The sequence below is a fragment of the Bubalus kerabau genome, chromosome X (genome assembly GCF_029407905.1).
Source record: "Bubalus kerabau isolate K-KA32 ecotype Philippines breed swamp buffalo chromosome X, PCC_UOA_SB_1v2, whole genome shotgun sequence".
NCBI lineage: Eukaryota > Metazoa > Chordata > Mammalia > Artiodactyla > Bovidae > Bubalus > Bubalus kerabau.
Window position 1 is genome coordinate 62,043,045 of NC_073647.1, and position 144,179 is coordinate 62,187,223.

At 41.7% G+C, this 144,179-nt stretch overlaps 3 protein-coding genes and 1 long non-coding RNA gene across 14 annotated transcripts; 2 read left to right on the forward strand and 2 right to left on the reverse strand.

Annotated features, from left to right (window-relative positions):
- Positions 1–17,760: 17,760 nt before the first annotated feature.
- Positions 17,761–29,528, forward strand: LOC129640387 (T-complex protein 11 X-linked protein 2-like). Its single transcript, XM_055565678.1, has 8 exons — positions 17,761–17,888; positions 23,545–23,665; positions 25,048–25,268; positions 26,159–26,295; positions 26,581–26,798; positions 26,894–27,075; positions 28,070–28,233; positions 29,105–29,528. The coding sequence occupies exons 1-8, from the start codon at positions 17,860–17,862 to the stop codon at positions 29,335–29,337; spliced, it is 1,305 nt and encodes a 434-aa protein (XP_055421653.1). The 5' UTR covers positions 17,761–17,859; the 3' UTR covers positions 29,338–29,528.
- An 8,613-nt stretch (positions 29,529–38,141) lies between these two features.
- On the forward strand, positions 38,142–71,929 carry LOC129640389 (uncharacterized). Of its 4 annotated transcripts, none has more exons than XR_008708775.1 (5): positions 48,189–48,376; positions 63,943–64,084; positions 64,467–64,563; positions 69,483–70,336; positions 71,587–71,929. It is a non-coding gene; the product is annotated as an uncharacterized LOC129640389 (long non-coding RNA). The 4 variants fall into 4 exon arrangements; XR_008708776.1 differs by lacking the exon at positions 71,587–71,929 and adding an exon at positions 58,645–58,792 and having other exon boundaries at positions 69,483–70,936; XR_008708778.1 differs by lacking the exons at positions 48,189–48,376; positions 71,587–71,929 and adding an exon at positions 38,142–38,384 and having other exon boundaries at positions 69,483–70,936.
- On the reverse strand, positions 49,100–49,807 carry LOC129640388 (endoribonuclease YbeY-like). The gene has a single exon (XM_055565680.1). It carries the CDS (start codon positions 49,774–49,776, stop codon positions 49,282–49,284), a length of 495 nt encoding a protein of 164 aa, XP_055421655.1. The 5' UTR covers positions 49,777–49,807; the 3' UTR covers positions 49,100–49,281.
- On the reverse strand, positions 66,081–116,966 carry LOC129640386 (melanoma antigen preferentially expressed in tumors-like). Of its 8 annotated transcripts, XM_055565674.1 has the most exons (6): positions 116,887–116,966; positions 106,024–106,140; positions 95,129–95,245; positions 85,439–85,738; positions 84,423–85,025; positions 81,502–83,605 (listed from the first exon to the last, which is right to left on the reverse strand). In XM_055565674.1, exons 4-6 carry the CDS (start codon positions 85,726–85,728, stop codon positions 83,092–83,094), a joined length of 1,407 nt encoding a protein of 468 aa, XP_055421649.1. In that variant the 5' UTR covers positions 85,729–85,738; positions 95,129–95,245; positions 106,024–106,140; positions 116,887–116,966; the 3' UTR covers positions 81,502–83,091. The 8 variants fall into 8 exon arrangements, 5 of the variants coding, with proteins under 5 accessions (XP_055421649.1, XP_055421652.1, XP_055421651.1 ...); XR_008708772.1 differs by lacking the exons at positions 106,024–106,140; positions 116,887–116,966 and adding an exon at positions 96,582–97,841 and having other exon boundaries at positions 81,502–83,211; positions 84,982–85,025; XM_055565677.1 differs by lacking the exons at positions 106,024–106,140; positions 116,887–116,966 and adding an exon at positions 96,582–97,841 and having other exon boundaries at positions 84,423–84,490; positions 85,564–85,738.
- Positions 116,967–144,179: the final 27,213 nt, after the last annotated feature.

A 144,179-nucleotide genomic window follows, 5' to 3' on the forward strand; every position in this document is an offset into this window, starting at 1 on the left:
AACTAAAACAAAGAGAATTCAGCAAGGTAGTAGGATATAAAGTTACATACAAATATTATTAGTCTTTGTTTTGCATACACACACGCGCACGCACACACACACACACACACACACACACACACACAGCTGGAGGACATGTTAGGAGAGAAAATCCCATATACAATGGCAATAACAAAGACTAAGTGTATAGAAATAAACTTAATGAGAGCATCTATACAAAGACAATTTGTAAACACTCTCGAGCAACATAGAAGGAAACTTGAATAAGTAGGAAGATTTTCAAAGACCTTAGACAGAATAACTCAGCACTAAAAAGATATTGATTCCCTCTAAAGTTACGTATACGTTGAATATAATCTCAAAAATATCGGCGAACGTTTTTATGGAGTTAGACCAATGGATGATTTAGTTCATATTTTTTTAAAAAACATGCAAGAATAGCCAGGATACAAGTAAAAAAGGAAAACCTATGAGTGAATAGGGAGAAGGCAATGGCACCGCACTCCAGTACTGTTGCCCGGAAAATCCCGTGGATGGAGGAGCCTGGTAGGCTGCAGTCCATGGGGTCGCTAAGAGTCAGACACGACTGAGCAACTTCACTTTCACTTTCCACTTTCATGCATTGGAGAAGGAAATGGCAACCCTCTCCAGTGTTCTTGCCTGGAGAATCCCATGGACGGAGAAGCCTGGTAGGCTGCAGTCCATGGGGTCGCACGGAGTCGGACACGACTGAAGCGACGCAGCAGCAGCAGCAGCATGAGTGAACAGTAATCATATCAGACATAAAAGCACACTATAAAGCTCTTAATGTATACCACTTGGGTACCAGTACAGGAATAGACTAATAGGCCAGTGGCATAGAATAAAAAACTCAGAATAACACCAATTATAGCTGGGGATTTTAGTGTATGAGCCAAAGGCATGTAAAATCACTGAGGCAAAGATGAACATTCAACAAATGAGGCTGGAACAATTGAGACATTAAAAAAAAATCAGTGCAGATCCATGACATACCATCCACAAAAATAAACTGTAAATGGGTTTAGGAATCTAAACAAAAAAATGAAGCCATAACAAAATCTTGAAGAAAATATGGCAGAATTTCTCTTCACTATCAGCGTTGGGAAAGGCTTTCTAACTGTGACTGAAATTTCCAGAGGTGATTAAAGAAAAGAACATTCTATGTGACTAAAAAGATTTTTTTAATGTACGGCAAGTTGCGAAGAGCTGACTCATTGGAAAAGACTCTGATGCTGCGAGGGATTGGGGGCAGGAGGAGAAGGGGACGACAGAGGATGAGACGGCTGGATGGCATCTCTGACTCGATGGACGTGAGTCTCAGTGAACTCCGGGAGTCGGTGATGGACAGGGAGGCCTGGCGTGGTGCGATTCATGGGGTCGCAAAGAGTTGGACACGACTGAGCGACTGAACTGAACTGAAGTGAAAGTGAAAGTGGCTCAGCCATAACACAACATAACTACAGATGCATTTAACATTTGGGCCAACAATCCTATTGCTGGAAATGAAACTTGAAGAGACATTACCACCAACACAAAAATACGTGTACACTGGGTTATTCACTGCAGCATTGTTTGTATTAATCATTACGAAATGTTGAAAACAACTGAAACGCCCCTATGCTGCTGCTGCTGCTGCTGCTGCTGCTAAGTCGCTTCAGTCGTGTCCAACTCTGTGCGACCCCAAAGACGGCAGCCCACCAGGGTCCCCCGTCCCTGGGATTCTCCAGGCAACAACACTGGAGTGGGTTGCCATTTCCTTCTACAAGGCATGAAAGGGAAAAGTGAAAGTGAAGTCGCTCAGTCATGTCCGACTCCTAGCGACCCCATGGACCGCAGCCCACCAGGCTCCTCGGTCCATGGGATTTGCCAGACAAGAGTACTGGAGTGGGTTGCCATTGCCTTCTCCGGAAATGCCCCTATCGAAGCCAGTGTAATCTAATGTAGCTAGCTATAAAGAAGAATGAAGGAGTACAGAATAAGGAGTTTTTTTTTTTTTTTTTTTGATGAAATGCTGTTTACTGAAAAAGGAAAAGTGCAAAGGAGCTTTAGAAAATGCCATCTTTCATTTAATAGACAATGGAACATAAGAAAACCCGTATGTATCTATTCATTTGTGTAGAGTAAATCCAGGAAAGGTTCAACCAGATAACCAGATTGGTTATCTACAGGGGGATTGTGGAAAAGAAATGGGGAATGCGAAGCGGGTGGAAGACATGGGGAAAGAATCATACGCCTACAGTATGTGTGTTTGTGCAGCCCTGAGTCTGAATCACAGTAGTGTTTCACATACCCCAGGATTAAGTGAAAAATTAAAATGAACTAGGATATGGGGGGAGAGGGCAAACTCAAATTCGAAACACCAACAAATTAACCTAAATATATTACAAATAAATGTCTTAACCACAAGAGAAGGAGTGAGGAAGAAAACAGCTAAGCTAAGCAACTTGGGGAAACAGTATTTGATTGCATCCTTGGAGGCTTAAGATATAAAGAAGTGGACACACACACAAGTCATCAGATCTGCTTCTAACAGGTGCGTGTTTTGTGCTCAGTCATTAAGTTGTACCCAACTTTTTGGGATCCCGGTCTCTGTAGCACACCAGGTCTCCCCATCCTTCACTATCTCCTAGAGTTTGCTCAAATTCATGTCCATTAGGTCGGTCATACTATCTAACCATTTGGTAGCATTTCTGTAACCACATCATGTATAATCAATCAGGTGTGAACAAATAAGTAAATACTGAAGATAAGGAGAGCCAGGTGAGACAAAGACGTTACAAATCAGACTAGAGTGGATTGTTGCTGTATCGCATAAACCATCACAATATTGTAAACTCCTTATCCTCCAATTAAAATTAATTAATTAATTAAAAAAAGAAGGACCAGTGTGAGCTCCTGGCTTTCACTATCTACAGAAATATCTAGAGAAATTCCAATGTATCTGGGAGCATAAGTATATACAGACGACATATTTCCTTCATTTACTGATGGAAAAGGAAGACCTAGCTGCAAGGAAACCCCAGTAGCAATGAACGTGCAGGGAGATATCAGTTATTAAATGTCATTTTCCAAGGAAAGGAAACATGGGTTTTGGCAGAAGTGTTCTGATTTCAGGGTCATGGTGGGGAAAGAAAAGCACAAGATGAACAGGAATACCTTATAATGCCGGCAAGGAAGTACACGGAAAAGAACCACATCATGCTCAAAGAACACAAACCCCACAAGGAGTTCCTAATCACCAAAGCTGGAAAAATGCAAGAAACTAAATAATGATATAATTTGATTATAAGTCACAATATAACGAAGTTATTCACATCTCAATACTGACATAAAGAATTTGATTACTTATTTGATTTGATGATTAGAAATGCATTCTATAAAATTTTATATTTGGCAAAACTAATACAGTTATGTAAAGTTTAAAAATAAAATAAAATTAAAAAAAAAAAGAAAGAAAATTTATAAAAATATGAGGGAGAAAAGACAGCTCTACAGATTTCCAATGAACAAATATGGTAGGAATAAGGAAATAGAAAGTCACCTTTTAGTCATATTTGTTGTAGGCCAAACCAACAGATGAATTTTAAAAGCAGTGAATAAAAGCCTGAGAAGAATCCTATCCCTCTTTTTGGCTCCGAGCAAGCATTCCCCTAGCCCAAAAGCAGCCTTATCATAGGAACCAGCCACAGTGTCTGCTTGCCCCTGTCAGGTTTTGGTTCCCCACCAGTCCACAGAAGTATTCAAACAAGCTAATCACATCCTTCCTTGAGAACCAAGGGTCACCACCATCTCTTGTTACCACAGATAACCTCCCACGGCCCTGCTTGTGCATTCTCTTCCAGAGCATGACTCCCCTGAGGCTCGACCTAGCCAGTAGTATCCTCTTCCCTCAGGCAGTGAGTGAACATTACTGAGAAGCTGCTGTGGGTAGCACCTGTCCAGTGTCAGGTGTGTATGTTCAGCAGCCACCCCCAGACCCCTGTGGTAGAAATCACTCCGTCACCATTAGAATGAAGGAGAGGCAATAAAACAGGTATTATTGCCAAAAATGTGTAACTTTCATCTAATCCTAAGAAAACACCAGACAAACCCAAACTGACAGACATTGTATAAAATACCTGAGCAGTATCTCCAAAACCGTCACCGTTGGGAAAGACCCAGAAAGCTTGAGGAATTCTCAGCGTGGAGGAGACTAACGAGAAATGATGGCCAAATGTGGTATCCGGAATGGGATGCTGGGACAGAAAAAGGAGATTACCGGGATAAATGACAGAATTCAAATAAAGTATGTAAATTAGTTAATAGTACTGCATCGATATTAATTTTCAATTTTCATAATTTTTATATGCCTATGTAAGATGTTAACATTAGGGAAATCTGGATGAAGTTTTTCTATACTGTTTTTGGCAAACTTTTTTTAGGTCTAAAGGTACTTCAAAAAAACCTTTTTTTTAAAGATTCACTCACTGCTAAAAGGAAACATAATGATATCTGTGTGATGAATTGCTTCAGTATTGTCCGACTCTTTGCCACCCTACGGACTGTAAGCTACCAGGTTCTTCTGTCCATTGGATTATCCAGGCAAAAATACTGGAGTGGGTTTCCATGTCCTCCTCCACGGGATCTTCCTGACCCAGGGGTCAAACCCAAGTCTCTTAGGTTTCCTGCGTTGGCAGGTGGGGTCTTTACCAGCTGAGCCACAGGGGAAGCCCCACGGTTACACTATAAATCTTACCTTTTAATAATAGTTTAACCAATTGAAATACGGTTAGGAGGATGGATATAAAGATGGATAAATGTTCGTGCCTCGTGATCCATTAAAAAACTATTTCAAAGTGGTTTGAAAGGGAGAGTGTTAGTTTCTCAGTCATGTCTGACTCTTTGTGCTTCCATGGACTGTAGCCTGCCAGGCTCCTCTGTCCATGGGATGCTCCAGGCAAGAATACTGGAGTGGATTGTCATTTCCTGTCTAGAGGGCCCATTAATAGAAATGAAAGTGCAACCATTTCCAAGGTGTAGATGAATATTTATCTGCTCCTTGTGGCTCAGACGGTAAAGAATCTGCCTACAATGAAGGAGACCTGGGTTCGGTTTCTGGGCATTATCAATATGAACCACAAAAATAATTAGATGCAAACAAATACGATTTTTTAAAGGAGCGCAACACGATCGAGGGATTTTATTTTATTTTATTGGATCGAGGGATTTTTTTTTAATTGTATTTATTTATTTATTTATTTTTTATTTTATTTTATTTTTAAACTTTACATAATTGTATTCGTTTTGCCAAATATCAAAATGAATCCGCCACAGGTATACCTGTGTTCCCCATCCTGAACCCTCTTCCCTCCTCCTGGATCGAGGGATTTTAAAGAGAGCAAGAAATGATTCACCACAAAATTGAAGCTAATCCCAGGTAAGGAAAGAGGGTTACACAGAGGGCGGACAGGAGAGTTGGCCGGCGAGCAATTCAATCGATTGCCTTTCTTATTAATCCCCAAACTTTGGTCCTAGGTAATTTCATTTATATCAGTAGAGACAGAGTTTATAGAAAGAACACTGTTGAGATACCTGACTGGAAGAAGAGTCGGAAAATAGTTGAGACGTCCAAGACCCCGGCAGTGGCAGGGCGTTCCTCCCTCTCCACAGGCCGCTGCCAACAAGCCCCAGCGCCGGAGGCTACTGGCGTCTTAACGGTTCCTCGCCAGAAGAGCACTTGGATTGGTGTAGCGCAGGTCACATGCCACCCCCTCACTCAATCAGCTAGGTACCGGGAGGCGGGGCCAAGTTCTAGACCCGCCCACATAGCAGAGGGGCTTATGGGTGAGAAGGTTCCCCTCAGGCACCAGCGCCTCGGCTCTAGAACCCCTTGGGTGGAAAGCTGGGCACAGTGTCTGTCTCTCTGTGTGGCCTAGATACCGCCTGGCCAGGGTTTCTGCCAGGCCAGGACTCAAACTCAGAGAACTGATGTCCACATCGATGGGCTTTGCAACAGAGACTGAACTGAAAAACAATTGGCCCCTTAATGAAAAAGAGGCTTCTCGGGTGGCAGGGCGCTAGTGCTCAAGAACCCGCCTGCCGATGCAGGAGATGTCCGAGTCCAGGTTCGATCCCTGGGTCAGGACGACCCCCTGGAGGAGGTCACGGCAACCCACTCCAGTATTCTTTTTTTTTATTTTTCAGTCCAGTATTCTTGCCTGGAGAATCCCATGGACGAGGGGCCTGGTGGGCGACTTGGCACTTGATGAAAAAAGCCATCAAACTTTAGTGTCCACAGGGCTCTCCTATGGTAAATAAGGTGTTGAGTCCACACCAGATAGGGACAAATGTATTCTGGCCTCTGTGCAGTAAAGCCAGCATAGCAATGACAGTGACATTTGACAAAAGCAGCATCAAGGAGAAAACTGCACGCATTCTAAGTTGCTTCAGTCTTGTCCGACTCTTTGTGACCCCATGAACTGTAGCCCATCAGGTCCCTCTGTCCTGGGGATTCTCCAGGCAACAATACTGGACTGAGAGGCCATGCCCTTCTCTGGGGAAGGAGAAAACTGCGGCCCCTTTAATAGCAAGGGGCATTCAGGGTATGTGTGTCCAACCTTCTCAGCCTGCAATGTGGGAGACCTTGGTTCGATTCCTGGGTTGGCAAGATCCACTGGAGAAGGGATAGGCTACCCACTCCAGTATTCTTGGGCTTCCCTTGTGGCTCAGCTGGTAAAGAATCTGCCCAACAATGTGGGAGACCTGGGTTCGATCCCTGGGTTAAGAAGATCCCCTGGAGACGGGAAAGGCTGCCCACTCCAGCATTCTGGCCTGGAGCATTCCATGGACTATATAGTCCACGGGGTCACGAAGGGTCGCACACAACTGAGCAACTTTCGCTTTCACTTTCTCCCTGAAATCCTGATTCCACTGTTGGTTTCTTATTCTCTTCCCAACTGTTTAAAACTTTTCAGAATACAATACATTTTATTTATATGCTATTTTTCTAAATTGGCCATCTCCTTCTGGTGGAAAAATATAAATTCCTGGAGGGCGGGAATCTTTGTTTATTTGTCCATTAACATATCCTTATAGTAATGCTTGGTATAATGTATGCTTCAACATTTGTTCAATGAATTGTTCTCCAGCCATGCTAGCCTATTTTTTGTGCCTCTGACCCTACCTCTAACTCACCAAGCATGTTTTCACACCATTATGTATTTTCCTGTAACAACTTGCCCACAGATGTTCCTATAACCACCATCCTTGCTAGGTTCACTTCTCTGCTCGCCTCATTAGCCAAGGCTTACTTTTCTTCATGACACCTAGCATTTGATCATAGCTTTTCTGAGTATGTTTTGTTTCTCTGGGTTTGTTGTTGTTTTTACTTTGCTTTAGTTTAGGTTTGCTTTTTTCTGTTTTCTTTTTTCAACATTTCTTTCTTATACTCTTTTAACTGCTGCTAAAGAAGTAAACCATCCATGACTGTTTTAATTTTTGCCATATAATGTCATCTTTCAGTAGATGGGGTAATGGCATTAAATATCTTACACTGGATCCCTGGTTTCATGACTTTACCACTTCAGATCAGATCAGATCAGTTGCTGAGTCGTGTCCGATTCTTTGCGCACGCCAGGCCTCCCTGTCCGTCACCAACTCCCGGAGTTCACCGAGACTCACGTCCATCGAGTCAGTGATGCCATCCAGCCGTCTCATCCTCTGTCGCCCCCTTCTCCTCCTGCCCCCAATCCCTCCCAGCATCAGGGTCTTTTCCAGCGAGTCAACTCTTCGCATGAGGTGGCCAAAGTACTGGCGTTTCGGCTTCAGCATCAGTCGTTCCAGTGAACACCCAGGACTGATCTCCTTTAGGATGGGCTGGTTGGATCTCCTTGAAGTCCAAGGGACTCTCAAGAGTTTTCTCCAACACCACAGTTCAAAAGCATCAATTCTTCAGTGCTTAGCTTTCTGTATAGTCCAAATCTCACATCCATACATGACCACTGGAAAAACCATAGCCTTGACTACACGGACCGTTGTTGACGAACTAATGTCTCTGCTTTTCAATATGCTGTCTAGGTTGGTCATAACTTTCCTTCCAAGGAGTAAGCGTCTTTTAATTTCATGGCTGCAGTCACCGTCTGCAGTGGTTTTGGAGCCCAGAAAAATAACGTCAGCCGCTATTTCCACTGTTTCTCCATCTATTTGCCATGGATGAGACCAGATGCCATGATCTTCGTTTTCTGAATGTTGAGCTTTAAGCCAACATTTTCACTCTCCTCTTTCACTTTCATCAAGAGGCTCTTTAGTTCTTTTTCACTTTCTGCCATAAGGGTGGTGTCATCTGCATATCTGAGGTTATTGATATTTCTCCCGGTAATCTTGATTCCAGCTTGTGCTTCCTCCAGCCCAGCGTTTCTCAAGATGTACTCTGCATATAAGCTGAACAAGCACGGTGACAATAGGCAGCCTTGACGTACTCCTTTTCCTATTTGGAACCAGTCTGTTGTTCCATGTCCAGTTCTAACTGTTGCTCTCTGACCTGCATACAGGTTTCTCAAGAGGCAGGTCAGGTGGTCTGGTATTCCCATGTCTTGAAGAATTTTCCACAGTTTATTGTGATCCACACAGTCAAAGGCTTTGGCATAGTCAATAAAGCAGAAATAGATGCTTTTCTGGAACTCTCTTGCTTTTTCCACGATCCAGCAGATGTTGGCAATTTGGTCTCTGGGGTTCCTCTGCCTTTGCTAAAACCAGCTTGAACACCTGGAAGTTCACGGTTCACGTAGTGCTGAAGCCTGGCTTGGAGAATTTTGACCATTACTTCACTAGCGTGTGAGATGAGTGCAATCATGCAGTAGTTTGAACATTCTTTGGAGTTGCCTTTCTTTGGGACTGGAATGAAAACTGACCTTTTCCAGTCCTGTGGCCACTGCTGCGTTTTCCAAATTTGCTGGCATATTGAGTGCAGCGCTTTCACAGCATCATCTTTCAGGATTTGAAATAGCTCAACTGCAATTCCATCACGTCCACTAGCTTTCTTCCTAGTGATGCTTTCTAAGGCCCACTTGATTTCACATGCCAGGATATCTGGCTCTAGGTGAGTGATCACACCATCGTGATTATCTTGGTCGTGAAGATCTTTTTTGTACAGTTCTTCTGTGTATTCTTGCCATCTCTTCTTAGTACCTTCTGCTTCTGTTAGGTCCATACCATTTCTGTCCTTTATCGAGCCCGTCTTTGCATGAGATGTTCCCTTAGTATCTCTAATTTTCTTGAAGAGATCTCCAGTCTTTCCCATTCTGCTGTTTTCCTCTATTTCTTTGCACTGATCACTGAGGAAGGCTTTCTTATCTCTTCTTGCTATTCTTTGGAACTCTGCATTCAGATGCTTATATCTTTTCTTTTCTCCTTTGCTTCGAAAGTTTAAATCTAGTGTTAGAAAGTTTAAATGAGTCAATCTTCACAGAAGAAATGAATAAAGTTATTACAAGAAATACACCCAAGAAGCACCTTGCTCAGATGTATTTATTGGTGAATTCTAGTAAACCATCAACGATCAAATAGTACCAAAGCTTTGTGACTTGTGTAAGAACATTTGAAAGCAAGGAAATGTCCCTAATTTCTTTTCGGAAGCCAGTAGGATACTAACACATAAACATAGATACCAAAACTCTGAACAGAATATTAGCAAACATCCAACAATACATTTAGAAAGTAGTACAGAGACATTACTTTGCCAACAAAGGTTCGTCTAGTCAAGGCTATGGCTTTTCCTGTGGTCATGTATGGATGTGAGAGTTGGACTGTGAAGAAGGCTGAGCGCCGAAGACTTGATGCTTTTGGACTGTGGTGTTGGAGAAGACTCTTGAGAGTCCCTTGGACTGCAAGGACATCCCACCCGTCCATTCTGAAGGAGATCAGCCCTGGGATTTCTTTGGAAGGAATGATGCTAAAGCTGAAACTCCAGTACTTTGGCCACCTCATGTGAAGAGTTGACTCGTTGGAAAAGACTCTGATGCTGGGAGGGATTGGGGGCAGGAGGAGAAGGGGACGACAGAGGCTGAGACGGCTGGATGGCATCACTGACTCGATGGACGTGAGTCTCGGTGAACTCCGGGAGTTGGTGACGGACAGGGAGGCCTGGCGTGCTGCGATTCATGGGGTCGCAAAGAGTCGGACACGACTCAGCGACTGATCTGATCTGATCTGATCTGATACTGTGATAAAGTGGGACTTATTCCATTAATACAAGGCTGGCTCTATATTAGGAATTTCATTCATATCCTTCACCACGGTAACATATTTAAAGACAAAGACCCCGATGTTGGGGAAGATTGAAGTCAAAAGGAGTAGGGAGCAGCAGAGAATGAGATGGTTAGACAGCATCACTGACTCAATACACATGAATCTGAGCAAACTCTGGGAGATAGGGGAGGACAGAGGAGCCTGGGTTGCAAAGAGTCAGACACGACATAGCAACTGAACGATAATCTTAGGACTATCATCATAGATGCCAAACCAATCTTTGGGAAACTTCAATAGGCATTCATGTTAAAAAAGAGAAAACTGAAGAAACAGGAATCAGGGATGCATTATTAACATGATAAAAGCTATATAAGTAGCTCCTCGTGCAAATACTTTATTTAGTGGGGGAGTACCAGAGGTTTTCCAATAAGGTCAAGAATAACAAAAGTATGCCCACTATATCACTCTTGTTCAGTGTTCAACAGCAAGCACTAGTCAGTTGACTAGAGAAACCAATACGAGTTTTAAGAATGGATAAGAAGATGTAAAGCCACCTCTATGTCCAGGTGATATCATCGCACACCTGAAGACTCTTATAGAAACCATGACAAATTAACTAAAACAAAGAGAATTCAGCAAGGTAGTAGGATATAAAGTTACATACAAATATTATTAGTCTTTGTTTTGCATACACACACGCGCACGCACACACACACACACACACACAGCTGGAGGACATGTTAGGAGAGAAAATCCCATATACAATGGCAATAACAAAGACTAAGTGTATAGAAATAAACTTAATGAGAGCATCTATACAAAGACAATTTGTAAACACTCTCGAACAACATAGAAGGAAACTTGAATAAGTAGGAAGATTTTCAAAGACCTTAGACAGAATAACTCAGCACTAAAAAGATATTGATTCCCTCTAAAGTTACGTATACGTTGAATACAATCTCAAAAATATCGGCGAACGTTTTTATGGACTTAGACCAATGGATGATTTAGTTCATATTTTTTTAAAAAACATGCAAGAATAGCCAGGATACAAGTAAAAAAGGAAAACCTATGAGTGAATAGGGAGAAGGCAATGGCACCGCACTCCAGTACTGTTGCCCGGAAAATCCCGTGGATGGAGGAGCCTGGTAGGCTGCAGTCCATGGGGTCGCTAAGAGTCAGACACGACTGAGCAACTTCACTTTCACTTTCCACTTTCATGCATTGGAGAAGGAAATGGCAACCCTCTCCAGTGTTCTTGCCTGGAGAATCCCATGGACGGAGAAGCCTGGTAGGCTGCAGTCCATGGGGTCGCACGGAGTCGGACACGACTGAAGCGACGCAGCAGCAGCAGCAGCATGAGTGAACAGTAATCATATCAGACATAAAAGCACACTATAAAGCTCTTAATGTATACCACTTGGGTACCAGTACAGGAATAGACTAATAGGCCAGTGGCATAGAATAAAAAACTCAGAATAACACCAATTATAGCTGGGGATTTTAGTGTATGAGCCAAAGGCATGTAAAATCACTGAGGCAAAGATGAACATTCAACAAATGAGGCTGGAACAATTGAGACATTAAAAAAAAAATCAGTGCAGATCCATGACATACCATCCACAAAAATAAACTGTAAATGGGTTTAGGAATCTAAACAAAAAAATGAAGCCATAACAAAATCTTGAAGAAAATATGGCAGAATTTCTCTTCACTATCAGCGTTGGGAAAGGCTTTCTAACTGTGACTGAAATTTCCAGAGGTGATTAAAGAAAAGAACATTCTATGTGACTAAAAAGATTTTTTTAATGTACGGCAAGTTGCGAAGAGCTGACTCATTGGAAAAGATTCTGATGCTGGGAGGGATTGGGGGCAGGAGGAGAAGCGGACGACAAGAGGATGAGACGGCTGGATGGCATCTCTGACTCGATGGACGTGAGTCTCAGTGAACTCCGGGAGTCGGTGATGGACAGGGAGGCCTGGCGTGGTGCGATTCATGGGGTCGCAAAGAGTTGGACACGACTGAGCGACTGAACTGAACTGAAGTGAAAGTGAAAGTGGCTCAGCCATAACACAACATAACTACAGATGCATTTAACATTTGGGCCAACAATCCTATTGCTGGAAATGAAACTTGAAGAGACATTACCACCAACACAAAAATACGTGTACACTGGGTTATTCACTGCAGCATTGTTTGTATTAATCATTACGAAATGTTGAAAACAACTGAAACGCCCCTATGCTGCTGCTGCTGCTGCTGCTGCTGCTAAGTCGCTTCAGTCGTGTCCAACTCTGTGCGACCCCAAAGACGGCAGCCCACCAGGGTCCCCCGTCCCTGGGATTCTCCAGGCAACAACACTGGAGTGGGTTGCCATTTCCTTCTACAAGGCATGAAAGGGAAAAGTGAAAGTGAAGTCGCTCAGTCGTGTCCGACTCCTAGCGACCCCATGGACCGCAGCCCACCAGGCTCCTCGGTCCATGGGATTTGCCAGACAAGAGTACTGGAGTGGGTTGCCATTGCCTTCTCCGGAAATGCCCCTATCGAAGCCAGTGTAATCTAATGTAGCTAGCTATAAAGAAGAATGAAGGAGTACAGAATAAGGAGTTTTTTTTTTTTTTTTGATGAAATGCTGTTTACTGAAAAAGGAAAAGTGCAAAGGAGCTTTAGAAAATGCCATCTTTCATTTAATAGACAATGGAACATAAGAAAACCTGTATGTATCTATTCATTTGTGTAGAGTAAATCCAGGAAAGGTTCAACCAGATAACCAGATTGGTTATCTACAGGGGGATTGTGGAAAAGAAATGGGGAATGCGAAGCGGGTGGAAGACATGGGGAAAGAATCATACGCCTACAGTATGTGTGTTTGTGCAGCCCTGAGTCTGAATCACAGTAGTGTTTCACATACCCCAGGATTAAGTGAAAAATTAAAATGAACTAGGATATGGGGGGAGAGGGCAAACTCAAATTCGAAACACCAACAAATTAACCTAAATATATTACAAATAAATGTCTTAACCACAAGAGAAGGAGTGAGGAAGAAAACAGCTAAGCTAAGCAACTTGGGGAAACAGTATTTGATTGCATCCTTGGAGGCTTAAGATATAAAGAAGTGGACACACACACAAGTCATCAGATCTGCTTCTAACAGGTGCGTGTTTTGTGCTCAGTCATTAAGTTGTACCCAACTTTTTGGGATCCCGGTCTCTGTAGCACACCAGGTCTCCCCATCCTTCACTATCTCCTAGAGTTTGCTCAAATTCATGTCCATTAGGTCGGTCATACTATCTAACCATTTGGTAGCATTTCTGTAACCACATCATGTATAATCAATCAGGTGTGAACAAATAAGTAAATACTGAAGATAAGGAGAGCCAGGTGAGACAAAGACGTTACAAATCAGACTAGAGTGGATTGTTGCTGTATCGCATAAACCATCACAATATTGTAAACTCATTATCCTCCAATTAAAATTAATTAATTAATTAAAAAAAGAAGGACCAGTGTGAGCTCCTGGCTTTCACTATCTACAGAAATATCTAGAGAAATTCCAATGTATCTGGGAGCATAAGTATATACAGACGACATATTTCCTTCATTTACCGATGGAAAAGGAAGACCTAGCTGCAAGGAAACCCCAGTAGCAATGAACATGCAGGGAGATATCAGTTATTAAATGTCATTTTCCAAGGAAAGGAAACATGGGTTTTGGCAGAAGTGTTCTGATTTCAGGGTCATGGTGGGGAAAGAAAAGCACAAGATGAACAGGAATACCTTATAATGCCGGCAAGGAAGTACACAGGAAAGAACCACGTCATGCTCAAAGAACACAAACCCCACAAGGAGTTCCTAATCACCAAAGCTGGAAAAATGCAAGAAACTAAATAATGATATAATTTGATTATAAGTCACAATATAACGAAGTTATTCACATCTCAATACTGACATAAAGAATTTGATTACTTATTTGATTTGATGATTAGAAATGCATTCTATAAAATTTTATATTTGGCAAAACTAATACAGTTATGTAAAGTTTAAAAATAAAATAAAATTAAAAAAAAAAGAAAGAAAATTTATAAAAATATGAGGGAGAAAAGACAGCTCTACAGATTTCCAATGAACAAATATGGTAGGAATAAGGAAATGGAAAGTCACCTTTTAGTCATATTTGTTGTAGGCCAAACCAACAGATGAATTTTAAAAGCAGTGAATAAAAGCCTGAGAAGAATCCTATCCCTCTTTTTGGCTCCGAGCAAGCATTCCCCTAGCCCAAAAGCAGCCTTATCATAGGAACCAGCCACAGTGTCTGCTTGCCCCTGTCAGGTTTTGGTTCCCCACCAGTCCACAGAAGTATTCAAACAAGCTAATCACATCCTTCCTTGAGAACCAAGGGTCACCACCATCTCTTGTTACCACAGATAACCTCCCACGGCCCTGCTTGTGCATTCTCTTCCAGAGCATGACTCCCCTGAGGCTCGACCTAGCCAGTAGTATCCTCTTCCCTCAGGCAGTGAGTGAACATTACTGAGAAGCTGCTGTGGGTAGCACCTGTCCAGTGTCAGGTGTGTATGTTCAGCAGCCACCCCCAGACCCCTGTGGTAGAAATCACTCCGTCACCATTAGAATGAAGGAGAGGCAATAAAACAGGTATTATTGCCAAAAATGTGTAACTTTCATCTAATCCTAAGAAAACACCAGACAAACCCAAACTGACAGACATTGTATAAAATACCTGAGCAGTATCTCCAAAACCGTCACCGTTGGGAAAGACCCAGAAAGCTTGAGGAATTCTCAGCGTGGAGGAGACTAACGAGAAATGATGGCCAAATGTGGTATCCGGAATGGGATGCTGGGACAGAAAAAGGAGATTACCGGGATAAATGACAGAATTCAAATAAAGTATGTAAATTAGTTAATAGTACTGCATCAATATTAATTTTCAATTTTCATAATTTTTATATGCCTATGTAAGATGTTAACATTAGGGAAATCTGGATGAAGTTTTTCTATACTGTTTTTGGCAAACTTTTTTTAGGTCTAAAGGTACTTCAAAAAAACCTTTTTTTTAAAGATTCACTCACTGCTAAAAGGAAACATAATGATATCTGTGTGATAAATTGCTTCAGTATTGTCCGACTCTTTGCCACCCTACGGACTGTAAGCTACCAGGTTTTCGATAGCAGCTAGGTTTAAGGAATAGTTGGAATGTGGTTTAAGTGCCTTTAAGGAGCATAGAAGGCTCTCACAACCTTATGTTTTTCACTCCTCATCCTTCTGCTAACTCCTCTTTCATATTATTCTTTTTCTTGTCTTTTTCCCCCTCTAATCTTTACCTATTGGACCTAGGTCCCTGATTGTCAAGTGAAATTAAAATATATTTTAACTCTAGAGAAAGAGGCCAACAAAACATAATGACTTGTGTTTGACAAGACTTGAGTGTGTCTGAGTTAGTTCAAAACATGGGAAATTGGTGGCATTCTTATCTTTTGATTTTTTAGATTGTAAATGATAAACCTAGAATGGATTTGAGAGAATCCTAATTACCTAGTGCTGAAAGTGTGTTCTGTCCACTCCCAAAACACTTTGTTGACATAAGAATTATCACTGCTCAAGGTAATGTTTTAGATCTATAATAACAGATGCATAGAAGCATGAGGTCTCTTCTGCACCTTGTGGTAGGCATTTATTTGAGACTTTTGTTTGACTAGTCCAATCTCATAGGAACTCAAATTGCAATTCTCTTATGAAAATCGCCAGTAAATTCAACCAAACATAAATCTGAAGATCTGTCCAAATGTAGTGACTTGATCTAAACTCTTGAAGACAAAAATGAGAAAAATAGTTGGAAGCCACAATATTGTTAAGTTGAGTCATGTATGTTTTTCTAGTGGCCATTTAGGGTCACTGCTAGTAAACGGAGTGGAACAATTATTAATTCATAGTGTCTCTCAAATAAATGACTTAACGTATTGAATAAATTATATATTTCAACATATGTAGCTTTTTAGTTAGAGTGGAAAGGAGATATGGATTGATGATACTAACTTCTGTTGAAAAATTTTTAAATGAGAAGTAAATTTGCAGTAGACCATCTCCTTGGTGAAGTTTTAGGGTTCTTAGATGAGTCTTATATTTTTGGTTATAAGTAGTTCTTTTTGAACAAATTATGGAACAGTGTTGAAAGTGAGAGAGAAAATAGTTTTATTTTATATACCAAGTAATAATCGTAACTACTGTGTGTGCTTACTATTATCTCTCTGTAACTAAGTAGTCTGTACAACAATCACTCTGTATCCACAAGAGATTGGTTCCAGGACTCTTCCTCACCTCGTCCCTCAGGATACCAAAATCCATAGTGCACAAGTCCCTTATGTAAAATGGTGTAGTATTTGCATATAACCTACTTATATCTTCCTGTATAATATAAATCATCTCTAGATTACTTATAATACCAAATTCAATATAAATTATATGTAAATAGTTACCAGCATGGAGCAAATTCAAGTTTTGCCATTTGGAATTTTCTGAAATTTAAAAATATATATATATTTTTTATCTGCCATGGGTTGAAACTTCAGGTGCAGAGAACCAACTGTATAATGAACTCAGAAAGTTGTTCCTAAATTCCTATGAGAGTGTGTGATAAAGTTCTTACCAATCTTGACGTAAGTAAAGCAAAAATATCATAGGTTTTAAAAGTAAAGTTAAATTGATGCAACTTAAAGATTGCTGAGTTCTATTTTCTTTTTTGCCTTTTGAGATGTTAAAATATAATTTTTTTTCACAGAATAATTATTTGGATTATGGTAAGGTGGGGTTTTTGTCACAACACCCATATGTGGAAAAATTAAAATTGGCATATTACTGTCACTCATTTTTTGTGTGTGAAATTTTATTGGTCTGTGGAGTCCCAAGATTTTGAAACAATGTTTTAAGAATGGTTCAGCTTTAGAACCATATACTAGTACTTATGGTGTTATCTGTAAGGAGACTGTCATTTTATGTCTCTTCCTCTCTCATCAGAGGTAGAAAAAGGATTTAGGAACCACTTTCTAAAGTTCATCATATAGTTGGCTCTCTGCACCTGAAGTTTCAACCAATGGCAGATAAAAAATATTTTTTTTTATCTGTAGATAAAACAGTAAGTATAAAAAGTAAATTCTAGCTAAAAGTTTATTTTATAAACCACAACTTATTCACTTTTTCTTTGCTATATTTCATGTATTGTTTTGACAGTTTAGGCAAAAGTTTTTGAAATAAGTTTTACTTTTTGTGTTTCATAAGGTAACTTCTCCTCATATCTGACTTCTCTGCAAGTCGCTAGAGCTGTTGAACAGCAAAGAGTTCAGAAAACCTCAAATACTGTAATGATCGAGTGAATCTGTTCAAGATCTGTTTGATAAATCTAAATTTGAGGAAGTTATTTGGCTGAGTGGATCTCTGATGAAAAGCAATTCTATTTGTGTGGGTTCCCTGCTTACTGATCTCTATGCCTTTTTCCAGCAAGCCGACCTGAAGTACTTTCTGTCACGGATCTGATAGAGAGAGTTAACCAAATTTCTAAGCTTAGCATTGCTCATGAAATCGTGGTAAATCCAGATTTTTACATGGAAGACGGTGTATTACCTCCCAACAGGTATCAACTCTATTTTTTCCATTTCATTCCTCCTGGCATATGTACACAGCACAAATGACTTTGGATCAGGTTTGAAGCACTTTTATTAATACAGTTAATGTTTTAGTATGTCTTAAATGGTACCAACAAACAAAACAGAGGAGTAATCTGTGTAATTATTAGTTTTACAGACTGAAAGCAGAAAAATTTTATCTAAGCAGGGAATAAATTAATGAAATTATTGTCAGAACTTTCATTTTGGTACCTCATTTAACAGTGAAACACAGTGAATTCCACATCTTCTTAGACAGCTTTGGAGAAAGTAGCTACTAGCAGTTATTCTCTTAACTATCTATAGATTGATCAAGTACAAATGAAATTATTTCTTTTCTAATAGTGATATTGCCAACTCTTCATGGGATAAGAGCTTTCAGGGAATATTTCTGCTTCATAATCGGCTTAACAAAAATTCTGTGAACCAAGATCAAAACCCATTAATAAACACTGCCCCTCTAAAATCACACTTTATCCTGGTTCTTATTAATTGTATTGATATTGCAATACATACATGAATCATTCAGGGAGTATGATTTGAATACTTCTGCTGCTGCTAAGTCGCTTCAGTCGTGTCCGACTCTGTGCGACCCGATAGATGGCACCCCTCCAGGCTCCTCCGTCCCTGGGATTCTCCAGGCAAGAACACTGGAGTGGGTTGCCATTTCCTTCTCCATAAATACTTGTAGCAGTTTGTTAATAGTTAAATGAGTAAATTTCTTTGTTTGACTCAATATTTCATATAACATTCTAATTTCCCAGCTTTAAAAGGGGCTTCTATTTTGCCACTTCAGGTATTCCATCACTTAAGCACCTTGCTCTGTCAGTGTCTCTTGCTCTTTACACTTCTTACTTTTTTCCCTTAGTTTGCCAACACTGCCTTCACTGTCCCTGGAGCCTCAGTTAGATTTATTTTTTTGCTGGCAGGGGTGCGGAGAAAGGGAAACAAGGAGAGTGAAGATCTGTTAAAGTGGCTGAGGGATTGTGGTGGTGATGAGGGGTGGGGAAATGAAGCAGAGGGAATAATACTCTTGAACTGGCCAGTTTGTTCAGTTTTTCCTGTAAGGTGGCTCTAGTAGCATTTAGTTGACTTTAATTTCACTTCAATTTTATTAGGTTGTATTTTGACAGCTGTCATATCAGCATGCATTTAAAAAAAACTTATCAACATTGCTGAATTTTTGTGTAGCAATTTTAATATTGAAGATGGGAGGAAAAAAGCAACATTTTGGCATATTATGGTTTATTTTTTCAAGAAAGGTAGAAAAGTTCCATTTTTAAAACAAATTGTGACAGATGATGAAAAGTGGATACTGTACAATAATGTGGATTAGAAGAAATCATGGGGCAATTGAAATGAACTACCACCAACCACACCAAAGGCTGGTCTGCATCCAAAGAAGGTGATGTTGTATATATGGTGGGATTGGAAAGGAGTCCTCTATTATGAGCTCCTTCCAGAAAACCAAACAATTAATCACAAGTACTGCTCCCAATTAGACCAATTGAAAGCAACACTTAACAAAAAGCATCCAAAATTAGTCAACAGAAAACACATCGTCTTCCATCTGAATAGTGCAAGACTGCATGTTTCTTTGATGACCAGGCAAGAACTGTTACAATTTGACTAGAAAGTTCTGATGCATCTGTGTATTCGCCAGACATTGCACCTTCAGATGTCCACGTATTTCAGTCTTTACAAAATTCTTTGAATGGAAAAAGTTTCAATGCCCTGAAAGACTTAAAAGGAACCTGGATTAGTTCTTTGCTCAAAAAGATAAAAAATTTGGGGAAGATTAAATTATAAAATTGTCTGGAAAATGGAAGAGGTAGTGGAACAAAATGGAGAATACGTTGTTCAATAAAGTTGTTGATGAAAATGAGAAATGTGTATTTTTATTTAAAAACCAAAGGAACTTTTTGGCCAACTCACTGTTTAGAAATAAATCTTCATTGTTTTGTTATTAACAGCCTTATTCTAGTGTAGTAATGCAAGTATACCAGAGAAGTTACTGAAATACAATTGAGGGTTATCTATTATCTATAGGTAATCAATGACTGCTTTTATCTTTGGACTTATAAAGTGATACTGATTAGAGTTATGGATTCCTAAGAGAAATCTCATTGTCAGATATTTATTCTACAAACATTTATTGAGCATGTCCTAGGTGGAAGGCTGAATGTTAAATGTTGGAGACATATAGATGAGTATGATGCTGGCTTTGCCATTACGAAGCTTCTGTAGGTGAGATAGTCAAATAGTATATAGTTCCTGTGCAGTGATAAGTTCTCTCACATCGAGTATATGGAGTTCCTTATTCCTGCTTAGCTGCCGAAGAGGGTTTGGGAAACCTTCCTGATGAGGTAATGTTGAGTTGAGTTTTTAGATATGAATAGGTGCTTTTCAGGTGGTCTAGGGTTCATAAAATTGTATAGGAGACAGGGACCAAAACCACCCCAAAGAAAAAAATGCAAGATGGCAAAATGGTTGTCTGGGGAGACTTTACAAATGCTGAAGAAAGAAGAGAAAGCCAAGGGAGAAAGGGAAAGATATACCCAACTGAATGCAGAGTTCCAGAGAATAGCAAGAAGAGACAAGAAGGTCTTCTTAAGTGAATAATGCAAAGAAATAGAGGAAAACAATAGAATGGGAAAGACTAGCGATCTCTTAAAGAAAATTGAAGGTATCAAGGGAACATTTCATGTAAGGATGGCCACAATAAAGGACAGGAACAGTAGAGATCTAACAGAAGCAAAAGACATTAAGAAGAGGTGGCAAGAATGCACAGAAAAACTATGCAAAAAAAAGTCTTATTATCTGGAAAACCACAATGATGTGGTCACTCAATTAGAGCCAGATATCCTGGAGTGTGAATTCAAGTGGGCCTTAGGAAGCATTAGTATGAACAAAGCTAGTGGAGGTGATGGAATTCCAGCTGAGCTATTTCAGATCCTAAAAGATGATGCTATTAAAGTGCTGCAGTCAATATGCCAGCAAATTTGGAAAACTCAGCAGTGGCTACAGGTCTGGAAAAGGTCAGTTTTCATTCCGATCTCAAAGAAGGGCAATGGCAAAGAATGTTCCAACTACCAAACAGCTGCACTCATTTCACATGATCAGAAGGTTAGAACTGGACCTTTGTGAGTCAAAGTTAGAACTGGACATGAAACAACTGACTAGTTCCAAATTGGGAGAGCAGTATGTCAAGGCTGTATATTTTCACCTTGTTTATTTAACTTTTATGTAGAACACATCATGAGATATGCTGTGCTGGATGAGTCACAACCTGGAATCAAGATTGCTGGGAGAAATATCCACAACCTCCAATATACAGATGACACCACTCTAAAGACAGAAAGGGAAGAGGAACTAAAGAACCTCTTGATGAAGGTGAAAGAGGAGAGTGAAAAAGCTGGCTTGAAACTGAACATTTGAAAAACTAAGATCATGGCATCCAGTCCCATCACTTCATGGTAAATAGAAGGGAAAAAAGCGGAAGCAGTGACACATTTAATTTTCTAGGGTTCCAAAATCACTGCAGACTGTGACTGAAGCCATGAAAGTAAAAGATGCTTGCCCTTGGAAGGAAAGCTATGACAAACCTAGACAGCATATTAAAAAGCAGAGACATCACTCTGCCAACCAAGGTCCATACAGTCAAAATCATGGTTTTTCCAGTAGTCATGTACGGATGTGAGAAGTGGAACACAGAGAAGGCTGAGTGCCAAGGAACTGATGCTTTCGAATTGTGGTTCTGGAGAACGCTCTTGAGAGTCCCTTGGACTGGCAGGAGATCAAATCTGTCAATCCTAATGGAAATCAACCCTGAATATTCATTGGAAGGGCTGATGCTCCAGTAACTTGGCCACCTGATATGAAGAGCCTACTCATTGGAGAAGACACTGATGCTGGAAAAGATTGAAGGCAAAAAAAAGAAGGGGGCAGCAGAGGATGAGATGTTTAGATAATACCACTGACTCAATGAACAAACTCCAGGAGATAGAGAATGTCAGAGAAGCCTTGCATGCTGTAGTCCATGGGGTCACAAAAAAAGATGAGGACACTACTTAGCAACTAAACAACTTTGGTGTTCCTCTGGTGGCTCAGCAGTAAAGAATCCACCTGCCAATCCAGGAGACCCAGGTTCAATCCCTGGGTCAAGAGGACCCCCTGAAGGAGGAAATGGCAACCCACTCCAGTAGTCTTGCCTGGGAAATCCCAGGGATAGAAGGGTCTGGAGGGCTATAGTCCATGGGGTCACAAAGAACTCGGACACAACTTAACTACTAAACAACAATGACAACAAGAAAATCTTCCTGGTGATAGGGAGGTTCTGCTGCTAAGTCTCTTCAGTCGTGTCCAACTCTGTGTGACCCCATAGAGGGCAGCCCACCAGGCTCCCCCGTCCCTGGGATTCTCCAGGCAAGAACACAGGAGTGGGTTGCCATCGCCTTCTCCCAGGTGGCTGAGGGAAATGATCATGTCATTATGATCAGATTTTTTTTCTTAGAAATATCATTGGTCTAAGCAAGAATATGTGGCATTGTTGCAGTAAGACTTTGATTGGGGGCCAGAATACCTTTACTGCTGCTGCTGCTAAGTTGCTTCAGTTGTGTCCAAATCTGTGCGACTCCATAGATGGCAGCCCACCAGGCTCTCCCGTCCCTGGGATTCTCCAGGCAAGAACACTGGAGTGGGTTGCCATTTCCTTCTCCAGTGCATGAAAACGAAAAGTGAAAGTGAAGCCACTCAGTCGTGTCTGACTCTTAGCGACCCCATGGACTGCAGCCTTCCAGGCTCCTGCATCCATGGGATTTTCCAGGCAAGAGTACTGGAGTGGGTTGCCATTGCCTTCTCCTTACTAGACTATTGCAATAGTCCAGGTAGGAAATGATGGCAGGAGGAGATGGATTCCAGACATATTTAGGAATCAAAATCTCTGTAATTTGGGGACCAAGTGCATTAAAAGGATGAAAAGAAGTAATTGTTATGCATTAGATAAATAACAGTTGGTGACATCTCACAAATGGGATTGGTGTGTTGGGGAAGGAACTTTGACTTTTTTCATTTACCTCTGTATTGCTTGTAAAATTTTCAACAAAAGCATGCATTACTATTCTAGTTTTAATGGGAAAAATGTAAACTTTATGATTTGTTTGAAAAGACACAGGTTTGAGAAGGGAAGATAATGAGTGGGAGGTGCACATAAGATTTTCAAGTGTTATCAAGAAGGAAAATCCTTTTTTGGATTTTAAGGCTGAAGGGAAAAGATCATCTAGTTCAAAGGTATAAGTCTACAGGTATTAAAACCAAGGCATACATTTAAGTCAGATGAAGAACCAAGGCTAGAACTCAGGGCCTCAAATGCAACTTCTTGGTTCTTCTTACTAGAAGGAGAGCTTTTCTGGAACCATGAGGAATCCTTCTGAGAGAAATTGATCAGTGCCTTTGCATCTGAGACTAAACTCAGTGTATTCAACTTTGCTAAAGTCTAAACATAGCTCCTTCCCTATCAACATAATGGTCTTTCATGATCTTAAATGATGTTTGGGATTTAGGAGATTAGGATCCTTTATCAACTCTCTGGGTAAAGAGCAAGTTGCTCATTTAACCGTCTTATAGTCTGGAACGCAGGATGATGGAGACAATGTACAAGGCTTTTGGGGACCATCTGAAAGTCCAGCTATCAAGTACTCCAGCTGACTTCACTTCTGCACTTGAACTCCTAAAAGAAATTAAGGAGGTGAGGAACCAACTTCCCATTTGTGGATATTAAATCTTAGTTGTGGCATGGGGTATCTTTCATTGTGGTGCATGGGCTTCTCTCTAGTTGTGATGCACAGACTCAGCACTTGCATCTTGTGGGCTTAGTTGCCCTGCAGCATGTGGGATCTTTGTTTCTCTGAGCAGGGATCAAACCCATGTCCCCTGTATTGCAAGGCGAATTCTTAAATACTGGACCACAGGAAAGTCCTCTTTTTTTTTTTTTTTTTAAATCCCAGACCTTTTAATTGTTGATAAATAGGAATTATTTTGGGGCTTCCCAAGTGATGCTAGTGGTAAAGAGCCCACCTGCCAATGCAGGAGACGTAAGAGTCTCGAGTTTGATCCCTGGGTGGGGAATATGCCCTGGAGGAGGGCATGGCAACCCACTCCAGTATTCTTGCCTGGAGAATCCCATGGACAGAGGAGGCTGGTGGGCTACAGTTCATAGGGTAGCAAAGAGTCGGACATGACTTAGCATGCATGCATGCACAAGTTTCATTTCTACATATGTTCCACTACTTGAACAGATAATATGGAGAAACTTCCATTTTATTTGTATGAGATGAAGCTTGAAAGTTGAGATCTTGCTGTAACAACACAGCATGTCATTCAATTAAACAGATTTTTGCTTAACTCCCATTATGTTTTCTGTGTTTCAGAAGCACGTAGATACATAAGAGAGCCTTTGCCAACAAGAAACTTATACTTTAGAGTGAAAAGATTATTTCGAGTGACACTTAAAGGTTTCTCTGCCTATTTCATCTTTTCCCTTTGTGGTCAAACAATCTAATGATGTCCTTATCCTTTATTAAGACTATCTCACCCCCACAAGGCTATATTTAAAATGGATAACCAAGGACCTGCTGTAGCACATGGAATTCTGCTCAATATTATGTGGCTACCTGAATGTGAGGGGAGTTAGGGGAAGAATGGATGCATGTATATGTATGGCTGAGTCCCTTCACTGTTCTCCTGAAACTATCACATTGGTAATTGGCTACCCGAATACAAACTAAAAAGTTTTATAAAAAGAATATCCCATTACCTTGTGATGGTATGTGTTTTATATTTTTTATATCCTGCAATTGTTTTTGTCACAGGTATTTTTCTTCCTATCTTTATCTCATTCTGCCAAGAAAATAGTACAGCACTACTATTACTACTAATCCCAATGAAGCCTTAAATTATAACTGGCTCCTAAACAGAGAGAAATAATATTCTGTATATGCAGTTGGGAAACCTAGTTTCTGGAGGCCCAATAGACATAGGCTGGCATGCCTTTGCCTTAAGGAGATTGTTCATCAAAGAGTGTTTGGAGTTCTAAATAATTTGGCTCCATTGATTTTCTTTTCTGGGCAGATATTGCTATCACTGCTATTACCACGCCAGAACAGCCTAAGAGATGAGATTGAAGAAGCTCTGGACATAGATCTCCTCAAGCAGGAAGCAGAGCATGGGGCCCTGGATGTCCCTCATCTCCCCAACTACATTCTTAATTTGATGACCCTGCTGTGTGCACCAGTCCGAGATGAAGCAGTGCGAAAACTAGAGAGCATAACAGATCCTGTACAGTTACTGAGGTGAGAAACTAGATGTACTGTTCCTGAACACTAGATGTAGTATCCTGTCTTAGACACTGTACCAGAAAACTGTGGGCCAGATACTGGGTTATAGCCCCTGGCTTGCCTAGCTCTTCTATACTGAAGAACGAACTAATATCTCTGCTGTTCCTCTGTGGTTTATTGGCTTTTATTTTCAAAGGATGGATTCTCAGAACCCTTTTGATGATCTCCAGATCATTCGGACACTTTCTGAGAAATGATGCTGTTAAGACACTGGCTTCCCAGGTGACACTAGTGGTAAAGAATCCCGCTGCCAGTGTAGGAGATGCAAGAGAAGAGGGTTCGATGCCTGGGTCGGGATGATCCTGTGGAGAAGGAAATGGCAACCCACTCCAATATTCTTGTCTAGACACTAGAGTACAGTAACTGTTTCTTTGGGATATTTCAAACAGCACTTTCGCAGATAATTTCTTATGTACCCTAACTCAAACCCTGTGGGGGAACAAGAATGAGAATGATCCCTGTTTCACAGATAGAAGAACCAAGAACCAGAGGTAAAGTAATAAGCCAAATGAGTTAGAAATTCAACCACCATCATCCCGACTACCCACAGGGAGTTAGAATTTTAATCGTTTTTCTGAGGTGGAGTACCTACAGTGGAAAGAACTCTAGGCTGGTAACTAAAAGATCAGAAGATGTATCTGTTCCTAGCTCTGATAACAACTCACTCTGTGGCCTTGGGTCCCTGGCTGCAATGTCTGTATTTGCAAATTGAAGTAGGACTGTGGTTTTTAAGGCCATTTTTTACTCTATGATACTGTGATTTTAGGACTCTTGGCTTCAGTTCCACCTCACTCCACTAGATTACCTTTCAGAGTGTAAGCATTTGATTTTTCCTCCATTGACAGGGGCATCTTCCATGTTCTGGGCCTGATGAAAATGGACATGGTGAACTATACTATACAGAGCCTCCGACCCTACCTGAAGGAACACTCTATCCAGTATGAACGAACTAAATTCCAGGAACTCCTCAACAAGCAACCCAGTATGTTCAAAATTTAAGGACAGGAGAGGGGGAGATTTGACTTTGGGTCTTATTTCTTATAGTGATAGGGTACTTTCTGTTTTTTTGTTGTTGTTGTTGTTTTTTTTTTTAATAGATAGCTTCTCCCTATTGGACGGGCGAAGGCATGGGGTAGGAAGAAGGAACATTGCTCTACGAGAAAAGATGTACAAAATCACTTATTTATTGAGGAAGAATATATCCTCAAACCTTACTTTTCAAGCCTTGGTGTTAGAAGATATTTACATATTCCCTTCTATGTCATAGATCTCCTTGATTGCACCACAAAATGGCTAACCAAAACAGCTCTAGACCTCACTACACCACCTTCAAGTTCTCCTGACTCTCCCAGCTCCTCCAGCATGGCCCATTCATCTTCAAATTGGGCAGTGGACAATCCACAACTTCCCAGTTCCACAATGGTGCTATACCAGGGTTACCTGAACCTTCTTCTCTGGGATCTTGACAGTAAAGAGTTTCCCGAGGTAGGAACATATATAAGAACATTGCCTTTTTGTTTTGTATTTGATACCTTTACTAAAACACTTTTCGGACAGCTTGCTTTTCCCTGTCTCACCAGACTCTGCTAATGGATAAAATCCGGCTGCAAGACATGGAGTCCCAGTTGAAGCAGTTGGGCATTCTGGCCTCAGTCTTGCTAGTGGCCAGAAGTTTCTCTGGTAGTGCTTTATTCAGTTCGACTGAATTTGTGAATAAACTGAAACACATAACCAAGGCCCTGACAGACGAATTTAACTCCAGGTAAACTTCATAGAGGCTTTCCTGGTGACTCAGTGGTAAAGAATCTGCCTGCCAATGCAGGAGACCCAGATTTGAACCTTGGGTCAGGAAGATCCCCTGGAGTAAGAAATGGCAACCCAGTCTAGTGTTTTTGCCTGGAGAATTCCATGGATAGATGAGCCTGGCAGGCTACAGTCCATGGGGTTGCAAAAGAGTCAGACATGACTTAGCGACTATGCAACATGAGCAACAACAAATTTCCTAGATCTTTCTGAGAGTTGAAAATAGTTTATTGGTTTTGGAACTTAGGCAGTTAATGTATTACTGCCTTATTCTTTATCATAAACCACACAAAAGACCTTGGGCATCATCTTCAAAGGTCATTGGTGTCTTTTGATAAATTGTATTAAAGTTTGTGATGGAAACAAAACATATTTCCAAGGAGGTGAGTGTGGAAACTAGTTTGCTATGAATGATTCAGTACTGTGTTTGCTAAAAATGAGTCATTATATACTTAAATAAGTGACACTGGATTTATGTGTGTATATCCAGAAGTTGATCCCTTGGTCAATATGTATCCATAATTTGCTTCATGCAGGGCACCCCAGCTGAAGTAAAAAGAAGAACTGGAAGTTCAGATCTCAATATATTTACAAGTTAACTGGCGAAGTAGGGAAGACAACTATGGAAAATGCTTAAGAAATCTTAAAACAGAATTTGAATAAAGTTTATGGGACTAAAGAATACTGAGTAGATCCAAGAATGGAACTGAACCCTTGTCCAATTTGTTTCATTTAAAGTGGAGAATAGTATGAATTAGTTAATATGTACGAATTAATGTGTGTGAAATAGTTGACATCTTGAGGGTAACAATGAAATGATTTGAAATGCTGGGTCCTCTGTTAGTGGTGGAGAGCTGGAATTCTTTTGTAAGTGGGCCTGGCTTCTGGTGTTGGACTCTCTGAGCTTTGCCCCTATGCCAAGGCCACTCTGCTTTCTGTCCTTCATCATCTAGGCCTGAAGAAGCTATGGTGAGTGTGAGTGAACAAGTGTCTCAGAAAATCCATGAACGCCTCAAAGACATGGGCCTAACTGCCCTGAGTAGTGAAAAGAAAGCCTCTCTTAGAGGCCAACTTCAGAACATCGCCAAGAAAGAGAACCGTGTTCGTAACATCATTGGTAAGAGTCCTCCTGTGGTGGTGGGGCTGGGAAGGGGTGGCAAGGGAAGGGGTAGCAAGAATGTGGAAGGTAACAAGGTGGACTGAAGCTTGGAAGTCAGTTGTGAAGACGTTCAGAAATGGAATGATTGTTGGGAAAGTCCTTTGGCTTTAGTTTCCTTATATATAATGTGCAGAATTGAAATCAATTGAAATAAATTTGTCCAAACAAATTGGACAAACTCTTTCAGTTTGAAGAGTGAACATATGGTTTTAAGGTCAGCTAGGATGTGTAACTTGCAGGTGCTAGTGCTGAGTGATTCCTGGTCATTCTCTAACTATAACCCAAGACCTGTGATGGGAAACCCTTTCTCTAGCCCATGCTTTAAGTTACCATGATGGTCCCTACTTCCCTCTAAGGAACTGATGCTAATTTAGGCTGAAGGATATATTCCCTGCAAGAATGGAAGCAGTGAGCTCGACCACCTTGCTTCTAATTTTTACATCTTGACAAAGTCTGATATGGTTGTATGGACCCAGAGTTGGTACACTGGCTGCAATGTGTGCCCTTAGAATTTCACATACAATGTCTAGGATCCTCTTGTTAGGTCACACACGTCGGGAGCTCACTTAGCACCCCATAACATTATAAACAGCCAGAAACTTACTGGCTCGACATCTTTCAATAATGCATTGCTTTTAGAAGCTTTATAGCATTCCTTCTTCCAAAAGAAAAGAAAAGAAAATCTCATTAACATGTTTTACCTGAATGAGTGAGTAGGTCAGTGAAAATGTGTTAATTTAAACGTTGGCGAACAGGGAGTGCAAGGGCATTGTGAATTTCTTCTGAAATCTCTTTGATCTTTCCCTTTTAACTTTTTTCTTGCACACAGATCAGCGGATCCACTTGTTTCTCAAAGGCTGTTTGGTTCGTGGGATGCAGGAGTCTCTGCTAGACTTCCCTGTTGGCCTTATTCTCATCAAGGGAGAGTTGACAAAACTGGGCTGGAAGTTTTTCAATCTGATGCGTCACAATCAGCAGGTATTTAGCCCCTATTACGATGAAATCCTTAAAGATATCATCCCTCCAGCTCAGGCCCAAGAAACAGAAGTGGAGTCTATCTGATAGTTCCAGACCACAGTCTGGCAACAGGGACCCAGGAGAGAGGGCTAAGTATGTTCCTGGGATGACATCACCTGTGCCCAGCAGAGTAGCCTCTTCCTCACTTCAACCTGGACTCAAGGCTGCAGGATTCCAGCATGTAAATACAAACTGGCCCAGCCCCCTTCATAATAAACTTCTGTGCTGCAAGAAAACCTCAGTTCCTTCTGTGTTGCAACTGAACGCAGGTTTTGTGCCCTTATCCCCTATTATCTGAGAACCAGTGATCCCTCAGTTCTCCTTCACTGGCTGATCATTCTTCAGGATGCTGGCTTGAGCAGGCATCAGGGCGTCGGCTGCTAGCATTGTTTCCTCCAATGGAAAATCATTTCCTTGAGGGCTGTGAAAACTTTCTGTGGAATTTTTTCAAACTATGAGTTCTGGAAGTATAAGGGCTTCTAGAGGTTGGGAAGACGCTGAGTTACAAATCAGGGGAAGACAGAATCCTATTTCCAGTATCACATTCTCCCTATACTTTTAAGGCTGCAGTAATAGTAAGAGCCCTCACATCCTGTTCTGGTGTGGGGCATGAAGCAGTATGAAAACTGGGGAGTGAATCAATATTGTCTGCCAGTGAACATTCAGTTGAGGACCGTTCTCAGCCTCAATGGGCGCTCTCTCTCTCTCTCTTTCTCTCTCTAGTGATCCTGGGAGTCAGTTTTAAACTCTCTCAAACCAACACCAAATGCAAGCACTTAGGCCACAGACACTTGTTTCACGTTCATCTCTGGTTCCAGTCTATAGCTAAATCTATCTTTTATTGTGATATTTCTAGGCTTAGAACACTTCTTTCTTCTTGAGAGAAATAATGAAGGTATTCAAGAGTGGGATAGCCACGGTGTTTCTTCCCACTTGCAGTCTGAGCCTCTAACTGCTAGATTGTGATTGTCAACTCATTTGGCATCACAAATGACAGATGTCCTAGATCCACATAGATCTGGGCTTGTTTTCTTCAATTGCAGAGATTCACCCTATCATTCTCAGGCCACCTACAACAGACCACCAGCAATCTAGGAAATTAGGAGCAACATCAGTTTCGTTTTGGACTTATTTAAAACGGACAGGAGAAAACAAAAATTCACCTGTGGGATATTATAACTGGATGAGGGGTGTCCTCACCACATCAGGGAATGGCAAGAGCTGAGTATAATTTACTTAATCCAAGAATAATAACAGATGGGATCTGAGTTCCATTAGTCCAAGGGTAATTTTTCTAGAAGATGGATCCCAGGTGGTTGCTACAGCTAGGTGAATAGGGTGATACATTTATTGTCTGAATATAAGGCACACAGAGGAAGGAGCTTAGCAAGCTACAGTCCTTGGGGTTGCAAAGAGTTGGGCATGACTGAGCGACTGAGCAAGGCACAGAGGGAAGCTGGGGAATAGATCATTCAAAGATTCTAGTCTTGTAACTTATCCTCAGGAAAGAAACCAAAGCTGGTTAATTTGCAATTAATAAACAGGCTGTGAATTCTAACTGAATTTTCTGATCTGATTTGCCAATATTAACGCATTGTTTTTAAAAAATCTTAATTTTAGAGTCCTGATTGTCTTATATAAAAATGTACTCTGAAGGGATCCCTGTGGAGATGACTAGGTAGTTGTTGGATATAGACATTAGACTGAAATGGAATTTTGACTTATCCTTTACAATCGAAATTTGGTATAATTGATTTCTTTGAGATTCTGAGTTAGTTTTATATCTCCACATGGAGGAGATAGAAATCCTAATCTTAAACAGGGAAAGATGGCTCTATTCAATCCTGCTCACCATTTAAGGGGAAATATATATGTATACACAAACACACATATTGTATGTGTATCAGCTCTGCTTCAACTCAAGCTAAAGAAAAAGCCCAGAAATGTGCAAAGATATTCCCTTTAACTCACTCAACCAGAGAAGATAAAAAACAGAAACATGGTGGCTGTCCCACCCGTGAATACTCACATCATCTCTCTCAAGAAAAATGAAGTGTTCTCAACTTCGATATGTGACAAAAAGAAGTTTGGTTCAGCTGTAGGATGGGACATGTATTCACAAGCGGATACATTACCATTGAGCCGCCTGGATTGATAGTATGTGCACATGATGAAATATGGTAAAAAGTCAATTTCTCTCCCATGCTCGTGTCTCATTCTACCCAGAAGACATTGCTGTTTTTACATTTCTGTGTATCCTTCCAGAGATACTCTCTGCAAATGAAGTACACATTATAATGTTATGATCACGTACAAGCCAGTCACTCTTTTAAACTTTCTATAAATATGACTTTATTTATCCCTCCATTGTTTATTTCCCGTCTATGTTTCCAGCTCTAGTGCAGGATGCTTGCCTAGAAAATTCCATGGATAGAGGAGCCTGGTGGGCTACCGTCCATGGGGTCACAAAGAGGTGGACACAGCTGAGCACACATGCACAGTGCAGTGTGGAACAAGAAGCGCTGATGGGAGTTGGAACCTGTTTGGTGTTTTGTTTATATTCTCAGGTCGAGTGAGTTAAGGGAACATCTTTACACACTTCTGGGCTTTTTCTTTAGCTTGAGGTGAAGCAGAGCTGAAAGAAGTTCTTCTGAGGATTGTTTGAAGCCACTGTACTAGATTATCTTGAAAGGTCCCTGGGTTATTTTCTTACAGCAGCTATAACAAATTAACATGAACCTAGTGGCTTAAAATAATACACATTCATTCTGTTTTAGCCCCAGAGGTCAAGTACAAAATCAACATTACTGGGTCCAAACCAAGGTTTTAGCAAGGCCACTGTCCATTTGGCAGGCTTTCACTAGGGGAGATTACTTAAGTTGCCTTTTCTACATCTAGAGTTGCATTCTTATAGTCCTTGCCTTGTGATACATTCGTCCATCATCCAAACCAGCAACATAGCAACTTGCTTCAGTCATAATACCGCCCTCCTTCGTCTGTGTCAAATGTCCTTCTCCTTTCCTCTTCATAAGGATATATTATTACAATTTGGGCTCACCAAGCTAGTCTCCTGGTGGCTCAGATGGTAAAGATTCTACCTACAATGCAGGAGACCTGGGTTTGATCCCCGGGTCGGGAAGATCCCCTGGAGAAGGGAATGGCTACCCAGTTCCGTATTCTTTCCTGGAGAGTTCCATGGTCAGAGGAGCCTGGCGGGATATACTCTATGGGATCACAAAGAGTCGGACAGGACTGAGTGAATAGCACTTTCACTTTTTGCTTTCAAGATAGTCACAAGATCCTTAACTTAATCACATCTGCAAAGTCCCTTTTGCCAAATCAAATAACATTCACAGATTTCAGGCACTAGGGCATGGATATCCTTAGAGGGCATTGTTCAGCAGACAACAGTCTGTCTTCTGACCCCGTCAAAGGTTCATATCCATCCTTCATGCAAAACACATTCATTTCATCCCAATATTCCCCAAAGTGTCAACGTATTACATATCAAGTCCAGAATCTCACCTGTAAATCATTTAATCAAATATGTGAGAAATGGTATGATTCTCCCTGTGGAAAAATTTTCTCCATCAGTGGGTCTGTAAACTAGTGAAAAAGTTAACCTCTTCCCAAATTACAGTAGCGGGATAGTTATAGGATAATAGTTACAGACATTCCCACTCCAAATGGGAGAAAATAAAGAAAAGAGTTATTGGCTCCAAGCAATCTTGAAATCCAACCAGGTAAACTCCACCAGGGTACAAGGCCTGGAAATCATCTTCTGTTTCTGGAGATTCTGGCCTTTGCCCCTGAAGGTCTATACTTCACATCAAAGATTCTATACTCAGAATCATCCTTCCATTTTTTTCTACACGATACTACATGTTTGCAGCTGAGTACTTTTTTATCAATTTGTTTCCTGCATGTAGGTTTTTGGGAATCTAACACCCTTTTTAATTTGTATGCTGAAAATTTGCTTATAAAGCATGTCCTCAATATTTTTTTTAAATAACTCACCATTCTTTGTAGGAGATTTTTTTGGATGGATAGACAAGATCTTCTTAACTTCACTTTAATTTTTTAAAATAAATTTTAGCATAGTTGAAAGCTTTTTCAGAGTCATGTAGCTAGTTTTTAATTCCTTTGATGATACCCGTACCATGCCTCCAATGTACACAACCCACCTACTTGGTGCTGAAGAAAATGAGGAAGATGAGATCCTGCTGCAGGCCTGGATACAGAGCTGTCGGAAATGGTAGTGTGTAAGGTCCAGGCAGAATCACTGGAAAGGAGTGACCTCTGAGGAGAGAAGGGACTTAACAAGAACAGAATTAAGAAACTAGTGTCTTTTTGTTTTTTTATTTTTATTTTTTTGGACCCATCCTGCAGCATGTGGGATCTTAGTTCCCCAACCAGGAATCCAACCCAGGACCTGCTGCATTGGAAGTACAGAGTCTTAACCACTGAACAGCCAGGGAAATCCCACAAAGAGAATTAAGTCCGAGGCATTTTCTATGGTGTCTTCTTTAAACCAAATAAGCACTCGGTTATTCTTAAGTTGTATCATTTTTATGCTTAAAAATCAATGAGAACTCCCCTGGTTGTCCAATGGTTAGGACTCAGCGTTTTCCCTTCCCTGGGCTAGGTTCAGTCTCTGGTTGGTGAACTAAGACCCTGCAAGGCAAGCAGCACAGTCCTCAACACCCCTTGCCAAATAATCAATGAATAAGTTTAAACAATTTCTGTACTACCAAAAGAAGGAAAAGTATTAGAAGTAAATATTATAGACTTTATGCTAATATGCTTGACCAAAGAATACTTTTACTAATCAGTAGAGAAGCGGTTGCTATTACCCACTCGCTACTACTGATTGGATGGTTTAGTGAGGCCCTGGGATGGGCCCGCCAGGGTCTGCCCAAAGCCCTGGCTGAGCATTAAGACAGAGGATATGACTATTTACATAGGTGAACCTGCAGAACCACATTCTGACAGCATGTGGTCCACTGGAGAAGGGAATGGCAAAACACTTCAGTATTCTTGTCTTGAGAACCCCATGAACAGTATGAAAAGGCAAAAAGAACACTGAAAAATGAACTCCCCAGGTTGGTAGGTCCCCAATATGACACTGGGGATCAGTGGAGAAATAAGCCCAGAAAGAATGAAGGGATGGAGCCAAAGCAACACCAACAACCAAAAACAACACGCAGGTGTGGATGTGACTGGTGATGGAAGCAAGGTCTGATGCTGTAAAGAGCAATATTGCATCAGTTCAGTTCAGTTCAGTCAGTCAGTCGTGTCTGACTCTTTGCGACCCCATGAATCGCAGCACGACAGGCCTCCCTGTCCATCACCAACTCCCGGAATTCACTCAGACTCACGTCCATTGAGTCAGTGATGCCATCCAGCCATCTCATCCTCTGTCGTCCCCCTCTCCTCCTTCCCCCAATCCCTCCCAGCATCAGAGTTTTTTCCAATGAGTCAACTCTTCGCATGAGGTGGCCAAAGTACTGGAGTTTCAGCTTTAGCATCAGTCCTTCCAAAGAAATCCCAGGGCTGATCTCCTTCAGAATGGAGTGGTTGGATCTCCTTGCAGTCCAAGGGACTCTCAAGAGTCTTCTCCAGCATCACAGTTCAAAAGCATCAATTCTTCGGCGCTCAGCCTTCTTCACAGTCCAACTCTCACATCCATACATGACCACAGGAAAAACCACAGCCTTGAATAGATGGACCTTTGTTGGCAAAGGAATGTCTCTGTTTTGAATATGCTCTCTAGGTTGGTCATAACTTTCCTTCCAAGGAGTAAGCATCTTTTAATTTCATGGCTTCAGTCACCATCTGCAGTGATTTTGGAGCCCAGAAAAATAAAGTCTGACAGTGTTTCCACTGTTTCCACATCTATTTCCCATGAAGTGATGGAACTGGATGCCATGATCTTCGTTTTCTGAATGTTGAGCTTTAAGCCAACTTTTTCACTCTCCTCTTTCACTTTCATCAAGAGGCTTTTTAGTTCCTCTTCACTTTCTGCCATAAGGGTGGTGTCATCTGCATATCTGAGGTTATTGATATTTCTCCCTGCAATCTTGATTCCAGCTTGTGCTTCTTCCAGCCCAGCGTTTCTCATGATGTACTCTGCATATAAGTTAAATAAGCAGGCTGACAATATACAGCCTTGACGTACTCCTTGTCCTATTTGGAACCAGTCTGTTGTTCCATGTCCAGTTCTAACTGGTGCTTCCTGACCTGCATACAGGTTTCTCAAGAGGCAGATCAGGTGGTCTGGTATTCCCATGTCTTGAAGAATTTTCCACAGTTTATTGTGATCCACACAGTCAAAGGCTTTGGCATAGTCAATAAAGCAGAAATAGATGTTTTTCTGGAACTCTCTTGCTTTTTCAATGATCCAGCAGATGTTGACAATTTGGTCTCTGGTTCCTCTGCCTTTTCTAAAACCAGCTTGAACAGGAAGTTCACAGTTCACATATTGCTGAAGCCTGGCTTGGAGAATTTGGAGCATTACTTTACTAGCATGTGAGATGAGTGCAATTCTGTGGTAGTTTGAGCATTCTTTGGCATTGCCGTTCTTTGGGATTGGAATGAACACTGACCTTTTCCAGTCCTGTGGCCACTGCTGAGTTTTCCAAATTTGCTGGCATATTGAGTGCAGCACTTTCACAGCATCACCTTTCAGGATTTGAAAGAGCTCAACTGAAATTCCATCACCTCCACTTGCTTTGTTCGTAGTGATGCTTTCTAAGGCCCACTTGACTTCACATTCCAGAATGTCTGGCTCTAGGTCAGTGATCACACCATCGTGATTATCTGGGTCGTGAAGATCTTTTTTGTACAGTTCTTCTATGTATTCTTGCCATCTCTTCTTAATATCTTCTGCTTCTGTTAGGTCCATACCATTTCTGTCCTTTATCGAACCCGTCTTTGCATGAAATGTTCCCTTGGTATCTCTAATTTTCCTGAAGAGATCTCTAGTCTTTCCCATTCTGTTGTTTTCCTCTATTTCTTTGCATTGATCGCTGAGGATGGCTTTCTTATCTCTCCTTGCTATTCTTTGGAACTTTGCATTCAGATGCTTATATCTTTCCTTTGCTCCTTTGCTTTTCACTTCTCTTCTTTTCACAGCTATTTGCAAGACCTCCCCAGACAGCCATTTTGCTTTTTTGCGTTTCTTTTCCATGGAGATGGTCTTGATCCCTGTCTCCTGTCCCATGTCGTGAACCTCTGTCCATAGTTCATCAGGCACTCTATCAGATCTAGGCCCTTAAATCTATTTCTCATTTCCACTGTATAATCATAAGGGATTTGATTTAGGTCATACTTGAATGGTCTACTGATTTTCCCTACTTTCTTCAATTTCAGTCTGAATTTGGCAATAAGGAGTTCATGATCTGAGCCACAGTCAGCTCCCGGTCTTGTTTTTGCTGACTGTATAGAGCTTCTCTATCTTTGGCTGCAAAGAATATAATCAATCTGATTTCAGTGTTGACCATCTGGTGATGTCCATGTGTAGAGTCTTCTCTTGTGTTGTTGGAAGAGGGTGTTTGCTATGACCAGTGCGTTCTCTTGGCAAAACTCTATTAGTCTTTGCCCTACTTCATTCTGTATTCCAAGGCCAAATTTGCCTGTTACTCCAGGTGTTTCTTGACTTCCTACTTTTGCATTCCAGTCCCCTATAACGAAAAGGACATCTTTTTTGGGTGTTAGTTCTAAAAGGTCTTGTAGGTCTTCATAGAACTGTTCGACTTCAGCTTCTTCAGTGTTACCGGTTGGGGCATAGACTTGGATTACTGTGATATTGAATGGTTTGCCTTGGAAACGAACAGAGATCATTCTGTCGTTTTTGAGATTGCATCCAAGTACTGCATTTCGGACTCTTTTGTTGACCATGATGGTTACTCCATTTCTTCTGAGGGATTTCTGCCCCCAGTAGTAGATATAATGGTCATCTGAGTTAAATTCACCCATTCCAGTCCATTTTAGTTCGCTGATTCCTAGAATGTCGACGTTCCCTCTTGCCATCTCCTGTTTGACTACTTCCAATTTGCCTTGATTCATGGACCTAACGTTCCAGGTCCCTGTGCAATTGGGACTTGCTCTTTACAGCATCGGACCTTGCTTCTATCACCAGTCACATCCACAATGGGATATTGTTTTTGCTTTGGCTCCATCCCTTCATTCTTTCTGGAGTTATTTCTCCACTGATCTCCAGTAGCATATTGGGCACGTACTGACCCAGGGAGTACCCCTTTCAGTATCCTATCATTTTGCCTTTTCATACTGTTTATGAGGTTCTCAAGGCAACAATACTGAAGTGGTTTGCCATTCCCTTCTCCAGTGGACCACATTCTGTCAGACCTCTCCACCATGACCTGCCTGTCTTGGGTGGCCCCACATGGCATGGCTTAGTTTCATTGCGTTAGACAAGGCTGTGGTCCATGTGATTAGATTGACTAGCTTTCTGTGTTATGGTTTCAGTGTGTCTGCCCTCTGATGCCCTCTTGCAACACCTACCATCTTACTTGAGTTTCTCTTACCTTGGACGTGGGGTATCTCCTCACCACCGCCCCTCCTGACCTTGAACGTGAAGTATCTCCTCTTGGCCCTCCTGCAACTGTGCAGCCACCGCTCCTTGGACCTGGGGTTGCTCCTCCCAGCCGCCGCCCCTAACTTTGGGCGTGGGTTAGCTCCTCTTGGCAGCTCCTGCACTGTAGCAGCCTGGCACTCTTTGCCGCCGCCCCTGACCTCCGACGTGGGGTAGCTCCTCGCAGCCACGTTTCTGGGAATAGAATTTGCTTTTTATTCCATCTAAAACTTGATAATAGACAGATTGTCCCTAGTACTCACTCTTAGAGAAGTTAGATAGCTTGCAGTTATAATCCTTTCTCTTCGATTTGAGATAAAAAACATTGCCTCAAGGACCTGAGAGTCATGTATGTGAAGTGCAAAAATTCAGGGAGATAACCTTCCCTCTTGTTCCCAGTCCCTGTGGGAGGATAAGGGCCTAACTTCAGTGAGCACCGTGTTTCAATTTACACCACTGCTTCCTGTCAGAATACAAGAGAAGATTGTCTTTCTTCCAGGTAAGTGAAAGTCTTAACTGGCACAGTTGTGTCTGACTCTTGCGACCCCATGGACTGACAGGTTCCTCCAGCCATGGAATTCTCCGGGCAAGAATACTGGAGTGGTAGTCATTCCCTTCTCCAGGGGATCGTCCCAACCCGAGCATCGAACTCAGGTCTCCCACATTGCAGGCAGATTCTTTACCATCTGAGCCACCAGGGAAGCCCCACATAAGTGCTAATTAACAAACCAAGTAGTTGCATCATAGGAACTAACCACCCACCCCACCCCCATCCAAACATCCCCCAGCGCCTTTCCCTTAGCATACTCCCATCTGTAAAAATGTCTCCATCCTTCTTTTCAGGGATTCAAGTTCATTTCACACTGGACAATTTACAAGTTCAGTTCACGCTGGACTCTCTTCCTATGTGTTGTTGTTCAGTTGCTCAGTCTGTGTCCAAAGCCTTGTTTGCCTTTGATACCTCTCAGGATAAATATTTGGAGAGAGGGGAGGTCACTGGGGTGGAGAGTGTTGGAAATCTTGGGATTCATAATTGGATAAGGGAGGGGCAGAGAAACCACTTTTACCTTTGAATCCTCACATGAACCATTCAGGGTAGATTGTATTATTCTCGTTGAAGTTTCTTGAGGCTTGATTTATAGCCAAGAGTATTCTGGAATGTTCCAGCCACAGTTGTTATGTGCAGTGTTCTACTCTGAATTAATTTTGTCACTCATGTTGTTCAAAACTTCCCCATCTAACTGATTTTTTTTGTCTGTTTTACTTGTAATTCAGTGAGCTGTTAAATACCTCACTGTAACTGTTTATTTCTCCATTTACTTCTGTCAATTTTTGCTGCATGTATTTTGACTCCTACGATAAGTGGTGCATAAATTTAGAATTCCTTTATTAGTTATTCTTATAAAATAAAACCTTTTATAACTATGGAATGTTTACCTTCTCTACAGTATATTTTCCTTAAAGTTTTTCTCTCTTATTAATGTGTTTATGACAATTTGATGTCTTTTATTACTTTTGGATGTTTCCCAATTGTGATCCCTTCAAATACTTCTCTATTCTTCTCTTTCTTGAACTCTAATTAAATGACTATTAGATTTAGACACCACCTCCCTTTTAACTCTCATCTACTCTCTTTTGGTACTTTCCATCATTCTGTCTCTCCAGGTTACATTCTGTACATTTTTTTCAGACCTATGTTTCATTTTTCTAATTCTTCTTTCAAGTAGGAAAATAATCTTTGAGCTCTGAACTACAACACCAAATATTCAAGGTATATTTTATTACGCCTCTAGAGTATTAATGGGAGATAAGGGTTCAAGATGTTAAGTGAATGTCCTCAGATGACCCAGCATGACAAAGGCATAGCTCAAACTAACATCATAGATCAGATCCTCAACCCAAGTCCTTTCCAATATACTTGCTTTCTCCTGGGCTGTGGATCCTCCCAATCTCTCATATCCCAGAAAGTAAACTATAGTGAGGTCTTCCAACATTTTTAGAGCTGTGCGATACTTCATTCTAGATTATAAAAGTTGGTGAGTCTGCTTCATTAGTCATGATATTTTCCTAGGACTTTGTTCTGGCATTTGGAGAAATTATGTATTATTCCCAAATCAGATTACAATGATCAAGGTATTTCATTTCCAAGAAGAGAAAACCCCAGGATGTTTACTCAGAGAAGTATGGGAATTGCTGAGAACAGTTTTGATATACATCTTTCATCCCACCAGGAGCAAGGTGGACACACAGCAATGAGTGATGTCCACATGGGCCCCTCAGTACGACTGCAACATGTCAGCAAGCAGACAAAAATACTGGTGTGGATTGTCATTCCCTTCTCCAGGGGATCTTCCCAACCCAGGGATCAAACCCGGGTCTCCTGAATCACAAGCAGATTCTTTCTGAGATTTCACATATCATACAATTCACATATCATACAATTCACCCAAACTGTACAATTCATTTGTCTTTAGTATATTCACAGATTTGTGCAACCACCATCATAGACAATTTTAGAAGTCTTTCATCATTTCAAGAAGAAACACCTAACCCTTGAGCCCTCTGTCACCCCATTACTCCTACCCCTTAAGCCTTAAGCAACTAGGAAACTACTTTATAGATTTCCCTATTTTGGATTTTTTTAATTAATTATTTTAATTGGAGGCAAATTACTTTACAATATTGTGGTGGTTTTTGCCATACACTGACATGAATCAGCCACAGGTGTACATGTGTCTCCCCCAGCCTGAACCCGCCTCGCACCTCCCTGCCCATCTCATCCCTCTGGGTAGTCCCAGTGCACCGACTTTGAGTGCCCTGTTTCATGATCCAAACTTAGACTGCTCATCTATCTTACATATGGTAATATACATGTTTCAGTGCTATTCTCTCAAATTATCCCACCCTCGCCTTCTCCCACAGAGTCCAAAAGTCTTTTCTTTATATCTCTGTCTCTTTTGCTGTATCGCATATAGTGTTGTTGTTACCACCTTTCTAAATTCCATATATATGTATTAATATACTGTATTGGTGTTTTTATTTCTGTCTTACTTCACTCTGTATAATAGGCTCTGGTTTCATCCACCTCATTAAAACTGACTCAAATGCATTCTTTTTAATAGCTGAGTAATATTCCATTGTGTATATGTACCACAACTTTCTTATCCATTCATCTGCCGAAGGACCTCTAGGTGGCTTCCATGTCCAAGCTATTGTAAACAGTGCTTTGATGAACATTGGGGTACACATGTCTCTTTCAATTCTGGTTTCTTCAGTGTGTATGCCCAGCAGCGGGATTGCTGGGTCGTGAAACTTCATAACATGTGACCTTTTTTGACTGGCTTCTTTCACTAAGCATAATGTTTTAATGTTGATTCATGTTGTAGGATATATCAGTAAAACATTTGTTTTTGTTTCTGAATAATAGTCTGTAGTGTGGTTATACCTCAGTTTGTTTATCTGTCAGTCAGTGGATGGACAATTGGACTATTTCCACTTTGGGCTATTATGAATAATGCTGCCACAAAATTTAATCTATAATTTTTGTGTGAATATGTTTTCATTTCTTAAACCTAGAGTGGAATTGCTGGATTGTATGGTAACTCTATTTATTCATTTCAGTAACTTGCAGGCTGTTTTTACAAAGTGACTGCACCATTTTATATTCCCACCAGAAGTGAATGAGAGTTCCAGTTTCTCCATATCCTCACTAATGTTTTGTGTTACCTGACTTTTTCATACCAGCTACGTTTGAAGTGCATTTCAAGTGGTATCACATTATGGTTTTGATTTAAATTTCCCCAATGACTAAGGATGTTGAGCATCCCATTGCCCATTTTTATATGTTCCTTAGAAAAATGTCTATTTAGCTCATTTGCCCAGTTTTAAAAATTGAGCTGTTTGTCTTTTTATTACTGAGTTTCAAGTGTTCCTTACATATTAAGGACACAAGTCTCTTATCAGATATATGATTTGCAAATAGTTCCCTCTATTCTGTGGGTGCAGTTTTCACTTTCTGGGTGACACCTTTTGAAGCAGAAAAGCCTCATTTTTATAAAATCCTTCATGTCTATTATATATGTTCTTGCTCCTGCTTTTGTTGACATATTGACAAATTCTTTGCAAAACCCAAGATCATCAAGATTTACTCCTAGGGGCTCCCCAGTGGCTCACTGGTAAAGAATCCACCTGCCAATGCAGGAGACACAGGTTCAATCCCTGATCCGAGAAGATCACACATGCTGTGGAGCAACTAAGCCCATGCGCAACAACTATGGATGGAGCCTGTGCTCAAGAGCCCATGTGCCCTAGAGCCTGTGCTCCTCAAGAAGAAAAGGCACTGCAATGAGAAGCCAGCACACCACAACTAGAGGAAAGCCTGTGCAGCAAAGAACACCCAGCACAGATAAAAATAAATAAACAAATTTTTTTTAAAAAAGATTTACTCCTATGTTTTCTTCTAGGAATTTTGTGGTTTTAGATTTCACACTTACTTTTTCTGATTCATTTGCTGTCAGTTTTTGTACATGGTGTGAGACAAAATTCTAACTCTGTTCTTTTACATGTGATTCTTTAGTTATCCCAGCAGCATTTGCAGAAAAGGCTATTCTTTTTTTCCCATTGAATGTCCTTGAAACCCTTGTCAAAAATTCGTTGACTAAAGATGCTTGGTTTTGTTTCTGGACTCTCCATTCTACTCTGTTCAGCTGTATGTACATCCCCATGGCAGTCTCACAGTATCTTCATTATCATTGCTTTGTGGTAAGCTTTGGAATAGTAAGCTTTGGAATAGAGAACTGGGAAATAATCTTTGAAATAAAAATCTCTCCCTTTATCTTTTTGTAAGTTTAACTAATCTGAGTTCCTTGTAATTCCATATGTATGCATTTTTAAATCAGTTTGTACATTTCTACAAAGCAATCTGTTGTGTTTCTGATAGATACTGCATTATATCTGTAGATCAATTTGGAGAGTATTGCCATTGTAATAATATTTAGTGTTCTGTACCATGATCAGGGGATATTTTCCCATTTATTTAGATCTTATTTAATTAATTCCAAAAATATTTTGTGTTTTTCAGATATGGATTTTGTGATTTTTTTGTTAAATTAACTCATAAGTATTTTATTTTTGATACCATTGTAAATAGAAATGTGCTTTGAATTTCATTTCATATTGTTCATTGCAAGTGGTAGAAAGACAAGTGGCTTCTATATCCTGATCTTATATTGAAAAATCAGCAAATTTAAAGTAGTGGAAGATCAGTTTCTTCTCTGGGACTTATTGTATTTCTTTTCAGTAAAAGTATTTAAACATTTTCAGATGCAGTAAGCCAAATAAGCTAGGATGTGATTAATTTTAAGACAATAATCAGATGTATTAAATCTTTCTAGTATAAAAGTATCACATCTTCACAAAACTAGGAGAAAAGGATTTTCATTTACACACTCACAGACACTCAGAGGGCTCACAGGTTTGGCTCTGCAATCCGACCAAGAAGTCTAATGCAAAATCAGACACAAATACATATACAAACAAACTCTGCAGGAAAAAAGTAATAATTATTGAAAGGTGATGACAGAGAATGGATACTTGGTCTTTCTACTTTTTCATATAGAAACTTTCTGTGCTGTTCTGTGCAACCCCATAGACAGCAGCCCACCAGATTCCCCCGTCCCTGGGATTCTCCAGGCAAAAATACTGGAGTAGGCTGCCATTTCCTTCTCCAATGCATGAAAGTGAAAAGTGAAAGTGAAGTTGCTCAGTCGTGTCCAACACCTAGCGACCCCATGGACTGCAGCCTATCAGGCTCCTCCATCCATGGGATTTTCCAGGCAAGAGTACTGGAGTGGGGTGCCATTGCCTTCTCTAAGGCACTGAAGAAGCCTCCAACTGAGAATCACCAACAATGACAGACACAAAGCTGTAAGAAAAGTTGACTCCTGTAACCAAAGGTCTATGAAAAGGGTAGTCTGAACACAGAAAACGTGTTTGGTAATACTGCAACTCCTCTCCAGACAAACACCAGTGGAAACCCTCACCCTAAACTCTGAAGTTTCAGAGGCCAGGAAGGGTGTTAATCTTCTGTCCTGCTTCTCTAAAATCAGTGATGACCCTTCAATTCACCTGTCAGGGTAACGTCAGAGGGGTCCAGCGGCAAGTCAGATCTCCACCTCCTCTCAACAACAGTAAACTGAATGAGACAGTGCGGATGTGACTAGTAAGCACTCCGTTCATTCTCATTTCTGGTGCCTCTGTTGCCAGTGGTTAGCTGAACCTCCATATCCACCTGGCATTCGTGAAGTGGTGTGAGATAGGGCTACTCAATACTCTGGTTTCTCCCTCACCCCTCTTTGTGTTCTGAGCTCTCTTGAGAGCTGAACTTCACCCCCACCCATCATCCAAACCAAATCCAGTATTGGGAGGCAGAGTTGCTTAGCACTCAGCTTTCTCCTTTTCCCCTTGATGTCTCAGAGACCAGAGACAAGCTAGCCAAGCTTCATCTGCCAACCCTACAGCCACTCACAAATTGTTCGGTCTCCCATTCCCATCCCCCTTCCCCAGGGTCAGCAGTGCATAGAGAGGAACTGAGCTTATACTCCCATTCTGAGGCTACAAAAGGGTTGTGAATTGGTGCCTCTCATTGACTGGGACGTTATCCATGGCTGGAGTGGGTGGTCTGCTACCACTGCGGCAGCATGAGTCAGCAATCCACTTTTGCTAAGGTGGAATCAGAGCAGGAATCTGAAGATACAGCCCACACCATTGTGTGTTATACCCAAGTATCATACAAAAATACAGATGAATAGGGTCCAGAATCTTAGAATGTGGTATTCAAAATGCCCAGGGTATGATAGAGATCACAAAACACAGATTCAAGAAAATCACAGCTTGAATACTAAAAGACATTCTACAGATGTAAACATTGATGTGAATAATGTTGAAATAATGACAAGAAGTTTGAAGTGATCATCCTAAAAGTAATTATCAAGTAGTTACAAATTCTTTTAAAACAAATGAAAAATTTGAAAATCTCAACAAAGAAGTGGAAGATAAAGAAACAAGTGGAAATTATAGAAAATAAAAATAGTGCATTTCTTACTGAAACGGCACAGATCCTGGGAGATGTATTTCAGACAGAAAAGTGGGCTTCTTCTACCTTGCTTTCTATCTTATTATCCACTGAACAATATTACATTTGCAGTACAGAGGAAGATACCATAGAATGTCATTCATACATTTACTGAAATTGAAAAATGAAGTCACACTTTTACTTATAAACTATAATTCTATTAACAATTGAGAATTTTCAGTGAGAACTACCTTTCCAATTGTTCAGTCATATGCTGAACATTTTTCATAAAACGAGTGAACTATACTTGTAGTACCAAGATTTAGAAAAAGGATATCTAAAACACATCTATTTGGTATATCTGCAATATTCTAGAAATTACATCCATTGCAAATTAAAAATATGAGAAGCCAGTTTTCAAAATTCTTATAGGGGATATGAGAGGGAAATAATTACCCTGAGGTAATTAATGAGGGAAATAAATCCCCTTTTGAGAAAATTCTGTTGTTCTTACTTTCACCCAGGAGTGGTCCACCTAGAGGAGGATGTTAAGTGCATTTTCATTGCAATCTGCCCAGTTTGGGGCATCTCAATTGGACCCTCAGTTGTTTTCTGCTCAGGATTCTGTGGGCAGAACCTGACATCAGGCTGGGCTAATGTCTGTTCCTCTTAGCAAGGGAGAACAAGCTTTTTCATTATCCTGGCATGGGGTTCTTTAGAAATTTGTCTGGACACTGGAAGCACATCAACAAATCATTGCCCATTAAAAAATGATACTGGGTTTGAGATGACTTAAATACTTAGACTTTTCTTAAACTCCTCATGGGAAACAGTATTGACAGGCATTATTCCTCTTTTCAACTGAAGCAAAATCTAAAGCACAGTGTACTTTAAGGTGACTTTGTGGAAATTGCAAAATATATTTAAGCAATAGAGCCTAGGTAAAAGTCTAGACCTCTTGACCTTCAATTCTCATAGCATACAGTCAATGGTCAGGATCATAAACATCCTTTTATCAACACTCTGAAGTGTTCTGCTAAGCCCTATGTGTTATCTGAATGGAAGCCTGTCAACAGTCAAGAAGTGACATCAATTGCCATTCTCCTTTTGAAGATGGATAATTAAATCTTGGAAGAGTTAATGTGCCAGGCCAAGGACATGGAGCTTATGGTACTACTAAGAGGTAAAGCCATGAAACCAGGGATCCAGTCTTAGGATATTTAATGCCATTACACCCATCTACTGAAAGATGATATTATAGGGCAAAAATTCAAACATTCATGGCTGGTTTACTTCTTTATCACAATTAAAGGGTATAAGAAAGAAATGTTGAAGAAAGTAAACAGAAAAAAGCAAAAACTAAACTAAAGCAGAGAAAAAACAACAACAACAAATCAAAGAAACAAAACCTACTCAGAAAAGCTATGATCAAATGCTAAGTGTCAGGAAGAAAAGTAAGCCTTGGCTGATAAGGTGAGCAGAGACGTGAACTCAGTAAGGATGGTGGTTATAGGAACATCTGTGGGCAGGTTGTTACAGGAAAATACATAATGGTATGAGAACAGGTTTGGTGAGCTAGGGTTAGAGGCACAAAAAAAGAGGCTAGAGTAGCTGGAGAACAATTCATTGAAAAAATATTGAAGTATGCATCCTACCGGAGAAGGCAATGGCACCCCACTCCAGTACTCTCGCCTGGAAAACCCCATGGACGGAGGGGCCTGGTGGGCTGCAGTCCATGGGGTCGCTAGGAGTCGGACACGACTGAGCGACTTCGCTTTATTTTTTCACTTTCATGCATTGGAGAAGGAAATGACAACCCACTCCAGTGTTCTTGCCTGGAGAATCCCAGGGACGGGGGAGCCTGGTGGGCTACCGTCTATGGGGTCGCACAGAGTCAGACACGACTGAAGCGACTTAGCAGCAGCAGCAGCAGCATGCATCCTACCAGGCTTTACTACAAGGATATGTTAATGAACAAATAAAGATCCCTGCCCTCCAGGAATTTAAATTTTTCCACCAGAGGGAGATGGCGAATTTACAAAATAGCAGATAAATAAAATGTGTTGTATTCCGAAAGGTGATAAACAATTGGGAAGAGAATAGGAAACATACGAAAACAGTGGAATCCGGGTTTCAGGGAGAAGGTTGGAAACAAATACCCTGAGCGATCCTTGCAGTTGATAGGCGTGTTATTAAAGGGGCGGCATTTTTCTCCTTCCCCGGAGGAGGGCGTGCCCATGCACTGCAGTATTCTTGCCTGGAGAACTCTCTGGACAGAAGGGCCTGGCGGGCTACAGTTCATGGGATCACTGTAGCCACCTTTGTAAGGCACAGTCAGACGTGACTGAAGTGACTTAACTTGCACACAGTTTTCTCCTTTATGCTGCTTTTGTCAATTGTCAATGTCAGTGGTGTGCTGGTTTTACTGCACAGAGGCCAGAATACATTTTCCCTATCTTTGGTGTGGACTCGACCCCTCATGTAACATAGGAGTGCCCCCGTGGACACTTAAGTCTGACAGCTTTTTTTAATCAAATGCTAAGTCTGGTAGCTCAGAGGTTAAAGCTTCTGCCTGCAGTGCGGGAGACCTGGGTTCGATCCCTGGGTTGGGAAGATCCCCTGGAGAAGGAAATGGCAACCCACTCCAGTATTCTTGCCTGGAGAATTCCATGGACGGAGGAGCCTGGCGGGCTACAGTCCATGGGGTCGCAAAGAGTCGGACACAACTGAGCGACTGAACCGAACTGGACTGAACCGAAGTCGCCCGCCAGGCGGTAGCCTGAAGCCTGCCAGGCTTCTCTGTCCATGGGATTCTCCAGGCATGAATACTGGTTACTGTGCCCTCCTCCAGGGGATTTTCCTGACCCAGTGATGGAACCTGCAACTCTGCAGTCTCCTGCATTGGCAGGCAGGTTCTTTACACTAGAGCCACCTGGGAAACCCCCTTTTCATCAAGGGGCCAATCGTTTTGAAGTTCAGTCTCTGTTGCGAAAGCCCATCGATGTGGACATCAGTTCTCTGGGTTTGAGTCCTGGCCTGGCAGAAACCCTGGCCAGGCGGTGCCTAGGCCACAGGGAAAGACGTTGTGCTGGGCTTCCCAGCCAACTGGTTCTAGAGGTGCGGAGCCTATGCCTGATTGGAACCCTCTCACCGATAAGCCTCTTTGCCTTCAGCCCCTGTGGGTGGGTCTGGAATCTGGCCCCACCTCCCAGTACAGAGCTGATTGAGTGAGCTGGTGGCACCTGACCTGAGCTGCGCCAATCCAAGTCCTCTTCTGTGGCGGTTTAACTTGGAGCGGCAACCGTTAAGACGCCAGTCACCTCCAGCACTGCTTCTTGTTGGCAGCAAGAGGGAGGAACGTGCTTCCACTGCTGGGGTCTTGGACGTCTCAACTGTTTTGCAACTCTTATTTTAGTCAGGTAAGGCACAACAGTATTCTTTCTATAAATTACATCTCTACTGATATAAATGAAAGTACCTAGGACCAAAGTTCGGGGATTAATAAGAAAAGAGATCTAATGGATTGTGCGCCGGCCCACAATCCTGTCCATCCACTGGGCACCTCTCTTTCCTAACCTGTGATTCGCTTCAATTGTGTGGCTAACCATGTCATGCTCTCTTTAAAATCCATCAATCAAAAAGAAAGAAAGAAATCCCTCGGTCAGCCTTGTGCTTCTTTAAAGAATCGTTATTTCTTTGCATCTGATTATTTTTGTGGTTCGTATTGATAGGCCAAACTTTAAATTCTAAGTGTTGAAGTGCATATTTGTATATGTGTGTGGAGGTGTATACCTATGTATCTATATCTATCTATCTATATGCTGTGCTAGGTTGCACATTCTTGGCCAACTCTGTGACCCTATGGACGGTGGCCTGCCAGCCTCCTCTGTCCATGGGATCCTCCAGGCAAGACTACTAGAGTTGATTGCCATTTCCTTCTCCAGGGATATTCCCTACCCAGGAATCGAACCCAGATCTCCTGCATTGTAGGCAGATTCTTTACCGCCTGAGTCACCAGAAGCAGAGAAATACTAATCTATGCCCTGGAAATGGTTGCACTCTCATTTATTTTTAATGGGCTCTCTAAACAGGAAATGGCAATCCACTCCAGTACTCTTTTTTTTTTTTTTTTTTTTTTTTTTTGAGGGCTGAGAACTATTTTATTTACAGCACTGGAAATAGCACACTGGCTGTGTCCTAAACAAAGGAAGGACTGGAAGTTGCCCCACAGGGCAGCAATGGCCACCGAGACCCTCGGTTTGGGGGCGCCCTGATCTCTGGGGCTTCCAGCCACAGATCTTCCAGCCACAGTGCGTCACCTCCGTCAGAAGAGGCCTCTGCTCAGGGGCTGCAGCCTGGTCCCCATGTGCTTGTTCAGCTCCTGGAGAACCTGCTTCTCCTTCTGGTACATCTTCTGCCATTCGGCCTCCGTGCTGTGTGTGAAGCCCAGCAGGTGACAGAGCCCATGGGTGGCAGTCTCAGTCAGGATGTCATAGTAATCTTCATCTTCCTTGCACTGCTGGAGGATAAACTCCACACCCAGGAAAATGTCTCCTAAATTATAGTCATCTGGAAAGTCGGGCTGGGGGATTTCACCTGCTTTCAGATTCTCGTGAAACGGGAAGGAGAGCACGTCGGTCGGGGTGTCTTGGTCTCGGTAGATCCTGTTCATCTGCTGAATCTTCCGGTTGTCGACGCAGACAACACCCAGGTCGAAGGCCCGCACGCCCAGGGCCCCGCGCACCGCCTGCAGCCTCTGGCGCAGTAGCGCGCGCCGCAGGGGCACCGCCCGCTGCAGATTGCGCAGCGCCAGGCTCATCTCGACTTCGGGCCGGTGAATCGTAAAGCCCGCGGAAGTCCACTCCAGTACTCTTGCCTGGAGAATCCCATGGACAGAGGAGCCTGGTGGCCTACAGTCCATGGGATCACAAAGAGTTGGACACGGAATGAGCAACTAACACTCTCACTTTCAAACCAGTTTGAAATAGTTTTTTAATGGATGATACAGCACGAGAATTTATTCATCTTTATATCCATCCTCCTAACTGTATTTCATTTGATTAAACTATTATTAAACAGTGGGATTTATAGCATAACCGTGGGGCTTCCCCTGTGGCTCAGCTGATAAAGAACCCGCCTGCCAATGCAGGAGAGGTAAGAGACTCGGGTTCTATCCCTGGGTTGAGATGATCCCCTGGAGGAGAGCATGGCAACCCACTCCAGCATTCTTGCATAGAAAATCCAATGGACAGAAGAGCCTGGCAGATTTCGGTTCATAGAATGGAAAAGAGTCAGAGAAGATGGAAGCAATTTAGGCCGCAGATAGAATTATGGTTCTTTTCAGGAGTGAATCTTTAAAAACAAGGGGTTTTTTTGAAATAATTTTATGCCCACAGAAAGGTTTCAAAAAAACAGTATAGAAAGCCCTCACACAAATTTCCCTAATGTTAACATCTTACATATGCATAGAAAAATTAAGAAAATTAAAAATTAATATTGATGCAGTAATGTTAACTAATTTACCTACTTTATTTGAATTTCACCATTTATCATAGTAATCTCCTTTTTCTGTCCCAGCATCCCATTCTGGATACCACATTTGGCCATCACTTCTCTTTAGTCTCCTCCAGGCTGAGAATTCCTCAAGCTTTCTGGGCCTTTCCCAGCAGTGACTCTTTTGAAAATACTGGTCAGGTATTTTATAGAATGTCTATCAATTGGGTTTGTCTGCTATTTTCTTAGGATTAGGTGGAAGTTACACATTTTTGGCAATAATACCTGTTTTATTCTCCTCTCCTTCATCCTAATGGTGATGGAGTGATTTCCACCGTAGGGATCTGGGGGTGGCTGCTGAACACACACCCCTGACACTGGATAGGCACTACCCACAGCAGCTTCTCAGTAACACTGATTCACTGCCTGGGGGTGGAGGACACTACTGGTCAGGTCAAGCCTCAGGGGAGTCATGCTCTGGAAGAGAGTGAACAAGCAGGGCTGTGGGACGCCATCTGTAGTAATAAGAGGAGGAGATAACTCTTGGTTCCCATGGAGGATGTGATTAGCTTGTTTGAATACTTCTGTGGGCTGGTGGAGAATTGAAACCTGATAGTCAGGGGCACACCGACACTGCGGCTGGTTCCTATCATAAGGCTGCTTTGGGGCTAGGGGAGTTCTTGCTGGGAGCCACACAGAGGGATAGCATTCTTCCTAGACTTTTAGTCACTACTTTTAAAATTCATCTGTTGATTTTGCCTACACAAATTATGACTGAAAGGTGACATTCTATTTCCTTATTCCTACCATATTTGTTCATTGGAATTCTGTAGAGCTGTGTTTTCTCCCTCGTTTATTTATAAATTTTCTAATTATAAAATTATTTTATGAAATATATTTCTAATTATCAAATCAAGTGATCAAATTATTTATGTCAATAACTTTGTTATATTGTGACATAATCAAATTATATCCTTATTTAGTTTCTTGCATTTTTCTGGCTTTGGTGATTAGGAACTCCTTTTGAGGGGTTTGTACTCTTTCAGCATGACCTGGTCCTTTTCTGTGTACTTCCTTGCTGGTGTTATACGGTATTCCGATTCGTCTTGTGTTTCTCTTTCCCCACCATGGCCCTGAAATCAAAACACTTCTGCAAAAACCCATGTTTCCTTTCCTTGGAAAATAACATTTAGTAACTGATATCTCCCTGTGTGTTCATTGCTACTGGGATTTCATTGCAGCTAGGTCCTCCTTCTTCATTCACAAATGAAGGAAATATATTGTATGTATATACTTACACTTCCAGATACATCTGAATTTCTCTACCTATTTCTTTTTTTTATTTTATTTTTTAACTTTACAATATTGTATTGGTTTTGCCATATATCAAAATGAATCCGCCACAGGTATACATGCGTTCCCCATCCTGAACCCTCCTCCCTCCTCCCTCCCCATACCATCCCTCTGGGTCGTCCCAGTGCACCAGCCCCAAGCATCCTACCTATTTCTATAGATAGTGAAAGCCAGGAGCTCCTACTAATACTTCTTTTTTAAAAAAAATTATTTAATTAATTTTTGGGGGGGATATTGAGTTTAAAATATTGTGATGGTTTTTGCCATATATCAACAATCCATTCTAGGCGTATTTGTAACTTCTTTGTCTCTCCTGGCTCTCCTTATTTTCAGTATTTACTTACTTGTTCACTCCTGATTATACGTGAAGTAGTTGCAGAAATGCTACTCAATGGTTAGATAGTATGACCGACTCAATGAACATGAATTTGAGCAAACTCCAGGAGACACTGATGGACAGGGAAACCTCAAGTGCTACAGAGCCTGGGGTCGCAAAAAGTTGGGCACGACTTAGCAACTGAACACACAACACACACCAGATAGAAGCAGATCTGATGCCTTGTGTTTGTGTACAGTTCTTTATGTTTTAAGCCTCAGAGGATGCAATCAAAATATTGTTTCCCCAAGTTGCTTAGCTTAGCGATTTTCTTCCTCACTCCATCTCTTGTGGTTAAGACATTCATTTGTAATATATTTAGGTTAATTTGTTGGTGTTTCTAATTTGAGTTTGCCCCCCCCCCCGCCCCCGCCACATCCCAGTTGATTTTAATTTTTCATTTAATCCTGGGGTATGTGAAATACTACTGTGATTCAAAGAGTCAAGGCTACAAAAAACATCTACTATAGGAGTGTCACTCTTTCCACATGCCGTCTATCCCCTTCCATTCCCCATTTCTTTTGCACAGTCCCCCTATAGATCACTAATCTCTTTAGTTGCTAGTTGAATCTTTCCTGTATTTACTCTACACAAATGAACAGATACATATGTGCTTTCTTATGTTCCAGTGTTTATTAAATGGACAGCATTTTCTCATGCTTCTTTGCCCTTTTCCTTTTGCACTAAACAGCATTCCACTAAAAAAACTCTTTATTCCCTGGAGGGCTTCATTCTTTTTTACAGCTTCATTGGATTACACTGGCCTCTATATGGGCATTTCAATTGTTTTCAACATTTTGTAATTATTAATACAAAGAATGCTGCAGGAAATAACCTGGGTATTATTTTTATGTTGGTGGAAATGTATCTTCAAGTTTTCCTCACAGAAGTTGGGCCAAAAGTTAAATGCATCTATAGTTCTATAAGGTATTTTCAAATTTCTCACCAGAAGAGTTGTACTGGTTTTCATTACCACTGGCCACTGGGGTTGTTTCCTCAAAACCTCACTATCAGAACATGTTGCCCTACCATTGTGACCTTTGTTGATATGGTAGGTGAGAAATGATATCTCAGTGTTGTTTTAGCATGCTGGTGGTTTAGTTCCTCAGGCATGTCTGACTCTTGCAATCCCGTGGACTGGAGCATGCCAGGCTCCTCTGTCCATGGAATTCTCCAGACAGGAATACTGGAGTTGGTTGCCAATTCCTTCTACAGGGGATCTTCCCCAGCCAGGGATTGAACCCGAGTATCTTGCATCTCCTGCATTGCAGGTGAATTGTTTACCACTGAGCCACCAAGGAAGTCCTTGTTTTAGTTTGTATTTGTCTAATTATGAGAAAGTTTGACACATTATACTTTGAGGACTGTTTTATATATTTTTTTGTGAATTATCTGTTTATACCTTTTCCCATTCTTCTTAAGAAATATTAGCCCTTTGTCCTGCAGTACTTGACTTCTGTATGTATACTTGGACTATTACTCATTTGTCCATTGGGCATGCAGCAAATACTTTATCCCAGTCTGTCCATTGCCTTTTGACTAGCTTAGCTGGTAAAGAATCTGCCTGCAAGGCAGGAAACCCCAGTTCGATTCTTGGGTTGGGAAGATCCACTGGAGAAGGGATAGGCTGTCCACTCCAGTACTCTTGGATTTCCCTGGTGGCTCAGCTGATAAAGAATCTGCCTGCAATGTGTGGGACCTGGGCTTGATCCCTCGGTTGGGAAGATCCTCTGGAGAAGGGAATGGTTACTCATTCCAGTATTCTGGGCTGGAGAATTTGATAGACTTTATACTTCATGGAGTCCCAAAGAGTCGGACACAATTGAGCCACTTTCACTTTCACTTGCTATACATTAAAAAAATTCTTTTTTAGTTGCATAGATTATTCTTTTCTTTAATCACCTGTGGAAATTTCAGTCACAGTTAGAAAGTTTTTCCCATTGCTGAAATTAAAGAATGCTGCCATATTTTCTTCAAGATTTTGTTATGGTTTCATTTTTTTTGTTTAGATTCCTAAACCCATTTACAGTTTATTTTTGTGGATGGTATGTCATGGATCTGCACTGATTTTTTTTTCCCAAATGTCTCAGTTGTTTCAGCCATCATTTACTGAATGTCCATCTTTGCCCCCCATGATTGTTCATGCCCTTCGATCATATACTAAAATTCCCAACTATAATTCATGTTTTTCTGGGTTTTCTATTCTATACCACTGGACTATTTGTCTATTCATGTACCCCAGTGTTATAATTAGTAAGTCTTTATAGTGTGTCTACTAATTATCCTTGTATAGATGCTCTCATTAAGTTTATTTCTATGTATTTAATCTTTGTTATTGCTATTGTATAGGGGGTTTTCTCTACTAGTGTGTCCTCCAGCTGTATGCTTAGTCACTCAGTCATATCCAGCTCTTTGTGATCCCATGGACTGTAGCCTGTCAGGCTCCTATGTCTGTGGGGATTCTCCAGACAAGAATACTGGAGTGGGTTGCCATGTCCTCCTCCACGGGATCTTCCCAACCCATGATCGAACCCAGGTCTCCAGCATTATGGGCAGATTCTTTACCGTCTGAGCCACCAGGGGAGCCTTTATATCCTACTACCTTGCTGAATTCCCTTTGTTTTACTTAATTTGTCCTGGTTTGTATAAGACTCTTCAGGTGTACTATAATATCACCTGCACATAGAGGTGGCTTTACATCTTCTTATCCATTACTAGAAATCTTATTGATTTATCTAGTCAACTGGCTAGTGCTTATTGTTGAAGATTGAACAGGAGTGATATAGTGGGCATACTTTTGTTGTTCTGAAAACCTCTGGTGAAAGTGAAAGTGTTAGTTGCTTAGTCATATCTGTCTCTTTGCAACCCCATGGACTGTAGCTCACTGGGCTCCTCTGTCTATGAGATTCTCCAGGCAAAGTGCTAGAGTGGGTTGCTGTTTCCTTCTCCAGAGGGTTGTCCGGACCCAGGGATCCAACTCGGGTCTCCCGCATTCGCAGGCAGATTCTTTACCATCTGAGCCACCAGGGAAGCCCAAAAATGTCTGGTACTCCCCCACTATATAAAGTATTTTTTGCATGAGGAATTACTTATATTCTTTCATCATGTTAATAATGCATCCCCGATTCCTATTTCTTGAGTTTTCTCTTTTTTCAGATGAATGGGTATTTGACATTTCCTTCACTTTCACTTTTCTCTTTCATGCATTGGAGAAGGAAATGGCAACCCACTCCAGTATTCTTGCCTGGAGAATCCCAAGGATGGCAGAGCCTGGTGGGCTGCCGTCTATGGGGTCGCACAGAGTCGGACACGACTGAAGCGACTTAGCATCATCATAGCATCAAAGATTGGCTTGGCATCTATGGTGATAGCCATATGATTGTTGTTCTTCAGTTGGTAAGTCACATCAAACTCTTTACAGCCCCATGGACTACAGCATGTGAAGGTCACCTGTCCCTCACTGTCTCTCAGAGATGCTCATATTTATGTCTGTTGAATCCATGATGCTATCTAACCATCTCATTGTCTGCTGCCCCCTTCTCCTTTTGCCTTCAATCTTTCCTAACGTCAGGTCTTTATCGTTAAATATATTACCATGGTGAATGATCTCAATGGAATTCCTAATATAGAGCCAACTTTGTATTAATGGAATCAATACCACTTTATCACAGTATATTGGTCTAAACGTATTGTTGGATGTTTGCCAATATTCTATTTAGTGTTGTGGTATTTAGTTTTATGTGTTAATATCCTACTTGCTTCCTCAAAAAAGTTAAGCAAGTTTACTTCCTTTCAAACATTCTTACCCAACTCATAAAGCTTTGGTAGTACTAGATATTTGATGGTTTACTAGAATTTACCTATAAATACATCTGAGAAAGGTCTTTCTTGGGGATAATTCCTGAAATAACTTTCTTCATTTCTTCTGTGAAAATTGGCTGATTTAAACTTTCTAACGCTAGAGTCAAAATTTTGGAAATCTGTGTTTATCTAGAAAATTACCTATTTTATGTAGATTTTCAAGTTACTTTGAATAGATGTTGACAAATAATCCCTTATTTTTAAAGATACAAACAAAAACAGGTTCTAAATGCAATTTCCATAGAAATAACACAGTTTCATCTGATGCTAGTAATATCTCTGTACTGTTTCTAGGTAAGTCAGCTTTGCTTTCTGAAAGTAAATTCAGATAGGGTATCTAGTTTAGTTGTACATATTTGTGTTAGAACCAGAATTTCAGTATTTACCTTTAGGTTAACAGCATCACAACTGTTCTGTTGGTCTCATTTCCCACTTCTCCATCTTTAACTGCTGACAGTTCCCCACTAATATAACTCAATGTTTTAATTTTTTTTTGTAAAGCAATTATCCTTTAATTAGAAAGATACAGTTACCAAAAAAACACAACAAGATATCACCTCTAGTTTACTCTGGACCGTCTGACTCTGACAAACCTATTGCCATAGATCAGTGTGTTCTTTACTTGCTCCATCAAAAGAGGAAGCTGTAGGTCCCCACCGAATCACTGTATTGCTGCTGTGGTTTTCATTCTGTTTGTCCATGCTGGTTTCTTCACCACTGTAGTAGGTATGCATTGTTTGTTTTCCTTCCTCTTGCTAACTCTTTTCTGAATGTGGTCCAGTCATGATTCCCATACTAGATGCAGCTTTACTCCCTGTTAGGCTATGTTTTTAATTTTTCTGTCAGTTGCTGTTAATCAGTGGCTTTTTTTTTTTTTTTTTTTTTTTTTTTTTACTTTACAATATTATATTGGTTTTGCCATACATCAACATGAATCCACCACGGGTGTACATGTGTTCCCCATCCTGAACCCCCCTCCCACCTTCCTCCCCAGCCCATCCCTCTGGGTCATCCCAGTGCACCAGCCCCAAGCATCCTGTATCATGCATCGAACCTGGACTGGAAATTCGTTTCATATATGATAATATACATATTTCAACACCATTCTCCCAAATCATCCCACCCTCTCCCTCTCCCACAGGGTCCAAAAGACTGTTCTATACATCTATGTCTCTTTTGCTGTCTCGCATACAGGGTTATCATTACCATCTTTCTAAATTCCATATATATGTGTTAGTATACTGTATTGGTGTTTTTCTTCTGGTTTACTTCATTCTGTATAATAGGCTCCAGTTTCATCCATCTCATTAGAACTGATTCAAATGTATTCTTTTTAATGGCTGAGTAATACTCCATTGTGTATATGTACCAAAGCTTTCTTATCCATTCATCTGCTGATGGACATCTAGGTTGCTTCCATGTCCCGGCTATTACAAACAGTGCTGCGATGAACACTGAGGTACACGTGTCTCTTTCGATTCTGGTTTCCTCGGTGTGTATGCCCAGCAGTGGGATTGCTGGGTCATGAGGCAGTTCTATTTCCAGTTTTTTAAGGAATCTCCACACTGTTCTCCATAGTGGTTGTACTAGTTTGCATTCCTACCAACAGTGTAAGAGGGTTCCCTTTTCTCCACATCCTCTCCAGCATTTATTGCTTGTAGACTTTTGGATCGCAGCCATTCTGACTGGCGTGAAATGGTACCTCATTGTGGTTTTGATTTGCATTTCTCTGATTATGAGTGATGTTGAGCATCTTTTCATGTTTTTGTTAGCCATCTGTATGTCTTCTTTGGAGAAATGTCTATTTAGTTATTTGGCCCATTTTTTGATTGGGTCCTTTATTTTTCTGGAATTGAGCTGCAGGAGATGCTTGTATATTTTTGAGATTAGTTGTTTGTCAGTTGCTTCATTTGCTATTATTTTCTCCCATTCTGAAGGCTGTCTTTTCACCTTGCTTATAGTTTCTTTTGTTGTCCAGAAGCTTTTAATTTTAATTAGGTCCCATTTGTTTAGTTTTGCTTTTATTTCCAATATTCTGGGAGGTGGGTCATAGAGGATCCTGCTGTGATTTAAGTCAGAGAGTGTTTCGCCTATGTTCTCCTCTAGGAGTTTTATAGTTTCTGGCCTTACGTTTAGATCTTTAATCCATTTTGAGTTTATTTTTGTGTATGGTGTTAGAAAGTGTTCTAGTTTCATTCTTTTACAAGTGCTTGACCAGTTTTCCCAGCACCACCTGTTAAAGAGATTGTCTTTTCTCCATTGTATATTCTTGCCTCCTTTGTCAAAGATAAGGTGTCCATAGGTGCGTGGATTTATCCCTGGGCTTTCTATTTTGTTCCATTGATCTATATTTCTGTCTTTGTGCCAGTACCATACTGTCTTGATGACTGTGGCTTTGTAGTAGAGCCGGAAGTCAGGCAGGTTGATTCCTCCAGTTCCATTCTTCTTTCTCAAGATTGCTTTGGCTATTCGAGGTTTTGTATTTCCATACAAATTGTGAAATTATTTGTTCTAGCCCTGTGAAAAATACCGTTGGTAGCTTGATAGGGATTGCATTGAATCTATAGACTGCTTTGGGTAGTATTAACTCAATGTTTTTAAAAGGTCCTAGAAACCCCTGGTAATCATCTCAGAGAAAGAATGTCTGATTGGAGTATCAGGTCTGACAGCAGCAAAATCTGACTTGAAGAGGGATAAGGAGAAGGACAGAATTTGTCTTTTGGGGAAAAAAGTTGAGCCCAGTCACCCTCAGGTGAGCATAGTTGGGGTAGATAATATTGTTGTGCATATTACTATGCTGATGTATTTGTCTGTATCTGATTATAAGAAACATATTTGGTCGTGATGTCAGATTCCATCCTATGACTATATAGAGATGCTTCCCAAATCTTGCTTATAGTTTCATAGTAAGCTCTATTTTAAATAAAGATAAGCCTCACTTTTTTTGTCTGTTAATTTTCTGTGTCCCACAAGTAATTCTCCACAGTTAGATGAGACACAGTGACTTGCACAAGTAACTGTCTTCACTTACTGTTCTTCACTCCAAACCTTAGGACATTTTTCAGTAAGCCTAGAACCATAAACAGAGTCTCTTGTCTTTTCTAAATTCCTCAACTTGGAGCTGGTGCACTGGGATGACCCAGAAGGATGGTACGGGGAGGGAGGTGGGAGGGGGGTTCAGTATGGGGATCACGTCTACACCCATGGCAGATTCATGTTGATGTATGGCAAAACCAATACAATATTGTAAAGTAATTAGCCTCCAATTAAAATAAATACATTTAAATTTAAAAAAATATTCAACTTTCAAAGCAAAACTATTTTAATAAAATTTGCTTTAAAAAAAAAAAATTCCTCAACTTTAACCACAGTGGAAAATTTGATCTGTTGCATTTTCCTCAGCTCATATTTATAGCCATGTCATATTGCATAAACCTAGCAAAACAATCCCAGTGATGTACAGCATTGTTTACCAAAGCCAGAAAACCAGAAAGATCAGATCAAGCTTATTTTGGACATACTGATGATCCTACAGTTTCCCACACAAACCAGAAAAATAGGTGTTTCTCGATGTGCCGTTTAACAAAAAGTTCAACCCAAAGATATGTTTCCTACTCTTTCTCTCTCCTTTCTAGGGAGACAAGAACAGCATATGCACTATAAGATCTAATAAATTCAGATTCCACTCATTTGTAACTGGTGTAATTGAGGAGCGAGGAGTATGGTGATTAAATGTTACGATAACTTCTTTTCTGGGTTTATTTAAAAGAAAAAGATGTTTTCAGCTAACATGAAGCTATTCATAAACCACAAGCACACACACGTGTGTGTGTATGTGTGTGTGTATATATATATATGTATATATATGTATATATATACACACACACATGGAATATATGTATTTCACCTATTAGAGACAGCTTTCTATCTATACACAAACCTTAGACAGAGGCCATGAAATAGATTCAACTGTGACTGGGTCTAATTAGCAGTAGTACTAGAATTGTCTTACCTGGCATTCAAAAGAAATCTCTCATGATCTCATCTTTTCAGTAAGTGAGGCTGATTTGCCAGATTTTCTCAATTCGTAAAGTTGAACCCAGTGTTACTTTCCAGTGAGGAACCTAGTGGGTGGCCAGAACAGAGAGTCTGGAGCCAGTCTGCTGACTGCATACCATTCTTGGTTGGCCACCTACAATATCCATGACCTCTTGGTCAATAGACTGATTTCATACCCCTGGACTTCAGTGTCCTCATCATAAACTTCTGTAACAACACCAATCTATAGTGTTACCTGTTTTAAATGAGTTATCTTTTTAAAGTATATGGCCTAAGTAATAAGTATACAGATTTTCCCCCCAAATTAAGAACTGCAACTCAGTAGATTTGTTTTAATCATTTGGACCTGCATGAGGATGTCCTTTTCATCACAGGGGACTGGAATGCAAAAGTAGGAAACCAAGAGATACCCGGAGTAACAGGCAAATTTGGCCTTGGAGTACACAATGAAGCAGGGCAAAGGCTAACAGGGTTTGGCCAAGAAAACGCACAGGTCATAGCAAACACCCTCTTCCAACAACACAAAAGAATACTGTATGTATGGACATCACCAGATGGTCAATACCGAAATCAGATTGATTATATTCTTTGCAGCCAAAGATGGAGAAGCTCTATACAGTCAGCAAAAAGAAGACCAGGAGATGACTGTGGCTCAGATCATCAACTCCTATTCAGAAAATTCAGACTTAAATTGAAGAAAGTAGGGAAACCACTAGGCCATTCTGGTATGACCTAAATCAAATCCCTTGTGATTATACAGTGGAAGTTTCAAATAGACACAAGGGATTAGATCTGATAGACAGAGTGCCTGAAGAACTATGGATCGAGTTTTGTGCCATTGTACAGAAGGTAGTGATCAAGACCATCACCAAGAAAAAGAAATGCAAAAAGGCAAAATGGTTGTCTGAGGAGGCCTTACAAATAGCTGAGAAAAGAAGAGAAGCCAAAGGCAAAGGAGGAAAGGAAAGATGTACTCATTTGAATACAAAGTTCCAAAGAACAGCAAGGAGAGATAAGAAAGCCTTCCTCAGCGATCAGTGCAAAGAAATAGAAGAAAACAACAGAATGGGAAAGACTCGAGATATCTTCAAGAATATTAGAGATACCAAAGGAATATTTCATGTAAAGTTGGGCATAATAAAGGACAGATAAGGTATGGACCAAACAGAAGCAGAAGATATTAAGAAGAGATGGCAAGAATACACAGAAGAAGTATACAAAAATGATCTTCATGACCCAGATAACCATGATGGTATGATCACTAACCTAGAGCCAGACATCCTGAAATGCAAACTCCAGTGGGCCTTTGGAAGCATCAGTACGAACAAAGCTAATGGAGGTGATAGAATTTCAGTTGAGCTATTTCAAATCCTGAAAGATGATGCTGTGAAAGTGCTGCACTCAATATGCCAGCAAATTTGGAAAACTCAGCAGTGGCCACAGGATTGGAAAAGGTCAGTTTTCATTCCAATCCCAAAGAAAGCCAATGCCAAAGAATGCTCAAACTACCGCACAATTGCACTCATCTCACATGCTAGTAAAGTAACGCTCAAAATTCTCCAAGCCAGGCTTCAGCACTATGTGAACCATGAACCTCCAGATGCTCAAGCTGGATTTAGAAAAGGTAGAGGAACCAGAGATCCAATTGCCAACATCCAATGGGTCATCAAAACACCAAGAGAGTTCCAGGAAAATATGTACTTCTGCTTTATTGACTATGCCAAAGTCTTTGACTGTGTGGATCACAACAAACTACGGAAAATTCTTCAAGAAATGGCAACACCAGACCACCTTACCTGCCTCCTGAGAAACCTGTATGCAGGCCAAGAAGCAACAGTTAGAACCGGACATGGAATAACAAACTGGTTCCAAATTGGGAAAGGAGTACGTCAGGGTTATATATTCAACTTATTCAACTTATATATTCAACTGCTTATTCAACTTATATACAGACTATATCATGCAGAATGCTGGGCTGCATGAAGCACAAGCTGGAATCAAGATTGCCAGGAGAAATATCAATAACCTCAGATATGCAGATGACAAAACCATTAATGGCAGAAACCGAAGAAGAAATAAGGAGCCTCTTGACGAAAAGTGAAAGAGGAGTGTGAAAAAGCTGGCTTAAAACTCAACTTTCAAAAACCTAAGATCATGACATCCAGTCCCATCACTTCATGACAAATAGATGGGGAAACAATGGAAACAGTGAGAGACTTTATCTTTTTGGGTACTGAAATCACTGCAGACAGTGACTACAGTCATGAAATTAAAAGATGCTTTCTCCTTGGAAGAAAAGCTATGACCAACCTAGACAGCATATTAAAAAGCAGCGACATGGCCGACAAATGTCCGTCTACTCAAAACTATGGTTTTTCCAGTAGTCATGTATGGAGATGAGAGTTGGACTACAAAGAAAGTTGAGTGCTGAAGAATTGATGCTTTTGAACTGTGGTGTTGGAGAAGACTCTTGAGAGTCCCTTGGACTGCAAGGAGATCCAACCAGTCAATCCTAAAGGAAATCAACCCTGAATATTCATTGGAAGGACTGATGCTGAAGCTGAAACTGCAGTACTTTGGCCACCTGATGTGAAGAACTGACTTCTTGGAAAAGACCCTGATGCTGGGAAAGATTTAAGGAAAAAGGAGAAGGGAATGACAGAGGATGAGATGGTTGGATGGCATCACCAACTCGATGGACATGAGTTTGAGTAAGCTCCGGGAGTTGGTGATGGACAGAGAAGCCTGGTGTGCTGCAGTCCATGGGGTCGCAAAAAGTCGGAAATGACTGAGCGACTGAACCGAACTGAAACTTGTGCTAGCAAGGGGAAAAGCGCATTAGAGAGGGATGGGAATAGGTAAAGCTCAAACTTGGGGGCTTAGAGGAAGGTCACCTGGGGATACCAACATCTCAGAGGAATGTGGGCAGTCTCAGGTTTCCAATTCTCCTGAAGGTAATGTTCCCCTGAAACATGCAAATCAAGGAGAACTTCACTGTCATTGGACCCTACTGTCAGAAATTTGACTCAGCCCTCCCAGGCACGTGAACCTTGTGGGTTCCTAAGGCTGCAGGTCACGTAGATGCTGCCATCCTGTGGACAATAGTTACATGACAGGCTTAGCCCTTCTTGCCCTGTCAGAACTGTGGGCTGTCAAACCCAAACATCAGATTGTCACGTTGGCCCTATGCAACTATGACCCTGTGGTAGATTCAGTCCTTCAAGTCTCTGGTGCATGGTGGATTCCTAAACCTTGCTTTGCACATGGTTCCTACTCTCATGCGACCCTCACTAGCTACCAGCATGTGGTCCTCTCAGCCCTGGACTTGATCTACTGCTTAGGGTTATGTGGATGCTATGGTCTGGAACCCTTCTCAGCATGGTACGTGTCAAGTTCAGCAGTTGCCATCACGTGAAGGTTTTGGGCTGCTAAACTCTGTAGATCCACTTATGTGCAACAATGTGGCTCCTACCACACGTGGCGCACAAAGCCCTTCCTCTCATGTGAGCAGTGCACCTTCCAGACCACAGCTGGTCATGTGGCTCTTCTGGTCACATGCCAGGATTTTGTCACTTGCCAGGACATGGTCACATACCAGGATGTCGTCACACGAGAATTGAGGGATTTCATTTCTGGGGTTGAAGTGGTCTGCAAAGTCATGTAATCACCTATGGTCCTGCAAGAGGGTCTGCCCTTTAAGAGTGGGGAGGTTACCATTCAGAGAAGTCAGACCTATGGGTGCAGAAGACCTTTATACCTGCGGTGGGTGCTCTAGCTCAGGGGAGACTTGAGGAGACTGTGGCTCATTCCCAACTTGCCACCAACTTTTATATCCTAACACAGTGGGTGGGAATCAGCGAGCAGAGGCGCCCGCCGGTACTGGAAGTTTCCTCAGAGAAGTGGGCTTTTAGAGGCACCCAAGCAACGTCAGACTGTCAGACTGAGATCACGCGAAGAGCAGAGGGTCCAAGAGGGTTGGACAGAGGTAGGTGGAGGGCTTCTGAATGTGGCCCAACTGTTGTAGACCTGGCAGAGTAAACCTGTGGGTGTGTGCGTCCTGAACCTGGACTCAGAGGAGCTGTTGTTGGCGAAGAGTGAAACGGAGGAGAAGAATGTCCTGGCTGGGTGGGTGGGGGTAGCTGTGGACTGGCTGGCTGGGGTACATGGACTTGGAAGTCATCTCTAAGCAGCAGGACTCTGGGCCATCATGAAAATGGTATAGAAGGAGTAAAGTTGAGAAGATAACAAGATTGTGTTTACTTTTATGGGAGTAAATACTTCTTGATTCATGGCTCAATATCATCACTTGTGATAGTTTACCTTACATGTAGCTTAAATAATCCGCTTTATTTTTCCCTCAATTTCAGCATTTCCAAGCTTGTTTTGCAAAAGCCGAGGACCAAAAACCAGCAACAACACAAATGTACTCTACTCTAGTGAAGTGTAGAACATACAAGACTAAAGGTAAATGAATTTCCATGCTGTAAGATGTTTCTTAGGCAGGGAGAGTTTCCCCAACCTGTGTGGGAAGGAAACAGCTTTCCAAAGAGCATCTGAAGAACTAGTGTGCACAGGAAATATTCTGTGAATACCTGTCCAAACCGAATTTCCCACCACTTTAAAACTTTGTGCCTTTTGTTTATTAAGAGCAATGGAATGTATGTTTATAATCATTATGATCTGTTCTTCTCTTTCAGAAATTACTTACTGCTATGAAATTCATTTTGTCTTGTCTCATCAGCCAGTCTCTCTCTTGCTGAAATCTTTACAGTTTTGTTGTTGTTGTTTAGTCTTCAGAGATAGCCTCTCTTTCTGAGCATATGTCTGATAACATGATAGCAAAGATAAGTGCAGAAATGCAAATCATTCAGCAGTCTTATCTATAGCAAGAAATGTAGTGCCCTCTTCTGGAAAACAAGAAACAACTGGCCCCTCAGGATGAGCAGACTGAATACCTGCCGTTTAATACAAATATCCCATACTTTTCCAAAACTCTTTTGCTATTATCCTTTAATAACTTCAGCTTCCCTGTTTTGAGTGCCTATTATGGGTCAAGCTCTGTGATAACCTCGTCTTGTACATTAAGTCATTTAACCCTCAGAAAAATCCTGAAAGGGTGCTATTTCAGTTGACAGATGAGATACATGAGTCAGGAGAGGCTGGGCTATGCTGAGGTCATAAACATTCTCCAAACCTCCGTGGCTTATCCCTCACTCCCCGGTACATGCCCATGACTCATGCATGGCCATCACAGGATGGTGGATCAGAGCTCTGATGTACTTTCAGTGGAATGACTTGGAGACTGAAACCGACAGAGCTGTCACCATCTAGAAAGTTGTCAGATCACTGTGCCTGAAGGAAAGAGGGCCCTGGGGCTGTGAGGAAGATCTCAAGCCAACAGTCACATGATGTTGCCCAGAAGTAACACATATCACTCAAACCAAGAAGGAAAACTAGTCACATTTATGGCCCCGCCCAGACAAAGGGGATAAAGCAAGAAGTGCAGTTCTGCCACAAGCTTAGAATAGGAGAGAAATAGAAACACTTGGCACACAGCCACACTGACTACTGCATGATGCAGCGGAAACTCTGAGAGGTTGAGTACCTCCGTAAAATCACATAGTAAGGGACAGAACAGGATTTGAATCTAGGCAGGTATGTCTTCCAGTCGATGTTCTTCTGTACCCTTTTCTACATCATTGTATGTTATTCTCTTAATAAAATACATAAATCTATAATATATATATTTATATATATATATATATATATATATATATATATATATATATATACACACACACTCTTGACCCTGGAACAACATAGGGCTTGGTGGTGCCAACCCCCTGCACAGTTGAAACTTTGTAGATAACTTTTGATTCCCCCAAAACGTAACTACTAATAGCTTACTGTTTACTGGAAGCCTTCTCCATAACATAAAGCATGGATTAACACATATTTTCTGGGTTATATGTGTTATATAATATATTATTGCAATAAAGAAGCCGGAGAAAAGATGATGTTATTAGAATAGCATAAGGAAGAGAAAATACACTCTATGTTACTGTACTGTATTTATCAATACCTAAAGTTTACATCTTCTGTTTACAAAATGAATCATCAGTCTTTCAGTACCTGCATCAATACCCTCTTCTATGATACAGTACACATAGATTTTATACCTACTACTAACAGTGGACATCAGAAGTAGAAGTGAAACTGCTAGTTGCTCAGTTGTGTCCAACTCTTTGTGGCCCCGTGGACTGTAGCCACCAGGCTCCCCCGTCCATGGAATACACTCAGGCAAGAATATTGCTGTGGGTAGCCGTTTCCTTCTCCAGGGGTCATCTTCAACCAGGGATCGAACTGGGGTCTCCCTCATTGTAGGCAGATTCTTTACCAACTGAGCTACAGGGAAGCCCTCAAAAATAGGAAGATCACGTGAAAAAGAAATTCATGTTTGATTTACAGGTATGAGGATTCATGCATTGATATCAAAGAAGCAGCAATATGATTGCTTTATGGTTGTCTAGTGTGATGGATACCATTTCTTCATGGTAGCCTAGCCTATAAACTAATGAATGAGTCATTATAAAACTTTTATGTCATAGAGTGTCACAGTCATGTACATAGTACCACAATGGAAACATTGTTTTGTTAAAACATACACAGACCTGTGGTGATGATAGGCTGATCGTTTCTCCAATTATGAGAGACAGAGAAACAGCAGAGAGAGAGAGAGAGAGGAAGGGAGGGAGGGAGAAACATACTGTATGAGCATGTAATTCTTTGAGAGCAAAGTTAAAGAATAGTAAGAAAGCTGACATGTGATTAATTTTATATCAGATATCACTCACTCCATGCCTGTGTAAGGAATGACCATCCACTCCAGTACCTGTCTTGTACATGATGTTTCACCCATGTATTTCTTATGTATTTATTGGAGGGAAAATGCACATATAAGCAGCTCATGCAGTTCAAACTCTGCTGTTCAAGGATCAACTCCATAGTAGAGATCCTATTACTTCATTCTGCTAGTTCCCTCTTCCTTCCTTCTGTCGTCCCCTTATCCTCCTGCCTTCAAACTTTCCCGACATCAGGGTCTTTTTCCAATGAGTCGGCTCTTCCCATCAGGTGGCCAAAGTATTGGAGCTTCAGCTTCAGTGTCAGTCCACCAGTGAATATTCAGGGTTGATTTCCTATAGGATGGACTGGCTTGAGCTCCTGGCTGTCCAAGGGACTCTCAACAGTCTTCTCCAGCACCACATTTAAAAGCAGCAATTCTTCAGATGCTCAGGCTTCTATATGGTCCAAGGCTCACATTCATACAAATGTATTAATAGATGTGAATGAGTAACTATCATGTGTTCCAACCAGCCATTTATAAACAGAATTGACATTCTCATGTGTTCCTTTACCTTGACTTTTTAATCTTTGTATTTACACATAAAACATAAACATTAATTATGTCTGAGGAACCATAAAAACATGAAAATTCATTACTATATTGTTTCTGAGGAACCCTATTGTAATATATAGCATTATAGCTTGAATTTTTCTCCCATTATATCATATGGTGTCAGGAATATTCTGTCCTGCTTTTTGTAATCTACCTCTTAAGCCCAAAGTATGTCTTGAATAATGATACTTTTTCTTTTTTTGCACAGAGTTTGTGCAGCTCCCACCCACCCCCAACACACACACACTTGACTCTTCCATATGCCTGTTTCAGGCTCTGAAGTTTTCATTTTGGTTCCCTTAAACAGTTTGTCACATTGTTTCCCTCTGGGACTGCCCTGTGTTACAACTGAGACTTTTGTACACTATTAGCTGCCACAGCATCTGCCCCCATACAACCATCTGTTTTCCTTTTTGTAACATCAAATGCTACTAACACACATTCATTCCTTAGTAAACACCAGATATGGTAATGAGTATCTGATTTAGTAACAGCTAACTTATTTGTAGTGCTCGTTAGTTCACAGGCACTCTGGGGGCTTCAGGGGCTTTCCACGTATTTCCATATACTGACTTAATGGTCACCATTACCTTATGAAATAAGAACTATCACTGTCTTCAGCTTGGTGGCGGGCAGGAACTGAGCCACTGCAAGGTAAAAGTTGCTTGGATTGGATCATAGGATTTAGCACCAGGATTGAAACCCTCATCAATCTGACCTCACACCCTTTGCCCATAATCAGTAAGGGGTGATTCTGTGTTCATACTGAAATGAGCACTGGGATGGGACTGACAAAGTCTGGTGGGGCAGTGGTGGGTGTAAGGTCTGTGACCAAGATGCCCTGAACTCCAGCGTTCTGGCAAGAGACATACCATTGCACGCTGCTCCACTGTATTGCCTCTCCTTGCTCAGACCGTGTGGGAACTGTTTTCCTGGTGTTCAAGTTAAAGGTGAAATAACAGAGGCAGACCAGCTACACATGGAAAGAAAGGAAGGTTTCTAGAGGGTGTGTATATCCAGGATGAATTCAGTCTCAGAGGCTTTTTTATTTGTGTTTCATTGTCTTCCCAGTGCTCACCCTCCTCTTTCTGACCCATACATCCATCTCTTGGCCTTTCCACTCCATATGCCCGGTACTCACGTCCCTTCTTTTCCACCTATGTTTGATTCCACGGACAACCATTTCTACCCCTCCCGTGGCTGCAGCAGCCACTCTCTGGTCCCATCGTACTTCTGTGCCAAAGAGCCTGTAAAGCACAGCTGTGTGGCTGTGTGTATATGTTTAGGCAGGAAACATTTTTTATGATAAATTGAAACAGGGGAATGTCCAGGTCAAAATATAAGAATGCCTTTGAATGGTTGAAGCATGCTATAGGCAATTAGGCTCTCATACGCTGTTGGTGGAAGTGTATACTGCTGTAACTATCATCACGTGATAGTTAGAAAACTGTATCTTACATCGGAAAATATCAAATCCAGTGATTCTTCTAGGAAGCTGAAGAGCTGGGACTTGGGTCCTGGACCTACCCTGACGCCCAAGCTGTGCTGCAATGGGTTCTTTGGCCTCCACCACTAAGGATGCTCCATAACGCTGGTCACCCCATGGGTATTGTTCCCTTGTTTGGTGGGGAGGGTACAAAGACTTCTATTCCTGCTCTAATTTAAAGAAATCATTCAAACACCAATATGAAAAAAAATCATTAAAAAGCATATTAAGACTAAGACCAAGGAGCAAACATTGATGATATGTAATACAGTGGAATCCAGAGTAGAGTAGGATTCAGTTTGGGAGGCAGAGCATTTGCCAAAATGAGTTAGAATATGTGTATCTGTAAAAGCTTAGTTATAAGCTAGTTATAAATGCTTATAATGTGGACTATTAACACATGCCCATGCACCCGCACACTTCTCTCTTTCTCTGAGACAGTGGCCATGCTTGAAGTCTGTCACGAAGCTGAGCACCAGAGACATGCCAGTGGATCCAGAGCTTTCTTCCCCCACTGCCCCACACCAGATGTCTAGGAAGAAGCTATGTCTGCTGGATTCCAGGAAAAATTTTCCTTGTTTCTGAACCCACTGTTTGCAAAGTCCTCCTTCCCGTGATGAGGAAAGCGGTCATTTTAATATTGGTCAACAGGGAGGGGCTTAGCTGTATTTCTCACTGTACACAAATGAAAAATATTAATTTTGCAAAGGCAAGATTCAACACATGCTAATTTTATAAGCAGGCTATGAAACAGTTCTTCTGCACAGGTTTTTTTTTTTTTTTTCTGAAATACATAAATATGGGTAGAAATGGTTAAGATGTGTGGATTCTCAAATGTTACTTTGTCGATGACCCCAAATTGCTATTATACACATTCATTTGACAAATATTAATTAGTTGTTATGCTATGCCAGGCATTATCAGCCGAAAGGAATTTGTAATGCGCAAAGCCTGTGATCGAAGCAAATTTCTCCTCTAGTTCAAGACGTATGTGTCCACTTGGTTCATGGCACCTGGACCCGCCCAAGAAAGAGTGACTAGCACGTGGTCACCAAGCACCATCTCAGGTCTGCTCACAGAAGTCTGTCTCCGAGACCTGAAAGCTCATCATTAAAAGAGAACCAGTGCAGTAGCTTGAGGAATACTTAGGTTGTGGAAGGAGACTCATGTAGGTGGGGCACAATCCCGCTTCAGCCACTTAACTTGGCTGAGAATCCTGGAAGATGTAGCTCACCTCTGTGAGCCTCACATCCCTGATTTGAGCAAGGATTGACTGTGGATGCCATCATCTCAAGGTATCTGTGAAGAGGTCAAAGAAATGTAGTGAGTCTACCCAGCACTGAGCACATGTCGTTTGCTACTGGACAAGTGTTGGCTTGCTTCTCACCCTGTTTTCTCCCTACCATGGCAAGAATGCTCTTACCGTATACTCAGTGGCATAGTGATGATGAAGGCAGAATTCCAGAATGACACAGGAAGTCACCATATGAACAAACATGAGGTCATAAAGATACTAAGGACTATTTCTTCATAGGACCATCACCTACTAGGCGGTGGAGATTGAGGGGCAACCCAGGCAGCCTGAGTGGGAGGTGCTGGTTGCTCTATAATATTCCTGTGATCACCTATGATTCTGGCAGCATAACTGTGAGACAGGGAAGAGACTGAGATGCAAATGTTCACTAAGTGAATGTATGTGTGTGTTTTTGTGGGATGCCCCGCGGTGGCGGGGGGATGCATGTGAGTGTGATGGCCCCTCTGTGGCTATTCATCCATGGTGTCTCTCCCGGAAGGGTCCCGAGACAAGATGATGCTTGAGATTGCTTGTGTCTGAATCACCTTCACGAAAAAGGGCTCTGGCCCTGTTTTGGCGCCTGACTTAGTTGGGCAGCCTGGGGACTGTCTGTCATAGCTGTTAGCTAGCTCACTTTTACACTTTTCCCTCAGCAGCGTTATTTCTGAAGTAATGCTGGTTCTCGAAAATGACTGACTCTTCCGATACACAGTACGAAGACCACAGGCCCTCACTCCACCCTTTCATAAGTGGGTTTTCCCCCTCCTTTCATTGCTGGATTTTCTTGAAGGCGGGTTGGTTGCTGGCATTTGCCAAAGGTCAGCAATAAAGTCTCTCTTTGTTGTTGTACTTGTTGATCATTAGGAACTCCTGGTTTTTTAACATGTTTGTGGGCTTCAAGCCATTGTTATATGGTGTTGAGCAGAGGACTGAAATGATTTGACTTGCGCTGTGCTGCCGTGTTGAGAACAGACAGGTAAGGCAGCCAGGCTGAAAGCAGAGGGGCCAGTTGGACGGCAGTCCAGCCCAGGAGATAGATGTTCATGTCTTGGCCAGGGTGGTGGTCATGGAGGTGGTGAGAAGTGGCTGGATTCTGGACATACTTTGACAGAGGAGCCGAGAGAATTTCCTGACCCATTGGATGTGGGGTGTGTGAGAAAGAGAGCCTGCCAGGCTCTCTCTGAGTTTTGAGGACTGAGCAAGTAGCATTTGTGGGTCAAATGCTCTGTCTGTGTTTAATTTCTCTTCCAGTGCCACACAGGAAAAGTGCCAAGTCTGTGAGTAGCAGGACTTTCCTGACAGCGGGCCACACAGGGAAAGCAGTGACTCCCCAGAAGAGCTCCTCCATCATGGAGAGATCGAAAGTGCACAGATCATTACTCACAAGCCTGACCCAAGACAACATGGAACAATTCATGTACAAAATGCACAACACACAAACCTACAGAACCTCAAGTATTACAACCCAAAGGAAGATGGTTTCTAGCAGTATAATTACCACAATCTGCCCTCCCCACAAACCACTGCTATGCTTACCTGCTGGTTCAGTGCTTCAATGGGATGTGATAAAAATAAAATATCCTTCGTGAATTCACCAATGGGAGAGAGTATGCCATGTCCCCATGCCCAGTTTCTCAGTTGTGTCTGACTCTTTAGGTCCCAATGGCCTGTAGCCTGTCAGGCTCCTCTGTCCATGGGAATAAACCCAATAGAGAAATGGGCAGATCTTAATAGACATTTCCCATCTGACCTGCAGTGTTTCTGTAGAAAAATTAACTGATAGACTTATGGGGGTTCCCTTTTAATCAACACTTTGCTTTTCTCTTGCAGCCTTTAGAATCTTGACTTTATCTTTAAACATCTTGCCATTTTTTTAAAAATTATATGTTTTGGTGTAAGTCTGCTTGAGTTCCTCTTGTTTGGGACCCTCTGCACTTCCTATATCTTGATATCTGTTTCCATCTTTAGGTTTGGGGACTTTTCAGCCATAATTTCTTCAAATACATTTTCAATCCCTTTCCCTTCTCCTTCTGGAATTCCTGTTATGCTTAGATTGGCCTGCTTTGCATTATCCCATAGGTCTCTTACATTGTTTTCATTTTTAATAAAATCTGGCTTTCTCTCTGCTCTTTTGATTGACGTGTTTCCATTATTATATCTTCCAGGTCACTTATTCTTTCTTCTGTATTATTCATTCTGCTATTCATTGCCTTGAGCTCAGCTTTTGTCTTGGCAAGTGAAGTTTTTAATTTTTCTTGGCTCCTCCTTATAGTTTCTAATTCATTGTTACAGTGATTGGCACTTATGGTAATAGCCTTTCTTAATTCCTTTAATATTTCATCACCTGCTTTCTGAACTCAGTGTCTGTTACACTGAAAGGTCTGTTTCATTGTTTGCTCTTTCAGGGGAATTCTCTTGGTCTTTTAACTAAGAGTGATTCCTCTGCTTCTTTATTTGGTTCATGATTCTCTTCGCCTGAGGTTAGGAGAAACAAATATCTACTGTAGTCTTGGAGGACTAGTTATATGCAAACGTCTCCTTGCATTGCTTGTGTGGGTTTGATAATTTATTGGTATGAGGGCTGTTTTTGGTTTGGATGCTTGGCCTATTTCATGGGCACAATAAGAGACAGAAAGTGTATAGACCTGACAGAAACAGAAAATATTAAGAAGTGTAAGTAAGTAAGTGTTAGTCGCTCAGTTATGCCCAACTCTTTGCGACACCATGGACTGCAGCCCACCAGACTCCTGTGTCCGTGAGATTTTCCAGGCAAGGATACTGGAGTGGGTTGCCATTTCCTTCTCCAGGGGATCTTCCCCACCCAGGGATCGAACCTGGGTCTCCTGTACTGCAGGCAGATTCTTTACCAACTGAGCTACAAGGGAAGCAAAAATACACACAAAACCTCAGCACAGGCCACAGGACAGGGAAAGGTCAGTTTTCATTGCAATCTCAAAGAAGGGCAATGCCAAAGAATATTCAAACTACCCCACAACTGCACTCATTTCACAGGCTAGCAAAGTAAGGCTCAAAATCCTTCAAGCCAGGCTTCAACAGTATGTGAACTGAAAACTTCCAAATGTACAAGCTGGATTCAGAAAGGGTAGAGGAACCAGAGATCCGATTGAGAGCATCTGTTGGATCATAGAAAAAGCAAGAGAATCCCAGAAAAACATCTACTTCTCCTTCATTGACTATACTAAATCCACTGAGTGTATGAATCACAACAAACGGTGGAAAATTCTTAAAGAGATGACATACCAGACCACCTTACCTGTCTCCTGAGAAACCTGTATGCAGGTCAAGAAGCAACAGTTAGAACCAGACATGGAGCAACGGACTGGTTCCAAATTGGGACAGGAGTACCTCAAGACTATATATATGGTCACCCTGCTTATTTAACTTATATGCAGGGTACATCATGCAAAATGCCAGGGTGGATGAAACTAAAACTGGAATCAAGATTGGCTGAAGAAGTATCAGTAACCTCAGATATGCAGATGACACCACCCTAATGGCAGAAAGAGAAGAGTAACTAAAGAGCCCCTTGATGAAGAGGAAGGAGAGTGAAAGTGTTGGCTTAAAACTCAGTATTCAGAAAACCAAGATCATGGCCTCTGGTCCCATCACTTGATGGCAAATAGGTGGGGAAATGGAAAGAGTATGAGATTTTATTTACTTTGGCTCCAAAATCACTGCAGACAGTGACTGCAGCCATGAAATTAAAAGATGCTTTCTCCTTGGAAAATAGCTGTGACAAACTTAGACATTATATTAAAAAGCAGAGACATCAGAGACATTTATACTTTGCAGATAAATGTCCATATAGTCAAAGCTATAGTTTTGCCAGTAGTCATGTATGGATGTGAGAGGTGGAGCATAAAGAAGGCTGAGTGCCAAAGAATTAATGTTTTTGAACTGTGGTGCTGCAGAATATTCTCCAGAGTCCCTTGAATAGCACGATGATCAAACCAGTCAGTGCTAAAGGAAATCAACCCTGAATATTCATTGGAAGGATTGATGCTGACCCTGAAGCTCCAGCACTCTTGCTACTTTATGCAAAGAGCCAACTCATTGAAAAAGGCCCTGATGCCATGAAAGATTGAGGGCAGGAGGAGAAGGGGGCCACAGAGGATGAGATGGTTTGATGACATCAACTCGATAGACATGATTTTGAGCAAACTCCAGTGGATAGTGAAGGACAGGGAAGCCTGGCATGCTGAAGTCCATGTTGTGCAAAACATTGGACACGACTGACCAATTGAACAACAGCAAACAATGATTTGGGGAAAGAATGACAGCCAATTGGGCACTAATTCAACAAATCTCTGCTGTTCCCACTAACTGCCTCATGGACTGTCCCTCACAAACATCACAGAACCCATCACCCAAGGAAGCCCCAGTTGGCCTACAAGCACCCTCAGCACTCCTTGTGCCCTTCTCTTCAGAACTGGCATTCCATAGACACCCCTGCTGAAGGTGCACTCAAACCTCTACTGAACATGCATAGGCATATAAAGAGAACTGACACCACTCTGCTGGATGGGGTGAACAATTGTACCTTAAACACTTCTGGGGACTGAGATATGGAAAATAAATTGAAGGCTATCATCATGTATGCTAGCTTTATGCAATTGACAGATGGTGTATATAATCCCAACACTTCCTTCACAAGATAAACAAGAAGGGTTAGTCAGGTGAATACATAGAAGAAGGCTAAGAGACCCCCAGTATACCTAGCTTGGCTGACTGGTGCATGTGCTTATCTCCTGAAGAAAGTTCCTAAAGACTGGTGGAGGAGATTGATTCCTAAAATGTGAAGACACCAACATGAGATTTCCAGCAATGGGAAAAATCTAGGAAGTGCAACACCCCACTAGTGAACAAGATAATATCCCAGTAATTGACCCCATAGAAACTCAGGTCCATGAAGTGCCTGGCAAAAAATTCAGAATGATTGCTTTAAAGATGCTCAGACAGCTACAAGACAACTCAATGAGATCAGGAAAGCAATACTTAAATAAAATGGAAAGTCAACAAGGAGACAGAAATCATAAAAGGGAGCCAAAAAGATATTTTGGAGCCGAAGAATACAATGGATGAGAGTAGAAATATTCTAGAGACCTTCAACAGCAGACTGCATCAAGCAGAAGAAAGAATTTATGAACTAAAAAAGACTTAGTTTGAAATTATCTAATCAGACTTGAAAAAAATGAAAAAGAGTGGGGGAAACCTATGAGATTTTTTGAACACTATTACATGGACCCATAATGGGGGACCCTAGGTAAGGAGGCAAAAGAGAAGGAGGAAGAGGAGACAGAAGGAGGAAGAAAGAGAGAAAAGGGAAATTTTTATTTATGGAAATAATGGCTGAAAACTACTCAATTTATGGGAGCAACATCGACATCCAAATTCATAAAACAATTTCCAAAACAATATCATCTCATAGTAGGTTATATGAAGACACATTTTAATAAAAACCTCAGAAGTCAAAGACAGGAAAAGAATTGGTGTTTTTTTTTTTTTTTTTTTTCTAGCTGTCTTGATATTTTACTGATTTTGAATTCTTACAATCTAGAATTTCGTTTCAACTTTTTTAAGATCAGTTTTTCTTGGAGTATCGTTGCTTTAGTTTGTGTTAGTTTGGTATCCAGCAAAGTTAGTCAGCTATGCATCTACATATATCCCCTCTTTTTTGGTTTGCCTGTCTATTTAGGTCACCACAGAGCACTGAGTAGTTTCCTGTGCTATACAGTGGGTTTTCATTAGTTAGTTGTTTTATACCTAGTAGGGTGTGTGTCAATCCCAATCCCCCAGTGCATCCCACACCCTACCCCACCCTCAGTATCCATGAGTCCATTCTCTATGTCTGTCTCTATTTCTGCTTTACAAATAAGTTGATCCATGTCTTTTTTCTAGATTCCACAATTGTTACTATATACTTCTTTTTCTCATTTTGAATTATGTCACCCTGTATGACAGTATCTATGTCATTCCTTTCAGTGTCTGAGTAACATTCTGTTGTATATATTTGTATATATGTACCACGTTTTCTTTATCCATTCTTCTGTGATGGAGATTTACGTTGATTCTATGTGCGGGGTATTGCAAATAGTGCTGCAATGAACAGTGGGGCCATGTGTCTTTTTCAATTATTGTTTTCTCTGGGTGTATGTCCAAGAGTGAGATTATATGGTAGTTCTATGCTTAGCTTTTTTAAGGAACCTCCATACTGTTCTCCATAGTGGCAATATCAAGTTACATTACCACCGATACTATAAGATGTCTCCCTTTTCAAGGAGAGAATTTTTAAGTTTGTGAGAGAAATGCGATTTGTCACATAAAAGGGAACAGCATAAGGCTATCAGGAGATTTCTGAAAAGAAACCTTGCAATCCTGGAGAGAGTGGGATGATATATTCAAAGTGCTGAAAGAAAACAACTGACAACAAAGCATACTCTCTTCAGAAAAGCTGTTCTTAAGAAAAGAAAGATAATGACATTCCCAGAGAAACCAAAGCTGAGGGAGTTTTTCACCACTAGACCTGCCTTAAACAAAATGCTCAAGGGAGTTCTTTAAGTGGAAACAAAAAGACACCAATTAATAACATAAAAACCTTGGAAATGATGTAACTCACAAGAAAAAGTAAAGCAAATAGTCAAATTCAGAACGTTTCAACTTCTGTATAAAAGTGAAATGTATTAAAAATAAACAACCCAATCAAAAAAGTGGGCCAAAGAACTAAACAGACATTTCTCCAAAGAAAACAAATGGATGGCTGACAAACACATGAAAAGATGTTCAACATCACTCATTTTCAGAGAAATGCAAATCAAAACCACAATGAGGTACCATCTCATGCTGGCCAGATGGGTCCCATCAGAAAATCTACAGTAAATGCTGGAGAGGGTGTGGAGAAAAAGGAACCCTCTTCCATTGCTGGTGGGAATGCAAACTACTACAGCCACTATGGAGAACAGTGTAGAGATTCCTTAAAAAACAGAAAATAGAACTGCCATACAACCCAGCAGTCCCACTGCTGAGCATACACATCCAGGAAACTGGAATTGAAAGAGACACATGTACCCCAATGTTCATTGCAGGACTGTTTACTAGGACATGGAAGCAACCTAGATGTCCATCAGCAGACGAATGGACAAGAAAGTTGTGGTACAGATACACAATGGAATATTACTCAGCTATTAAAAAAATTCATTTGAGTGAATTCTAACGAGGTGGATGAAACTGGAGCCTATTACACAATGTAAAGTAAGTGAGAAAGAAAAACACCAATACAGTATATTAATGCATACACATGGAATTTAGAAAGATGGTAACAATGTCCCTATATGCAAGACAGTAAAAGAGACATGGGTGTAAAGTACAGACTTTTGGACCATGTGGGAGAAGGCGAGGGTGGGATGATTTTAGAGAATAGCATCGAAACACATATTTTACCATATGTGAAATAGATGACCAGTCCAAGTTCGATGTATGAAGCAGGTCACTCAAAGCTAGTTCACTGGGATAACCAAAAAGGATGGGATGGGGAGGGAGGTGGAAGGGGGTTCGGGATGGGGGGACACATGTACACCCGTGGCTGATTCATGTCAATATACAGCAAAAACCACCACAATATAGTAAAGTAATTAGCCTTCAATTAAAATAAATTAATTTAATTATTTAAAAAAGAGTTGCAATAATTTGTTAGTGCTCACAATATCAAAACATGTAAACCAGGACATCAGTAACACAAAATGAGATGGGAAGAAGTAAAAGCATAGAGTTTTCCCATGCAATCAAAGTTAAGCTGCATTATTAATATCTTAAATCAGACTGGTATAATTAAAGATCTTTCATGTAAGAATGGTGGTAACTAGCATTATTAATTAATTAGGGTTTTGTTTTTGGTTAAGTCTTTGAAATGTAGCATATTATTTCATTATAGAAGCAGGGTGAATAATTTATTAAATAATTTTGCATGCTTTTTCTTTTTAATTGAAGCACAGTTGATTTGGACTCTTCTGGTGGCTTAGCAGTAAAGAAGCTGCCTGCCAAGAATAAGATGCGGGTTTGATCCCTAGGTCAGAAAGATCCCTTGGAAAAGGAAATGGCAACTCACTCCAGTATCCTGACCTGGGAAACCCCATGGACAGAGGAGCCTGGTGGTAAATGATTAATACATAGGGTCACAAAGAGTCGGACACGATTTATCAACAAAACAACAACAACAATAGTTAATTTGCAATATTATATTAGTTTCCAGGGTATGGCATAGTGATCCAGTAGTTTTCCAGGTTATACCCCACTGTTAGTTATTATAAGATGATACTTATAATTCACTGTGCTATAGAGTATATGATTGTTGCTTATCTATTTTATACTTAGTAGTTGTATCTCTTAATCCCATTCCACTAGTTTGTCCCTTGTACCTTCCCTTGCCCGTTTGTAACCAAAATTTTGTTTTCCTTATCTGTGAGTCTGTTTCCATTTTGTGTATGCATTCATTTGTATTTTTTTTTTTAGATTCCACATGCAAGTGGTATCATACAGTATGTGTCCTTCTATACTTGACATTTCACTAAACATAATATTGCCTAGATCCATCCATATTGCAGCAAATAGCAGAATTTCATTCTTTTCATGGCTGAGTAATATTTCTGCGTTTGTGTGTGCATATGCACGTGCATGCACCACATTATTCTACCCATTCATCTGGTGATGGACACTTGGGTTGCTGTCATACATTTGCTACTGTAGTGCTGCTATGAACAATGGGGTTATGTATCTTTTCATTGTTTTTGTTATTGTTCTGGATATATATCCAGGAGTGAATTGTTGGATCATATGGTAGTTTTATTTTTAGTTTTTGAAGGAGCTCCATATGGTTTTCCATAGTGGCTGCTCCAATTTCCATTCCCACCAACAGGGTGAAAGAACTCCTTTTTCTCCACAGTCTTTCGAACATTTGTTATTTGTAGATCTTATTATGATATCCATTTTGACTGGAATGCAGTGGTACCTCATGGTTGTTTTGATTTGCATCCCTCTTATTAGCCATGTTGACCATCTCTTCATGTGCCTGTTAACCATGTGTACATCTTCTCTGGAAAAATGTCTATTCAGGCTTCCTGCCCATTTTTTTTACTGAATTGTTTTTTGTTTTGATACTTAGTTCTATGAGTTGTTTATATATTTTCAATTAAAAACCCTTGTTGATCACATTGTTTGCAAATATTTTATCCCAATCCTTAGGTTTTCATTTTTTATGGTTTTCTTTCCTGTGCAAAAACTCTTTAAGTTTAATTACATCTCGTTTAACTATTTTTGCTTTTATTTCTTTTGCCTTAGAAGACTCATCAAAAAAAAATACTGCTATTTTTGTCAATGAGTGTTCTGCTTATGTTCTCTTCTAGGAGCTTCGTGGTTTGAGGTCTTAAACGTGGGTCTTTAAAACATTTATAGAGTTTATTTTTGTATATGGTGTGAGAGAAAGTTCTAATCTTTGTTTTGCAAGTACATGACCAGTTTTCCCAGCACCACTTACTGAAAACTGTCTTTTCTCCATTGTATACCTTGCCTCCTTTTTCATAGGTTAACTGACCATAGGTGCATGGGTTTATTTCTGGACTGTTGATTCTACGTCATTGATCTATGTCTGTGTTCTGTATCAGCATTATGCTGTTTTGATTACTGTAGCTTTGTGGTATGGTCTGGATTTTGAGAAGGTTATACCTCCATCTTTGTTTTTTGCTCAAGATGGCTTTAGCAATTTGAGGTCTTTTGTGGTTCCGTAGGAATTTTGGATTATTGGTTTAGTTTTGTGAAAAATGGCATAGGTATTTGGATAGAAATTGCATTAAAGCTGTACATTGCTTTGGGTGGTATGGACATTTTAACAATATTAATTCTTTCAACCCAAGAGCACAGGATGTCTATTTCTTTATTCACCTTTGATTTCTTTCACCAGTTTTTAGAGTACAGGGTTTTCATCTCCTTGGTTATGTGTACTCCTAGGTATTTTATTCTTTTTGATGCAATTTAAACAGAATGTTTAAAAATCTTTCTCTTTGTGATAGTCCATTATTAGTGTATAGAAATGTAACAGATTTCTGTATGTTAATTTTCCACCCTTCAACTTTAATAGATTCATTCATGAGTTGTACTAGTTTTTAGGTGGTCTTTAGAGCTTAAAATACAAAGTATCATGTCATCTGCAAAGGGTGTGTTTTATCTCTTCCCTTCCAGTATGGGTGACTTTATTTATATTTTTCATTTGATTGCTGTGGCTAGTAGGACTTTTAATACTATGTTAAATAGAAGTGGTGTGAGTGGTATCCTGTCTTGTACCTGAATTCTGCAGGAAGTCTTTCAGCTTTTCACTGCTCTCTGAGATGCTGGCTGTGGGTTTCTCATAGATGCCTTTATTATTTTGAGACACATTCCCTCTAAACTTTGTTGAGAGTTGTTTTCATGAACGGATGTTCAATTGTGTCAAACAGTTTTTCTGCATCTACTGAGATAATTATGTGAGTTTTAACTTTTGTTATATTATAATGGTGCATCACACATTGATTTGCAAATGTATCATCCTTGTGACATTGAAATAAATGCTATGTGATTATGGTGTATGGTCCTTTTTATATATTGTTGGATTCGTTTTGCTAATATTTTGTCTAGGATTTTTCTATTTATATACATCAAAGCTGTTGCCAGGTCATTTTTTTTTTCTGTAGTGTCTTTCTCTGGTTTTAGTATTAGGGTAATGGTGACCTTGTTGCATTCTAATTTTCTTATGATTCTCATATGATTCTCATTTCTTTGAAATGCCATTTGTTATCATTTCAAAAAAAGCAACAACATACTGGCTCAGACGGTAAAGCGTCTGCCTGCAATGCGGGAGACCCAGGTTCAATCCCTGGGTCAGGAAGATCCTCTGGAGAAGGAAATGGCAAGCCAGTCCTGTATTCTTGCCTGGAAAATCCCATGGATGGAACCTGGTAGGCTACAGTCCATGGGGTTGCAAAGAGTCAGACACGACTGAGTGACTTCACATGCAGTTAGGAACAAGCTATTCACTATTTTTATTAATTATGAATTAATTTTTATATTTTCTCAAGTCTTTGAAATGGTTTATCATTTCAACACGTAGGAAAAATAACTAAATTTTTTTACTGAGTTTTAAAAATTGTTTTATTACTTCAATGTGGAAACAATGAACACATCCTTAATTACTATTACATTTTTCTTTCTTACTAAGTCTTTAAAATGCAATCTGTTTTCATTTAAACAAGGAAACACTATACACAAACTACTAATTATTTTTCTATTCTTTTTTTGTTACCAAATTGTTGATATTTTCTGTGTTACCCTTTCAACATATAAACACTAGGAACAATCTATTAATTAACGGTATTTTCTCTCAGTCAGTGTTGAAATGCCTTGTTTTATCACACTGACTTGTAATCATATGAGCAGGTAACTATTTTAACATTTTTCTTACTAATTCTTTGAAATACAATGCTATCATCTTAACATATAACAATATAAAGAATTTACATTCTCTTATCTTTACTGTTTTTGAAATGCAGTATGTTATCATTTCAACATGTAAACAGTATACATAAATGATCAATCAGTTATTCTACATCCTTTGTTTCTTATTAACTCTTGGATACACAGTGTGCATTTAACACTTAGGGTACATCACATTTGAGAATAGCCAAATTTCTAGACCTCAATATTCACATATGGTTAGTGTACACCATACTGAACAGTGCAACTCTAGTGGAAGAGCAGACAGAATGCATACATATGGAACAATGTGCACCATGAAGGAACTGTACATGGTACATTAAGACAAAGAAACATCAGAATAAATCTACTTAAATGGGGAAATAAGAGACAACAGAAAACCTATCTGATGAGGTAACATTCAAGCCATGATGTGAGGACTGAGCAGCTATCCAACAGGACAAAACAGGCCAATATCACTTGAGCCAATCATGTAAGGGAAAATGTAAAAAAAAAGGTGGGGATAAATAAGTTCTTAAGTGCTCTAGAGAAAACAGACAAACTAGTAAACAATAGGAGTATCTACACTTTTGTGAGATCAGGGACTTTATTTTTTTTTTAGCATATGGGTAAGTACCTAAATCATAACAGATACTTAGTGAATGTGTGTGAAATAGCCAATAACAAAGCCAGGGTTCTGAGACCTGAGAAATCAGGCAGTAACATGCTGATGAAGATACCACTAGGTAGTGGGCATAGTCTGTTTCTTTTTACCTGCATATGTTCCCTGATAAACAACCTGAGCGAATCAGAAACAGAGGAAATTTGCAGGTACCTAGAGGGCAAAATTACTCAACAACTACCACCTCTAGGAAGAGTTTCAACAGATCTGAATTGTGTCAAGTGCCCATAGATTGATAAATGGACCAATCAGTGTGGAGAAGGAAATGATATGATATATTATGCCCCGGTCAGCTTATATCACATAGCCATAACTTGCTTAGTAATGAGAAGATGTAGAGGGCAGTGAACAAGAGATCCAGAGGACCTTTCAAATTCCTCTATTTCCTTTTTAAAGTTTCTCTTTTATAGAGGTCAGTTACATATCCAACATTCCTAAACCCCAGTTTTCTGGAACAGTAGAACTTTGTATATGTATCTCTACAAACTTGGGCTTCAGGCAAAACAATGAACACTTAACAGCCATGCATCAGTGGTGAAACACTTCTTATATAGTGGAAATCAATCAGAATAAGTGAACCATTGCACGTGATCCTGGTGTAACATGTGCAGCATCGCCTTGACCTGGGCCTGAACTTCGGCAAGTTTCTGTCGGTTCAAGCTGTGATAAAAATTCTGCTCCTGGAAACAATGGACAGGAACAGGATAAATCACACGCCTCAGCCTCGGCAAGGATGTCAAGTGCTGCAGAAGGCTCTTGAGCACAGGCATCGAAATGGGGTTGAAGGCAAAGTTAAAAACACGGAGGTGGACACATTGATTCAGGGTTGGGATGATGGCCAAGAGAGTAGAATCAGTCATCATACAATTATTTATCTCCAGACGTTGCATGGTGCCTGAAACCTTTTCCAGCAGAACCTGGAAGGGCTCATAAGCTTCTGAAAAGAAATTATTGTCATTGAGATTCAATACCCTGAGCTGGGTGGCCTGAGAGCTCTGGGACAGGAAAGAGACATCTCTGATAGAAAGGCCACAGAAAGGGAGACACAATGTATCCATATGAGGCGGCAGGACTCTAAAGAGAGAAAAAGTAAGTTTATTTCAGAAGAATGACAGCAAAGACCCCCAAATTACAGGAACATATTCCTCTACAATAAACTGCTATATACTAGTTTCCAATAGGTGGTTATCAATGTGGACTTTAGGATCAGAGATTATAAATTTTGGACACTGAGAAAGTTACTTTACCACTCTGAGGAAGAGGGTTTTAACCTTGAAAATGTGCACACCAGTAATTATTATACAGAGTTACGAGAAGGATTAAGTGAAAAAAATCACATGCACTCAGTATATATAAAATAATAAGGATTGGATCTGGTTCACTTATTTGGTGAGGATGGGTCCAGGAAAGCAGCCAACTGAGGGTTTCCTTTACTTTCCAGATGACAAGCTCTCCATTCAAGGGTCTAAGCCTTCGGGAAAATACAGGAGCAAAATTATCTGGCAGTGTTAACTCTTGTGACCCATCCACGGGCGTGTGCATTAGAACTACAACTTAAAGTTTCTCTCTGAGTGCCTCCCCTTCCTCTCTAGAGAGCTATCAAGTCCAGGCGCAGAAGGACTGAGTCTTTTTCAGAAATCTATGTACAAACATGTTCTGTCTGCCTGTGGTCACTGAATGAATGAATAAGCACAGCTTCCTTCACTAACCTCATCTGCCCCTCACCATAAGGTACCCCATTCTCCCCCAGCTAGGTTCAAACTCCCAGCAATGCCTATGCTGAGGTGAAAGGAAAAATAGGTTACTAGGAGCATAGGAAGATGCAAGAATGGTCCCTTCTGTCTTAACAATGAGGTCTTCAGGGAACCCAGATTTCTCCCAATCCCCTCACCTGAGCAGTTTGTGCAGTTGATCTCTGAGGTAGAAGAAAGACAACCTGAGCTCCTGGAGGTTTTCCAGCTGCCCAAGCAGGATGAGAAAAAACCTGAAATTCCTTCCCTTACAAGACCTAAAGGGGATGTTAGACAAACTAAGGCTGTGCAGGTGGGTCATTCCAGCAAAAAAGGTGATGATCTCATTCATATAAGCCTGATCCATTTCCAGATGATTAATGCACTCCATATCCAGAATCTGAAGGATATGTCTGTTGGCAGACATTCTACTGATTCGCAAATCTCTGCAGCAGAGGTGCAAGAACCCAGAACTCTGCTCAACTTTATTACAGAGGAAAGTGAGAAACCGCTGAGCTCTCAAGGTATTATTGAGGGAAATATTCACTAGTAATTCAATGGTTTCCTGAGCTGACTCAACCTCAGACCCAGAATCACCAATCCCAAGGCACCTGGCACGATGCTGAGTGTTTTCTAAGTTACGGAGAGCATGCCGAGAGTATTTGCATGACTGTAAACAGAAAGGGAATGTGATCCTGACGTGAGAACATGTTATCTTACAGTTTGAGTTGTGCCTTAAATCTAGGATCCTCAGTTTGTGGCCCCTGTAAGGAAAGAAGACATGAAATGTGGTTGATTGGAACATAACCCAGCAAGATCAATGGTGGGAAACGGACAGAACACCTGAATCCTGGTTTTCACTTCATCACCATTCACCAAGAAGTTCTTTCCACACAAATTGAGCATCTTTCATCCTTTCCCCACACTTCCTTCACCTCTGGTCTTGCCCTGTCTCAATGCCCATATCCCACTTCTATGTAATCACAGTCAAATTCATTCATAGTACCCTCATTCACCTCTGTTCTTTAATCAACTCTATAAGACAATGAAATCCTGAAGGTGACCCCAACTGCTGAATTCATTGGCTAGTGTTGGGAGAAGGTTAGATACTCCCCTGCCCCAGGCTACAGCATACCCTCCTGTTGACTCCCTATAAATCTTCTGGTCACAGACTTACCTAGAGGAAGCGTTCTGGGCTGGGGGGATCGGCAGACCATCAATCATGGCTTCCAAGATGTCATAGTATGACTCCTGTGCCCTCAGTGACCCAAGATGGAGACAGTGAAAAGGCCAGACCCTCACCATTGCCTTTAGGATCTTCTTATGCCCACCCAAGAAGGCAGTGCTGAACAATGGAACAAAGAGACCTCCTGGGATTTTCTCCAGAGCATGCATCACTGCAGGCTCACTACTCAGCAGACTCTTTGCAGCGAGCTCGAAGAGTGTGTCTGTGATCTTTTGGTCCATCTTCACAAACCTGCGTCAGAGTGGAGAATATTTAGAAGTTCTGAGAAAAAATCTATAGTCTCTTGTTTGTTTCCAGGGATAGCTATGGATAAAATGCTTATTGAATAAGTATATGGGCAAATTATATGGCCAACTCAAGTGACCTCTCCTCTGGGAATAGAATGAAAATAGACTTGTGTGAGTATTTAATTATATACATGCACACATACACACATTTACATAAGATAAAATGCCATTATAAGTCATAGGTAAGTTAGCAGAAGCCAATCTTGACCTTCCTCAAATTATTTCTTCACAAAAAGACACAAACCAATAAGAAGGAAAATGTGCATCAACATAAAAGCCTCACAATTCCTTTAAAATGGAGAATGCCAAAAATTCAAAATAATTGTGAATAAAACAAAAATCATGAAATCTCAGCATGATTTTTCATACTCCCATGACTAGGCTTTGTGGCAAGAAAAAAGACAGACATAGAAATCTTACAAGAGACAGAGAGAAAGGAAGATGGGAAAGGGCTTAAAGCAGATCTAAAACTACAGCAGAATGACTAAGCACAGAATAAATCTAAAATTACTGAAAAGGTGTCCTAGAATATGAGAGCATGGACTACAGGGGAGGAATTCCTAATAGGAGTTTTTTAAGGGACACAGATGACTTAAAAGTGCAGTTTTTGAAAGATACAGCTTTTAGGGAAGAATAAGGCAATGAAGAAGGGAGAAGCCTCTGTTGGCACTTGGGTAATGATGGGAAAAACAAACAGAAGGGAAAATTAAGGATCTTGCAATACATAAGAAAACCACAAATCAGAGTACTCAAGACTTCTCCCCCAATCTCCAAAACAAACAAACAAAATGAAAGGTTGACATAAAGATTTTATATTCAACTAAGGAAGCTACTAGAGTAAGGGTCAGTGTTCAGACTGGCCCACTAACCCAAATCAAGCCCACTGCTTGATTTTATATATAAAGTTTTATTGGAACAAAGCCATGATATATCATTTATGTATTGTCTCTGAATGCTTTGGCACTACAGTTGCAAAGGTGAGTAGAGTGACAGGAGCACTGTGATCCAGAAACTTACAATATTCCCTACACGTCTCTTTACAGAATATTTGCCAAGTAATCTTCTAAAAGAGGAACTGAGATTGTGTTCCAACAGGTGATGAGAAGGAAAACTTCACCAAACTATCTAAAAGTGAGTATTTTACATGTAATACTAAAATCAACATGGAGGAAAGGGGAGAAGACTAATGTACAGAAGTTTTATGTTGTGAAAAAACAGAAAATGTGCAAGTAAAATGAGAGAAGGGAGAAGAGTATAAGAAAATAGAACAACCTTTTTATCATGATGCAATAGGGGAGTGTTAAATGATATTGGAGGAAAAAAACGCATAGACTAGAGAGTAAAGCGTTAAGGAAATAGGTGGTTCAGGATGAGTTATAACAATGCATTAAACATGAGGAAGAATATGTCTTAATGATAAAAGCAAAAACTCAAAATGAAGATATAATCGTTAGGAGTATTTATGCACCAGGAGTACTGCAAACACCTTCAAAACTAAAAAGGGAAGGATATGTAGATAAAATAACAGTAATAAGAGAAAACACTAACAATAGAAGATTTAATACATCAGACTCAGTCTAAGGCTAATGAGATTGCATGAGACTACAGAGTAGGGTGGTCCCGAGATGGCAGAGGAATAGGATGGGGAAACCAGCCTCTCCTCCAAAAATTCAACAAAAGATCATTTGAATGTTGAGCAACTCCCACAAAACAACTTCTGAACATGGGTGGAGGACATAAGGCACCCAGAAAGGCACCCCAAACACTTCAAGAGGAGGCAGGACAACATACAAAAGATGAAAACACAGACAAAAGATTTAGGGATGGAGACCTGTCCCTGGTGAGGGAGTTGAGAAGAAGAATTTTCCACATAGTAGGAAACACTCTCACAGGGATGTCGATGGGGAGTTTTGGAATCTCAGAGGGCAACATTCAGTTCAGGTCAGTCGCTCAGTCGTGTCCGACTCTTTGCGACCCCATGAATCGCAGCACGCCAGGCCTCCCTGTCCGTCACCAACTCCCGGAGTTCACCGAGACTCACGTCCATCGAGTCAGTGATGCCATCCAGCCGTCTCATCCTCTGTCGCCCCCTTCTCCTCCTGCCCCCAATCCCTCCCAGCATCAGGGTCTTTTCCAGCGAGTCAACTCTTCGCATGAGGTGGCCAAAGTACTGGCGTTTCGGCTTCAGCATCAGTCGTTCCAGTGAACACCCAGGACTGATCTCCTTTAGGATGGGCTGGTTGGATCTCCTTGAAGTCCAAGGGACTCTCAAGAGTTTTCTCCAACACCACAGTTCAAAAGCATCAATTCTTCAGTGCTTAGCTTTCTGTATAGTCCAAATCTCACATCCATACCTGACCACTGGAAAAACCATAGCCTTGACTACACGGACCGTTGTTGACGAACTAATGTCTCTGCTTTTCAATATGCTGTCTAGGTTGGTCATAACTTTCCTTCCAAGGAGTAAGCGTCTTTTAATTTCATGGCTGCAGTCACCGTCTGCAGTGGTTTTGGAGCCCAGAAAAATAACGTCAGCTGCTATTTCCACTGTTTCTCCATCTATTTGCCATGGATGAGACCAGATGCCATGATCTTCGTTTTCTGAATGTTGAGCTTTAAGCCAACATTTTCACTCTCCTCTTTCACTTTCATCAAGAGGCTCTTTAGTTCTTTTTCACTTTCTGCCATAAGGGTGGTGTCATCTGCATATCTGAGGTTATTGATATTTCTCCCGGTAATCTTGATTCCAGCTTGTGCTTCCTCCAGCCCAGCGTTTCTCAAGATGTACTCTGCATATAAGTTGAACAAGCACAGTGACAATAGGCAGCCTTGACGTACTCCTTTTCCTATTTGGAACCAGTCTGTTGTTGCATGTCCAGTTCTAACTGTTGCTCTCTGACCTGCATACAGGTTTCTCAAGAGGCAGGTCAGGTGGTCTGGTATTCCCATGTCTTGAAGAATTTTCCACAGTTTATTGTGATCCACACAGTCAAAGGCTTTGGCATAGTCAATAAAGCAGAAATAGATGCTTTTCTGGAACTCTCTTGCTTTTTCCATGATCCAGCAGATGTTGGCAATTTGGTCTCTGGGGTTCCTCTGCCTTTGCTAAAACCAGCTTGAACACCTGGAAGTTCACGGTTCACGTAGTGCTGAAGCCTGGCTTGGAGAATTTTGACCATTACTTCACTAGCGTGTGAGATGAGTGCAATCATGCAGTAGTTTGAACATTCTTTGGAGTTGCCTTTCTTTGGGACTGGAATGAAAACTGACCTTTTCCAGTCCTGTGGCCACTGCTGCGTTTTCCAAATTTGCTGGCATATTGAGTGCAGCGCTTTCACAGCATCATCTTTCAGGATTTGAAATAGCTCAACTGCAATTCCATCACGTCCACTAGCTTTCTTCCTAGTGATGCTTTCTAAGGCCCACTTGATTTCACATGCCAGGATATCTGGCTCTAGGTGAGTGATCACACCGTCGTGATTATCTTGGTCGTGAAGATCTTTTTTGTACAGTTCTTCTGTGTATTCTTGCCATCTCTTCTTAGTACCTTCTGCTTCTGTTAGGTCCATACCATTTCTGTCCTTTATCGAGCCCGTCTTTGCATGAGATGTTCCCTTAGTATCTCTAATTTTCTTGAAGAGATCTCCAGTCTTTCCCATTCTGCTGTTTTCCTCTATTTCTTTGCATTGATCACTGAGGAAGGCTTTCTTATCTCTTCTTGCTATTCTTTGGAACTCTGCATTCAGATGCTTATATCTTTTCTTTTCTCCTTTGCTTCGAAAGTTTAAATCTAGTGTTAGAAAGTTTACATGAGTCAATCTTCACAGAAGAAATGAATAAAGTTATTACAAGAATTACACCCAAGAAGCACCTTGCTCAGATGTATTTATTGGTGAATTCTAGTAAACCATCAACGATCAAATAGTACCAAAGCTTTGTGACTTGTTTAAGAACATTTGAAAGCAAGGAAATGTCCCTAATTTCTTTTCGGAAGCCAGTAGGATACTAACACATAAACATAGATACCAAAACTCTAAACAGAATATTAGCAAACATCCAACAATACATTTAGAAAGTAGTACAGAGACATTACTTTGCCAACAAAGGTTCGTCTAGTCAAGGCTATGGCTTTTCCTGTGGTCATGTATGGATGTGAGAGTTGGACTGTGAAGAAGGCTGAGCGCCGAAGACTTGATGCTTTTGAACTGTGGTGTTGGAGAAGACTCTTGAGAGTCCCTTGGACTGCAAGGAGATCCCACCCGTCCATTCTGAAGGAGATCAGCCCTGGGATTTCTTTGGAAGGAATGATGCTAAAGCTGAAACTCCAGTACTTTGGCCACCTCATGTGAAGAGTTGACTCGTTGGAAAAGACTCTGATGCTGGGAGGGATTGGGGGCAGGAGGAGAAGGGGACGACAGAGGATGAGACGGCTGGATGGCATCACTGACTCGATGGACGTGAGTCTCGGTGAACTCCGGGAGTTGGTGACGGACAGGGAGGCCTGGCGTGCTGCGATTCATGGGGTCGCAAAGAGTCGGACACGACTCAGCGACTGATCTGATCTGATCTGATCTGATACTGTGATAAAGTGGGACTTATTCCATTAATACAAGGCTGGCTCTATATTAGGAATTTCATTCATATCCTTCACCACGGTAACATATTTAAAGACAAAGACCCCGATGTTGGGGAAGATTGAAGTCAAAAGGAGTAGGGAGCAGCAGAGAATGAGATGGTTAGACAGCATCACTGACTCAATACACATGAATCTGAGCAAACTCTGGGAGATAGAGGAGGACAGAGGAGCCTGGGTTGCAAAGAGTCAGACACGACATAGCAACTGAACAATAATCTTAGGACTATCATCATAGATGCCAAACCAATCTTTGGGAAACTTCAATAGGCATTCATGTTAAAAAAGAGAAAACTGAAGAAACAGGAATCAGGGATGCATTATTAACATGATAAAAGCTATATAAGTAGCTCCTCGTGCAAATACTTTATTTAGTGGGGGAGTACCAGAGGTTTTCCAATAAGGTCAGGAATAACAAAAGTATGCCCACTATATCACTCCTGTTCAGTGTTCAACAGCAAGCACTAGTCAGTTGACTAGAGAAACCAATAAGAGTTTTAAGAATGGATAAGAAGATGTAAAGCCACCTCTATGTCCAGGTGATATCATCGCACACCTGAAGACTCTTATAGAAACCATGACAAATTAGCTAAAACAAAGAGAATTCAGCAAGGTAGTAGGATATAAAGTTACATACAAATATTATTAGTCTTTGTTTTGCATACACACACGCGCACGCACACACACACACACACACACAGCTGGAGGACATGTTAGGAGAGAAAATCCCATATACAATGGCAATAACAAAGACTAAGTGTATAGAAATAAACTTAATGAGAGCATCTATACAAAGATAATTTGTAAACACTCTCGAACAACATAGAAGGAAACTTGAATAAGTAGGAAGATTTTCAAAGACCTTAGACAGAATAACTCAGCACTAAAAAGATATTGATTCCCTCTAAAGTTACGTATACGTTGAATATAATCTCAAAAATATCGGCGAACGTTTTTATGGACTTAGACCAATGGATGATTTAGTTCATTATTTTTAAAAAACATGCAAGAATAGCCAGGATACAAGTAAAAAAGGAAAACCTATGAGTGAATAGGGAGAAGGCAATGGCACCGCACTCCAGTACTGTTGCCCGGAAAATCCCGTGGATGGAGGAGCCTGGTAGGCTGCAGTCCATGGGGTCGCTAAGAGTCAGACACGACTGAGCAACTTCACTTTCACTTTCCACTTTCATGCATTGGAGAAGGAAATGGCAACCCTCTCCAGTGTTCTTGCCTGGAGAATCCCATGGACGGAGAAGCCTGGTAGGCTGCAGTCCATGGGGTCGCACGGAGTCGGACACGACTGAAGCGACTTAGCAGCAGCAGCAGCATGAGTGAACAGTAATCATATCAGACATAAAAGCACACTATAAAGCTCTAAATGTATACCACTTGGGTACCAGTACAGGAATAGACTAATAGGCCAGTGGCATAGAATAAAAAACTCAGAATAACACCAATTATAGCTGGGGATTTTAGTGTATGAGCCAAAGGCATGTAAAATCACTGAGGCAAAGATGAACATTCAACAAATGAGGCTGGAACAATTGAGACATTAAAAAAAAATCAGTGCAGATCCATGACATACCATCCACAAAAATAAACTGTAAATGGGTTTAGGACTCTAAACAAAAAAATGAAGCCATAACAAAATCTTGAAGAAAATATGGCAGAATTTCTCTTCACTATCAGCGTTGGGAAAGGCTTTCTAACTGTGACTGAAATTTCCAGAGGTGATTAAAGAAAAGAACATTCTATGTGACTAAAAAGATTTTTTTAACGTACGGCAAGTTGCGAAGAGCTGACTCATTGGAAAAGACTCTGATGCTGGGAGGGATTGGGGGCAGGAGGAGAAGCGGACGACAGAGGATGAGACGGCTGGATGGCATCTCTGACTCGATGGACGTGAGTCTCAGTGAACTCCGGGAGTCGGTGACGGACAGGGAGGCCTGGCGTGGTGCGATTCATGGGGTCGCAAAGAGTTGGACACGACTGAGCGACTGAACTGAACTGAAGTGAAAGTGAAAGTGGCTCAGCCATAACACAACATAACTACAGATGCATTTAACATTTGGGCCAACAATCCTATTGCTGGAAATGAAACTTGAAGAGACATTACCACCAACACAAAAATACGTGTACACTGGGTTATTCACTGCAGCATTGTTTGTATTAATCATTACGAAATGTTGAAAACAACTGAAACGCCCCTATGCTGCTGCTGCTGCTGCTAAGTCGCTTCAGTCGTGTCCAACTCTGTGCGACCCCAAAGACGGCAGCCCACCAGGGTCCCCCGTCCCTGGCATTCTCCAGGCAACAACACTGGAGTGGGTTGCCATTTCCTTCTACAAGGCATGAAAGGGAAAAGTGAAAGTGAAGTCGCTCAGTCGTGTCCGACTCCTAGCGACCCCATGGACCGCAGCCCACCAGGCTCCTCGGTCCATGGGATTTGCCAGACAAGAGTACTGGAGTGGGTTGCCATTGCCTTCTCCGGAAATGCCCCTATCGAAGCCAGTGTAATCTAATGTAGCTAGCTATAAAGAAGAATGAAGGAGTACAGAATAAGGAGTTTTTTTTTTTTTTTGATGAAATGCTGTTTACTGAAAAAGGAAAAGTGCAAAGGAGCTTTAGAAAATGCCATCTATCATTTAATAGACAATGGAACATAAGAAAACCCGTATGTATCTATTCATTTGTGTAGAGTAAATCCAGGAAAGGTTCAACCAGATAACCAGATTGGTTATCTACAGGGGGATTGTGGAAAAGAAATGGGGAATGCGAAGCGGGTGGAAGACATGGGGAAAGAATCATACGCCTACAGTATGTGTGTTTGTGCAGCCCTGAGTCTGAATCACAGTAGTGTTTCACATACCCCAGGATTAAGTGAAAAATTAAAATGAACTAGGATATGGGGGGAGAGGGCAAACTCAAATTCGAAACACCAACAAATTAACCTAAATATATTACAAATAAATGTCTTAACCACAAGAGAAGGAGTGAGGAAGAAAACAGCTAAGCTAAGCAACTTGGGGAAACAGTACTTTGATTGCATCCTTGGAGGCTTAAGATATAAAGAAGTGGACACACACACAAGTCATCAGATCTGCTTCTAACAGGTGCGTGTTTTGTGCTCAGTCATTAAGTTGTACCCGACTTTTTGCGATCCCGGTCTCTGTAGCACACCAGGTCTCCCCATCCTTCACTATCTCCTAGAGTTTGCTCAAATTCATGTCCATTAGGTCGGTCATACTATCTAACCATTTGGTAGCATTTCTGTAACCACATCATGTATAATCAATCAGGTGTGAACAAATAAGTAAATACTGAAGATAAGGAGAGCCAGGTGAGACAAAGAAGTTACAAATCAGACTAGAGTGGATTGTTGCTGTATCGCATAAACCATCACAATATTGTAAACTCATTATCCTCCAATTAAAATTAATTAATTAATTAAAAAAAGAAGGACCAGTGTGAGCTCCTGGCTTTCACTATCTACAGAAATATCTAGAGAAATTCCAATGTATCTGGGAGCATAAGTATATACAGACGACATATTTCCTTCATTTACCGATGGAAAAGGAAGACCTAGCTGCAAGGAAACCCCAGTAGCAATGAACATGCAGGGAGATATCAGTTATTAAATGTCATTTTCCAAGGAAAGGAAACATGGGTTTTGGCAGAAGTGTTCTGATTTCAGGGTCATGGTGGGGAAAGAAAAGCACAAGATGAACAGGAATACCTTATAATGCCGGCAAGGAAGTACACAGGAAAGAACCACGTCATGCTCAAAGAACACAAACCCCACAAGGAGTTCCTAATCACCAAAGCTGGAAAAATGCAAGAAACTAAATAATGATATAATTTGATTATAAGTCACAATATAACGAAGTTATTCACATCTCAATATTGACATAAAGAATTTGATTACTTATTTGATTTGATGATTAGAAATGCATTCTATAAAATTTTATATTTGGCAAAACTAATACAGTTAGGTAAAGTTTAAAAATAAAATAAAATTAAAAAAAAAAAGAAAGAAAATTTATAAAAATATGAGGGAGAAAAGACAGCTCTACAGATTTCCAATGAACAAATATGGTAGGAATAAGGAAATACAAAGTCACCTTTTAGTCATATTTGTTGTAGGCCAAACCAACAGATGAATTTTAAAAGCAGTGAATAAAAGCCTGAGAAGAATCCTATCCCTCTTTTTGGCTCCGAGCAAGCATTCCCCTAGCCCAAAAGCAGCCTTATCATAGGAACCAGCCACAGTGTCTGCTTGCCCCTGTCAGGTTTTGGTTCCCCACCAGTCCACAGAAGTATTCAAACAAGCTAATCACATCCTTCCTTGAGAACCAAGGGTCACCACCATCTCTTGTTACCACAGATAACCTCCCACGGCCCTGCTTGTGCATTCTCTTCCAGAGCATGACTCCCCTGAGGCTCGACCTAGCCAGTAGTATCCTCTTCCCTCAGGCAGTGAGTGAACATTACTGAGAAGCTGCTGTGGGTAGCACCTGTCCAGTGTCAGGTGTGTATGTTCAGCAGCCACCCCCAGATCCCTGTGGTAGAAATCACTCCGTCACCATTAGAATGAAGGAGAGGCAATAAAACAGGTATTATTGCCAAAAATGTGTAACTTTCATCTAATCCTAAGAAAACACCAGACAAACCCAAACTGACAGACATTGTATAAAATACCTGAGCAGTATCTCCAAAACCGTCACCGTTGGGAAAGACCCAGAAAGCTTGAGGAATTCTCAGCGTGGAGGAGACTAACGAGAAATGATGGCCAAATGTGGTATCCGGAATGGGATGCTGGGACAGAAAAAGGAGATTACCGGGATAAATGACAGAATTCAAATAAAGTATGTAAATTAGTTAATAGTACTGCATCGATATTAATTTTCAATTTTCATAATTTTTATATGCCTATGTAAGATGTTAACATTAGGGAAATCTGGATGAAGTTTTTCTATACTGTTTTTGGCAAACTTTTTTTAGGTCTAAAGGTACTTCAAAAAAACCTTTTTTTTAAAGATTCACTCACTGCTAAAAGGAAACATAATGATATCTGTGTGATAAATTGCTTCAGTATTGTCCGACTCTTTGCCACCCTACGGACTGTAAGCTACCAGGTTCTTCTGTCCATTGGATTATCCAGGCAAAAATACTGGAGTGGGTTTCCATGTCCTCCTCCACGGGATCTTCCTGACCCAGGGGTCAAACCCAAGTCTCTTAGGTTTCCTGCGTTGGCAGGTGGGGCCTTTACCAGCTGAGCCACAGGGGAAGCCCCACGGTTACACTATAAATCTTACCTTTTAATAATAGTTTAACCAATTGAAATACGGTTAGGAGGATGGATATAAAGATGGATAAATGTTCGTGCCTCGTGATCCATTAAAAAACTATTTCAAAGTGGTTTGAAAGTGAGAGTGTTAGTTTCTCAGTCATGTCTGACTCTTTGTGCTTCCATGGACTGTAGCCTGCCAGGCTCCTCTGTCCATGGGATGCTCCAGGCAAGAATACTGGAGTGGATTGTCGTTTCCTGTCTAGAGGGCCCATTAATAGAAATGAAAGTGCAACCATTTCCAAGGTGTAGATGAATATTTATCTGCTCCTTGTGGCTCAGACGGTAAAGAATCTGCCTACAATGAAGGAGACCTGGGTTCGGTTTCTGGGCATTATCAATACGAACCACAAAAATAATTAGATGCAAACAAATACGATTTTTTAAAGGAGCGCAACACGATCGAGGGATTTTATTTTATTTTATTGGATCGAGGGATTTTTTTTTAATTGTATTTATTTATTTATTTATTTTTTATTTTATTTTATTTTTAAACTTTACGTAATTGTATTCGTTTTGCCAAATATCAAAATGAATCCGCCACAGGTATACCTGTGTTCCCCATCCTGAACCCTCTTCCCTCCTCCTGGATCGAGGGATTTTAAAGAGAGCAAGAAATGATTCACCACAAAATTGAAGCTAATCCCAGGTAAGGAAAGAGGGCTACACAGAGGGCGGACAGGAGAGTTGGCCGGCGAGCAATTCAATCGATTGCCTTTCTTATTAATCCCCAAACTTTGGTCCTAGGTAATTTCATTTATATCAGTAGAGACAGAGTTTATAGAAAGAACACTGTTGAGATACCTGACTGGAAGAAGAGTCGGAAAATAGTTGAGACGTCCAAGACCCCAGCAGTGGCAGGGCGTTCCTCCCTCTCCACAGGCCGCTGCCAACAAGCCCCAGCGCCGGAGGCTACTGGCGTCTTAACGGTTCCTCGCCAGAAGAGCACTTGGATTGGTGTAGCGCAGGTCACATGCCACCCCCTCACTCAATCAGCTAGGTACCGGGAGGCGGGGCCAAGTTCTAGACCCGCCCACATAGCAGAGGGGCTTATGGGTGAGAAGGTTCCCCTCAGGCACCAGCGCCTCGGCTCTAGAACCCCTTGGGTGGAAAGCTGGGCACAGTGTCTGTCTCTCTGTGTGGCCTAGATACCGCCTGGCCAGGGTTTCTGCCAGGCCAGGACTCAAACTCAGAGAACTGATGTCCACATCGATGGGCTTTGCAACAGAGACTGAACTGAAAAACAATTGGCCCCTTAATGAAAAAGAGGCTTCTCGGGTGGCAGGGCGCTAGTGCTCAAGAACCCGCCTGCCGATGCAGGAGATGTCCGAGTCCAGGTTCGATCCCTGGGTCAGGACGACCCCCTGGAGGAGGTCACGGCAACCCACTCCAGTATTCTTTTTTTTTATTTTTCAGTCCAGTATTCTTGCCTGGAGAATCCCATGGACGAGGGGCCTGGTGGGCGACTTGGCACTTGATGAAAAAAGCCATCAAACTTTAGTGTCCACAGGGCTCTCCTATGGTAAATAAGGTGTTGAGTCCACACCAGATAGGGACAAATGTATTCTGGCCTCTGTGCAGTAAAGCCAGCATAGCAATGACAGTGACATTTGACAAAAGCAGCATCAAGGAGAAAACTGCACGCATTCTAAGTTGCTTCAGTCTTGTCCGACTCTTTGTGACCCCATGAACTGTAGCCCATCAGGTCCCTCTGTCCTGGGGATTCTCCAGGCAACAATACTGGACTGAGAGGCCATGCCCTTCTCTGGGGAAGGAGAAAACTGCGGCCCCTTTAATAGCAAGGGGCATTCAGGGTATGTGTGTCCAACCTTCTCAGCCTGCAATGTGGGAGACCTTGGTTCGATTCCTGGGTTGGCAAGATCCACTGGAGAAGGGATAGGCTACCCACTCCAGTATTCTTGGGCTTCCCTTGTGGCTCAGCTGGTAAAGAATCTGCCCAACAATGTGGGAGACCTGGGTTCGATCCCTGGGTTAAGAAGATCCCCTGGAGACGGGAAAGGCTGCCCACTCCAGCATTCTGGCCTGGAGCATTCCATGGACTGTATAGTCCACGGGGTCACGAAGAGTCGCACACAACTGAGCAACTTTCACTTTCACTTTCTCCCTGAAATCCTGATTCCACTGTTGGTTTCTTATTCTCTTCCCAACTGTTTAAAACTTTTCAGAATACAATACATTTTATTTATATGCTATTTTTCTAAATTGGCCATCTCCTTCTGGTGGAAAAATATAAATTCCTGGAGGGCGGGAATCTTTGTTTATTTGTCCATTAACATATCCTTATAGTAATGCTTGGTATAATGTATGCTTCAACATTTGTTCAATGAATTGTTCTCCAGCCATGCTAGCCTATTTTTTGTGCCTCTGACCCTACCTCTAACTCACCAAGCATGTTTTCACACCATTATGTATTTTCCTGTAACAACTTGCCCACAGATGTTCCTATAACCACCATCCTTGCTAGGTTCACTTCTCTGCTCGCCTCATTAGCCAAGGCTTACTTTTCTTCATGACACCTAGCATTTGATCATAGCTTTTCTGAGTATGTTTTGTTTCTCTGGGTTTGTTGTTGTTTTTACTTTGCTTTAGTTTAGGTTTGCTTTTTTCTGTTTTCTTTTTTCAACATTTCTTTCTTATACTCTTTTAACTGCTGCTAAAGAAGTAAACCATCCATGACTGTTTTAATTTTTGCCATATAATGTCATCTTTCAGTAGATGGGGTAATGGCATTAAATATCTTACACTGGATCCCTGGTTTCATGACTTTACCACTTCAGATCAGATCAGATCAGTCGCTGAGTCGTGTCCGATTCTTTGCGACCCCATGAATCGCAGCACGCCAGGCCTCCCTGTCCGTCACCAACTCCCGGAGTTCACCGAGACTCACGTCCATCGAGTCAGTGATGCCATCCAGCCGTCTCATCCTCTGTCGCCCCCTTCTCCTCCTGCCCCCAATCCCTCCCAGCATCAGGGTCTTTTCCAGCGAGTCAACTCTTCGCATGAGGTGGCCAAAGTACTGGCGTTTCGGCTTCAGCATCAGTCGTTCCAGTGAACACCCAGGACTGATCTCCTTTAGGATGGGCTGGTTGGATCTCCTTGAAGTCCAAGGGACTCTCAAGAGTTTTCTCCAACACCACAGTTCAAAAGCATCAATTCTTCAGTGCTTAGCTTTCTGTATAGTCCAAATCTCACATCCATACATGACCACTGGAAAAACCATAGCCTTGACTACACGGACCATTGTTGACGAACTAATGTCTCTGCTTTTCAATATGCTGTCTAGGTTGGTCATAACTTTCCTTCCAAGGAGTAAGCGTCTTTTAATTTCATGGCTGCAGTCACCGTCTGCAGTGGTTTTGGAGCCCAGAAAAATAACGTCAGCCGCTATTTCCACTGTTTCTCCATCTATTTGCCATGGATGAGACCAGATGCCATGATCTTCGTTTTCTGAATGTTGAGCTTTAAGCCAACATTTTCACTCTCCTCTTTCACTTTCATCAAGAGGCTCTTTAGTTCTTTTTCACTTTCTGCCATAAGGGTGGTGTCATCTGCATATCTGAGGTTATTGATATTTCTCCCGGTAATCTTGATTCCAGCTTGTGCTTCCTCCAGCCCAGCGTTTCTCAAGATGTACTCTGCATATAAGTTGAACAAGCACGGTGACAATATGCAGCCTTGACGTACTCCTTTTCCTATTTGGAACCAGTCTGTTGTTGCATGTCCAGTTCTAACTGTTGCTCTCTGACCTGCATACAGGTTTCTCAAGAGGCAGGTCAGGTGGTCTGGTATTCCCATGTCTTGAAGAATTTTCCACAGTTTATTGTGATCCACACAGTCAAAGGCTTTGGCATAGTCAATAAAGCAGAAATAGATGCTTTTCTGGAACTCTCTTGCTTTTTCCACGATCCAGCAGATGTTGGCAATTTGGTCTCTGGGGTTCCTCTGCCTTTGCTAAAACCAGCTTGAACACCTGGAAGTTCACGGTTCACGTAGTGCTGAAGCCTGGCTTGGAGAATTTTGACCATTACTTCACTAGCGTATGAGATGAGTGCAATCATGCAGTAGTTTGAACATTCTTTGGAGTTGCCTTTCTTTGGGACTGGAATGAAAACTGACCTTTTCCAGTCCTGTGGCCACTGCTGCGTTTTCCAAATTTGCTGGCATATTGAGTGCAGCGCTTTCACAGCATCATCTTTCAGGATTTGAAATAGCTCAACTGCAATTCCATCACGTCCACTAGCTTTCTTCCTAGTGATGCTTTCTAAGGCCCACTTGATTTCACATGCCAGGATATCTGGCTCTAGGTGAGTGATCACACCGTCGTGATTATCTTGGTCGTGAAGATCTTTTTTGTACAGTTCTTCTGTGTATTCTTGCCATCTCTTCTTAGTACCTTCTGCTTCTGTTAGGTCCATACCATTTCTGTCCTTTATCGAGCCCGTCTTTGCATGAGATGTTCCCTTAGTATCTCTAATTTTCTTGAAGAGATCTCCAGTCTTTCCCATTCTGCTGTTTTCCTCTATTTCTTTGCATTGATCACTGAGGAAGGCTTTCTTATCTCTTCTTGCTATTCTTTGGAACTCTGCATTCAGATGCTTATATCTTTTCTTTTCTCCTTTGCTTCGAAAGTTTAAATCTAGTGTTAGAAAGTTTACATGAGTCAATCTTCACAGAAGAAATGAATAAAGTTATTACAAGAATTACACCCAAGAAGCACCTTGCTCAGATGTATTTATTGGTGAATTCTAGTAAACCATCAACGATCAAATAGTACCAAAGCTTTGTGACTTGTTTAAGAACATTTGAAAGCAAGGAAATGTCCCTAATTTCTTTTCGGAAGCCAGTAGGATACTAACACATAAACATAGATACCAAAACTCTAAACAGAATATTAGCAAACATCGAACAATACATTTAGAAAGTAGTACAGAGACATTACTTTGCCAACAAAGGTTCGTCTAGTCAAGGCTATGGCTTTTCCTGTGGTCCTGTATGGATGTGAGAGTTGGACTGTGAAGAAGGCTGAGCGCCGAAGACTTGATGCTTTTGAACTGTGGTGTTGGAGAAGACTCTTGAGAGTCCCTTGGACTGCAAGGAGATCCCACCCGTCCATTCTGAAGGAGATCAGCCCTGGGATTTCTTTGGAAGGAATGATGCTAAAGCTGAAACTCCAGTACTTTGGCCACCTCATGTGAAGAGTTGACTCGTTGGAAAAGACTCTGATGCTGGGAGGGATTGGGGGCAGGAGGAGAAGGGGACGACAGAGGATGAGACGGCTGGATGGCATCACTGACTCGATGGACGTGAGTCTCGGTGAACTCCGGGAGTTGGTGACGGACAGGGAGGCCTGGCGTGCTGCGATTCATGGGGTCGCAAAGAGTCGGACACGACTCAGCGACTGATCTGATCTGATCTGATCTGATCCTGTGATAAAGTGGGACTTATTCCATTAATACAAGGCTGGCTCTATATTAGGAATTTCATTCATATCCTTCACCACGGTAACATATTTAAAGACAAAGACCCCGATGTTGGGGAAGATTGAAGTCAAAAGGAGTAGGGAGCAGCAGAGAATGAGATGGTTAGACAGCATCACTGACTCAATACACATGAATCTGAGCAAACTCTGGGAGATAGGGGAGGACAGAGGAGCCTGGGTTGCAAAGAGTCAGACACGACATAGCAACTGAACAATAATCTTAGGACTATCATCATAGATGCCAAACCAATCTTTGGGAAACTTCAATAGGCATTCATGTTAAAAAAGAGAAAACTGAAGAAACAGGAATCAGGGATGCATTATTAACATGATAAAAGCTATATAAGTAGCTCCTCGTGCAAATACTTTATTTAGTGGGGGAGTACCAGAGGTTTTCCAATAAGGTCAAGAATAACAAAAGTATGCCCACTATATCACTCCTGTTCAGTGTTCAACAGCAAGCACTAGTCAGTTGACTAGAGAAACCAATACGAGTTTTAAGAATGGATAAGAAGATGTAAAGCCACCTCTATGTCCAGGTGATATCATCGCACACCTGAAGACTCTTATAGAAACCATGACAAATTAACTAAAACAAAGAGAATTCAGCAAGGTAGTAGGATATAAAGTTACATACAAATATTATTAGTCTTTGTTTTGCATACACACACGTGCGTGCACGTGTGCACACACACACACACACACACACACACACACACACACACACAGCTGGAGGACATGTTAGGAGAGAAAATCCCATATACAATGGCAATAACAAAGACTAAGTGTATAGAAATAAACTTAATGAGAGCATCTATACAAAGATAATTTGTAAACACTCTCGAACAACATAGAAGGAAACTTGAATAAGTAGGAAGATTTTCAAAGACCTTAGACAGAATAACTCAGCACTAAAAAGATATTGATTCCCTCTAAAGTTACGTATACGTTGAATATAATCTCAAAAATATCGGCGAACGTTTTTATGGACTTAGACCAATGGATGATTTAGTTCATTATTTTTAAAAAACATGCAAGAATAGCCAGGATACAAGTAAAAAAGGAAAACCTATGAGTGAATAGGGAGAAGGCAATGGCACCGCACTCCAGTACTGTTGCCCGGAAAATCCCGTGGATGGAGGAGCCTGGTAGGCTGCAGTCCATGGGGTCGCTAAGAGTCAGACACGACTGAGCAACTTCACTTTCACTTTCCACTTTCATGCATTGGAGAAGGAAATGGCAACCCTCTCCAGTGTTCTTGCCTGGAGAATCCCATGGACGGAGAAGCCTGGTAGGCTGCAGTCCATGGGGTCGCACGGAGTCGGACACGACTGAAGCGACTTAGCAGCAGCAGCAGCATGAGTGAACAGTAATCATATCAGACATAAAAGCACACTATAAAGCTCTAAATGTATACCACTTGGGTACCAGTACAGGAATAGACTAATAGGCCAGTGGCATAGAATAAAAAACTCAGAATAACACCAATTATAGCTGGGGATTTTAGTGTATGAGCCAAAGGCATGTAAAATCACTGAGGCAAAGATGAACATTCAACAAATGAGGCTGGAACAATTGAGACATTAAAAAAAAATCAGTGCAGATCCATGACATACCATCCACAAAAATAAACTGTAAATGGGTTTAGGACTCTAAACAAAAAAATGAAGCCATAACAAAATCTTGAAGAAAATATGGCAGAATTTCTCTTCACTATCAGCGTTGGGAAAGGCTTTCTAACTGTGACTGAAATTTCCAGAGGTGATTAAAGAAAAGAACATTCTATGTGACTAAAAAGATTTTTTTAACGTACGGCAAGTTGCGAAGAGCTGACTCATTGGAAAAGACTCTGATGCTGGGAGGGATTGGGGTCAGGAGGAGAAGCGGACGACAGAGGATGAGACGGCTGGATGGCATCTCTGACTCGATGGACGTGAGTCTCAGTGAACTCCGGGAGTCGGTGATGGACAGGGAGGCCTGGCGTGGTGCGATTCATGGGGTCGCAAAGAGTTGGACACGACTGAGCGACTGAACTGAACTGAAGTGAAAGTGAAAGTGGCTCAGCCATAACACAACATAACTACAGATGCATTTAACATTTGGGCCAACAATCCTATTGCTGGAAATGAAACTTGAAGAGACATTACCACCAACACAAAAATACGTGTACACTGGGTTATTCACTGCAGCATTGTTTGTATTAATCATTACGAAATGTTGAAAACAACTGAAACGCCCCTATGCTGCTGCTGCTGCTGCTGCTGCTGCTGCTAAGTCGCTTCAGTCGTGTCCAACTCTGTGCGACCCCAAAGACGGCAGCCCACCAGGGTCCCCCGTCCCTGGGATTCTCCAGGCAAGAACACTGGAGTGGGTTGCCATTTCCTTCTACAAGGCATGAAAGGGAAAAGTGAAAGTGAAGTCGCTCAGTCGTGTCCGACTCCTAGCGACCCCATGGACCGCAGCCCACCAGGCTCCTCGGTCCATGGGATTTGCCAGACAAGAGTACTGGAGTGGGTTGCCATTGCCTTCTCCGGAAATGCCCCTATCGAAGCCAGTGTAATCTAATGTAGCTAGCTATAAAGAAGAATGAAGGAGTACAGAATAAGGAGTTTTTTTTTTTTTTTTTTTTGATGAAATGCTGTTTACTGAAAAAGGAAAAGTGCAAAGGAGCTTTAGAAAATGCCATCTTTCATTTAATAGACAATGGAACATAAGAAAACCCGTATGTATCTATTCATTTGTGTAGAGTAAATCCAGGAAAGGTTCAACCAGATAACCAGATTGGTTATCTACAGGGGGATTGTGGAAAAGAAATGGGGAATGCGAAGCGGGTGGAAGACATGGGGAAAGAATCATACGCCTACAGTATGTGTGTTTGTGCAGCCCTGAGTCTGAATCACAGTAGTGTTTCACATACCCCAGGATTAAGTGAAAAATTAAAATGAACTAGGATATGGGGGGAGAGGGCAAACTCAAATTCGAAACACCAACAAATTAACCTAAATATATTACAAATAAATGTCTTAACCACAAGAGAAGGAGTGAGGAAGAAAACAGCTAAGCTAAGCAACTTGGGGAAACAGTACTTTGATTGCATCCTTGGAGGCTTAAGATATAAAGAAGTGGACACACACACAAGTCATCAGATCTGCTTCTAACAGGTGCGTGTTTTGTGCTCAGTCATTAAGTTGTACCCGACTTTTTGCGATCCCGGTCTCTGTAGCACACCAGGTCTCCCCATCCTTCACTATCTCCTAGAGTTTGCTCAAATTCATGTCCATTAGGTCGGTCATACTATCTAACCATTTGGTAGCATTTCTGTAACCACATCATGTATAATCAATCAGGTGTGAACAAATAAGTAAATACTGAAGATAAGGAGAGCCAGGTGAGACAAAGAAGTTACAAATCAGACTAGAGTGGATTGTTGCTGTATCGCATAAACCATCACAATATTGTAAACTCATTATCCTCCAATTAAAATTAATTAATTAATTAAAAAAAGAAGGACCAGTGTGAGCTCCTGGCTTTCACTATCTACAGAAATATCTAGAGAAATTCCAATGTATCTGGGAGCATAAGTATATACAGACGACATATTTCCTTCATTTACCGATGGAAAAGGAAGACCTAGCTGCAAGGAAACCCCAGTAGCAATGAACATGCAGGGAGATATCAGTTATTAAATGTCATTTTCCAAGGAAAGGAAACATGGGTTTTGGCAGAAGTGTTCTGATTTCAGGGTCATGGTGGGGAAAGAAAAGCACAAGATGAACAGGAATACCTTATAATGCCGGCAAGGAAGTACACAGGAAAGAACCACGTCATGCTCAAAGAACACAAACCCCACAAGGAGTTCCTAATCACCAAAGCTGGAAAAATGCAAGAAACTAAATAATGATATAATTTGATTATAAGTCACAATATAACGAAGTTATTCACATCTCAATATTGACATAAAGAATTTGATTACTTATTTGATTTGATGATTAGAAATGCATTCTATAAAATTTTATATTTGGCAAAACTAATACAGTTAGGTAAAGTTTAAAAATAAAATAAAATTAAAAAAAAAAAGAAAGAAAATTTATAAAAATATGAGGGAGAAAAGACAGCTCTACAGATTTCCAATGAACAAATATGGTAGGAATAAGGAAATACAAAGTCACCTTTTAGTCATATTTGTTGTAGGCCAAACCAACAGATGAATTTTAAAAGCAGTGAATAAAAGCCTGAGAAGAATCCTATCCCTCTTTTTGGCTCCGAGCAAGCATTCCCCTAGCCCAAAAGCAGCCTTATCATAGGAACCAGCCACAGTGTCTGCTTGCCCCTGTCAGGTTTTGGTTCCCCACCAGTCCACAGAAGTATTCAAACAAGCTAATCACATCCTTCCTTGAGAACCAAGGGTCACCACCATCTCTTGTTACCACAGATAACCTCCCACGGCCCTGCTTGTGCATTCTCTTCCAGAGCATGACTCCCCTGAGGCTCGACCTAGCCAGTAGTATCCTCTTCCCTCAGGCAGTGAGTGAACATTACTGAGAAGCTGCTGTGGGTAGCACCTGTCCAGTGTCAGGTGTGTATGTTCAGCAGCCACCCCCAGATCCCTGTGGTAGAAATCACTCCGTCACCATTAGAATGAAGGAGAGGCAATAAAACAGGTATTATTGCCAAAAATGTGTAACTTTCATCTAATCCTAAGAAAACACCAGACAAACCCAAACTGACAGACATTGTATAAAATACCTGAGCAGTATCTCCAAAACCGTCACCGTTGGGAAAGACCCAGAAAGCTTGAGGAATTCTCAGCGTGGAGGAGACTAACGAGAAATGATGGCCAAATGTGGTATCCGGAATGGGATGCTGGGACAGAAAAAGGAGATTACCGGGATAAATGACAGAATTCAAATAAAGTATGTAAATTAGTTAATAGTACTGCATCGATATTAATTTTCAATTTTCATAATTTTTATATGCCTATGTAAGATGTTAACATTAGGGAAATCTGGATGAAGTTTTTCTATACTGTTTTTGGCAAACTTTTTTTAGGTCTAAAGGTACTTCAAAAAAACCTTTTTTTTAAAGATTCACTCACTGCTAAAAGGAAACATAATGATATCTGTGTGATAAATTGCTTCAGTATTGTCCGACTCTTTGCCACCCTACGGACTGTAAGCTACCAGGTTCTTCTGTCCATTGGATTATCCAGGCAAAAATACTGGAGTGGGTTTCCATGTCCTCCTCCACGGGATCTTCCTGACCCAGGGGTCAAACCCAAGTCTCTTAGGTTTCCTGCGTTGGCAGGTGGGGCCTTTACCAGCTGAGCCACAGGGGAAGCCCCACGGTTACACTATAAATCTTACCTTTTAATAATAGTTTAACCAATTGAAATACGGTTAGGAGGATGGATATAAAGATGGATAAATGTTCGTGCCTCGTGATCCATTAAAAAACTATTTCAAAGTGGTTTGAAAGTGAGAGTGTTAGTTTCTCAGTCATGTCTGACTCTTTGTGCTTCCATGGACTGTAGCCTGCCAGGCTCCTCTGTCCATGGGATGCTCCAGGCAAGAATACTGGAGTGGATTGTCGTTTCCTGTCTAGAGGGCCCATTAATAGAAATGAAAGTGCAACCATTTCCAAGGTGTAGATGAATATTTATCTGCTCCTTGTGGCTCAGACGGTAAAGAATCTGCCTACAATGAAGGAGACCTGGGTTCGGTTTCTGGGCATTATCAATACGAACCACAAAAATAATTAGATGCAAACAAATACGATTTTTTAAAGGAGCGCAACACGATCGAGGGATTTTATTTTATTTTATTGGATCGAGGGATTTTTTTTTAATTGTATTTATTTATTTATTTATTTTTTATTTTATTTTATTTTTAAACTTTACGTAATTGTATTCGTTTTGCCAAATATCAAAATGAATCCGCCACAGGTATACCTGTGTTCCCCATCCTGAACCCTCTTCCCTCCTCCTGGATCGAGGGATTTTAAAGAGAGCAAGAAATGATTCACCACAAAATTGAAGCTAATCCCAGGTAAGGAAAGAGGGCTACACAGAGGGCGGACAGGAGAGTTGGCCGGCGAGCAATTCAATCGATTGCCTTTCTTATTAATCCCCAAACTTTGGTCCTAGGTAATTTCATTTATATCAGTAGAGACAGAGTTTATAGAAAGAACACTGTTGAGATACCTGACTGGAAGAAGAGTCGGAAAATAGTTGAGACGTCCAAGACCCCAGCAGTGGCAGGGCGTTCCTCCCTCTCCACAGGCCGCTGCCAACAAGCCCCAGCGCCGGAGGCTACTGGCGTCTTAACGGTTCCTCGCCAGAAGAGCACTTGGATTGGTGTAGCGCAGGTCACATGCCACCCCCTCACTCAATCAGCTAGGTACCGGGAGGCGGGGCCAAGTTCTAGACCCGCCCACATAGCAGAGGGGCTTATGGGTGAGAAGGTTCCCCTCAGGCACCAGCGCCTCGGCTCTAGAACCCCTTGGGTGGAAAGCTGGGCACAGTGTCTGTCTCTCTGTGTGGCCTAGATACCGCCTGGCCAGGGTTTCTGCCAGGCCAGGACTCAAACTCAGAGAACTGATGTCCACATCGATGGGCTTTGCAACAGAGACTGAACTGAAAAACAATTGGCCCCTTAATGAAAAAGAGGCTTCTCGGGTGGCAGGGCGCTAGTGCTCAAGAACCCGCCTGCCGATGCAGGAGATGTCCGAGTCCAGGTTCGATCCCTGGGTCAGGACGACCCCCTGGAGGAGGTCACGGCAACCCACTCCAGTATTCTTTTTTTTTATTTTTCAGTCCAGTATTCTTGCCTGGAGAATCCCATGGACGAGGGGCCTGGTGGGCGACTTGGCACTTGATGAAAAAAGCCATCAAACTTTAGTGTCCACAGGGCTCTCCTATGGTAAATAAGGTGTTGAGTCCACACCAGATAGGGACAAATGTATTCTGGCCTCTGTGCAGTAAAGCCAGCATAGCAATGACAGTGACATTTGACAAAAGCAGCATCAAGGAGAAAACTGCACGCATTCTAAGTTGCTTCAGTCTTGTCCGACTCTTTGTGACCCCATGAACTGTAGCCCATCAGGTCCCTCTGTCCTGGGGATTCTCCAGGCAACAATACTGGACTGAGAGGCCATGCCCTTCTCTGGGGAAGGAGAAAACTGCGGCCCCTTTAATAGCAAGGGGCATTCAGGGTATGTGTGTCCAACCTTCTCAGCCTGCAATGTGGGAGACCTTGGTTCGATTCCTGGGTTGGCAAGATCCACTGGAGAAGGGATAGGCTACCCACTCCAGTATTCTTGGGCTTCCCTTGTGGCTCAGCTGGTAAAGAATCTGCCCAACAATGTGGGAGACCTGGGTTCGATCCCTGGGTTAAGAAGATCCCCTGGAGACGGGAAAGGCTGCCCACTCCAGCATTCTGGCCTGGAGCATTCCATGGACTGTATAGTCCACGGGGTCACGAAGAGTCGCACACAACTGAGCAACTTTCACTTTCACTTTCTCCCTGAAATCCTGATTCCACTGTTGGTTTCTTATTCTCTTCCCAACTGTTTAAAACTTTTCAGAATACAATACATTTTATTTATATGCTATTTTTCTAAATTGGCCATCTCCTTCTGGTGGAAAAATATAAATTCCTGGAGGGCGGGAATCTTTGTTTATTTGTCCATTAACATATCCTTATAGTAATGCTTGGTATAATGTATGCTTCAACATTTGTTCAATGAATTGTTCTCCAGCCATGCTAGCCTATTTTTTGTGCCTCTGACCCTACCTCTAACTCACCAAGCATGTTTTCACACCATTATGTATTTTCCTGTAACAACTTGCCCACAGATGTTCCTATAACCACCATCCTTGCTAGGTTCACTTCTCTGCTCGCCTCATTAGCCAAGGCTTACTTTTCTTCATGACACCTAGCATTTGATCATAGCTTTTCTGAGTATGTTTTGTTTCTCTGGGTTTGTTGTTGTTTTTACTTTGCTTTAGTTTAGGTTTGCTTTTTTCTGTTTTCTTTTTTCAACATTTCTTTCTTATACTCTTTTAACTGCTGCTAAAGAAGTAAACCATCCGTGACTGTTTTAATTTTTGCCATATAATGTCATCTTTCAGTAGATGGGGTAATGGCATTAAATATCTTACACTGGATCCCTGGTTTCATGACTTTACCACTTCAGATCAGATCAGATCAGTCGCTGAGTCGTGTCCGATTCTTTGCGACCCCATGAATCGCAGCACGCCAGGCCTCCCAGTCCGTCACCAACTCCCGGAGTTCACCGAGACTCACGTCCATCGAGTCAGTGATGCCATCCAGCCGTCTCATCCTCTGTCGCCCCCTTCTCCTCCTGCCCCCAATCCCTCCCAGCATCAGGGTCTTTTCCAGCGAGTCAACTCTTCGCATGAGGTGGCCAAAGTACTGGCGTTTCGGCTTCAGCATCAGTCGTTCCAGTGAACACCCAGGACTGATCTCCTTTAGGATGGGCTGGTTGGATCTCCTTGAAGTCCAAGGGACTCTCAAGAGTTTTCTCCAACACCACAGTTCAAAAGCATCAATTCTTCAGTGCTTAGCTTTCTGTATAGTCCAAATCTCACATCCATACATGACCACTGGAAAAACCATAGCCTTGACTACACGGACCGTTGTTGACGAACTAATGTCTCTGCTTTTCAATATGCTGTCTAGGTTGGTCATAACTTTCCTTCCAAGGAGTAAGCGTCTTTTAATTTCATGGCTGCAGTCACCATCTGCAGTGGTTTTGGAGCCCAGAAAAATAACGTCAGCTGCTATTTCCACTGTTTCTCCATCTATTTGCCATGGATGAGACCAGATGCCATGATCTTCGTTTTCTGAATGTTGAGCTTTAAGCCAACATTTTCACTCTCCTCTTTCACTTTCATCAAGAGGCTCTTTAGTTCTTTTTCACTTTCTGCCATAAGGGTGGTGTCATCTGCATATCTGAGGTTATTGATATTTCTCCCGGTAATCTTGATTCCAGCTTGTGCTTCCTCCAGCCCAGCGTTTCTCAAGATGTACTCTGCATATAAGTTGAACAAGCACGGTGACAATATGCAGCCTTGACGTACTCCTTTTCCTATTTGGAACCAGTCTGTTGTTGCATGTCCAGTTCTAACTGTTGCTCTCTGACCTGCATACAGGTTTCTCAAGAGGCAGGTCAGGTGGTCTGGTATTCCCATGTCTTGAAGAATTTTCCACAGTTTATTGTGATCCACACAGTCAAAGGCTTTGGCATAGTCAATAAAGCAGAAATAGATGCTTTTCTGGAACTCTCTTGCTTTTTCCACGATCCAGCAGATGTTGGCAATTTGGTCTCTGGGGTTCCTCTGCCTTTGCTAAAACCAGCTTGAACACCTGGAAGTTCACGGTTCACGTAGTGCTGAAGCCTGGCTTGGAGAATTTTGACCATTACTTCACTAGCGTGTGAGATGAGTGCAATCATGCAGTAGTTTGAACATTCTTTGGAGTTGCCTTTCTTTGGGACTGGAATGAAAACTGACCTTTTCCAGTCCTGTGGCCACTGCTGCGTTTTCCAAATTTGCTGGCATATTGAGTGCAGCGCTTTCACAGCATCATCTTTCAGGATTTGAAATAGCTCAACTGCAATTCCATCACGTCCACTAGCTTTCTTCCTAGTGATGCTTTCTAAGGCCCACTTGATTTCACATGCCAGGATATCTGGCTCTGGTGAGTGATCACACCGTCGTGATTATCTTGGTCGTGAAGATCTTTTTTGTACAGTTCTTCTGTGTATTCTTGCCATCTCTTCTTAGTACCTTCTGCTTCTGTTAGGTCCATACCATTTCTGTCCTTTATCGAGCCCGTCTTTGCATGAGATGTTCCCTTAGTATCTCTAATTTTCTTGAAGAGATCTCCAGTCTTTCCCATTCTGCTGTTTTCCTCTATTTCTTTGCATTGATCACTGAGGAAGGCTTTCTTATCTCTTCTTGCTATTCTTTGGAACTCTGCATTCAGATGCTTATATCTTTTCTTTTCTCCTTTGCTTCGAAAGTTTAAATCTAGTGTTAGAAAGTTTACATGAGTCAATCTTCACAGAAGAAATGAATAAAGTTATTACAAGAATTACACCCAAGAAGCACCTTGCTCAGATGTATTTATTGGTGAATTCTAGTAAACCATCAACGATCAAATAGTACCAAAGCTTTGTGACTTGTTTAAGAACATTTGAAAGCAAGGAAATGTCCCTAATTTCTTTTCGGAAGCCAGTAGGATACTAACACATAAACATAGATACCAAAACTCTAAACAGAATATTAGCAAACATCCAACAATACATTTAGAAAGTAGTACAGAGACATTACTTTGCCAACAAAGGTTCGTCTAGTCAAGGCTATGGCTTTTCCTGTGGTCCTGTATGGATGTGAGAGTTGGACTGTGAAGAAGGCTGAGCGCCGAAGACTTGATGCTTTTGAACTGTGGTGTTGGAGAAGACTCTTGAGAGTCCCTTGGACTGCAAGGAGATCCCACCCGTCCATTCTGAAGGAGATCAGCCCTGGGATTTCTTTGGAAGGAATGATGCTAAAGCTGAAACTCCAGTACTTTGGCCACCTCATGTGAAGAGTTGACTCGTTGGAAAAGACTCTGATGCTGGGAGGGATTGGGGGCAGGAGGAGAAGGGGACGACAGAGGATGAGACGGCTGGATGGCATCACTGACTCGATGGACGTGAGTCTCGGTGAACTCCGGGAGTTGGTGACGGACAGGGAGGCCTGGCGTGCTGCGATTCATGGGGTCGCAAAGAGTCGGACACGACTCAGCGACTGATCTGATCTGATACTGTGATAAAGTGGGACTTATTCCATTAATACAAGGCTGGCTCTATATTAGGAATTTCATTCATATCCTTCACCACGGTAACATATTTAAAGACAAAGACCCCGATGTTGGGGAAGATTGAAGTCAAAAGGAGTAGGGAGCAGCAGAGAATGAGATGGTTAGACAGCATCACTGACTCAATACACATGAATCTGAGCAAACTCTGGGAGATAGAGGAGGACAGAGGAGCCTGGGTTGCAAAGAGTCAGACACGACATAGCAACTGAACAATAATCTTAGGACTATCATCATAGATGCCAAACCAATCTTTGGGAAACTTCAATAGGCATTCATGTTAAAAAAGAGAAAACTGAAGAAACAGGAATCAGGGATGCATTATTAACATGATAAAAGCTATATAAGTAGCTCCTCGTGCAAATACTTTATTTAGTGGGGGAGTACCAGAGGTTTTCCAATAAGGTCAGGAATAACAAAAGTATGCCCACTATATCACTCCTGTTCAGTGTTCAACAGCAAGCACTAGTCAGTTGACTAGAGAAACCAATAAGAGTTTTAAGAATGGATAAGAAGATGTAAAGCCACCTCTATGTCCAGGTGATATCATCGCACACCTGAAGACTCTTATAGAAACCATGACAAATTAGCTAAAACAAAGAGAATTCAGCAAGGTAGTAGGATATAAAGTTACATACAAATATTATTAGTCTTTGTTTTGCATACACACACGCGCACGCACACACACACACACACACACACACACACAGCTGGAGGACATGTTAGGAGAGAAAATCCCATATACAATGGCAATAACAAAGACTAAGTGTATAGAAATAAACTTAATGAGAGCATCTATACAAAGATAATTTGTAAACACTCTCGAACAACATAGAAGGAAACTTGAATAAGTAGGAAGATTTTCAAAGACCTTAGACAGAATAACTCAGCACTAAAAAGATATTGATTCCCTCTAAAGTTACGTATACGTTGAATATAATCTCAAAAATATCGGCGAACGTTTTTATGGACTTAGACCAATGGATGATTTAGTTCATTTTTTTTAAAAAACATGCAAGAATAGCCAGGATACAAGTAAAAAAGGAAAACCTATGAGTGAATAGGGAGAAGGCAATGGCACCGCACTCCAGTACTGTTGCCCGGAAAATCCCGTGGATGGAGGAGCCTGGTAGGCTGCAGTCCATGGGGTCGCTAAGAGTCAGACACGACTGAGCAACTTCACTTTCACTTTCCACTTTCATGCATTGGAGAAGGAAATGGCAACCCTCTCCAGTGTTCTTGCCTGGAGAATCCCATGGACGGAGAAGCCTGGTAGGCTGCAGTCCATGGGGTCGCACGGAGTCGGACACGACTGAAGCGACTTAGCAGCAGCAGCAGCATGAGTGAACAGTAATCATATCAGACATAAAAGCACACTATAAAGCTCTAAATGTATACCACTTGGGTACCAGTACAGGAATAGACTAATAGGCCAGTGGCATAGAATAAAAAACTCAGAATAACACCAATTATAGCTGGGGATTTTAGTGTATGAGCCAAAGGCATGTAAAATCACTGAGGCAAAGATGAACATTCAACAAATGAGGCTGGAACAATTGAGACATTAAAAAAAAATCAGTGCAGATCCATGACATACCATCCACAAAAATAAACTGTAAATGGGTTTAGGACTCTAAACAAAAAAATGAAGCCATAACAAAATCTTGAAGAAAATATGGCAGAATTTCTCTTCACTATCAGCGTTGGGAAAGGCTTTCTAACTGTGACTGAAATTTCCAGAGGTGATTAAAGAAAAGAACATTCTATGTGACTAAAAAGATTTTTTTAACGTACGGCAAGTTGCGAAGAGCTGACTCATTGGAAAAGACTCTGATGCTGGGAGGGATTGGGGTCAGGAGGAGAAGCGGACGACAGAGGATGAGACGGCTGGATGGCATCTCTGACTCGATGGACGTGAGTCTCAGTGAACTCCGGGAGTCGGTGATGGACAGGGAGGCCTGGCGTGGTGCGATTCATGGGGTCGCAAAGAGTTGGACACGACTGAGCGACTGAACTGAACTGAAGTGAAAGTGAAAGTGGCTCAGCCATAACACAACATAACTACAGATGCATTTAACATTTGGGCCAACAATCCTATTGCTGGAAATGAAACTTGAAGAGACATTACCACCAACACAAAAATACGTGTACACTGGGTTATTCACTGCAGCATTGTTTGTATTAATCATTACGAAATGTTGAAAACAACTGAAACGCCCCTATGCTGCTGCTGCTGCTGCTGCTGCTGCTGCTAAGTCGCTTCAGTCGTGTCCAACTCTGTGCGACCCCAAAGACGGCAGCCCACCAGGGTCCCCCGTCCCTGGGATTCTCCAGGCAAGAACACTGGAGTGGGTTGCCATTTCCTTCTACAAGGCATGAAAGGGAAAAGTGAAAGTGAAGTCGCTCAGTCGTGTCCGACTCCTAGCGACCCCATGGACCGCAGCCCACCAGGCTCCTCGGTCCATGGGATTTGCCAGACAAGAGTACTGGAGTGGGTTGCCATTGCCTTCTCCGGAAATGCCCCTATCGAAGCCAGTGTAATCTAATGTAGCTAGCTATAAAGAAGAATGAAGGAGTACAGAATAAGGAGTTTTTTTTTTTTTTTTTTTGATGAAATGCTGTTTACTGAAAAAGGAAAAGTGCAAAGGAGCTTTAGAAAATGCCATCTTTCATTTAATAGACAATGGAACATAAGAAAACCCGTATGTATCTATTCATTTGTGTAGAGTAAATCCAGGAAAGGTTCAACCAGATAACCAGATTGGTTATCTACAGGGGGATTGTGGAAAAGAAATGGGGAATGCGAAGCGGGTGGAAGACATGGGGAAAGAATCATACGCCTACAGTATGTGTGTTTGTGCAGCCCTGAGTCTGAATCACAGTAGTGTTTCACATACCCCAGGATTAAGTGAAAAATTAAAATGAACTAGGATATGGGGGGAGAGGGCAAACTCAAATTCGAAACACCAACAAATTAACCTAAATATATTACAAATAAATGTCTTAACCACAAGAGAAGGAGTGAGGAAGAAAACAGCTAAGCTAAGCAACTTGGGGAAACAGTACTTTGATTGCATCCTTGGAGGCTTAAGATATAAAGAAGTGGACACACACACAAGTCATCAGATCTGCTTCTAACAGGTGCGTGTTTTGTGCTCAGTCATTAAGTTGTACCCGACTTTTTGCGATCCCGGTCTCTGTAGCACACCAGGTCTCCCCATCCTTCACTATCTCCTAGAGTTTGCTCAAATTCATGTCCATTAGGTCGGTCATACTATCTAACCATTTGGTAGCATTTCTGTAACCACATCATGTATAATCAATCAGGTGTGAACAAATAAGTAAATACTGAAGATAAGGAGAGCCAGGTGAGACAAAGAAGTTACAAATCAGACTAGAGTGGATTGTTGCTGTATCGCATAAACCATCACAATATTGTAAACTCATTATCCTCCAATTAAAATTAATTAATTAATTAAAAAAAGAAGGACCAGTGTGAGCTCCTGGCTTTCACTATCTACAGAAATATCTAGAGAAATTCCAATGTATCTGGGAGCATAAGTATATACAGACGACATATTTCCTTCATTTACCGATGGAAAAGGAAGACCTAGCTGCAAGGAAACCCCAGTAGCAATGAACATGCAGGGAGATATCAGTTATTAAATGTCATTTTCCAAGGAAAGGAAACATGGGTTTTGGCAGAAGTGTTCTGATTTCAGGGTCATGGTGGGGAAAGAAAAGCACAAGATGAACAGGAATACCTTATAATGCCGGCAAGGAAGTACACAGGAAAGAACCACGTCATGCTCAAAGAACACAAACCCCACAAGGAGTTCCTAATCACCAAAGCTGGAAAAATGCAAGAAACTAAATAATGATATAATTTGATTATAAGTCACAATATAACGAAGTTATTCACATCTCAATATTGACATAAAGAATTTGATTACTTATTTGATTTGATGATTAGAAATGCATTCTATAAAATTTTATATTTGGCAAAACTAATACAGTTAGGTAAAGTTTAAAAATAAAATAAAATTAAAAAAAAAAAGAAAGAAAATTTATAAAAATATGAGGGAGAAAAGACAGCTCTACAGATTTCCAATGAACAAATATGGTAAGAATAAGGAAATAGAAAGTCACCTTTTAGTCATATTTGTTGTAGGCCAAACCAACAGATGAATTTTAAAAGCAGTGAATAAAAGCCTGAGAAGAATCCTATCCCTCTTTTTGGCTCCGAGCAAGCATTCCCCTAGCCCAAAAGCAGCCTTATCATAGGAACCAGCCACAGTGTCTGCTTGCCCCTGTCAGGTTTTGGTTCCCCACCAGTCCACAGAAGTATTCAAACAAGCTAATCACATCCTTCCTTGAGAACCAAGGGCCACCACCATCTCTTGTTACCACAGATAACCTCCCACGGCCCTGCTTGTGCATTCTCTTCCAGAGCATGACTCCCCTGAGGCTCAACCTAGCCAGTAGTATCCTCTTCCCTCAGGCAGTGAGTGAACATTACTGAGAAGCTGCTGTGGGTAGCACCTGTCCAGTGTCAGGTGTGTATGTTCAGCAGCCACCCCCAGATCCCTGTGGTAGAAATCACTCCGTCACCATTAGAATGAAGGAGAGGCAATAAAACAGGTATTATTGCCAAAAATGTGTAACTTTCATCTAATCCTAAGAAAACACCAGACAAACCCAAACTGACAGACATTGTATAAAATACCTGAGCAGTATCTCCAAAACCGTCACCGTTGGGAAAGACCCAGAAAGCTTGAGGAATTCTCAGCGTGGAGGAGACTAACGAGAAATGATGGCCAAATGTGGTATCCGGAATGGGATGCTGGGACAGAAAAAGGAGATTACCGGGATAAATGACAGAATTCAAATAAAGTATGTAAATTAGTTAATAGTACTGCATCGATATTAATTTTCAATTTTCATAATTTTTATATGCCTATGTAAGATGTTAACATTAGGGAAATCTGGATGAAGTTTTTCTATACTGTTTTTGGCAAACTTTTTTTAGGTCTAAAGGTACTTCAAAAAAACCTTTTTTTTAAAGATTCACTCACTGCTAAAAGGAAACATAATGATATCTGTGTGATAAATTGCTTCAGTATTGTCCGACTCTTTGCCACCCTACGGACTGTAAGCTACCAGGTTCTTCTGTCCATTGGATTATCCAGGCAAAAATACTGGAGTGGGTTTCCATGTCCTCCTCCACGGGATCTTCCTGACCCAGGGGTCAAACCCAAGTCTCTTAGGTTTCCTGCGTTGGCAGGTGGGGCCTTTACCAGCTGAGCCACAGGGGAAGCCCCACGGTTACACTATAAATCTTACCTTTTAATAATAGTTTAACCAATTGAAATACGGTTAGGAGGATGGATATAAAGATGGATAAATGTTCGTGCCTCGTGATCCATTAAAAAACTATTTCAAAGTGGTTTGAAAGTGAGAGTGTTAGTTTCTCAGTCATGTCTGACTCTTTGTGCTTCCATGGACTGTAGCCTGCCAGGCTCCTCTGTCCATGGGATGCTCCAGGCAAGAATACTGGAGTGGATTGTCGTTTCCTGTCTAGAGGGCCCATTAATAGAAATGAAAGTGCAACCATTTCCAAGGTGTAGATGAATATTTATCTGCTCCTTGTGGCTCAGACGGTAAAGAATCTGCCTACAATGAAGGAGACCTGGGTTCGGTTTCTGGGCATTATCAATACGAACCACAAAAATAATTAGATGCAAACAAATACGATTTTTTAAAGGAGCGCAACACGATCGAGGGATTTTATTTTATTTTATTGGATCGAGGGATTTTTTTTTAATTGTATTTATTTATTTATTTATTTTTTATTTTATTTTATTTTTAAACTTTACATAATTGTATTCGTTTTGCCAAATATCAAAATGAATCCGCCACAGGTATACCTGTGTTCCCCATCCTGAACCCTCTTCCCTCCTCCTGGATCGAGGGATTTTAAAGAGAACAAGAAATGATTCACCACAAAATTGAAGCTAATCCCAGGTAAGGAAAGAGGGTTACACAGAGGGCGGACAGGAGAGTTGGCCGGCGAGCAATTCAATCGATTGCCTTTCTTATTAATCCCCAAACTTTGGTCCTAGGTAATTTCATTTATATCAGTAGAGACAGAGTTTATAGAAAGAACACTGTTGAGATACCTGACTGGAAGAAGAGTCGGAAAATAGTTGAGACGTCCAAGACCCCAGCAGTGGCAGGGCGTTCCTCCCTCTCCACAGGCCGCTGCCAACAAGCCCCAGCGCCGGAGGCTACTGGCGTCTTAACGGTTCCTCGCCAGAAGAGCACTTGGATTGGTGTAGCGCAGGTCACATGCCACCCCCTCACTCAATCAGCTAGGTACCGGGAGGCGGGGCCAAGTTCTAGACCCGCCCACATAGCAGAGGGGCTTATGGGTGAGAAGGTTCCCCTCAGGCACCAGCGCCTCGGCTCTAGAACCCCTTGGGTGGAAAGCTGGGCACAGTGTCTGTCTCTCTGTGTGGCCTAGATACCGCCTGGCCAGGGTTTCTGCCAGGCCAGGACTCAAACTCAGAGAACTGATGTCCACATCGATGGGCTTTGCAACAGAGACTGAACTGAAAAACAATTGGCCCCTTAATGAAAAAGAGGCTTCTCGGGTGGCAGGGCGCTAGTGCTCAAGAACCCGCCTGCCGATGCAGGAGATGTCCGAGTCCAGGTTCGATCCCTGGGTCAGGACGACCCCCTGGAGGAGGTCACGGCAACCCACTCCAGTATTCTTTTTTTTTATTTTTCAGTCCAGTATTCTTGCCTGGAGAATCCCATGGACGAGGGGCCTGGTGGGCGACTTGGCACTTGATGAAAAAAGCCATCAAACTTTAGTGTCCACAGGGCTCTCCTATGGTAAATAAGGTGTTGAGTCCACACCAGATAGGGACAAATGTATTCTGGCCTCTGTGCAGTAAAGCCAGCATAGCAATGACAGTGACATTTGACAAAAGCAGCATCAAGGAGAAAACTGCACGCATTCTAAGTTGCTTCAGTCTTGTCCGACTCTTTGTGACCCCATGAACTGTAGCCCATCAGGTCCCTCTGTCCTGGGGATTCTCCAGGCAACAATACTGGACTGAGAGGCCATGCCCTTCTCTGGGGAAGGAGAAAACTGCGGCCCCTTTAATAGCAAGGGGCATTCAGGGTATGTGTGTCCAACCTTCTCAGCCTGCAATGTGGGAGACCTTGGTTCGATTCCTGGGTTGGCAAGATCCACTGGAGAAGGGATAGGCTACCCACTCCAGTATTCTTGGGCTTCCCTTGTGGCTCAGCTGGTAAAGAATCTGCCCAACAATGTGGGAGACCTGGGTTCGATCCCTGGGTTAAGAAGATCCCCTGGAGACGGGAAAGGCTGCCCACTCCAGCATTCTGGCCTGGAGCATTCCATGGACTGTATAGTCCACGGGGTCACGAAGAGTCGCACACAACTGAGCAACTTTCACTTTCACTTTCTCCCTGAAATCCTGATTCCACTGTTGGTTTCTTATTCTCTTCCCAACTGTTTAAAACTTTTCAGAATACAATACATTTTATTTATATGCTATTTTTCTAAATTGGCCATCTCCTTCTGGTGGAAAAATATAAATTCCTGGAGGGCGGGAATCTTTGTTTATTTGTCCATTAACATATCCTTATAGTAATGCTTGGTATAATGTATGCTTCAACATTTGTTCAATGAATTGTTCTCCAGCCATGCTAGCCTATTTTTTGTGCCTCTGACCCTACCTCTAACTCACCAAGCATGTTTTCACACCATTATGTATTTTCCTGTAACAACTTGCCCACAGATGTTCCTATAACCACCATCCTTGCTAGGTTCACTTCTCTGCTCGCCTCATTAGCCAAGGCTTACTTTTCTTCATGACACCTAGCATTTGATCATAGCTTTTCTGAGTATGTTTTGTTTCTCTGGGTTTGTTGTTGTTTTTACTTTGCTTTAGTTTAGGTTTGCTTTTTTCTGTTTTCTTTTTTCAACATTTCTTTCTTATACTCTTTTAACTGCTGCTAAAGAAGTAAACCATCCATGACTGTTTTAATTTTTGCCATATAATGTCATCTTTCAGTAGATGGGGTAATGGCATTAAATATCTTACACTGGATCCCTGGTTTCATGACTTTACCACTTCAGATCAGATCAGATCAGTCACTGAGTCGTGTCCGATTCTTTGCGACCCCATGAATCGCAGCACGCCAGGCTTCCCTGTCCGTCACCAACTCCCGGAGTTCACCGAGACTCACGTCCATCGAGTCAGTGATGCCATCCAGCCGTCTCATCCTCTGTCGCCCCCTTCTCCTCCTGCCCCCAATCCCTCCCAGCATCAGGGTCTTTTCCAGCGAGTCAACTCTTCGCATGAGGTGGCCAAAGTACTGGCGTTTCGGCTTCAGCATCAGTCGTTCCAGTGAACACCCAGGACTGATCTCCTTTAGGATGGGCTGGTTGGATCTCCTTGAAGTCCAAGGGACTCTCAAGAGTTTTCTCCAACACCACAGTTCAAAAGCATCAATTCTTCAGTGCTTAGCTTTCTGTATAGTCCAAATCTCACATCCATACATGACCACTGGAAAAACCATAGCCTTGACTACACGGACCGTTGTTGACGAACTAATGTCTCTGCTTTTCAATATGCTGTCTAGGTTGGTCATAACTTTCCTTCCAAGGAGTAAGCGTCTTTTAATTTCATGGCTGCAGTCACCATCTGCAGTGGTTTTGGAGCCCAGAAAAATAACGTCAGCTGCTATTTCCACTGTTTCTCCATCTATTTGCCATGGATGAGACCAGATGCCATGATCTTCGTTTTCTGAATGTTGAGCTTTAAGCCAACATTTTCACTCTCCTCTTTCACTTTCATCAAGAGGCTCTTTAGTTCTTTTTCACTTTCTGCCATAAGGGTGGTGTCATCTGCATATCTGAGGTTATTGATATTTCTCCCGGTAATCTTGATTCCAGCTTGTGCTTCCTCCAGCCCAGCGTTTCTCAAGATGTACTCTGCATATAAGTTGAACAAGCACGGTGACAATATGCAGCCTTGACGTACTCCTTTTCCTATTTGGAACCAGTCTGTTGTTGCATGTCCAGTTCTAACTGTTGCTCTCTGACCTGCATACAGGTTTCTCAAGAGGCAGGTCAGGTGGTCTGGTATTCCCATGTCTTGAAGAATTTTCCACAGTTTATTGTGATCCACACAGTCAAAGGCTTTGGCATAGTCAATAAAGCAGAAATAGATGCTTTTCTGGAACTCTCTTGCTTTTTCCACGATCCAGCAGATGTTGGCAATTTGGTCTCTGGGGTTCCTCTGCCTTTGCTAAAACCAGCTTGAACACCTGGAAGTTCACGGTTCACGTAGTGCTGAAGCCTGGCTTGGAGAATTTTGACCATTACTTCACTAGCGTGTGAGATGAGTGCAATCATGCAGTAGTTTGAACATTCTTTGGAGTTGCCTTTCTTTGGGACTGGAATGAAAACTGACCTTTTCCAGTCCTGTGGCCACTGCTGCGTTTTCCAAATTTGCTGGCATATTGAGTGCAGCGCTTTCACAGCATCATCTTTCAGGATTTGAAATAGCTCAACTGCAATTCCATCACGTCCACTAGCTTTCTTCCTAGTGATGCTTTCTAAGGCCCACTTGATTTCACATGCCAGGATATCTGGCTCTGGTGAGTGATCACACCGTCGTGATTATCTTGGTCGTGAAGATCTTTTTTGTACAGTTCTTCTGTGTATTCTTGCCATCTCTTCTTAGTACCTTCTGCTTCTGTTAGGTCCATACCATTTCTGTCCTTTATCGAGCCCGTCTTTGCATGAGATGTTCCCTTAGTATCTCTAATTTTCTTGAAGAGATCTCCAGTCTTTCCCATTCTGCTGTTTTCCTCTATTTCTTTGCATTGATCACTGAGGAAGGCTTTCTTATCTCTTCTTGCTATTCTTTGGAACTCTGCATTCAGATGCTTATATCTTTTCTTTTCTCCTTTGCTTCGAAAGTTTAAATCTAGTGTTAGAAAGTTTACATGAGTCAATCTTCACAGAAGAAATGAATAAAGTTATTACAAGAATTACACCCAAGAAGCACCTTGCTCAGATGTATTTATTGGTGAATTCTAGTAAACCATCAACGATCAAATAGTACCAAAGCTTTGTGACTTGTTTAAGAACATTTGAAAGCAAGGAAATGTCCCTAATTTCTTTTCGGAAGCCAGTAGGATACTAACACATAAACATAGATACCAAAACTCTAAACAGAATATTAGCAAACATCGAACAATACATTTAGAAAGTAGTACAGAGACATTACTTTGCCAACAAAGGTTCGTCTAGTCAAGGCTATGGCTTTTCCTGTGGTCCTGTATGGATGTGAGAGTTGGACTGTGAAGAAGGCTGAGCGCCGAAGACTTGATGCTTTTGAACTGTGGTGTTGGAGAAGACTCTTGAGAGTCCCTTGGACTGCAAGGAGATCCCACCCGTCCATTCTGAAGGAGATCAGCCCTGGGATTTCTTTGGAAGGAATGATGCTAAAGCTGAAACTCCAGTACTTTGGCCACCTCATGTGAAGAGTTGACTCGTTGGAAAAGACTCTGATGCTGGGAGGGATTGGGGGCAGGAGGAGAAGGGGACGACAGAGGATGAGACGGCTGGATGGCATCACTGACTCGATGGACGTGAGTCTCGGTGAACTCCGGGAGTTGGTGACGGACAGGGAGGCCTGGCGTGCTGCGATTCATGGGGTCGCAAAGAGTCGGACACGACTCAGCGACTGATCTGATCTGATACTGTGATAAAGTGGGACTTATTCCATTAATACAAGGCTGGCTCTATATTAGGAATTTCATTCATATCCTTCACCACGGTAACATATTTAAAGACAAAGACCCCGATGTTGGGGAAGATTGAAGTCAAAAGGAGTAGGGAGCAGCAGAGAATGAGATGGTTAGACAGCATCACTGACTCAATACACATGAATCTGAGCAAACTCTGGGAGATAGAGGAGGACAGAGGAGCCTGGGTTGCAAAGAGTCAGACACGACATAGCAACTGAACAATAATCTTAGGACTATCATCATAGATGCCAAACCAATCTTTGGGAAACTTCAATAGGCATTCATGTTAAAAAAGAGAAAACTGAAGAAACAGGAATCAGGGATGCATTATTAACATGATAAAAGCTATATAAGTAGCTCCTCGTGCAAATACTTTATTTAGTGGGGGAGTACCAGAGGTTTTCCAATAAGGTCAGGAATAACAAAAGTATGCCCACTATATCACTCCTGTTCAGTGTTCAACAGCAAGCACTAGTCAGTTGACTAGAGAAACCAATAAGAGTTTTAAGAATGGATAAGAAGATGTAAAGCCACCTCTATGTCCAGGTGATATCATCGCACACCTGAAGACTCTTATAGAAACCATGACAAATTAGCTAAAACAAAGAGAATTCAGCAAGGTAGTAGGATATAAAGTTACATACAAATATTATTAGTCTTTGTTTTGCATACACACACGCGCACGCACACACACACACACACACACACACACACACAGCTGGAGGACATGTTAGGAGAGAAAATCCCATATACAATGGCAATAACAAAGACTAAGTGTATAGAAATAAACTTAATGAGAGCATCTATACAAAGATAATTTGTAAACACTCTCGAACAACATAGAAGGAAACTTGAATAAGTAGGAAGATTTTCAAAGACCTTAGACAGAATAACTCAGCACTAAAAAGATATTGATTCCCTCTAAAGTTACGTATACGTTGAATATAATCTCAAAAATATCGGCGAACGTTTTTATGGACTTAGACCAATGGATGATTTAGTTCATTATTTTTAAAAAACATGCAAGAATAGCCAGGATACAAGTAAAAAAGGAAAACCTATGAGTGAATAGGGAGAAGGCAATGGCACCGCACTCCAGTACTGTTGCCCGGAAAATCCCGTGGATGGAGGAGCCTGGTAGGCTGCAGTCCATGGGGTCGCTAAGAGTCAGACACGACTGAGCAACTTCACTTTCACTTTCCACTTTCATGCATTGGAGAAGGAAATGGCAACCCTCTCCAGTGTTCTTGCCTGGAGAATCCCATGGACGGAGAAGCCTGGTAGGCTGCAGTCCATGGGGTCGCACGGAGTCGGACACGACTGAAGCGACTTAGCAGCAGCAGCAGCATGAGTGAACAGTAATCATATCAGACATAAAAGCACACTATAAAGCTCTAAATGTATACCACTTGGGTACCAGTACAGGAATAGACTAATAGGCCAGTGGCATAGAATAAAAAACTCAGAATAACACCAATTATAGCTGGGGATTTTAGTGTATGAGCCAAAGGCATGTAAAATCACTGAGGCAAAGATGAACATTCAACAAATGAGGCTGGAACAATTGAGACATTAAAAAAAAATCAGTGCAGATCCATGACATACCATCCACAAAAATAAACTGTAAATGGGTTTAGGACTCTAAACAAAAAAATGAAGCCATAACAAAATCTTGAAGAAAATATGGCAGAATTTCTCTTCACTATCAGCGTTGGGAAAGGCTTTCTAACTGTGACTGAAATTTCCAGAGGTGATTAAAGAAAAGAACATTCTATGTGACTAAAAAGATTTTTTTAACGTACGGCAAGTTGCGAAGAGCTGACTCATTGGAAAAGACTCTGATGCTGGGAGGGATTGGGGTCAGGAGGAGAAGCGGACGACAGAGGATGAGACGGCTGGATGGCATCTCTGACTCGATGGACGTGAGTCTCAGTGAACTCCGGGAGTCGGTGATGGACAGGGAGGCCTGGCGTGGTGCGATTCATGGGGTCGCAAAGAGTTGGACACGACTGAGCGACTGAACTGAACTGAAGTGAAAGTGAAAGTGGCTCAGCCATAACACAACATAACTACAGATGCATTTAACATTTGGGCCAACAATCCTATTGCTGGAAATGAAACTTGAAGAGACATTACCACCAACACAAAAATACGTGTACACTGGGTTATTCACTGCAGCATTGTTTGTATTAATCATTACGAAATGTTGAAAACAACTGAAACGCCCCTATGCTGCTGCTGCTGCTGCTGCTGCTGCTGCTGCTAAGTCGCTTCAGTCGTGTCCAACTCTGTGCGACCCCAAAGACGGCAGCCCACCAGGGTCCCCCGTCCCTGGCATTCTCCAGGCAACAACACTGGAGTGGGTTGCCATTTCCTTCTACAAGGCATGAAAGGGAAAAGTGAAAGTGAAGTCGCTCAGTCGTGTCCGACTCCTAGCGACCCCATGGACCGCAGCCCACCAGGCTCCTCGGTCCATGGGATTTGCCAGACAAGAGTACTGGAGTGGGTTGCCATTGCCTTCTCCGGAAATGCCCCTATCGAAGCCAGTGTAATCTAATGTAGCTAGCTATAAAGAAGAATGAAGGAGTACAGAATAAGGAGTTTTTTTTTTTTTTTTGATGAAATGCTGTTTACTGAAAAAGGAAAAGTGCAAAGGAGCTTTAGAAAATGCCATCTTTCATTTAATAGACAATGGAACATAAGAAAACCCGTATGTATCTATTCATTTGTGTAGAGTAAATCCAGGAAAGGTTCAACCAGATAACCAGATTGGTTATCTACAGGGGGATTGTGGAAAAGAAATGGGGAATGCGAAGCGGGTGGAAGACATGGGGAAAGAATCATACGCCTACAGTATGTGTGTTTGTGCAGCCCTGAGTCTGAATCACAGTAGTGTTTCACATACCCCAGGATTAAGTGAAAAATTAAAATGAACTAGGATATGGGGGGAGAGGGCAAACTCAAATTCGAAACACCAACAAATTAACCTAAATATATTACAAATAAATGTCTTAACCACAAGAGAAGGAGTGAGGAAGAAAACAGCTAAGCTAAGCAACTTGGGGAAACAGTACTTTGATTGCATCCTTGGAGGCTTAAGATATAAAGAAGTGGACACACACACAAGTCATCAGATCTGCTTCTAACAGGTGCGTGTTTTGTGCTCAGTCATTAAGTTGTACCCGACTTTTTGCGATCCCGGTCTCTGTAGCACACCAGGTCTCCCCATCCTTCACTATCTCCTAGAGTTTGCTCAAATTCATGTCCATTAGGTCGGTCATACTATCTAACCATTTGGTAGCATTTCTGTAACCACATCATGTATAATCAATCAGGTGTGAACAAATAAGTAAATACTGAAGATAAGGAGAGCCAGGTGAGACAAAGAAGTTACAAATCAGACTAGAGTGGATTGTTGCTGTATCGCATAAACCATCACAATATTGTAAACTCATTATCCTCCAATTAAAATTAATTAATTAATTAAAAAAAGAAGGACCAGTGTGAGCTCCTGGCTTTCACTATCTACAGAAATATCTAGAGAAATTCCAATGTATCTGGGAGCATAAGTATATACAGACGACATATTTCCTTCATTTACCGATGGAAAAGGAAGACCTAGCTGCAAGGAAACCCCAGTAGCAATGAACATGCAGGGAGATATCAGTTATTAAATGTCATTTTCCAAGGAAAGGAAACATGGGTTTTGGCAGAAGTGTTCTGATTTCAGGGTCATGGTGGGGAAAGAAAAGCACAAGATGAACAGGAATACCTTATAATGCCGGCAAGGAAGTACACAGGAAAGAACCACGTCATGCTCAAAGAACACAAACCCCACAAGGAGTTCCTAATCACCAAAGCTGGAAAAATGCAAGAAACTAAATAATGATATAATTTGATTATAAGTCACAATATAACGAAGTTATTCACATCTCAATATTGACATAAAGAATTTGATTACTTATTTGATTTGATGATTAGAAATGCATTCTATAAAATTTTATATTTGGCAAAACTAATACAGTTAGGTAAAGTTTAAAAATAAAATAAAATTAAAAAAAAAAAGAAAGAAAATTTATAAAAATATGAGGGAGAAAAGACAGCTCTACAGATTTCCAATGAACAAATATGGTAGGAATAAGGAAATAGAAAGTCACCTTTTAGTCATATTTGTTGTAGGCCAAACCAACAGATGAATTTTAAAAGCAGTGAATAAAAGCCTGAGAAGAATCCTATCCCTCTTTTTGGCTCCGAGCAAGCATTCCCCTAGCCCAAAAGCAGCCTTATCATAGGAACCAGCCACAGTGTCTGCTTGCCCCTGTCAGGTTTTGGTTCCCCACCAGTCCACAGAAGTATTCAAACAAGCTAATCACATCCTTCCTTGAGAACCAAGGGTCACCACCATCTCTTGTTACCACAGATAACCTCCCACGGCCCTGCTTGTGCATTCTCTTCCAGAGCATGACTCCCCTGAGGCTCGACCTAGCCAGTAGTATCCTCTTCCCTCAGGCAGTGAGTGAACATTACTGAGAAGCTGCTGTGGGTAGCACCTGTCCAGTGTCAGGTGTGTATGTTCAGCAGCCACCCCCAGATCCCTGTGGTAGAAATCACTCCGTCACCATTAGAATGAAGGAGAGGCAATAAAACAGGTATTATTGCCAAAAATGTGTAACTTTCATCTAATCCTAAGAAAACACCAGACAAACCCAAACTGACAGACATTGTATAAAATACCTGAGCAGTATCTCCAAAACCGTCACCGTTGGGAAAGACCCAGAAAGCTTGAGGAATTCTCAGCGTGGAGGAGACTAACGAGAAATGATGGCCAAATGTGGTATCCGGAATGGGATGCTGGGACAGAAAAAGGAGATTACCGGGATAAATGACAGAATTCAAATAAAGTATGTAAATTAGTTAATAGTACTGCATCGATATTAATTTTCAATTTTCATAATTTTTATATGCCTATGTAAGATGTTAACATTAGGGAAATCTGGATGAAGTTTTTCTATACTGTTTTTGGCAAACTTTTTTTAGGTCTAAAGGTACTTCAAAAAAACCTTTTTTTTAAAGATTCACTCACTGCTAAAAGGAAACATAATGATATCTGTGTGATAAATTGCTTCAGTATTGTCCGACTCTTTGCCACCCTACGGACTGTAAGCTACCAGGTTCTTCTGTCCATTGGATTATCCAGGCAAAAATACTGGAGTGGGTTTCCATGTCCTCCTCCACGGGATCTTCCTGACCCAGGGGTCAAACCCAAGTCTCTTAGGTTTCCTGCGTTGGCAGGTGGGGCCTTTACCAGCTGAGCCACAGGGGAAGCCCCACGGTTACACTATAAATCTTACCTTTTAATAATAGTTTAACCAATTGAAATACGGTTAGGAGGATGGATATAAAGATGGATAAATGTTCGTGCCTCGTGATCCATTAAAAAACTATTTCAAAGTGGTTTGAAAGTGAGAGTGTTAGTTTCTCAGTCATGTCTGACTCTTTGTGCTTCCATGGACTGTAGCCTGCCAGGCTCCTCTGTCCATGGGATGCTCCAGGCAAGAATACTGGAGTGGATTGTCGTTTCCTGTCTAGAGGGCCCATTAATAGAAATGAAAGTGCAACCATTTCCAAGGTGTAGATGAATATTTATCTGCTCCTTGTGGCTCAGACGGTAAAGAATCTGCCTACAATGAAGGAGACCTGGGTTCGGTTTCTGGGCATTATCAATACGAACCACAAAAATAATTAGATGCAAACAAATACGATTTTTTAAAGGAGCGCAACACGATCGAGGGATTTTATTTTATTTTATTGGATCGAGGGATTTTTTTTTAATTGTATTTATTTATTTATTTATTTTTTATTTTATTTTATTTTTAAACTTTACGTAATTGTATTCGTTTTGCCAAATATCAAAATGAATCCGCCACAGGTATACCTGTGTTCCCCATCCTGAACCCTCTTCCCTCCTCCTGGATCGAGGGATTTTAAAGAGAGCAAGAAATGATTCACCACAAAATTGAAGCTAATCCCAGGTAAGGAAAGAGGGTTACACAGAGGACGGACAGGAGAGTTGGCCGGCGAGCAATTCAATCGATTGCCTTTCTTATTAATCCCCAAACTTTGGTCCTAGGTAATTTCATTTATATCAGTAGAGACAGAGTTTATAGAAAGAACACTGTTGAGATACCTGACTGGAAGAAGAGTCGGAAAATAGTTGAGACGTCCAAGACCCCAGCAGTGGCAGGGCGTTCCTCCCTCTCCACAGGCCGCTGCCAACAAGCCCCAGCGCCGGAGGCTACTGGCGTCTTAACGGTTCCTCGCCAGAAGAGCACTTGGATTGGTGTAGCGCAGGTCACATGCCACCCCCTCACTCAATCAGCTAGGTACCGGGAGGCGGGGCCAAGTTCTAGACCCGCCCACATAGCAGAGGGGCTTATGGGTGAGAAGGTTCCCCTCAGGCACCAGCGCCTCGGCTCTAGAACCCCTTGGGTGGAAAGCTGGGCACAGTGTCTGTCTCTCTGTGTGGCCTAGATACCGCCTGGCCAGGGTTTCTGCCAGGCCAGGACTCAAACTCAGAGAACTGATGTCCACATCGATGGGCTTTGCAACAGAGACTGAACTGAAAAACAATTGGCCCCTTAATGAAAAAGAGGCTTCTCGGGTGGCAGGGCGCTAGTGCTCAAGAACCCGCCTGCCGATGCAAGAGATGTCCGAGTCCAGGTTCGATCCCTGGGTCAGGACGACCCCCTGGAGGAGGTCACGGCAACCCACTCCAGTATTCTTTTTTTTTATTTTTCAGTCCAGTATTCTTGCCTGGAGAATCCCATGGACGAGGGGCCTGGTGGGCGACTTGGCACTTGATGAAAAAAGCCATCAAACTTTAGTGTCCACAGGGCTCTCCTATGGTAAATAAGGTGTTGAGTCCACACCAGATAGGGACAAATGTATTCTGGCCTCTGTGCAGTAAAGCCAGCATAGCAATGACAGTGACATTTGACAAAAGCAGCATCAAGGAGAAAACTGCACGCATTCTAAGTTGCTTCAGTCTTGTCCGACTCTTTGTGACCCCATGAACTGTAGCCCATCAGGTCCCTCTGTCCTGGGGATTCTCCAGGCAACAATACTGGACTGAGAGGCCATGCCCTTCTCTGGGGAAGGAGAAAACTGCGGCCCCTTTAATAGCAAGGGGCATTCAGGGTATGTGTGTCCAACCTTCTCAGCCTGCAATGTGGGAGACCTTGGTTCGATTCCTGGGTTGGCAAGATCCACTGGAGAAGGGATAGGCTACCCACTCCAGTATTCTTGGGCTTCCCTTGTGGCTCAGCTGGTAAAGAATCTGCCCAACAATGTGGGAGACCTGGGTTCGATCCCTGGGTTAAGAAGATCCCCTGGAGACGGGAAAGGCTGCCCACTCCAGCATTCTGGCCTGGAGCATTCCATGGACTGTATAGTCCACGGGGTCACGAAGAGTCGCACACAACTGAGCAACTTTCACTTTCACTTTCTCCCTGAAATCCTGATTCCACTGTTGGTTTCTTATTCTCTTCCCAACTGTTTAAAACTTTTCAGAATACAATACATTTTATTTATATGCTATTTTTCTAAATTGGCCATCTCCTTCTGGTGGAAAAATATAAATTCCTGGAGGGCGGGAATCTGTTTATTTGTCCATTAACATATCCTTATAGTAATGCTTGGTATAATGTATGCTTCAACATTTGTTCAATGAATTGTTCTCCAGCCATGCTAGCCTATTTTTTGTGCCTCTGACCCTACCTCTAACTCACCAAGCATGTTTTCACACCATTATGTATTTTCCTGTAACAACTTGCCCACAGATGTTCCTATAACCACCATCCTTGCTAGGTTCACTTCTCTGCTCGCCTCATTAGCCAAGGCTTACTTTTCTTCATGACACCTAGCATTTGATCATAGCTTTTCTGAGTATGTTTTGTTTCTCTGGGTTTGTTGTTGTTTTTACTTTGCTTTAGTTTAGGTTTGCTTTTTTCTGTTTTCTTTTTTCAACATTTCTTTCTTATACTCTTTTAACTGCTGCTAAAGAAGTAAACCATCCATGACTGTTTTAATTTTTGCCATATAATGTCATCTTTCAGTAGATGGGGTAATGGCATTAAATATCTTACACTGGATCCCTGGTTTCATGACTTTACCACTTCAGATCAGATCAGATCAGTCGCCGAGTCGTGTCCGATTCTTTGCGACCCCATGAATCGCAGCACGCCAGGCCTCCCTGTCCGTCACCAACTCCCGGAGTTCACCGAGACTCACGTCCATCGAGTCAGTGATGCCATCCAGCCGTCTCATCCTCTGTCGCCCCCTTCTCCTCCTGCCCCCAATCCCTCCCAGCATCAGGGTCTTTTCCAGCGAGTCAACTCTTCGCATGAGGTGGCCAAAGTACTGGCGTTTCGGCTTCAGCATCAGTCGTTCCAGTGAACACCCAGGACTGATCTCCTTTAGGATGGGCTGGTTGGATCTCCTTGAAGTCCAAGGGACTCTCAAGAGTTTTCTCCAACACCACAGTTCAAAAGCATCAATTCTTCAGTGCTTAGCTTTCTGTATAGTCCAAATCTCACATCCATACATGACCACTGGAAAAACCATAGCCTTGACTACACGGACCGTTGTTGACGAACTAATGTCTCTGCTTTTCAATATGCTGTCTAGGTTGGTCATAACTTTCCTTCCAAGGAGTAAGCGTCTTTTAATTTCATGGCTGCAGTCACCGTCTGCAGTGGTTTTGGAGCCCAGAAAAATAACGTCAGCCGCTATTTCCACTGTTTCTCCATCTATTTGCCATGGATGAGACCAGATGCCATGATCTTCGTTTTCTGAATGTTGAGCTTTAAGCCAACATTTTCACTCTCCTCTTTCACTTTCATCAAGAGGCTCTTTAGTTCTTTTTCACTTTCTGCCATAAGGGTGGTGTCATCTGCATATCTGAGGTTATTGATATTTCTCCCGGTAATCTTGATTCCAGCTTGTGCTTCCTCCAGCCCAGCGTTTCTCAAGATGTACTCTGCATATAAGTTGAACAAGCACGGTGACAATATGCAGCCTTGACGTACTCCTTTTCCTATTTGGAACCAGTCTGTTGTTGCATGTCCAGTTCTAACTGTTGCTCTCTGACCTGCATACAGGTTTCTCAAGAGGCAGGTCAGGTGGTCTGGTATTCCCATGTCTTGAAGAATTTTCCACAGTTTATTGTGATCCACACAGTCAAAGGCTTTGGCATAGTCAATAAAGCAGAAATAGATGCTTTTCTGGAACTCTCTTGCTTTTTCCATGATCCAGCAGATGTTGGCAATTTGGTCTCTGGGGTTCCTCTGCCTTTGCTAAAACCAGCTTGAACATCTGGAAGTTCACGGTTCACATAGTGCTGAAGCCTGGCTTGGAGAATTTTGACCATTACTTCACTAGCGTGTGAGATGAGTGCAATCATGCAGTAGTTTGAACATTCTTTGGAGTTGCCTTTCTTTGGGACTGGAATGAAAACTGACCTTTTCCAGTCCTGTGGCCACTGCTGCGTTTTCCAAATTTGCTGGCATATTGAGTGCAGCGCTTTCACAGCATCATCTTTCAGGATTTGAAATAGCTCAACTGCAATTCCATCACGTCCACTAGCTTTCTTCCTAGTGATGCTTTCTAAGGCCCACTTGATTTCACATGCCAGGATATCTGGCTCTAGGTGAGTGATCACACCGTCGTGATTATCTTGGTCGTGAAGATCTTTTTTGTACAGTTCTTCTGTGTATTCTTGCCATCTCTTCTTAGTACCTTCTGCTTCTGTTAGGTCCATACCATTTCTGTCCTTTATCGAGCCCGTCTTTGCATGAGATGTTTCCTTAGTATCTCTAATTTTCTTGAAGAGATCTCCAGTCTTTCCCATTCTGCTGTTTTCCTCTATTTCTTTGCATTGATCACTGAGGAAGGCTTTCTTATCTCTTCTTGCTATTCTTTGGAACTCTGCATTCAGATGCTTATATCTTTTCTTTTCTCCTTTGCTTCGAAAGTTTAAATCTAGTGTTAGAAAGTTTACATGAGTCAATCTTCACAGAAGAAATGAATAAAGTTATTACAAGAATTACACCCAAGAAGCACCTTGCTCAGATGTATTTATTGGTGAATTCTAGTAAACCATCAACGATCAAATAGTACCAAAGCTTTGTGACTTGTTTAAGAACATTTGAAAGCAAGGAAATGTCCCTAATTTCTTTTCGGAAGCCAGTAGGATACTAACACATAAACATAGATACCAAAACTCTAAACAGAATATTAGCAAACATCCAACAATACATTTAGAAAGTAGTACAGAGACATTACTTTGCCAACAAAGGTTCGTCTAGTCAAGGCTATGGCTTTTCCTGTGGTCCTGTATGGATGTGAGAGTTGGACTGTGAAGAAGGCTGAGCGCCGAAGACTTGATGCTTTTGAACTGTGGTGTTGGAGAAGACTCTTGAGAGTCCCTTGGACTGCAAGGAGATCCCACCCGTCCATTCTGAAGGAGATCAGCCCTGGGATTTCTTTGGAAGGAATGATGCTAAAGCTGAAACTCCAGTACTTTGGCCACCTCATGTGAAGAGTTGACTCGTTGGAAAAGACTCTGATGCTGGGAGGGATTGGGGGCAGGAGGAGAAGGGGACGACAGAGGATGAGACGGCTGGATGGCATCACTGACTCGATGGACGTGAGTCTCGGTGAACTCCGGGAGTTGGTGACGGACAGGGAGGCCTGGCGTGCTGCGATTCATGGGGTCGCAAAGAGTCGGACACGACTCAGCGACTGATCTGATCTGATCTGATCTGATACTGTGATAAAGTGGGACTTATTCCATTAATACAAGGCTGGCTCTATATTAGGAATTTCATTCATATCCTTCACCACGGTAACATATTTAAAGACAAAGACCCCGATGTTGGGGAAGATTGAAGTCAAAAGGAGTAGGGAGCAGCAGAGAATGAGATGGTTAGACAGCATCACTGACTCAATACACATGAATCTGAGCAAACTCTGGGAGATAGGGGAGGACAGAGGAGCCTGGGTTGCAAAGAGTCAGACACGACATAGCAACTGAACAATAATCTTAGGACTATCATCATAGATGCCAAACCAATCTTTGGGAAACTTCAATAGGCATTCATGTTAAAAAAGAGAAAACTGAAGAAACAGGAATCAGGGATGCATTATTAACATGATAAAAGCTATATAAGTAGCTCCTCGTGCAAATACTTTATTTAGTGGGGGAGTACCAGAGGTTTTCCAATAAGGTCAGGAATAACAAAAGTATGCCCACTATATCACTCCTGTTCAGTGTTCAACAGCAAGCACTAGTCAGTTGACTAGAGAAACCAATACGAGTTTTAAGAATGGATAAGAAGATGTAAAGCCACCTCTATGTCCAGGTGATATCATCGCACACCTGAAGACTCTTATAGAAACCATGACAAATTAACTAAAACAAAGAGAATTCAGCAAGGTAGTAGGATATAAAGTTACATACAAATATTATTAGTCTTTGTTTTGCATACACACACGTGCGCGCGCGCACACACACACACACACACACAGCTGGAGGACATGTTAGGAGAGAAAATCCCATATACAATGGCAATAACAAAGACTAAGTGTATAGAAATAAACTTAATGAGAGCATCTATACAAAGATAATTTGTAAACACTCTCGAACAACATAGAAGGAAACTTGAATAAGTAGGAAGATTTTCAAAGACCTTAGACAGAATAACTCAGCACTAAAAAGATATTGATTCCCTCTAAAGTTACGTATACGTTGAATATAATCTCAAAAATATCGGCGAACGTTTTTATGGACTTAGACCAATGGATGATTTAGTTCATTATTTTTAAAAAACATGCAAGAATAGCCAGGATACAAGTAAAAAAGGAAAACCTATGAGTGAATAGGGAGAAGGCAATGGCACCGCACTCCAGTACTGTTGCCCGGAAAATCCCGTGGATGGAGGAGCCTGGTAGGCTGCAGTCCATGGGGTCGCTAAGAGTCAGACACGACTGAGCAACTTCACTTTCACTTTCCACTTTCATGCATTGGAGAAGGAAATGGCAACCCTCTCCAGTGTTCTTGCCTGGAGAATCCCATGGACGGAGAAGCCTGGTAGGCTGCAGTCCATGGGGTCGCACGGAGTCGGACACGACTGAAGCGACTTAGCAGCAGCAGCAGCATGAGTGAACAGTAATCATATCAGACATAAAAGCACACTATAAAGCTCTAAATGTATACCACTTGGGTACCAGTACAGGAATAGACTAATAGGCCAGTGGCATAGAATAAAAAACTCAGAATAACACCAATTATAGCTGGGGATTTTAGTGTATGAGCCAAAGGCATGTAAAATCACTGAGGCAAAGATGAACATTCAACAAATGAGGCTGGAACAATTGAGACATTAAAAAAAAATCAGTGCAGATCCATGACATACCATCCACAAAAATAAACTGTAAATGGGTTTAGGACTCTAAACAAAAAAATGAAGCCATAACAAAATCTTGAAGAAAATATGGCAGAATTTCTCTTCACTATCAGCGTTGGGAAAGGCTTTCTAACTGTGACTGAAATTTCCAGAGGTGATTAAAGAAAAGAACATTCTATGTGACTAAAAAGATTTTTTTAACGTACGGCAAGTTGCGAAGAGCTGACTCATTGGAAAAGACTCTGATGCTGGGAGGGATTGGGGGCAGGAGGAGAAGCGGACGACAAGAGGATGAGACGGCTGGATGGCATCTCTGACTCGATGGACGTGAGTCTCAGTGAACTCCGGGAGTCGGTGATGGACAGGGAGGCCTGGCGTGGTGCGATTCATGGGGTCGCAAAGAGTTGGACACGACTGAGCGACTGAACTGAACTGAAGTGAAAGTGAAAGTGGCTCAGCCATAACACAACATAACTACAGATGCATTTAACATTTGGGCCAACAATCCTATTGCTGGAAATGAAACTTGAAGAGACATTACCACCAACACAAAAATACGTGTACACTGGGTTATTCACTGCAGCATTGTTTGTATTAATCATTACGAAATGTTGAAAACAACTGAAACGCCCCTATGCTGCTGCTGCTGCTGCTGCTGCTGCTGCTAAGTCGCTTCAGTCGTGTCCAACTCTGTGCGACCCCAAAGACGGCAGCCCACCAGGGTCCCCCGTCCCTGGGATTCTCCAGGCAAGAACACTGGAGTGGGTTGCCATTTCCTTCTACAAGGCATGAAAGGGAAAAGTGAAAGTGAAGTCGCTCAGTCGTGTCCGACTCCTAGCGACCCCATGGACCGCAGCCCACCAGGCTCCTCGGTCCATGGGATTTGCCAGACAAGAGTACTGGAGTGGGTTGCCATTGCCTTCTCCAGAAATGCCCCTATCGAAGCCAGTGTAATCTAATGTAGCTAGCTATAAAGAAGAATGAAGGAGTACAGAATAAGGAGTTTTTTTTTTTTTTTTTTTTGATGAAATGCTGTTTACTGAAAAAGGAAAAGTGCAAAGGAGCTTTAGAAAATGCCATCTTTCATTTAATAGACAATGGAACATAAGAAAACCCGTATGTATCTATTCATTTGTGTAGAGTAAATCCAGGAAAGGTTCAACCAGATAACCAGATTGGTTATCTACAGGGGGATTGTGGAAAAGAAATGGGGAATGCGAAGCGGGTGGAAGACATGGGGAAAGAATCATACGCCTACAGTATGTGTGTTTGTGCAGCCCTGAGTCTGAATCACAGTAGTGTTTCACATACCCCAGGATTAAGTGAAAAATTAAAATGAACTAGGATATGGGGGGAGAGGGCAAACTCAAATTCGAAACACCAACAAATTAACCTAAATATATTACAAATAAATGTCTTAACCACAAGAGAAGGAGTGAGGAAGAAAACAGCTAAGCTAAGCAACTTGGGGAAACAGTACTTTGATTGCATCCTTGGAGGCTTAAGATATAAAGAAGTGGACACACACACAAGTCATCAGATCTGCTTCTAACAGGTGCGTGTTTTGTGCTCAGTCATTAAGTTGTACCCGACTTTTTGCGATCCCGGTCTCTGTAGCACACCAGGTCTCCCCATCCTTCACTATCTCCTAGAGTTTGCTCAAATTCATGTCCATTAGGTCGGTCATACTATCTAACCATTTGGTAGCATTTCTGTAACCACATCATGTATAATCAATCAGGTGTGAACAAATAAGTAAATACTGAAGATAAGGAGAGCCAGGTGAGACAAAGAAGTTACAAATCAGACTAGAGTGGATTGTTGCTGTATCGCATAAACCATCACAATATTGTAAACTCATTATCCTCCAATTAAAATTAATTAATTAATTAAAAAAAGAAGGACCAGTGTGAGCTCCTGGCTTTCACTATCTACAGAAATATCTAGAGAAATTCCAATGTATCTGGGAGCATAAGTATATACAGACGACATATTTCCTTCATTTACCGATGGAAAAGGAAGACCTAGCTGCAAGGAAACCCCAGTAGCAATGAACATGCAGGGAGATATCAGTTATTAAATGTCATTTTCCAAGGAAAGGAAACATGGGTTTTGGCAGAAGTGTTCTGATTTCAGGGTCATGGTGGGGAAAGAAAAGCACAAGATGAACAGGAATACCTTATAATGCCGGCAAGGAAGTACACAGGAAAGAACCACGTCATGCTCAAAGAACACAAACCCCACAAGGAGTTCCTAATCACCAAAGCTGGAAAAATGCAAGAAACTAAATAATGATATAATTTGATTATAAGTCACAATATAACGAAGTTATTCACATCTCAATATTGACATAAAGAATTTGATTACTTATTTGATTTGATGATTAGAAATGCATTCTATAAAATTTTATATTTGGCAAAACTAATACAGTTAGGTAAAGTTTAAAAATAAAATAAAATTAAAAAAAAAAAGAAAGAAAATTTATAAAAATATGAGGGAGAAAAGACAGCTCTACAGATTTCCAATGAACAAATATGGTAGGAATAAGGAAATAGAAAGTCACCTTTTAGTCATATTTGTTGTAGGCCAAACCAACAGATGAATTTTAAAAGCAGTGAATAAAAGCCTGAGAAGAATCCTATCCCTCTTTTTGGCTCCGAGCAAGCATTCCCCTAGCCCAAAAGCAGCCTTATCATAGGAACCAGCCACAGTGTCTGCTTGCCCCTGTCAGGTTTTGGTTCCCCACCAGTCCACAGAAGTATTCAAACAAGCTAATCACATCCTTCCTTGAGAACCAAGGGTCACCACCATCTCTTGTTACCACAGATAACCTCCCACGGCCCTGCTTGTGCATTCTCTTCCAGAGCATGACTCCCCTGAGGCTCGACCTAGCCAGTAGTATCCTCTTCCCTCAGGCAGTGAGTGAACATTACTGAGAAGCTGCTGTGGGTAGCACCTGTCCAGTGTCAGGTGTGTATGTTCAGCAGCCACCCCCAGATCCCTGTGGTAGAAATCACTCCGTCACCATTAGAATGAAGGAGAGGCAATAAAACAGGTATTATTGCCAAAAATGTGTAACTTTCATCTAATCCTAAGAAAACACCAGACAAACCCAAACTGACAGACATTGTATAAAATACCTGAGCAGTATCTCCAAAACCGTCACCGTTGGGAAAGACCCAGAAAGCTTGAGGAATTCTCAGCGTGGAGGAGACTAACGAGAAATGATGGCCAAATGTGGTATCCGGAATGGGATGCTGGGACAGAAAAAGGAGATTACCGGGATAAATGACAGAATTCAAATAAAGTATGTAAATTAGTTAATAGTACTGCATCGATATTAATTTTCAATTTTCATAATTTTTATATGCCTATGTAAGATGTTAACATTAGGGAAATCTGGATGAAGTTTTTCTATACTGTTTTTGGCAAACTTTTTTTAGGTCTAAAGGTACTTCAAAAAAACCTTTTTTTTAAAGATTCACTCACTGCTAAAAGGAAACATAATGATATCTGTGTGATAAATTGCTTCAGTATTGTCCGACTCTTTGCCACCCTACGGACTGTAAGCTACCAGGTTCTTCTGTCCATTGGATTATCCAGGCAAAAATACTGGAGTGGGTTTCCATGTCCTCCTCCACGGGATCTTCCTGACCCAGGGGTCAAACCCAAGTCTCTTAGGTTTCCTGCGTTGGCAGGTGGGGCCTTTACCAGCTGAGCCACAGGGGAAGCCCCACGGTTACACTATAAATCTTACCTTTTAATAATAGTTTAACCAATTGAAATACGGTTAGGAGGATGGATATAAAGATGGATAAATGTTCGTGCCTCGTGATCCATTAAAAAACTATTTCAAAGTGGTTTGAAAGTGAGAGTGTTAGTTTCTCAGTCATGTCTGACTCTTTGTGCTTCCATGGACTGTAGCCTGCCAGGCTCCTCTGTCCATGGGATGCTCCAGGCAAGAATACTGGAGTGGATTGTCATTTCCTGTCTAGAGGGCCCATTAATAGAAATGAAAGTGCAACCATTTCCAAGGTGTAGATGAATATTTATCTGCTCCTTGTGGCTCAGACGGTAAAGAATCTGCCTACAATGAAGGAGACCTGGGTTCGGTTTCTGGGCATTATCAATACGAACCACAAAAATAATTAGATGCAAACAAATACGATTTTTTAAAGGAGCGCAACACGATCGAGGGATTTTATTTTATTTTATTGGATCGAGGGATTTTTTTTTAATTGTATTTATTTATTTATTTATTTTTTATTTTACTTTATTTTTAAACTTTACATAATTGTATTCGTTTTGCCAAATATCAAAATGAATCCGCCACAGGTATACCTGTGTTCCCCATCCTGAACCCTCTTCCCTCCTCCTGGATCGAGGGATTTTAAAGAGAGCAAGAAATGATTCACCACAAAATTGAAGCTAATCCCAGGTAAGGAAAGAGGGCTACACAGAGGGCGGACAGGAGAGTTGGCCGGCGAGCAATTCAATCGATTGCCTTTCTTATTAATCCCCAAACTTTGGTCCTAGGTAATTTCATTTATATCAGTAGAGACAGAGTTTATAGAAAGAACACTGTTGAGATACCTGACTGGAAGAAGAGTCGGAAAATAGTTGAGACGTCCAAGACCCCAGCAGTGGCAGGGCGTTCCTCCCTCTCCACAGGCCGCTGCCAACAAGCCCCAGCGCCGGAGGCTACTGGCGTCTTAACGGTTCCTCGCCAGAAGAGCACTTGGATTGGTGTAGCGCAGGTCACATGCCACCCACTCACTCAATCAGCTAGGTACCGGGAGGCGGGGCCAAGTTCTAGACCCGCCCACATAGCAGAGGGGCTTATGGGTGAGAAGGTTCCCCTCAGGCACCAGCGCCTCGGCTCTAGAACCCCTTGGGTGGAAAGCTGGGCACAGTGTCTGTCTCTCTGTGTGGCCTAGATACCGCCTGGCCAGGGTTTCTGCCAGGCCAGGACTCAAACTCAGAGAACTGATGTCCACATCGATGGGCTTTGCAACAGAGACTGAACTGAAAAACAATTGGCCCCTTAATGAAAAAGAGGCTTCTCGGGTGGCAGGGCGCTAGTGCTCAAGAACCCGCCTGCCGATGCAGGAGATGTCCGAGTCCAGGTTCGATCCCTGGGTCAGGACGACCCCCTGGAGGAGGTCACGGCAACCCACTCCAGTATTCTTTTTTTTTATTTTTCAGTCCAGTATTCTTGCCTGGAGAATCCCATGGACGAGGGGCCTGGTGGGCGACTTGGCACTTGATGAAAAAAGCCATCAAACTTTAGTGTCCACAGGGCTCTCCTATGGTAAATAAGGTGTTGAGTCCACACCAGATAGGGACAAATGTATTCTGGCCTCTGTGCAGTAAAGCCAGCATAGCAATGACAGTGACATTTGACAAAAGCAGCATCAAGGAGAAAACTGCACGCATTCTAAGTTGCTTCAGTCTTGTCCGACTCTTTGTGACCCCATGAACTGTAGCCCATCAGGTCCCTCTGTCCTGGGGATTCTCCAGGCAACAATACTGGACTGAGAGGCCATGCCCTTCTCTGGGGAAGGAGAAAACTGCGGCCCCTTTAATAGCAAGGGGCATTCAGGGTATGTGTGTCCAACCTTCTCAGCCTGCAATGTGGGAGACCTTGGTTCGATTCCTGGGTTGGCAAGATCCACTGGAGAAGGGATAGGCTACCCACTCCAGTATTCTTGGGCTTCCCTTGTGGCTCAGCTGGTAAAGAATCTGCCCAACAATGTGGGAGACCTGGGTTCGATCCCTGGGTTAAGAAGATCCCCTGGAGACGGGAAAGGCTGCCCACTCCAGCATTCTGGCCTGGAGCATTCCATGGACTGTATAGTCCACGGGGTCACGAAGAGTCGCACACAACTGAGCAACTTTCACTTTCACTTTCTCCCTGAAATCCTGATTCCACTGTTGGTTTCTTATTCTCTTCCCAACTGTTTAAAACTTTTCAGAATACAATACATTTTATTTATATGCTATTTTTCTAAATTGGCCATCTCCTTCTGGTGGAAAAATATAAATTCCTGGAGGGCGGGAATCTTTGTTTATTTGTCCATTAACATATCCTTATAGTAATGCTTGGTATAATGTATGCTTCAACATTTGTTCAATGAATTGTTCTCCAGCCATGCTAGCCTATTTTTTGTGCCTCTGACCCTACCTCTAACTCACCAAGCATGTTTTCACACCATTATGTATTTTCCTGTAACAACTTGCCCACAGATGTTCCTATAACCACCATCCTTGCTAGGTTCACTTCTCTGCTCGCCTCATTAGCCAAGGCTTACTTTTCTTCATGACACCTAGCATTTGATCATAGCTTTTCTGAGTATGTTTTGTTTCTCTGGGTTTGTTGTTGTTTTTACTTTGCTTTAGTTTAGGTTTGCTTTTTTCTGTTTTCTTTTTTCAACATTTCTTTCTTATACTCTTTTAACTGCTGCTAAAGAAGTAAACCATCCATGACTGTTTTAATTTTTGCCATATAATGTCATCTTTCAGTAGATGGGGTAATGGCATTAAATATCTTACACTGGATCCCTGGTTTCATGACTTTACCACTTCAGATCAGATCAGATCAGTCGCTGAGTCGTGTCCGATTCTTTGCGACCCCATGAATCGCAGCACGCCAGGCCTCCCTGTCCGTCACCAACTCCCGGAGTTCACCGAGACTCACGTCCATCGAGTCAGTGATGCCATCCAGCCGTCTCATCCTCTGTCGCCCCCTTCTCCTCCTGCCCCCAATCCCTCCCAGCATCAGGGTCTTTTCCAGCGAGTCAACTCTTCGCATGAGGTGGCCAAAGTATTGGCGTTTCGGCTTCAGCATCAGTCGTTCCAGTGAACACCCAGGACTGATCTCCTTTAGGATGGGCTGGTTGGATCTCCTTGAAGTCCAAGGGACTCTCAAGAGTTTTCTCCAACACCACAGTTCAAAAGCATCAATTCTTCAGTGCTTAGCTTTCTTTATAGTCCAAATCTCACATCCATACATGACCACTGGAAAAACCATAGCCTTGACTACACGGACCGTTGTTGACGAACTAATGTCTCTGCTTTTCAATATGCTGTCTAGGTTGGTCATAACTTTCCTTCCAAGGAGTAAGCGTCTTTTAATTTCATGGCTGCAGTCACCGTCTGCAGTGGTTTTGGAGCCCAGAAAAATAACGTCAGCCGCTATTTCCACTGTTTCTCCATCTATTTGCCATGGATGAGACCAGATGCCATGATCTTCGTTTTCTGAATGTTGAGCTTTAAGCCAACATTTTCACTCTCCTCTTTCACTTTCATCAAGAGGCTCTTTAGTTCTTTTTCACTTTCTGCCATAAGGGTGGTGTCATCTGCATATCTGAGGTTATTGATATTTCTCCCGGTAATCTTGATTCCAGCTTGTGCTTCCTCCAGCCCAGCGTTTCTCAAGATGTACTCTGCATATAAGTTGAACAAGCACGGTGACAATATGCAGCCTTGACGTACTCCTTTTCCTATTTGGAACCAGTCTGTTGTTGCATGTCCAGTTCTAACTGTTGCTCTCTGACCTGCATACAGGTTTCTCAAGAGGCAGGTCAGGTGGTCTGGTATTCCCATGTCTTGAAGAATTTTCCACAGTTTATTGTGATCCACACAGTCAAAGGCTTTGGCATAGTCAATAAAGCAGAAATAGATGCTTTTCTGGAACTCTCTTGCTTTTTCCACGATCCAGCAGATGTTGGCAATTTGGTCTCTGGGGTTCCTCTGCCTTTGCTAAAACCAGCTTGAACACCTGGAAGTTCACGGTTCACGTAGTGCTGAAGCCTGGCTTGGAGAATTTTGACCATTACTTCACTAGCGTGTGAGATGAGTGCAATCATGCAGTAGTTTGAACATTCTTTGGAGTTGCCTTTCTTTGGGACTGGAATGAAAACTGACCTTTTCCAGTCCTGTGGCCACTGCTGCGTTTTCCAAATTTGCTGGCATATTGAGTGCAGCGCTTTCACAGCATCATCTTTCAGGATTTGAAATAGCTCAACTGCAATTCCATCACGTCCACTAGCTTTCTTCCTAGTGATGCTTTCTAAGGCCCACTTGATTTCACATGCCAGGATATCTGGCTCTGGTGAGTGATCACACCGTCGTGATTATCTTGGTCGTGAAGATCTTTTTTGTACAGTTCTTCTGTGTATTCTTGCCATCTCTTCTTAGTACCTTCTGCTTCTGTTAGGTCCATACCATTTCTGTCCTTTATCGAGCCCGTCTTTGCATGAGATGTTCCCTTAGTATCTCTAATTTTCTTGAAGAGATCTCCAGTCTTTCCCATTCTGCTGTTTTCCTCTATTTCTTTGCATTGATCACTGAGGAAGGCTTTCTTATCTCTTCTTGCTATTCTTTGGAACTCTGCATTCAGATGCTTATATCTTTTCTTTTCTCCTTTGCTTCGAAAGTTTAAATCTAGTGTTAGAAAGTTTACATGAGTCAATCTTCACAGAAGAAATGAATAAAGTTATTACAAGAATTACACCCAAGAAGCACCTTGCTCAGATGTATTTATTGGTGAATTCTAGTAAACCATCAACGATCAAATAGTACCAAAGCTTTGTGACTTGTTTAAGAACATTTGAAAGCAAGGAAATGTCCCTAATTTCTTTTCGGAAGCCAGTAGGATACTAACACATAAACATAGATACCAAAACTCTAAACAGAA

What these genes read in the sequence shown, in the direction of transcription:
- LOC129640387 (XM_055565678.1), top strand. Translation starts at nt 17,860, where the DNA reads ATGGAAGACGGTGTATTACCTCCCAACAG. An exon ending in ACTCCTCAACAAGCAACCCA is followed by an intron (nt 26,296 to 26,580) that starts GTATGTTCAAAA and finishes TCTATGTCATAG; the next exon opens with ATCTCCTTGATTGCACCACA. An exon ending in CCGTGTTCGTAACATCATTG is followed by an intron (nt 28,234 to 29,104) that starts GTAAGAGTCCTC and finishes TCTTGCACACAG; the next exon opens with ATCAGCGGATCCACTTGTTT.
- LOC129640388 (XM_055565680.1), bottom strand. Translation starts at nt 49,776, where the DNA reads ATGAGCCTGGCGCTGCGCAATCTGCAGCGGGCGGTGCCCCTGCGGCGC.
- LOC129640386 (XM_055565674.1), bottom strand. Translation starts at nt 85,728, where the DNA reads ATGGACCAAAAGATCACAGACACACTCTTCGAGCTCGCTGCAAAGAGT. An exon ending in GCCCAGAACGCTTCCTCTAG is followed by an intron (nt 85,026 to 85,438) that starts GTAAGTCTGTGA and finishes CTTTCCTTACAG; the next exon opens with GGGCCACAAACTGAGGATCC. An exon ending in CAACTGCACAAACTGCTCAG is followed by an intron (nt 83,606 to 84,422) that starts GTGAGGGGATTG and finishes TTCTCTCTTTAG; the next exon opens with AGTCCTGCCGCCTCATATGG.